Source organism: Sciurus vulgaris, assembly GCF_902686455.1.
Source record: "Sciurus vulgaris genome assembly, chromosome: 2".
Lineage (NCBI taxonomy): Eukaryota > Metazoa > Chordata > Mammalia > Rodentia > Sciuridae > Sciurus > Sciurus vulgaris.
The window spans coordinates 19,480,246-19,624,424 of NC_136462.1; the positions used below are offsets into that span (position 1 = coordinate 19,480,246).

The following is a 144,179-nucleotide window of genomic DNA, read 5'->3' on the forward strand; positions in this document are numbered from 1 at the left end:
CATCGCCATCGATATCCTCTGGGTTGCTCCTAATAAAATTTTTTTTAAAAAAACAAACAAACTCCTTTAAAATAAAATAAAACTAACTCTTGATATTTTTTGTTGTTTTAACCTTTCTTCCTGGTTCACACTTTGCATTGAATCCTCTCCTGACACACAGAGAACCAATTCTAAACATAGAGCTGGGAGGGGCCGTGAGGAGAAATGGTACTGCTTGTCCACTTGCTACTTTAGGTGAGTTAGTTCTCTAAGAATGGAACAAGGATGAGGGCATCCACTGGCAACAGAAGTTCAATGAACTTATTAGTTCAGTGTAGTCAGAGCAATCTAAATTCATCTAGCATTCCTACTCTAGTTATCTGGATTTCTAATCTTTCTTAATCGAGTCCCTAACTTTCATGGAGTCCTCGTAAGGCTCTGAATGAGTCACATTATAATTCAGTAACAAATAATATCAGACACTGTACAAGTTCCCCTGCCCCAGTGGCAGCTCTGCCACTATAAGATAGAAAAGGTTTTATAGAAAAGATTTTAAGAGTTAGTCATAGATGTTCTTTGGCTACCAAAACCTTGGCTTTAATAGGTCCTTCATTTCAGCAGGTGACCTCAGATAATAATTTCATTAATGCTTTTTTTTCATTGCAAGATTACCAATGATTCACTATGTACTGGTAAGATTATAACTCTGTCAAATTCAGCCAGGTTAGGCAATAATACCAAATATAACCTTGAGTAAATAAACCTGCAAACAGTTTTAGAACCAAATACTTCATTCAATAAGATTTTTTTTAAAGAGAAGAAACAGAAATGATCCTGGTTATTTCAAGCAAGAAAGGATTTAATATGAGTATTATACATATACATGTCCAGTGAAAAGACTGGAGGAAGAAATATCAGGGGCTACTTCTTAAGCTGTCACACTGAAGGACATACTCTTGTGGCTCTTGTCCAGAGATCAGGTGTCCCCTGACCTCAGACACAGAAACACTGATTATTGCTAGGCCTGACTGCCTCTTGAGCCCAAGTCCAAAAATTGACAGGAAAATAGCCCCAGTTCATTCTACCCTGAAAACTTTGTACATGTGCTTGCAATTGGCAAAGCAGAATTCATATGTAGAACACAAATATAAAGAAGTCTGGTGAATATCGTTCTTTCCAGAAATTAAGGTATACAGACAGAATTAGGAATAATGAATACCAATTAGAAATATCTGGGACTTTGACTAAAATCTTGACTCAGAGCCTGCCATCCCATCATTAAATAGCATGTTTTCTCCTTAATCCTTGGAGGCTGTTATGTTTATAAAAGCCCTTCTCTTTTGTTAGATTTCATCTTAGTGGGGTTTTAGCAGAAATAAGTCACAAACTAAATACTTGGTGGAAATTATTAGAACAATTTGCCACCCACATTATGGAGAACTGCACTAGATGTAGTACACGCTTTACATACATTTAAACTCATTTTGTACTTACACCAAATCTGCGAGGAAAATGTGCCCACAATTTCTGCAACTTGGCCAAGGTCACCTGGCTAGTGGAAAGACAGGACAGAATTTCCACACAGACAACTCAGCCATACTGCAGAAATGCCCACAGGAGGATCAGAACGTTAGATGTGTTGTTTGCACCAAGCACTACAGTTATTCAGGAGGGTGAAGAGGAGGTAGTTTCCAAAGACTTGTTGCTAGAATGGTTTGAGCAGTTTCCTAAGATCTAGTCAAGGTGATTAAATCTCTTTGCAGCAATGCTAGACTCCAGTACAGAGCATGGAGCCTAATCAGTATGGATCCAGCACAAGTATACAGCCATGGTGATATCACAATGGGCCTTTATTAAAAACCAGGCAAGTTGTTGCAGCAAATGGTTCTATATTGGCAGAGACCTTGAGGTGAGTCCTCCTCCTCCTCCTCCTTCTTCTTGTTATTATTATTATTAAATTACTCTATCCCTCCTAATTCCCTTTTGGAGAAAAGACTTTCAGTCACTTTCCCAAGAATTAATAAAAAAAAAAAATACAAAGACATTCAAGGATATCTAATACTTAATATACTGATTTTGGTAACTAAATTTTACCTTACAAGGCAATCTTGGCCACAATCACTATTAAATTATAGTAACTGCATGATTCTAAATGTAGTGAATAAGTTGGAAAGTCCATTACTTCACTGAAGGTCTCACTGTCCTGAACAAAGTGTTCAGGTTGTTCATTTCTAGATTTCCTTGCTTATCTGCAAGTTCATGGCAAAGTCCACATGAGTTAAGTAGTCAGATAACTACAGGAAGTCTACTAGTGAAGTAGTACAGAAGTCTACTAGTGAAGCAGTGCGGTACAGTTGAGGAAGCAAACTGATTTGAAATCCTAAGCCCTGCACTTCAAATCTCACTCTGGTTCTTATTGTAAGATTTTAGCCAGTGCTTCCGGGGACTTAAAGTTTTCTGTCTTTAAAATGGGTGATGCACTTGATGGCAGTTGAAACGTCTATACATAAAAATTCTATTAACACTCCAATCCTGACAAAATCACATCCATGTGCATCATTCAAATTCACAGAACTAGAAGAACAATAAGAGGTTATAACATAAAGTTAATTTTCTTTACTTTGCTCAGTAAGTAAAGAAATCCATCGGGTTCAGTCTTACACCTTTGCATAATTATTTTTCTATCTCTGGTGAAATTTAAGACAGCTTGAGCAGAAGTGTGAAGTAGGCTGTGACAGGTTGGGTCCCAGGGAAGCAGACTCAGAAACAGAAATCAGTGCAGAGGAGGAAGGACTTGATGACCTCCTATGAAAGGCAGGGAAAGGAAGCAGGACCAGGTGGAGGGAGAAGTTAGTCAAGATGAGATCTCAAGGAAGCCTAAACTGAGCCATCAGGAAGACGAGATGGCTCCTTGGAGCTAATCTGAGCTGGAGTAAGCTGCCCAGGTCTTCCTACCCCCACATCCACCAGTCATCCAGATAGGTATTCTGGGAAGAGGAAAAAACCTTGATGAAATACTCTGTTTATCCTGAGCAACATCCAATGGGACCAACGGAAGGGCTAATGGCACGTCCGCACTTCTGAGGAAGCCAAGCATGCAGGCAAAGTCTGCTGCCCTTAAATTTGGGATTTCCTTGGGATCTCTCCATCTAAAAGTCTCTTGCTCAAGATTCTCCCATTTATCCTTTGTCCATACTCCATTGTCTTTTGCCCTTTATTGGTGATTGTTGTAATTGAATAAACCACACAGTGCTGACTCCCATCACAGTGGCTAGGAAACTGTTCACTTCTTGAACATCTAAGTAACATGTACTTAGATTTTGGTGATGGCAACTTGAATGAAAGGGATATGGATAAAGGTAGGCATTTTAAGACGAATGGAAGACAACTGAACAGAGATTCAGAATGACAGAGAATTCATGATCACTTTAAATTATACTACTTTATGAGTAGAATTAACTCTATTGGGATTGTCAGTCCTTTTTAAAGGTAGCATAATTTTACAACATGAAAAATTTGCAGAAGCGTGTGTCCTACCAGGTCTTCCATAGACACTTCAAAGGACTCTATTATGTTTTAAATCTTACTTTAAGTCATGTGATAGAAGAGCATACAAGATATGGCAGCTATGGCAGATCCATGCTCAAAGCCATATCATTCCTGGTCACACAGGAAGAGAACCCATTGTTTTGAGGATCTCACAGAAGAGCAGACTGAGATGCTTACTCTCTACATAAGCACAGAATAGAGCTTAGTTCCATCACAAGAGATGGGAGAAGAAAGGGAAGTTGCATGGAGTTAGCATAACAAAGTGATGACTATATTTTAGGCACTGTATTGGTAATCATAAATGAATGCTCACACCAACACTATAGGAGGTGTTTCTATTACGTATTTTTAAAGATATAAAACCAAACACTAAAGAGGCAAAGTTATATGTCTGGGGAACACAGCTGGTAAGTGAATAAATCCACACGAGAACTCCAAATCCATTGTTATTTCCACGATGTCATATGCCATGGTGAATCTTGAATGACTTTTAATGACAACAGTAAAACTTTCCAGAACTTGGAGTGCTAATATTATAAAGTACTTGTTAATGTTTTGATAACTCCTTGTTTTAGAGATAATTTTTTCCTAGCCTCTGCATTATACCTGATTATTTAAATTTGTATGTGTGCCACAAATGACTTCTATGTTTAAAGTATCTATTTGTGTGTCCACAAAACATGATGCTTATTTTTCTTTAAAAAGCTAAGTCACATCACAATTCACTTGCCCACACTTCCATCACTATTCTGCATAATGTTTGTGTGGTTTTGGTTTTTATTGTTTTGTCTTACTTGTTAAAATGTCAACGATTTTGTATAAATATTTTACTTATGTCTTTTTCTCTTCCTTATGGTGTTTATTGCTTACTTTTCAGATTACACTGGCTTTTTAAAACAGACTTGAATTATAGTAATTCTTTCATTAGTGACAAGTTATTTTGAAAACATGTCCTTTGAAACTTTTATGTTCTCATATTATGAAAAAATATCTGAACATAATAAGAATGTGTTTATTTTTTTTTCTCTCAGATGACTTGATTTACCTGCAGTTAAGCAGTATTGGTGATGTACTGAACTGCCAGATAGAGCTTAATTGTTTGTTAACAAAAATATCATTAAATACTTTTATCAGACTTACTTTGCCAAATTCCTTTTAATATCTTATTTTGGTCCTTTTTAGAGGTAGCATAATATTTGTACAAATTTTAAAAAATAATCATTTTGCTAATTTGGCTATATTTTATTAAAATCCCTTTGCTGAATTAATGAACTTTTTAAAATTTCATAACAAGGAGCTAATGAATGAGAAAAACAATAGCTTATAAAAGAATAGATAATGATACTTCAATTTGAGTCCCAAGGATCACTTTCAAATTATATAGTTAAAAGCCATCAATGGAAAATATTAATCATTAAACTATTTTAAATTATTGGAAAGGCTGAACTATATAAATATCTTTATTAAAACAATGTTTCATTATTATATTCAGGTGTATGATATAATCAAAAAAAGATAGTATATATTGGAAGGTATTCTTAGACAACTATTTAAAAGTCTAAACATTGTGAAATTAACATCCCATTGTTATCTGTTAAGCAGTGGTTTTATAAATGAATTCAAGATGATGGAAAGAAAAAGTTATCTAATTATCTTAAAAACTCATTCTCTAATTTTTTAAGACTATATTTGTGCATTTTTTTTTTAATTCAGAGAAAGAAGTGTCAGAGTCAGGGTTAAAATGTGTTCTACTTCATCCAAAATATACCACACTTACCACTTAATATTTTCCTGGGTGCTTTTCTCATAATTCCTTTTCTGTTGAGTATTTACTGTTTAATAGCTAGTACATAAAAGGCCTGCAAAGCTTGAAGATATATTCAATATTTTAACAATTTTGCCTTATATAATTTTATTATAAGAAATTCTGTGATCATTTTTTTTGACATAAAAGTATTTTATAAATATGTCTACTTGGTAATATAGTTTTCATTTCCCTGTTGTGAGGGAAATGTATTTGAATTAAGAATGAGTTTTGTTTCCACTTTCTGCTTTCCCTGTTCATCTGTCATTTTTCATTGAAGACTTGACATAAAAAATTCCACTGAATCCTTAGATGTATTGTGTTAATACCTCATTTCACTCTGAGGAAACTGAGGCTTAGGGACATTAAATAAGATGACATGGTTCTTCCTGACGCCATAGCTCCTCCTTTACATGATTATGTTTGAGGTTTCCCGAACGTACCTAGTTTTAGGTTGCAATAACTAGAGTGAAGCATTTCGATCTTTATAATAAAGTCAATGAAGCTGAGTGTTTAAATATTGCTATTATCTATCCAATGCAAATCTTGAATTTTACAAGAAAACAGGACACAAATCAGCCCAAAGAACAAAAACTCAACTTCCTAGGAAAACAAACAAATATTAAACTGAATTTAAAGTCCTAACAGACTTATACACTAACTAAACTTAGGATCAACAAAACTTCCACATTTGTGACAAAAGGAACAAACCAGTGAGTTAACTGATATTATCCAAGATCAAAGGGACAGCTGAGGTATACACCAATTCCACATATTTTCACATCATAGCTGACATGGACTGAGTGTCAGGGGTATGCCAGGTATTTTCCTGTGCTGTTGTGGTGGAGGTGCTTATTGTTATTCCTTATTTACAGACAAGAAAACTAAATCATACATGTGATCCAGACCCAAGGTTAGTGTGAGCTAGAGCAGTGATTTGATCCCAGAATTAAAGGGACCTGTCATGTTTGAATAATATAACTTCCCATCTAATAGGCGATGGTCCTATAGACACTGCCACTCTCTGTCCAACATGGTTGCCTTCAGTTGCAAAGCAATTAATTTTCTTCTTCCCCTTATCTCAGAAATAAGAGTGAAGCATCCATGTTCCAACTAATGACGCCCATATTGAAAATATTTTTCAATAGAAACAGCTGGGGAGCCAACCAATCAAAACAACAGTACTCCAAACAGAATAGATATTGGCTATAGACCATGGAATGCTGGTATTCATTTATACTTGCCAGATAATTGTTCTGAAACCCATTAAACTATGCAGTAAGGACTAGAAAATACTATTCCCCTCAGAATCCAGATATCTAAACTTCTGTGTTTATTGAGCATGCAAAGACAGAAAAATGAGGGAAATGAATGCTACTAATATAGACCACTATGAATGAGCTGCTTTGAGATTATTATAACTTTCACAAAGTGTGCCAGAAAGAAAAAACAACATGATCTAGCTGAAGAGGATATATGCTTCTCAATGATAACCAGATTACAAAATTAAAAATGGAATCTATTGCAAAAAGTGCCTGTAAAACAGGTGGGAGACTATGACATCTGTATTGCACAGCCACGGAAATGTTCTTTTGGTTGCTACCATGTCTACTGTGCAATCCAAAGGTGAATTTACATGCCGTAATTGGTGGTATAATAGAACCATCATCAAGTCATTCAAAATCATAGATTTGGGGGACTGGGAGTCCTTGGTTTGATCATCAGCACTGAAAAAAATAAGTGAAAAAATAAGATTATAGATATTTGAAATAAATTTATTGCCCTGATTTTTAAAAATGTTTTGTCTCTCTACTCTCTGCTCAACAGTCATTCACAGGGCCTTCGATACTCCCAATTCTTGAGCTGGTTTTCAACAATAACCAAATGTATGGGTGCTCTGCAGACTAGAGAGGAAATATACTGCATTACAAAGGGGTGTATTTTCTTTCTGCTCAATGATGTTGTTCAATGGTCCCACTCATGACACAAGATTGTGCTGCTATTCTGTTATCCTGTGGCACCTAGCCTTTCTTAGCTCTTCCTAAGCAAAAAGAAAAACATGGAAAATGAAAAGTTGTAATGGTGATTATTGTGCAGCATTATGTGGCATTTTGGAAGTTGATTATCTTTAAATAAATAACCCCTATATATAACTCTGATCTTAAAACTCAAGAACTTGGCTTCCACTTTAAAAAGATGGCACTATGTCACCCTGTGTTTCTGAATTCATTCTGTATAGAAATTACATGGTGTTGATGTTATTTATTTGGTACTTTTTAGTATCAGATTCTGATATCCTGTGTCCCTGCCTCTAATTCTGCCAGCCATTATATGTGTGAAATATCACATTCCCTATTTATGGAGATGGGAGCTGATAATTTTGAAGTGTAACTCATTGCCAAAGTGAATTGTCTGGTCAGTTGCAGGGCCAAGTTTCCAAAGAGTGAGCGAACTCAAGTGTGTGTGAGCTGCTAATAACTACCTCTCTCCACTGCCTCCTGTAGGGGCTATCATTTCTAGGATAGACAATTCATTCCCAAACAGGTAACCCAACAGGAACATCTAAATGACACATGCTGAAATTTTATATAGGCTATGACAGTGAATAATAACTGTCTCTTTTGATTTTGCTGATGGAAAAGAAAGGAAAAATCTATCTCTGCTTTTTACGAGGGAAGAATTCATTTTGACTAACGAACTGTCAACATTTCTGACTCTATGTCTAACCATGCTTTGTAGACTTTTCATGATGGTGACACTTCTTTTGCAAGGTGATTTTGTAAAGACACCTCTTTACATGCCTTTCTGCAAGCTGGTTCAGGCTTCCAGGTTGTTCGTAATGCATAAAAAGTTAAGTTCTTCACATTACTTCAGTAGTTCTCTCAGTTCACCCTGTAGGGTAGACACAGCCTGATTCCATCTAAAACTTTCAAAACAGATAAATGTGTGACCATCACATAGTCACAAAAACAAAACTTCTGTAAAAGACATGATAGGTAACTAAAAGTTATTTTTAGAAAATACATTTTATTCCTTCTTGTAAAGTACATATTGGGAAGTTTAAATGGTTCCACACAATTCCGAATTACACAGATCTCAGAGGTTTTTTTAAGTTGCTTTGCCAAGAGTGACTAGTGGGGTGGCTGGTCCCCTAGAAGGGGCTGGGCACTGTGCTCAGCATGGGATGAGGTAAAACATTTGATAGATAGGTGCCTCACATCTAGGTCACCCAGAGTATAGGCATGAAACAGGCCCATGGAAAATTAAAATATGTAAGTGCTAAACAGGAAAAATTCTGAAGTGATATTAACTGCATGGGGGGAGGGCTTCAGAAAATTGGCAGGTGACATTGAAGTAGTTTTTTAAGGGCCATGTTTGACTTATATCTAAAATGAGCATGTCCCCAAGCAAAGGAGAATGTCAGATGATGTTCCTTGAGCAAATATACAGACAGCACTTGAGATGTCTGGGAGATAAACTGAAAGCTTTCTGTGTATGTTCATTTTAAATAAGTGTCTCATGGAAAGTTTATTATGAAGGCAGAGGCAATACAGTATGGAATATCAGGGAGCAGTATGTGTTAATAAGCATCACAGGTGTTAAATTTCTATCTTGTAAGTAATGGTAATGGAATTTTCTGAAAGTAAGACATCATATTCATCCATTTTTAATAGACTGTCCTCCGTCCCAGTGTGCAGGAAAGGTTAAAGAGGGAAAAGACTAAAGGAAAGTCAGGAAACAGAGAGGAGAAAACATACTTGAGAGGCTCAGGCAAGTGCTGGATCCTTGGCGGATTATTTCAACAGACATGTAAGTGTTTGAATGAAGCATAGCATAGTGGCAGGGGCTGCCTGGGCCACAAGTTGAATATGAGTGACTTCTAGGACAGATTTTGATTATACAGTTTAACTCCACTGCAGAACTGTCTTATTCAGCACCCAGACTTACCTATCCTCAGTAAATGTTGGCTGAATAAAAGTAAAAGCAATCCAACAAAAGTCCATGTAGTCAATGTATTAACCAACTCACAGCCAGTAGCGTCCCATTTGATTAGGAAAAACTGACCCACTATGGAGGTTTCTCATGTCCCTGAAATCATAAGAGTCCTCCAAAGACATATTGAAATTTTCATTTAGTTTGGACTTCATACCAAGAAAGTCAACAAGGGGGATTATCATTTGGTGTGCATATGCAAATGACATCTGGTTTGAGATATATCATTAAAAGTTCTGTGTCCTTAACTTTCAGAATAAGTCAAGAAAATAAAGCCCCAATAATATCTCCTAAAGCACACATTCTTTATTTGTACTATGAGGAGTATAAATCCAGAAGCCAGGGTGCTACAGCTCTAATCGATTCTGACAAAAGTGCATCTTCAGTGGGATCTACAGAGTACTTAGGGCAACCTCTCAAGTATGAAACAAATGATTACTAAAAATAACCCAAGTCAAGTTATCTTATAGTTCTTTTTTCATTGTGGGTGGAGACATATTTTGCTTCCATCTGAAGCCTTCAAATCAGGCATGAGGGCATCAAACAACCACAAAAATGGAATTTCTATAAAAAACTGGAATGAATGAAAAAGGGCTTTAAAAGCCAAATATTTTTTGAGGTTTTCCCAGGATTCCCTTGATTAGTCATAGACAATAATACTGCATCCACAGAGAGAAATTATAATACTTCCATCTTCACATATCTTTAAACACTGACCAAGAATTTGTCCTGAAGGCCAGTCGGTCTTAAGGCCAATCAATTTATTAAGGGGTAGGAAAACTGCTAAATGTCCATGGAGACCTGCCTGGCATTAGTTCCTAACTGTGCCATTTGCAGTATTTGTAGCTATGGACCAATCACTTAATGTCGCTGGAGCTGAGATTTCAAATCTGAAAAATTAAGAGACCATACTTTACATGGTTATTTTAATGACTAAATGCAAATATGGGTATCAAAGCATTTTGGATACATATTTTTGTATACATAGGTGCTTGATAATTGTCAAGTGCCATTATTATTGAAGATTGATTTCCATTCTGGTGCATAATAGAAATCCAAAGAGTTTGCATGTGTAATTACAAAATACAATTCCTAAAGTTTCATTTATATTTAGTTGGCATAAACTTGAAAATTTAATTCAAAATGAGCTCAGATTTCATTAATTTGCTGTCACTTTGCATCACTTATTAAAAGCAAAGACCACCTTAGAAGGTAGATGGTATAGCCACCTTTCCAACAGGCAGGAATCTCTCTTTCTCATTACCTTGGACATGCTGCTAGTTTAATAAAAGAATGTCAGTGACTGTATGGGCTCTGGGACACTAGTGCAATCAGGGAAAAATTATATAAAATCCAGTGTTCTTTACCAACAGAGTTTCATTTTTATCTGAATCCTCAGTAGAACCTAACAGTACCATAGACAGTAGATGAGGAGTAAATACATTAGATGATGATGGACATGGTGGAACAGAACTTGGACTTGATTTGGCTAGGACTGCATTTGTTCTACGAAGCCTCTGATTCAGCTTGAGCCTGGATAAAAGAGGAACAGGACCTTCGTACTTCTTTTAAATGAAAGGTACTCCTTGGCCAAGGGATCTAGTCTCCATAGAGTAATGTCTGTAACTCTTGGCAAAAGCAACTGAGAAGTAAAAGGACATTATTTTACATAAAATATTCCCATGTAATATGAGTCACCAGTTACCACTCTCTCGTAGTTCATTTTCCAGCAGAGGGTCTACAAATAAGTAATACTAGTTAACTGAAAGGTCAAACTTTTATTTCCTGATCTCTGTCAAATACATCAGTGGTGAAAATGGCCAAGAAGGTTAGGGGAAGGAGTTCTGGAACATCCGATGAGACTAATCCAGAATATCCAAAATTGAACTTGAACAGACACATTTTCATGAGTGTCCACAGAAAGTATAGGTGATGAGCTCTGAGCAATTCTAAAGGAGAAAGGTAACATGAGGTTTTTTAAAGAAAACTGACAAGAGTTAAGAGCATGTTAAGAGCAGATTATGAAAGAGAAGACTATTATGACTGGATAACTACATTGGCATTATCTACATCCTAAACAACATCGTCTTCACAAACATAAACCAATATGCTCCATATATGTGAGTATATGTTAAGGATACTTGTGAGAACACAAAATTTAGTTGGGAAACAGGAAAGAACATAAGGTTTTCACTAAACCCCTCACACAAAAAAGGATCAAATGGTCCTTACATAACACAAGTTGCTTGCATGGTCAGAGAATATGAAAATCCTTTCACCTCTTCCATTCCTCCTTTCTCTTTTACATTAACCATACAAGTACTGGCTGGATCCCAATGAACTGAGTAGATAAACACAATGTGGTTTTCTTTTAAAATAAGCCTTTACTGAATATATCAACAAGGTACTGTATAGTGTGGAGCGACGTTAAAGTTTGTAGTTAACAGAGCGTGTGACATGGTAGGTCTCAGAGGATATGTGATGCAGACTCTTCCAGCTCTTTGAAGTCCCTGGTCAGAAAGAACACACCAAACACAAACCAGAAACAAATTGACATATGATTCAAACAATAACAAGTCATCAGGATTGACTTTCAGCGGATCGATCAGTCCTACAGGGGACAAGCAGTGCTGGTGCCTCACAGTGTCTCAATTGGTTACAAGTCTTACACCCCGTGGACATCTCTACAAATGCCCTCAGGTCTACAAGTATGCACGCACGTGTGTACTTCATACTGATTAAAAAATGCCTGTTGCAATAGCCTGGCTTTGTGCTCTTTCGGTGGGTGTGCAGAGAGAAAAACAAAAATACAACCAAAGAGATTTGTCAACAGCCTCATCCTATGTGTAAAAAACTTTTTCCCTACAGCCAGTGAAGAGCAACCCCTATTGCCAGCAATTATCTTTCAACCCTGCAGAAATGACTGAAGAGGGATGTGAGCTACAGCTTCCTATCTTTTAGTGTTTTGACATATAAAGAGCACCAGGAAATATTTGACAAGAACAAGAACTAGAAGTTGTTTTGTGTATATTATTGTTTTCCCTGTTTTGTGCTCTTTTCTGCTTTGCTCTCCCATGAAGCTGGGAAGGGAAGTTATGAGCCTATGTGCTATTCTCACACTCTAAAGTTAAATGTCTCCTTGTTAAGGTTAGAGAAAAACGCCATAAACAAAGACCTTGAGTGAAATTAGTCACTCCACGGTCAAAAATTGCAGTGGATGCTACAGCTGGGTATGCTGCTACCTGTGGATGACAAAGTTGCCCTGTGTTTTGAGTGCATGCTTTGCTCACAACATGAAGAGAAGGAAGTTCTGACTTGGTGAAATGACTAAGACCATTATGATCAGTACTAGTAGGAAATGGAGCTGTTTTATAAGCTACTTCAATAAGACATTTTACCAGACAGGTCACATCACAATTTTTGTTTACAACTTTGGGGGACAGTTTCTAATAATGGTTTCAGCAAACATCTGGATAATTAGAAATTGCATTTATTTTTTTCTAACACAGGAGATTGTTTTCTACTTGTGCAAGGAAAATAGGGAACTTCCTTGTGGTCTCTGACTGTGATTGTCCCATGCAATGTGTAGGCAGCAGAGCTGAGAGTGTTTGAGTGAAGCCCAAGGTCTCTCCACTATCAAAACACCTCCCCAAACAAGCAGGTATGAGCCACGATCTGGGTATAAATATCTGTTGATAATATTGTATGACCACGGCTATGCTTGGAATGTCTTCTGTACTGTGACAGATTTCTGCACTCTGACAGGGCCGAATACTATGTGAAATCATCTCGGCTGGTCAGACAGCATTGAGCACTCTGTAGCCACCGGTTCTAGACATGGTATTGGCCTGCATCTTTGACCTTGACTAATCACCTCAAAATACATAATGATGAAACCAAAAGAGGCCAAAATAAATACAGAGCAGATGTACCCACAGATCACACTCTCATGATGAAACATGCCAGTCAAAGGATAATCCATCAGTGACAGTCAGCAATTTTCATAATATGCAAGAGATTTTACATATTTTGTGATGTGCTTTCCATCCTGGTATAGGTGAGAGCCCTAGGCATATTATTTATAAATGGCAGACTGAATCTAATTGTGGCACTCTTGATTATGATGTACACAAGATCAAAATTTTCCTGTAACTAGATTTTCTCTCTTCAGCAGAGAAATTCTGTCAGACCACCCTAACCATTTCACATGACTGGGTCTCCATTGTACTACTTAAACCTGAAATAATTCTGCAAAATCCTAAAAGATATTACAAGAACCTCTCCATTCTTGGTCTTCCTGGCCCAAAGCAGAGAAGTTTCGACAGCCAAAATTCCCACTGGGAGTTAAACATACAATACCAATAAATGAGGATGGTTATTTTGTGAATAACAGAAATAAAAGCCCTCAAAAGCCAGAGTACCGTCATTTGAACACACAGTTTTATCTATACAGCCAAGGGGAAGAGGCCAGTGGAAGGACATTATCCAGCTAAGTACAAAAAAGCCCCATGACAATGTCCTGATTCTAGCTGGCTTACTATTACACTGGTCACCTCCACAGATTGTCTTATCCCTTCGTGGTATGGACCTATCTTTAAAAACACAACAGCCCAGACCCTCTAGCTAACAGACTAAAATGGAAACCAGAGTCACTTCGGAATTAATTTAAATTAATTCATAGCTAAATTCAGCTCTACTGACTGCACAGTTTCAAGTCTTGTGTCTATAACACTCTACCTTCAGTTACATGTTCTGCTTTTCTGAGGGATGAGGGGAGATTAAAACATATAAGTCAGGGTATATCATTAAGGAAAATAAAGCTCTTACTATAAAGAAAAACTTGCATAGCGTTTTATACCTAAACTTTTACAAATAAGCATCACAGTTTTATTTTGCTTAGAAAGACAGAAAGCAAGAGAAGTATGACATTTACTTCATGAATCCCTAAAATAATAGCCAGTGGTAAGGGAAATATGACACACAGAGTGAAATGTGAAATGTAGACATGATCTACAAAATAATTTTCCAAGGATGCACTTTGTTTCAGGTAATGCATGTGATCTATAGCCCTTCTACATCTAAGGAGCGGTGAGGATTAGAGTAAATGGTACGTGCTTTCTGAAGATGGACATTACTTCAAAAATATTTAAGATTAAGTACAGACATCCCTATTCCTATTTTTATGCCCTCTGCTTGCTGCCCTGCTCTGCCAACATTCAGGGAAACCCTCATTCTCTGACTCGTTCATTTTTCATTGGTGGTCTTCCAGAAGATTAACCATGCCTCCACAATTCCCAGATGGGAGGAACTTCCGTGATCGAAAAAGAACACATGACATTTCAAAGGCGGAATGGGATCAAAGTCGGTCTGAGACAGAAACGTGGTATTGCTTTTAAAAATATGCATTCTTTTGGCCAGCTTTGATGTGTCCTTATAGAACTATCAGCAGTGGGAATCAGTATGTATTTTAAAAAGTACATAAGGATATTTTGTGCAACTGGGACTGGCATTCATAATTCTCTTTGAAATACTGAGCAGAGGGGGACAAACAAAGGTGGCATAAACAACTTAATTACAAAAATATATGCAAAATGATTGGAAGACAAGAATTTGAGAGGGGATAAAGGTATTAATTCAAGCTATTTCAACATGATACTAATAAAGTCAGTTGACAGAGTGTGATAGAACCACTGTTCAGTTGCTTTTGTCTAAATAGTATCAGTATTTTTAAATAACAAGTTGTTTTAATATATTTCAAACACTGTTCTCTCATTGGTCTAAATATCATGTTGATATAGCCTCAGTGAAACTACCCAAATAATTCTCATTATCAAAAATAATTCCATTCAATATAATTCTTCCCATTATTTTATTAGGCTCTTCTAAAAAAGTATTCTAGAATATATCTCTGTTGAATGTGATTCCACCTGACATATGATCTGAACAGTGACACTTTTTAAGGGATTTTTTTCTTGCTAGGACTGATCATACCGGTCCCTGAAGATGACTGGCATCAGACTCAAGTCTCTAACTCTGTTATCACATAGGGCCAGGGAAGCATGAAGAGCGATTTCGAAGCGCCCACTCAGAAAGCCACTCCCTGGGTTCTAAGGTCTTTTCAATCTGCTCTCGATTTTCTCGATTCTGTCAGGCTGGGTTCACTTATCTCACAGGAACCGGCTTCCTTGTGATGCTCTGTAAATTTCCTGCACTGGGTCAAGTCGGGGTAACTACCTCCTTTCTTATATTACGGGATTTTTCACTTTTCTTCCAGACCAGGAGGTACAGAAATAGCGTGACAACGTCTCAGCCATTTCTTGCTTTACCCATTATTCCTCTTACCCCGAGGAGTCCATGTGAACCTGCCCTTTCATCTGATCATCAGCTCTAGGAAAGGAATTTATCCTGACAGTTTCCACAGCAAAGTGGCTAATGCGCATCATAAGGAAGAATCACTCTTTCTTCTGCTTCGGCACTGGGTTCTCATTGTACAACCCCGTACAGTACTTCAGCAACTAATTTTTTTTTTTTTTTAAGATTTAAAAAGCAAAGAGTTACAAAACTGTTTGTCATTAACATGAAATAGAAAAGATAGCACTTTTTTTTTTAAATCCCATTATATAGTACACCGTATAAATTACAGAGTATTCAAATGCACAAATGCATCTGTGTAACATTTATCAAATGTGATCTGCGTGTCTGTGCGCACACACGTGTGTGTTCTCAAGAGTTCGGCGGTTCGCCTTCCTAACGCTGGACCTCTGGCTGTTACGTGTGGCAGTGTTCCAGGTCTGGCACGCTGCTGTTGCAGTATCTCATGTTATTGGGGATATGGCAGTCTGTGTAATTAATGCCCCCGTTTGGGGTGTAAATGGGCTGCAGTCTGAAATCTCCTTTAAGGAGCTGATCGTTATTTAAGGAGACGATCTGAAAACTGGTTTCTGTCATCTCCAGGATGGAGTTGTCCTTCTTGGTGCCCGCCTCGCAATAGTCATCTTTCCGCCGGCCCCGGTTGTACTTCCACTTCTGCGAGGTGTAGCGCCCCTTTTTGTGCATGTGCCAGCAGAAGACGCTGAGCAAGACCACGAGCACGAATATCACTGCGCCCCCGATCAACCCCGCCAGCAGAAAAGGGGAGCCCACGCTGTGAGACGTCGTCTGCTCATGACTGGAAGCGGTGTTGCTGCCATTGTTCGAATAGGAGGCATGGGTGGTGGCCTCCGAGCAGACGGTGTCTTCTACAGCGCGGTAGTTAAAAGCATCCAGTGGCACTAAACAAATCCGATAGGTGGATCTGGGCTCCAAATTAACCAGGCTCAGGTGTTGCTTCTCCCCACTGACAATGCGCTCCTGAACGATGCCCCCCACCAGACTGTGGCCCATCTTCACCCATGTGAGTTTGTATGCCATCACAGTAAAGAGAGAGAGCCAGCTGACTTGGATGGAAGTATCATTCACGAAGTGGATGGACAGCTGGATCCGCTCAGATATAGGTGGAGTTGCTCTTTCTCTGCCATCCCAGTCAGGCATGGTGGGAAGTTTCGATGTAGTAGGAGCTGGAGGTGTGTAGCTTCTGCTAGGGGTTGGAACAGAGAGGGTGGGAGGCTGAGTTGTTGGAGAAATAGTACTCGGGGCTGGGGTAAAGAGCGGCTGGCCAGGGGTCATGGTGGGACATGACAGAAGATTCATATTCAGCTCCCTGACAGCCATTCCCCGGACTTGTTCAGGACCTTGGCACATGAAACCCCGAACGTTGAGAGATGAAGGGATATACTTGAGCCATTCTGTGACCCACTTAATACTGCAGTCACAAAACCAAGGGTTATTCCGAGCAGTGAGCTGCTTCAAGTTGGAGAGATTATCAAAGACCCCTTGAGTCAACTTTCGCAGTTGGTTGTTGGATATATCCAGCCGCTCCAGCTTCCGGAGGTTGGAGAAGGCTGTCAGCGGGATGTGGTTAATCTGGTTGTCCTGCAGATATAGCCTGATCAGATGCGTACCTGGCAGATCAGGAGGGGGGTAGGAGAGCGAATTACGGACTATGGAAAATTCCTTGAGCTTGGTGAGATGGCTGAAGGTGCCCTCTGCAATGCCCTTGTTAGTCAAGAGATTCCCGTCCACAATCAGTCGCTCCAAGCTTGTGAGGTTCTGAAAGGCCATGTCTGATATGACGGCGATTCGATTTTCATCTACTCTCAGCTCTTGCAGGTCCACAGGAAGCCCCACAGGCACGCTACTCAGGTGGTTCTTGGACAGAAACAACAACTTGAGGCTAACAGCCTCCCGGAAGGCCCCGTCCTCCACCCCCACTGTGGAGATAGAGTTGTCATCCAGGTGCAGCTCTTCGAGCTTCAGGAGCTGGGCAAGAGCGGCACGTGAAATGGTCTGAATGTTGTTTTCCTGCAAATGGAGAACTCGGACGTTCTTGGGAAGGTTCATAGGGAATTCATCCAGTTGGTTGCCGTAAAGGTAGACCGTGTGCACTGACTGTACATTGTGCAGCTCTGCAGGAAATCCAGCATTATTAATTTGGTTGTTGTGGAGGTAGAGTACGGTTACGCCCTCCGGGATCCCAAGAGGCACTGAGGTCAAGCTTCGCTCGTTACAGTAGACAAAGTTCCTGTCGCAGCGGCACACGCTAGGGCAGGCCAGGAGTTTTGACACTTGTGAGTAGAGCCCCAAGGAAATGATAAGCCAAGATTTCAGGAAAAAAGCCCCATGGCTGGGCCACTTTGTGGTCTGCAGGCCCATTTCTGAAGAACAGAAAGAAAATACAATGTGGCGGGGAAAATAAAAATTAAAAAAATATATATCAGCAAAATCAAAATGACCAGACGGGTTCTGTCAAAGTCCAGAACTCCAGCTACAGGAAATGTCCGGAGGGCATCAGTGAAAAGAACCTTTCTGTTGTCTCTGGTCTTATCGGCCTGTGTTGCCCTCTTTGCTGTTGTCTTCCATGTGCCAAAAGACGTCAATAGGGAGAATTTTCTACGCAGGCAGCAGGTGAGGCTAAGTTATCTGCTGAGTGTACACAAGCCAGAGTGGGCTGGCAGAACTCCTGTCCTCTGGTGGAGGTCAGGGTAGCGCTGATGGACCTATGGATTTCTTGGTTACGCAGAATCTGCGATCTGTTGTTGGAAACAAGAGAGAAAGGAGTCAGTTAAGGGTAGTTATATAAGAAGTACTGATATGCCCACAAGCCTTTTAAAAACAGCAGGATTGGGAATAAGCATATATGTTAGATAACCGGTATTTACTGGGAAAGGTATTCAAGAAATAAACGATTAAAATACCTTCAAAAGGAAACTCTTGTTATCAATAATCATACTGTGAACTGTGCATCCCCATCAGTACTTTCTCTTAAATATCTATTTGCATATGCAAATTGACAAGTGCAACAGACACAGACACACAGTCAATCCACAGGATGGGTCAATGATTATCACTTCCAAATCCTATTGATCAGTCTTACTACAAGATGGAGAGGGGCACTGAGCAACATTTATGGGGAACATGTGAAGCCCGCTAGAGTTATAAATCTTCAAAATGAAAAACGGGAAGTAAGCCATTTTAAAAATGCATCCTTATTAAGAAATTCTTCCAAACACATTGTTTCCAAATACACTTATCATATATATTTTACAAATGATATAGCTATAGCCTTATACATTTCCATCTCCTCTTAAAATGCATCTTAAAATTCTTACACGAAAGCTTATCTCTGCTTAGTGGAGAATTTTAGAAAATGCAGTGAAAAGGATAGAGTAAAAAGATAATAAAGATTATTCATTACATTACCATTCAGAGGTAACTGATAAGTTTACTTCTTTCTCCTATGAATACACAAAACGACATTGGAATCATTACATACCTTCCTGCTTATTATCTAACAATTTGCCACGATCACATTCAATGCCATTAAGAACTCATGCATCCTTTCCATCTGACACAGATGAACTACTATAGACACAATGCACAGAAGCACAGATGAAGGCAGAGAAAAGATTTCTCTTTTCTTCCTTGCTTCTTGCCTCTCCTCATCTTTTGTCTTCCTCCCAAATAGCTTCCACTTGAGTTACCAAGGAGACTGGTCAAACTCCAGTCCTTGACACAGTTCCACCATCCCCTCCTTTGGGACCTCCAGGTACAATGATCTCTGCCATTGTGATTCCTTTAAGAGTTGCCAGGCTCATGATTGAGAAGAAATGATTTTTTCAACACCACCACCCTCCTGCCTGTGAGTGGTTTCCTTTTATTGAAGGACTTCCAGCAAATTTTGAAATGACAAAAGACATAATGGAGAAAGGAAAGGCAATCCAGTGCTAGCAATCATGCCTTCTTGCTCCAGAATGTGTTCCATTTGTTTTTAGATTAGAGAGGTAAAGAAGTTAATTGAAAGGTGCCAGATTTGATTTCCCTACAAAATAAGCTAACATGACAGGACAAGGGAGCTGCAAGTCCTCTAATTTTCACCAAGATACAGAAATTGAAATAACTTATATCTAAAAGCACAGAGGGTCTATTTGTAACTGTTCCTTCAGCTATCTTTAGAAAGATAATTAAAAAAGAAAAAATATTGTAAATGTTATTTTAGTGTCAAGGATACTGTAAATTTGTTCTGTAATTTAAAAGATTATAAACCATATAAAAATGCCTTTGATGATTAGAAATGATAAAATTCATTTTTGATTGCTTATAAACCTTTAAAAAGGGGGGGAACGTTTCTTTTCAGGCAAAAGCAGAAGGATAGGATACTTTAAAATTAAGTATTAAAAGATACTTAGAAATGTGTTTTTGCCATGGAAAGGTAGCCATTCCCTTGAGAAGAAATCTCTCTAAATGCCTAAAGAATAGTTCATACAACTGAGGGTAGCCCAGGAAAACAGTTTGATGCCATCACCTCTATGCTATCTCCAGCTCAGGTGCTATAGAATCCCACGGATTCCTAGTGTCTGCTTCTCAAGTGTGGTATGTGGTCCAGCAGCAGAAGACTGACCCAGGAAGCTGATAAAAATGCAGTAACTCAGGGCAGACTGCAGTTTAGCAAGAACGGTGGGTAGGCACATTAACACTGGAGAAACACTGCCCTAAACACAGTGATGCCTTAATCATTCATGTTTTAATTTATTACACGTAAAATGAAATGCAGGACTACCTCACATGACCCCTGTGAGCCAAGTAAAAGTAGAAGAGACGTTAATCACTTCCATCTCCAGGAGATGGCCTCAAGTTATATCTTATGTGTAAATTAGATCTTCTAGGACTAGGTATGCCACTTGACCTCCATGGAAAATATTTATTGCATGACAAGCTTGACTGTGTGGTAGGACCTTGAACACTTACTTGCAACCATAGCAGTCCATTTTTGTGAAGTAATTAAGAACACCTGCTCTTCTGGTGGAAAAGGAAAGCCAAAAACCTAGAATGTAATATTTCTGAGTATTGTGTTCTCCTGGAATCTTCAAAACGTGACAGGAGCACTCTGTATTGGTTTCAGTTCAGAGAGTGGCTATTGTTATATTCCCTACCAAGGAAAACAGCTGCTCTGTTTTGAAGTTCTTAGGTTAAAAAAAAAAAAAAAAAAATACACACTTCAAAATCATGGTCTCCTCGTCTAAAACATGAGGATAATAATTGCTAATTCATAGCACTGTTCAAAGGATTCACTAAGAGTTATGAAAAACTTGATTAGTGCCTTCAGGTGGCAAAAGCACAACAAACACAAACTGTGATCTCTATGTAATCATCATTATTAATGATATCCAAAGAGGTGAACCCCAACACATAGAACAAAACGATACCAACTTTGACCTGCTAAGTTCTACGCACCTTCTCCTACCACAGGGTTCTTATTCTCCACGCTGCTGATATTTTGGGACAATAATTATTATGGGGTTGTGGTGTACATCCAAAAAATGTTTTCAGACACTGCCATATGTATGTCCTCTGGGGTGGCAAAGTCACCCCTGGTTGATGACTGACCTACATCATCTTACACATGCCTCAGAAGGTTGGCATCATTACTGTTGATTTTCTAGAAGAAATTAAAGGTAAGTTTCTAATAAACATAACCTAAAAATGTTCCCTGTAGTGGACATTAATAAAGAATGAAAGGGTAATATGCTTTTCATTCATTTATTCAATCCATATCTCCTGGGCACTAGAATGGGCAGGTGAATACAGGGCAGAGCCAGTGTGATTTTGGCCTCATGACTTAAAGTTTTAGAGAGGGGTAGAAGAGACTTGGGTAAGCAGTGCCCTCACTGTGGGGCACTGGGAAAAGAGCTCTAATCTTGTTGATAGGGGACCAACCAGGAAAAAAATAAATAATAAAGTGCTCTAGGGGAAGGACTGCCCATACTAAGCTGTGAAAGACAGAAGTCTCAAGCCTAGGATCCATTTGAGGTGTTTGCATACGGATCAAGTTGCTGGCTATTTGAATCACAAGCTGAAACCCAGCTCAACCCAGAGAAGGAAGAGAACTTGACCAACCAGAAAGCACTTTCCCCAGCACATGGTTAGCTTTGTCCTCGACTCTCATGCTTCTGGAAGATAATATACAAACCCATACATCAAAATCATTAGACCTGTATAAGTCTTTAACTACTGGGATAAAAATTGCTTTGTAAGATGGATCTGAAATATTGAGAGAGAATGATATTATTTCCCCAGTTTGTTTGAATGTGTATTGAAAATGTTTCCCCTACAAGAAACCAGAGATTACTAAGAATGACGAAATGGAAGATGCTACGGAAAAACAGAAATTTTCATTTAAAGTCTGCGCGTAAGCCAATCCGTAACAGATGCTCTTTGGGGACACAGAGAACCTGGCCCTGCCAGTCTCTTAAAGATGACAGTAACAGCAACAGCTTTTCCAAGTTATTTATTTTAACTCTTTTCATAGGAACTAAGACTTAAGCACACAAATCATGTAAAAGCTTTATGCAAAATGTTTCTCTCCTGGTGCGGCCTAAGAAGTTTTTTTTTTCCTTTCTTTCTTTCTTTTCTTTTTTTCCCCTAATTAGTTCCAGAAGCCTGTATTCCAGGAGCGCTTAATAAACCCAGACTATAAAAATCATAGTACAGAAAATAAGAGCTGTCAATAAGCACTGCCAATCGCATAACATAACCACACTAGGACAGACCTAATAAAATCTTAATGGGTTCAGCATTGGCTGGATGGTGACAAGACAGCACGGGGCATGAAGTGACAGGAATGAGAAAGCGCAGATGAAGAAGAGGGATTCTCCCAGAAAAGTGTCCTGGGGTCAGGCCCTGCTTTAGAGTTTTTGGTGTTAAGCAATTTGTGTTTACAATCGCACCCCTGCAGCCAGCGATTTCATAAGCCTAACTACACTAGGAACGTCTCTGTTAGGATCTGGAAACACGAAAGCAATTTATGGATCTCGTGCACATTTCCACATTCCTGAGGGTAGGTTATAAATACTGGTTGCACGACAATCGGAGAGCTCTACAGTCAGCTGGCCAAGATGTGGGGATTAGCAGAGGAATTTGGGGAATACAACAATAGCCCACCTAAGAACTGAAACCATTTTTCCATCTAATTCACTGGACCAAGACCCTTGAAGTTTCTCATTAGACAAATATGTTTTGTTTACTGAGAAAGGAGGGAAGTGGGAAAGAAGGAAAGAAAGAGGGAAGGAAAGAAAGGAAATACTTTATTTATACAGTTGACAATTTCCTGGCTCCACTTGGTCTGGAATTAAAATCAAGGCCCACCCCAGTCCTCAAAAAAAAAAAAAAAAAAAAAAAAAAAAAAAACAGCTATCTGGCAAAACACAAAACAGTCTAACACATCTGAAGAAATAATGGAGATAGTGTAGAGCAAATAGCCACTGTTATAAAATGTCAAACGCACGTGCACTGAGGGCATATTCATTACTCAGCCCAGGAGGGAGCTGCTGTGGACTGTCCTGTGCTCCCTTTAAAATCTGGAACTGCAAGACAGTGGCCTCTTTCCTTATCAACTACCACCCACATGGAGGTTTGCTCCAGAAGGTACGCTGACCAGTGAACTTGATGCTGGAAAGCAATTCCTGATAATAATCCCTGGCTGGGTAGTCGGTTCCTAACTACGATTAAAAAGAGAGAGAGAGAATTGAAAGAATACTAACAGAGCACAGAAGTACATGGCCCATAAAAGATGAACTTCCTCTAACTCCTATTTATATACTTTTCATCCATTTCACAGAGAGGTGGTTCAGTTCATTTATAACATTAATTCATTTACTTAAACAGACATCGAACACCTCATGTTTCATAGAAAATTGGTGATTTCTTCAGGCTCTTACCTTGGAAAAGGATTTTTTCCCCATTATTTGGTATAGTGGTGACCCAACCCTGTGGACCAGGATACCCCTGAGGACCCTGGTTGAAGAGATCTGCTAAGGAGGTTGGGCAGGGGTGTTCCAGTTCAACCTTCCCCAGGGAAGCCTGATGATCGGCACTTTAGGCTTCCTCCACTGGACCTCTCTCTATCAGGAAGTTCTTTGTGGGCATCCAGACATCTAGTCCTTCGCCCTTGCCCATCAAACCACCACGTGGGAGTTGGCTGATGTCAAGGAAAGACAAGAGGTTTGGAGTTAATGAGCTTTTAGCAGTGATCTCAGCTCATCCACTAACGAACAGCAGGATGATGACACCTGATTTTACCTCTGGCACCTCACTTTCTTCATCTCAAAGAGGTAATAATCAGCTGTGTTTACAGAACTGTTGGGAAGATAAGATACCAAGTATGCAAACAAAGATTAAGTGCAAAACAAATTGGCTTAAGAGAGGGAGAGAGGAGCCAGACATGATGGTGCAGGACTGTCATCCCAACAAGGCAGGAGGCTAAGGCAGGAGGATTCTGAGTTCAAGGACAGCCTCAGCAATGTGGCAGGACCCTGTCTCCTAAAAAGACAAAAACAAAAACAAAAAAGACAAAAAACAGAGAGTGGGGTGCTGGTGACATGGCTCAATGGTAAAGTGTCCCTGGGTTCAAACTCCATTAGCAAGAAAGCAGGTAGTAGAGAAGGTATGGTGAGCAACGACAGGCTCTGGCAAAGATGAGGGACAGAAAACTTGAGAAGCATTTCCACTTACCAATTCTGTTAACTTGGACACATGAATTCACCTCTCTGACAATCCACTTAAAAAGGAGAAATGAATAGCATCAATCTGTTATGGTTGTTGCAGAGCTATAAATCACTTAGAATATTGCAGAACAGTCATTATGTTGATCATTCCTATTACTTGTTTTAAGCAACAACTGCAAAACTTCCTGCACCAGGAAGCATTTCGCCCTAGTTTGGGAGAGTTGCTTTGGCTGAATTCACCCATTTTAGTCTCCCTTTCATCCACTTATAGCTCTTTCCTTGGGTGATACACACACCTCTTCCCATCCATTAATGCTGCAAATGTGTGCACACATTTCTCAGGTCAATCAGCGAATAAATGACAAGCTGGAAACAATATAAGCATGAACTACAGAGCCTGGCTTCGTACTCCGCCCACCTCCCGGCATGCTCCACACTGAGAGAGGCAGGTCAGCATTAGCTCTGGGTTATTTCCCCAGAGACCACAGCAGACCGTGCCAGGCATTTAAGAACCGTTTGTGAAATAAATGAACAAATCAAAGAATGATCTTCAGATGATTACTCTGTTTCAAGAGGCAGTCTGTAAAAACTCTTCAAAATCTTCAATTTGAGGTCTCACAAGAAATCACTGAGATAATATTTCATAACAGCTTTCATGGGTTTAAGTTATCCTAACCTATGTGGACAGGTTGAGGGACAGGTAGAGAGATGGATGAATGGTCCCTAAACACAAAGAAATTAGCGACCTTAGTAAAAGGCACAGAATATGCTACTAGAAAATAACTGTAGTTACTACAGAAACAGACTTGCTTTCATAGTAACATCAAGTTCAATGCTCTCGTTAACCTACAGTACTGCTGAAGTGGGTCAGTCTGAACCATGACTACAAACTAGGTTTGGCGAGAGGCCAGTCAATACCTATTGCTTCCTGTGATGGCTGAGAGCTAAAATCAGATCTTTGAGGTCTAAAAAAAATATGAATTTCTGTTCATACAATACCAATCGCTTCTAAATATTTACATAAATTCATGGTGGCAGTTCAACTGAGCTTTAATTGCATAGCATTTTACCATTCCACACAGTTCGAATCAATATAAAATAGGGCAGTGTCTTTGAGAGCTATAAAAAAACTTACAAAAAATAAACTGAATCCAAAAATATAAACATGGCCTATTTTCCCCCCAAAATATCACACCACATATGTAATCTACTAATGGAACAGAAAACCTTTTGTCTTCCTTCACAAGGAGAATGCAGATTCCAGTCGGCAATATTGATTAGGCATGTGAAATGAAATTACATAGTGTATATTTCCAGGTGAGTTATCTGGGTTTGAGTCTGAAAAATGAAAAATGCATTGCTTAAGACTATTTTGGTATCAGAGGGATGGCTCTGCATGTAAATGGTCTAAAATTTCCTCCCTGCATAAATAGGCTTTTACAACCCACCGTCTCATCTTCAGGACACCTGTCATGCTGAGGTGGCAGTCTATGTTCAGGGGACTATTTCTGGATTTTGGAAATGAGAGGGGAAAGAAACAGAAAAGAGATTATTATTTCTTATCCTTGACCCTCTCCTTGTCTCAAGGACACTTTCTCCCCCAGAACATGACAAGAAATGGGTTAAGATCAAATCATTACTAAAGCTTAAAATAAAACCCCACATGAGCAGCAACAGTTTTATAACCAGGATAGCTACACAATGCACAGAAGAAACTATTCAACAGAAAACATAAAAAATACACAGCAAATTTTAAAAGCCACTTTTATAAAAAAAAATCTACACTGGATGGCTTTTCTCATTTGAATAAATTTTGAGGCATATTCCCAAAACACAGAGGAATCTAAACACACAAGAAGTTTCTTTTATAGGTTTATAAAGAATCCGAGCACTGCTCTCATTTATGGACACTACAGAATTTCAAACTTTACCCCAGTGCCGAAAGCTTGTGTACTCTTAAGTTCGTGCTGCCAATTTCAACCATTTAATTCTTTGTTTAAAAAAAAAAACAAAAAAACAGAACAACAACCAAACCAAATCAAAAAACAAAACAAATAAACAAACAAACAAAAACGGTGTGAGAGGAGGAGAAATAAAAGGCCTTTTTTTTTTTATAAGTCACATTGTGACTCAGAACATGTCACCCAGGCCCATGTGCATATAACTGCCACCAGAGGGAGGCAACACTGTGGAAAGGTGGTCCCAATCTCTCTCTCTCCCTCTTTTACACACACACACACACACACACACACACACAGACACACACACCATGAGAAAATAGGATTGATTCATTTTGCATAATTTTTAACGTCTTAAGGTTTGGGTAGAACAGGGCTGGAATCTTTACTGGTAAATAAAAATAAAACTCAGGCCTAAGAGAGCAAAGGAAAGTGTGGGAAAAACTAGATCTAAACTCAAGACAGGGTGAGATTAAGAGGTGTGAAATAAGACTGGGGACTCAGCGTTCCTCAGCTATGCTCTCAAGCCTGGCTGAAAGGCAGGTCCTAGTCCTGGGGAGTAGGGTCAGTAGTCTATGAAGGTTTATCTCTTAAAGCATGGCACCCATTGGCAGCCCCAATCTAAACCCAGGTGACGGAGAAAGACACAGGTCAGGAGTAAGAACTGTGAGTGTGTGGGCTGTCATTCCCCAATGGACCTCCCTGTCCTCCAAAACCTTTCTTTGCCAGTTCTCATATACTTACAAAGTACTGTGATTACAAAGCAAATAATTTAGATGAGAATGCTACTCTCCCTCAAAAGGCAAATGTTTCTGGCAACCATTCTTAATCCAGTGAAGCACATTTTCTCAATCATTCCTTAGTTGTGAACTGGCCACTGTGTGATGCAAAGGTAAACTACCTATCAGCTTGGAAGGTGAATGTCCAGAAAGCAAGAAAGTAAAATCAACTAAAAACTACAAGTTTGAGACTAGAAAAGATACAAATGTGAGTAACCTCACAGAGGAGATGAAGTGTGGTAGAGAACAGCTGGAGGGAGGTGTGGGAGTGTTGGGACACAGGTGGCACCTTAGAGAACAGGATCCCACATGCATGAGGAGTTCTTAAAAATGGAGGTCCAGGGTGAGGAGGGGCAGTGCATGGCACCAGAGAGGCTACCTATGATCACAGTCCAGGATCAGATAGGGAGCAAGCAGAAAGAGCCTGGCCACCTTCAGGCCTGAAAAGAATAAGCAATTGGAAAAGAGGAGAGGGCAGGGTGCAGATGGAGGGTCAAGAGTTCTAAGAACCTGAAACTTGCAAAGCCTCGTGGCTCTGCGAAGCCAAGTGGACTTAATTCTCAGGGCAATGGGCAACCTGCAGGGAGGGAATGAAGAGAGAAGGTGCATTTGAAGAAACCACCTGAAACTGTGCAGCAGAGAGCCAGAGATGCTCTTGAGGAAAGGAAGTAATGACGAGGTAGAAAAGGCAAAAGTCCTGAGAAGAACCTAGAGAGGAAAAGCAGCTTCAAACATCTGCCAGAATTCTCTCTTCCGTGTCCTGTCTCAGAGTCTCTCAAACACCCCCACACATTTCTTTTGCTAGCCGTCTCAAAGTCTCTTTGGAAATAAGATGATGCATAAATAATAAATAAATAAAAGAAACACAGCTTTGAGTAATCAAGGACTTTGATGACAAAGTGAGGTACCCATGCTGGGTAAAGACAGCCATGTCATTAATTAGAAGGGTCTTCCCCTTTCTATGCTGAGCACTGAAGACTGCCTCCCTGCTTAGCCTATCGTACCCTCTGCAGAGGAACACATGGGCCACCCCGCTGTTCCCTAGCAAGTAAATTGGTCCCTCCTTATAAATTATTCTATGTGAAAGCAAAGCACTGGCCTCTTTTTCTTTCTCAGAAGTTTGGTGCACTGCCTGGAAAACAACCACAATTCACTAATAACTCTAGTGACCCCCATGATAAGGAAATTCCTAGTGCAACCCAGGTTTGAGGTGTTTCTTGAAGGTTGCCTGGGTTGCACAGTCTGACCTGAGCAGGGGATGCAAGCTGCTCCAGGTCTCTGCAGGTGAGGGTGGGCTCACATAAGGGGTGTAGGCGCTCATGCATGCTCTGCTTCTATCCCCGACCTGTTCATGGGCTTCTGGAACCAAGTCCCCTCACAAGTGCAGAAACTGTTGGTATTCAGGATCAGAACTTAATGCAGCAAATTCCCAGGGAAGTGCTCCCCCACCCCCACTTGCTTAAATTAACTAACTTTGGAATTCCAGTGGGAAAGGAAGAGACCTGGAACCAGTTTCCCCACTGTCTCTTTTTTATGTATAACTTGCTAGAGTTAGGAATTTTTATTATTTATTTATTTTGGTACTAGGGACTGAACTCAGGGGTGCTTAATCACTAAGCAACGTCCCCAGCCCTTTTTTATGTTTTATTTTGAGACAAGGTCTTGCTAAGTCCTTAGGGACTCGCTAAATTGCTGAGGTTGCTCGCACTCTCAATTCTTCTACCTCAGCCTCTGGAGTCGGTGGGATTGCAGGCAAGTGCCACTGTGCCCAGCAATTTGTGGAGTTTGGGAATTGTAAAGTCAAAAATGCCTGACTTCCCAGGACTTTCTGAGAGGCAGTCACAGTATAAGAATTACACAGACTTTAAAAATAATTAAAAAATAAGATTTCTAATTATTGAATAATTAGACCTATAGTGTATCTCACCATATATTCTTGCTCGGGGCCCTGCAAATAATGGGCAGGTCTGCTGATGGTGGCAGCTCTTCACATTATTAGGAGACCTGCCTACATAGAGAAAACAGTTGAATGTAGTTATTAAATACATAGAAACATCATTGAGGAATGTTAGCTCCTAAGCTTATCTTCAGGGTGGAAGAAAGAGAAAAAACTTTTAAGAAACATTATTTAAATCAAAAAGTATTTCTAAAACTGCTAACTCCACAGACTTAACCAAAATTAAATAAAAATCCATCCAGCCAGCCAAAATTCATTTATCAGCTAACCAGTATATGACAAGTAGTGGCCTCTTATGGAATGTGTTCCTTGTATGAGATGTGTCCTTACCCTGCCAATCCATGTGCTCAAATCCTGAACTCAAGTACCTCAGAATGAAATTATATTTGGAGACAGAGTATTTAAAGAGGTAATTAAGTTAAAAAGAGGACCGTGGGGTTGGTCTTGATTTACTAGGACCAGTGAGTGTCAAGAAGAGATCAGAACACAGGTGCACATGGAGGAAAGAGGAGACAAGACAGCCATGTGCAATCCAAGGCAAGAGGTCTCAGAAGAAACCAACCCTGTCAGCACCTTGATCCAGGATCTCTAGCACTAGAGGAACTCCTGTCATCCTATTTGTCCAGGCTGTGGTCATTTGCCATGGCCCTGTAAGCTAACAAACTGAGATAGAGCTGCCTTCATGACATAGTGGAAAGTATGTAAAATACATAACACAGGACAAAGTGTGCCAAAACTACTAGTAGGAGCTGATTAAGAAACAGACCCCTGATATCCAAGCCTGATAGCAGGACTGTGGAACACTCATTTGTAAACTGAGGGACAGCGTCCTTCTACTGGAGCTTAATGTCAGCTTCCAGGCCTCCCCAAGAGTCTCTCATTCTTGAATCTGAAGAATTTCTTTTCTGAGGTGCCACCCTAGGCAGTTCCAAGAATCCACCCACCCCTTATTTTTCGGGTCAATCAATAATGACGTCATATCTCCAAAGACAGTCTGAGTCAGTCAACTTTGCATTGCTGTGATCAAAATACTCAAGAATAGTAATACTTTAAGGGTTACCCAAAGAATTCAATGGGTTGGTCAATATGAGACACACAGTGTGGTACATTTCAGTGTCCCATGACACTCAGCACATGTCAGTTATTATTATTCTTACTTTCATACTTGGTATTCTATGGCATTGACTTTAAAACATTTTGTATCATTGCTCTCTAAAAAGTGACTTATGTACATTTCTTTCTACATACGGTTATGTTCTAGAGAAGGACGTGAACAATATCATAAATCTAGGTCTTTTTTCTCCTTTCTTTAAGAACCACTTTTCCTTTGGGGCCCATATCACCATCATTGAGGATGTATGATCAAAGCATGTCAATGGTGTTTAGTGTCTGAGAAAACAATTTTAATTAGGTGGTATTATTATATATTAGTGACCACTTAATAGCAGTTTTCATTTTGGTTAATGGACTGTGTTATAGTGTGGATATGAAGTGTCTCCAAAAGTTCCTCTGTTAATGCAGGAATGTTCAAAAGTGAAATGACTGGGTGGTGAGAGCTGTAAACGAATCTGTCCATCCTAGCTTGAAGGGACTGTGTGGTAACTGTAGGTAGGTGGGGTGTGACCAGAGGAGGTGGGTCACTAGGGGCATGCCCTGGAAGGGTTTACCTTCCCTGTGGACCCTTTCCCCTGCCCCTGCTTCCTGCCCACCATGAGGTGAACTGTTCTTCCTAAGTGGTATCCTTTGGGTACGATGTTCTGCCTCAAGTAGGGACCAGAGTAATGAAGGAATGAAGATGACCACAGACTAAGTCCTCTGAATATTTCAATTTCAGTAAGAAACTGAGGTATCACATGTTTAAGTAACTTTCCTAAGATCACTCAGTTTAGAACTGGTAGCTTGGACACAGAAGGCAGAAAGCATCTTGCCACTCCATTTACTTGATATACCAGAAAGCATTATACTGTTGTGCCCTGGTGAAGCATGGGCTTCGCTGGCTGCCAAGGCAGTCTCCTAGCATCTAGACATGTCTCTTGACTACAGAGCTCTGCACTTCCCCGGGGACCCAAACCTACCATGTCACTTGTGCTTTTCTACTGTAATCATTATAACGTGAACACCAATTTTGTAAATAAAATAAAATAAGGGTACAAAAGGGAGTTACCCATAAATGAAAACCCAGTTGAACTGTTTATCAAAACACGTTAATCTTAAGTCAAAGTCACTGCTGAAGTGGGAAAGAAAAGGACAGGGCAGAATCTTAAAAAATCCTATATTTCAATATGCAAGAAAACTGGAAATCAGTGTTGACACATTTAAAGGGGAAAACAATGTTAATTTAATCAGTGGCTCCATGTGTCGACCAAAATCAGAGCCCTACACCAAAAAACTGGCAAATCAGTGTCCAATTAGATGTTATTTTGTGTAAGCTATTATTTATTCTTTTTATAACTTCTTACTTTAACTTGAGTAATTTCCAGTTATGTCTGACATCAGATAACTAGTATATTATAGAAATTTTCAAGCATAGTTTGTCATAATTCTATCAGTCCTAAAACCTGGAATATATGTGACTTACTGAGGCAAAAAGTAATGTCAAAGTGGCGACCACCATGCAATGCAGAGAGCCGCCATGATGGATGGAAATCAGGCTCTCAGTCTTCACCTGTATTTGTGAGTTATCAAAAGTAAAATGCAGCTGAGACTGAACAAAACTCCAAACTCCTTCAGAGGTCTTCAAAGAAAGTGTGTGGGGCTGGGGGAGTGAGACAGAAAGGCCTGGAAGATTGAAAAACTCAGCTGAAGTCTTCCACAGACAGACACCTCTGACTAGCTGAATTATTTATCAGGTTCACTGCAGTTAAGCCACCAAGGGCAATGAATTCTCAGTGGCTTTTCTCGGTGACCGTGATGATTCTGAACGCCATGTGTCAAAAGAGTCACTTCAGGGCTAACAGCACTGATAGCCAGATTAGGCTGGGAGGACTCTATTGTCTTCTCTGTTTCCTCCCTAATTCCCCCATTCTAGGCCTCTGCACACACACACAGCGGGAAAGACTATTTCCCCCTCATTTCTAAGCCCTCTTTGAAGGTATTTCTTTGTGCTGCTGCTTTGAACTGCAGCTATTTAGAGCAATTTCGTTTATCTGCATCCTTTTATTGCCTCTACCATTAGTCCAATTTCAAAAACAATAAGAACTACAAATTTTTTTTTTTCTTCTGAGATTTAAAAACAATTCCTAGGCTTATTTATCTGGTTTCTGATTCTTTTTTCTCTCTTTATTGTTGGTTTTCCACTATCTCACAATTTCTTCTCCCACATCAATTTGTGAAAACAAATGCAGCTTACAGTAATCATTTATCCTTAACTTGTGACCTACTGCGACTAATAATGTTCAAGACGTGGTGAGAGGTCAAAAGAAGTCAAAGTTATGCTCTTGAAAAATTTCAAGAGCCCTTGAAAAAATTTTTCTATTTTAGTAAATAAAATTCCCACATTAGAAAGGATTACTGAGCAACATAAAACACAAGAAATAAGGTACAAGTAAAAGAAGATCTGGATAGGCGTTAGAAAATCATGATTTTCATGGAACTCCTGAATGTTACATGAATGCAAACTCTCCTAGGCACCCTGTCACCCAGTCACCATGTCTGAAAGACAATGCACGGACAGTATCTCAGCTCCTTTCCAATTTTAAAATGTGGCAACTGTCCAATCCATCCCATACCCCACAACAACAAAACACTACCAAAACTGTTTTTGAATTAGTAAGACAGGGAGAACTAATTTATGTAGAATGGCTTTTGAAAATTTTAGTTTCCTCAAAACAAGGAAGAAAGTGATAAATACACTTGGATTTCTGGAAAAGCAGTTCATTTAATAGTCCAAATGGCCCCATCAAGACACACAGAAAAGTTACTCAGAAACAGGTATAATTTTAATCTCTGGCCTTTTCTCCCTTCTGAAGTCAGGTCTTAATTACCTGCCAGGATGGGACAAAAGTAAAAGTGCTGAAGAGGGACTCACATCACTCTCAGAAGCTGCTCACTTGTCCTTATCTTGTTCTCATTCAGGAAGCTTCACTCAGCCTTGAGTAATGAGACAAGGTCATTCCTTTTAGAATGGTTTTGTGGGTATCAGGTGTTCACTCAGTCCTCAACCCCATTATTCTAGAAGGTATTTTTTTTAATTTGTTTTCCCTTAATACTTGATGCCCACGACCTCAACTTTCTTCTTCCCTGCAGACACAAAGGGCCTCTGTCTCCTGTTGCTGGCACTTACTTCGGTGTAATACTGATCCGTTTCTAAGTGAGCCCATACTGAGCCGGGTGCTCTTACAAAGCACCTTCAGGGAATTCAGAAGTAAATCAGTCCATGTCCTTGCCTGGCTGTGATTCAAGGAGAGGAAGACAACGAGGACACACAATGGAAGACTGAGGGCAGAAGGTCTTAAGTGCCACAGAGAGCAATTGGCCAAGTTCTCCACAGGTACAAAGCCTGGAGCAGCACTATTTGGGGCTTGGAGAGAAAGCTGCAGCTGAGATAAGCTCATCCACACTCACCACAGAGTTGCAAAAGATGGTTATCCCTAGCAACTCCCACCCCCTACTCCAGAAAACAACCCTAGAGGAGAGATGGTCATTCATTCAGAGTTATGGCAGATTTCTCCCATGATGTGTCTTCCAAATGATTATTAGTTTCACTGGAAACAGAAATGAAAGGTCCCCACTCAGAATCCACACACATGAAAGGGCACACCATCCATCTGTGACTCCTAAGCAACTTGTATCCTAGTAAGTTGCCAGACCCATTCAGTTAACAGGGCAAAAGTCACTGGTGTGGAGGTGCAGTCGCTAAAGCAACTTTGTTCATTTTGTTCGTCATAATAATTGAAACTTCTGCCAAATCACAATTCTCTATACTGAGTGCAAAGCTCCACTAAGCTCTTCACTCTCTCCCCGAAGGCTCGAACTTGGCTTTGAACAAACCCCGATGAAGACAAAGAAGGAACAGAATGTAATCAATCCTGAATCTCCAATTTGTTCTCCAAGCTACAGTGTACTTTAATGAAATCGGAAGTGTCATCTTGCTTTCCAATCCAGAAGCTGGGCAAAGAGAAGAGTCAGTTGCACCTCAGGAACTCTTGTGCAATGCAACTCCAAATGCAACAAAAGGACTTTTGAGCAAGATGCTTACTTTGAAAAACTGGAATAAATGCATTATCCTTTGAAAAAGCAGTTTTGTCAGGAGAGAGCAAAGAAAACAAGTATATGTATATTTTCATATAAAATACATGTTTACTTATGTGTGCATTTACAGGGCGGGTTTGTCTATAAATATACTCAGTACTCTTTAGTATGATTACTAAATGATACATTTTATCCTTATGTTAGATATGGTTTAAAAATATTTATTATGAAAAGACCTTTCCCTCCATATACATTCAGAAGCATTATTCGTGGCTAGACAATGAAATCCTCCTCCTGACTTCCAGGAACAACCATTTATAGTAGCTGGTATTCAAAACACTGTCATAAAAAAATCACCCATTTCTGAATAATATATGGCAGTTGCAGGGAAATAATCTGGCTAGCACTCTGAGCCATCCACGTTTCTATGACTTTACAAATGATAATAACAATCATTAATGAGCTAATTAAATTCTTCTTTTGCAAAGTATATTTAATATTCTTCTATGTATCTCATGTGATACCTCATAACATCTCTCTGAGACAAGTGTGGTCATTGGTTCCACTTTATAAATAACAAAATGGAGGTCAGTAAGGGCCTGGGATTGGCTCCAGTTTGTCTGGACAGTGGGCATCAGAGCTGGGCTTGTGACTAGGAAGGTCCTTCAGACTTTTTCTCTCCAGAACCCTGCAGCCTGCCATTCACCTGCAGCTGGGGCAGTCTGCTGTCTTCCATTATCCAGAAGATTGCCGTGTCCCCAGGGAATTGTTGGTGTTAGGCACAAATTTAGTCATGTAAGTCTGGCTTTGCTCCAGAACCTTTTCACTAGGATCATGTTGTCATTTGAAGTTTAAAGGGCCTTGTAAGCAATGCTGACAAACAGACTCAACAGTGGTCTGAGTCCATGGCAAGTCCACCTTGGCCCTGATGGATATGGACTCCTCGCCTACTGCCCACCCAGGGGCCCCATCCTGCCAGTGGGTCTCCTCCACACGGAGCCTTCCACCCCTACAGTCCCATTCCATGCTGCTGGCCTGCATCACTGCTGGCTTCTTGTGCCTCAGTCCCTGTCCGTCATTAGCTAGAGTTCCCTTTCTGAGGTCAACTCTGTGTCCCTTGCTGAACCATCCCCACATGGCACATACCTTCCATTTCTTTCTTGGATTCCATGATTCAACAGCACTTTTTAAAATTTAAGAGTAGTGCCTCTCTTTCTGGCTTGATAAAAGGCTAGTCATTTAACAAGCAGCCACTAAGCCCTTAAGAGTGGGGGCGACCCACAGCATGATGAACAGTCAAAGAGAACTGACCTCGGACCAGCTCTTTCCACATGATGAAGAGGGTCAGGTCTTTGCCATTCTAGAAACTCCTTCCCAGTACCAGCCATTCACCAAGCTCCCCCCACCTGTATGTTTGCTTTCATGTAAATTATAGTGTCTCTAGTTCTTGTTCTCTGGCTCCATCTAATCCAGCTTACCCCATCCTGACATACACTATGATTTCATAATACAACATCTCATGGTCTCGTTCAGCCTTACTTTCCCTCGCCTTGGTTTCTCTGCAAGAATTGACCCTCTTGACCACTTTTTCTTTCCTAAACTCTCCCTCTCGTCAGCATCCCTTTTAACCTTCTGATCACACTGTCTGCTTCCCAACCCCTATGTGTACACAGAGTTTTATTCCCATGCACCTTCCCTTCAAGATGTGATTAAATGGTACCACTTAATCTTACAGAACTGAATCCAAAAATGTTAACCCAATTACAGCTTTTGATCAGAAATGCAGTCTTACATTTCCAAACCCGTGGATTCTGACAGCTAGCCATCCATCTGGAACTTCAAACCAAATCTCTCAGGCTCTTCTGGCTTCTGATTTTGACCAATGACATTGACATTCCCTCAGTTACCCATACTAAAAAAGTCATCATTACCTCCTGGTTCCTCTTATCAGTCAAATGAATTCTTCCAGAGGTCAGTTCTCTCCATACAGCAGCTCTCCTATCTCCCTTTCTGACACTTACTGCAACCCCATAAATGAGCTAAACCGCACCTAGCCCGTAACTCTTCATCTCTAGACTCTTCTACCTCGCAACTTTTAACTACCGTCATGTTTAAAACTACGATGATGCCCATGTCCTACTAAAAACTGTCACATCTGCTGCCTGTGACAATAATACCATTTCTACTCTTCCACACTTGTGTGCAGCCTAACTTTTCATCTGGATCTTGGATTTAAATCCCAGACGCAACACTTACTAGCTGTGTGACTGATAGAAAAGTACTTAATGTTCTCATGACCTGGCTCCCTCATCTGTAAAATACACATATGGATTTGTTAGCCAGCGGAAGAAAGAAAGAGGGGGAAGAAGAGAAGAGAAGAGAAAGGAGAAAAGAGAGAGATGCAGGTGCACAGACAGGCAGCAGGCAGGCAAAGAAAGGAAGGAGAGAAAGAAGGCTGATGGTAAAAAATACAGAGGCAAGAGGGAAGGAGAAAAGGAGAAAAGGGAAAGGGAAGAGACGGGTGGAGAAAGGATTAGGCTGAATGGCTAAGGTGCAACTTCACGAATTTGTTTTGTTGTGTGTGTTAGACCAAGTTATTATTTCTTCGGTCCAATATAGTATGGAGGGAAACAAGCAAGCTTTATAGTTGGTAAAACCCATGTTCAGTTCCTGAATATTCTAATAAGCAGCTGTGATACTGAGGAGTCATTTAACTTCGCTGAGTCCCTGGTTTTCCCAGGAAGTGGGAAGGGCAATCAATACCTGCCCTCCAGGAATACCTTAAGGATTAGGAAGAGCAACATGTATCTCTGGTGGTCACGTACCCCATGGGCCTCCTTAGGACTGTTCTTGAGAAAGGCATAGGGTATAGCAGCCAAAGGAGGTCATCTCTAACCCTGAAAAACACCTTTAGCCTACAGAGTCAAGAACGTTTTCACTGGGCCAAAAGCTGTTTGCATTTATTATACTAATCAAAGAAAAAACAGAAAGAAAAAACAAAGAAAAAGGAAAAACAAAAAGAAAACCAAAAACCTACCTCTCTCATTGCATCTTAATGCAGAGTTACACAGAACATGCTTATGATTTAGCATGTTCTATGATTTAGAAGATTTTATTTAGAAGATTTTTATGTTCTATGATTTAGAAGATTTTACTCTTCTGCATTTAGCATGAAGAGTAGGAAGAGGGAAAGTTTAGATTCCAGAGCCCTGGATCTCTCTTTGCATTCTCACTAACTAAATGTGTGGTCACTTAGTCTCTCTGGTTTGAGCATTAAAACTCTACCAGAAAGAAGAGAGCTTTTATGATGTCTAAGGTCTTCTTCAGCTTGAGAGTCCCATAGTCCCAGGGACCGTGCATTGTCGGGTCTAACAGAGAATCATTCCTAAAACCTGGAGAACATCTCAAAGCATCTGAATGTCCATCAAAAGTCATGTCCTATGAGGCATATGAACTGCTCTGAGGATGCTCAATTTCCTGAATATCCTTCCAGTACCTGGTATTACTCATGCAATCAAAAAGTACTTGAGATGGAATCTTAGGGTGGTTTTGATTTGCATTTCTCTTATTACTAGAGATGTTGAACATTTTTCCATATGATTGTTGACTGCTTGTAGATCTTCTTCTGTGAATGATGAATGGATAAAGAAACTGTGGCATATATATACAATGGAATATTACTCAGCCATAAAGAATGATAAAATTATGGCATTTGCAGGCAAATGGATGAAATTGGAGAATATCATGCTAAGTGAGATAAGCCAATCTCAAAAAACCAAAGGTCGAATGATATTGTTAATAAGTGGATGAGGACACATAATGGGGGGAGGGAGGGGTTAGTGTTAGGGTTAGAGTTAGGGTTAGGGAGCGGGGCAAGAATGGAGGAAGGAAGGACTGTATAGAGGGAAAAGAGGGGTGGGAGGGGTGGGGGGAAGGGAAAAAATAACAGAATGAATCAAACAACATTACCCTATGTAAATTTATGATTACACAAATGGTATGCCTTTACGCCATGTACAAACAGAGAAACATGTATCCCATTTGTTTACAATAAAAAAAAAAGATTTACTATCAAAAAAAAAAAAAGTACTTGAAAATCTAAGTTAGAATTCCTGTGTAATACCTTACTCAGTGAAGAAACCTGTTAAATTCCAGGATGAACAAAATGTAGCCAAGACTCCTAGGTGCAAATACTCCTTCTGCCATTAATGAGCTGTGGGTGAACATTTAGCAAATCATTTAACATCTCTAATGCAAAATTTGCTTGCTGCGTAGTTGTAAAGAATAAATGAGCCCACTTATGCAAGGCTTTTCCTTAGTGAATGGCCTGAATGGAGTAAGAAGTGCTCAATAAAAATAATCATTATTTTTATCATTAGACTTAGGTTGTGTCTATATGAAGTGACGAGTTAAGCAGTTTTGAGTGTAACAACTGAAGTAAAATAGTGACAGGTATAGACAACACATTTAAAAAGTTTGAAACTGATGATCAATTTGAGTTTCCAACTGCAGATAATTACATTTATGACTATAAATAAATCAATTTTACTGGTGCCAAAAATTGCCACCAGAATATATGGTCTCTGAAGTACCACTCAGCTGTAACATGTTTCCATATATAATTTCAAACCACACATTACTGCACAATTTACCAATGTCTTCAGATTTCTCAGAAATAGAAATGAGTGAAGAGAAGCATGATGTCTAGGTGAACAGACTGAATTTCTCCCAAGTTGTTTCAATTCACTAAATACCTTAAAATCATTGTATTTTTGTTATTTCCAATATCAAGCTCTTACCTAAGAAGACAGTATGGTTTTTAGAAAGTAAGTTCATAGACTTTTCGCTATTTAGAAAATGCAGCCAGCAAAATCTAGTAAACAAATTAAAGAAACTTATAATGGCACCTATATGATATCTTTCTTCACAAAGAAATCAAAAATCTATCAAAATGTACAAATACATTCTACTGTCATGTACAACAAATTAGAACAAGTGAAAAACATTGAAAAAAGTAAATCAAACATCTCTAGACAGATTTGGAAAGAAAAGAAAGGAAGGAAGAAGGGAAAGAAGGAAGGAAAGAGGAAGGACCCACTCCAGTGTGTGAGAATTGGACACCACATTTGGAAGGTGCCATGAGACCAAAGACACAGAAATCCGGGACGGCACAAATGCAATTTATAAGGGACTTATTGGGTAAAAGTGTGTCTTGAGTGACAGCTGGATAGGTGGACTTAGCACTCCAAGGTAGGACAAAGTGATTCATATGGCAAGACACAACAAAGTGGGCTATGGCCAACTGGATTGTACCTTGCCTCTTCCGCAAACCGTTGACATATTCAAGTGTCAGTTAAGAAACAGTTTGGCCATCAGTGGCTATATGAAATGCTCAGCTGACTATTTTAATGACTTTGCTTGTCCTATAGGGTTCAGGGTGTTATGAGGGTCATCTACCAGGCAAAATGGTAAGCAAAATGGTGGCCACAACCAAGATGTCAAACTGGGTCCTTACATGCTCATTCACTTCACTTAGTCACATACTTCTCTAAGTTCTTAAGGGAATATGTACTAAGTAACATACATGTGTGTGTATATTATGTACTTCTGCCTACTCGAATATTTCTCTTCATTTTTCTTTCATGCTCTGATACATTCTCTCTCATTTTCCAGCTCCTTGATCTGCACTTTTCCTTATTATATTTTAATTGACTTTTTAATATTAAATTTTGCTTATAAGAATGATTGTTTGAGTTCCAAAGCACAGAGGTAGTCATACCCTGGTAGCATGTTGTATTTAATTTGACCCCAACATGGATAGCAAATTCTGGTCTTTCTTGTTATATTTTTTTCCTTATCAAAATAATAAAATATAATAAAGGCGCAGCAAAAAATAATGAAAAAGAAGAAATCGTTTCCGCCATTCAAACATTCTGATTTTACCTTGACTTTATCATGAAACTCCATCATTTTTCAATGTTTGCTTGCTTTCTGAGAATCAGATCTTTGAAGCCACATGCTATTTCCCAACTTGGCATTCTCATTACCATTTAAAGTGTGCTTAAAATCAATTGAAAGTCAACATACCACATAACGAGGCACAGCTAGCCTGTCCTGATCAGTGCATGTGCACAGGAACTGATCGCCTATGCAACATCCCAACTCTCCCAAGCACCATGGTGATATCCAGAGAGAGTTTAAATAGTGCAAATGTTTAAAAAAGAAAAATCTCTGGGAAGACGATGAATTTAGTTACACTGGAGTATCTAAATCTGAAATTCTTGTACCTGTGTATTGAAAAAATCCAAAAAATGAAATTTTCACATTAAATCCTTTTTACACATTATAAAAGCAGAAATAGTCACTTCAAAACCAGCCCATCTTGTATTACTGCCCAACCTCTGTGTGGTCCAGGAGTCTGAAAGGCATAACATGACAATTAGTGAACCATGCACGGCTGCTTTTCGAAAAGAAAACAAGAGGACATGAAAAGCGTGTCTGACTGTGTTCATATTTACAGAAACCTGGATTCATTTTAAGCATCTGGTGAAGATGAGGGCTGGTACCTATTTCACTGATCCCACCCAAACCCCTGAGGACAGTTTCTCTGTCCTCTCCAGATCTGGAAGAGATGATAAGGAGTGGAAAAAGATAGCAGTGACAAAGGTTCAGAAGAGCCTGCTTCCTGGCCCCTGGGGAGGTGCGGTGTCCTTGCTTTCTACCTCGTTTGTATTTTGGGTACCAGTATTTTAAAAGACTCTTCCTAGACAGTCAAAAAATGAACTGTAATTTCCTGAGAGATGCAGCTGCAAACCTGTACAAATATGAATGAAAATGAGAAATCTTGCAGACCTGCAAATCTGCTCCAGGGGACTGGAAGGTCTTGACTCCAAGCAACAGCCCAAAGAACAGGTTGACCTCTTGCCAGCCAACTGAATCATCCCAACCTAATTCATGGAACCCAGAAAACATACAGATGCATCCGCAAAGACAAGAAAGCACAGCAAACCAGAAACTGCCTCGTTTCCCCACCAGGCCTGCTTCTTGTTTTTGAGAACTTATTCCCGTATAGAAAGAGCTATGGACTTTACTTCTAGACCCTTCTGTATTAGGACTTCAAAGAAAATTTTTTAATATTAATCCCATTGGTGCCCTTTGAACATGATAGGCACTTATACCTTGGATAAAAGCAGGACATTAATTCCTAAGCTCTTTTCATATAGACTTCAAAAGGTTCTTTCTTCTTTATCTCTGAAAGGAATCCATGATTTCTTATGGCTACATGCATATACACAAGCACAAATAAACAAGGATACAGACATATATTTGAAAAATGTTCATACCAACCACTGAGCACCTTTCTCAATGCCAGGCAACCTTGTCAGAATATTTTTACACCTTATTACTAATCCTTACAAAATTCATGTAGGCCATTGTTACTAATCTGTTTCTGAAATGTTTTTAATACTAAAATTGAGAAAAGTAAAATCATTTGCTTAACTGAACACAAATTGTAAACATCATCACTTGATCCCAGGATTATGTGACTCCCCAAACCCAGGATCTTTGTAATCTGTAACATGCATCTCCAATTAGCTAATGACTATGGGTACATATGGAACTATTAAGAAAACTTTTGTTCTTACGAGGATTATAGAGGAAAAGTTCTCAAAAGTTTTCCAAGAACTACCAATTTAGAAGGAATTAAAGGGTGTAATGAAGGGCTGCATTCGGGACAGTTTTAAACAGCTGTGATCAAGCTAAGCCTCATCTGAGACATTTGAGCTGAGACTTGCAGAAGAAGCAGAGTATACAGATATAAGAGGAGAGTTGGGTTAAATGGAGCTATGCTCATATGCACAAAATCACAGTCACAGACTCTCTCTCTCTCTCTCTCTCTCTCTCTCTCTCTCTCTCTCTCTCACACACACACACGCACACAAATAAATAACAACAAAAACAAAACTCCAGACCTCCCCAGCTTTAGGGATCAAAGCCTGCAATTATCCTTCCCTTCCCCTTCAATGAGGGCAAATCTGAAACACAGACAGGACCTGGGCAAGACCCCTGCTCCCTGCCAGTCACTCCATCACCTTTACAACTTGTATTTCTAGTCACCTCCTCAAGGGTTGCTTCCTGTTATAGACCTACAACATTCCTTAAGTTCAAAGTCCTGCCCCTTGACAGGCCTAGGTATGTCTGTGGAATTTCTTCTCCTATTATTCCTTTCTGGAACCCGCCTTAAGTCCACTGGCTTGTTCCATCTCCATTCTACTTTCCGCAGGCACCTTTCCTGGGCCTATTCTGGTTCCAAGAATAGTCACCAACATCCCTTTGTGAGGGGGGTTCCTTAGTAGTAGGTGACCTCTTCCAATCAACATAAACTGTCTTTATTTAATGTGCCCTTATCTGCAGAGAAGCCTTGAGGAATCCAAAGGAAGGAAGCCATGTTGGCGGGTAACAGCAGTGGGGCTGCAGCTGGGGGCAGGGCACCCAACCCTATGTGCTTCCGCACAGTATGGAGACAGAGCCCCTCCCACCTCGCCTGGCGTCATGTTCTCAGCTGTCAGAACCGCATATCTTGGTCATGTCAAGACAGAGCTTAGCTGTTTTATCACATGACTGGTGAATTACCTGAGCTTACCAACTTCCATTTGAATGTTCTGTAGAAACTGGATCAAAGAGCTTAAGTTACAGTCCACTCATAAAAAAATAAAAGTCCAGAAGGCCACAATCTGATTGAACTTAAAAATCTCATTACTATCGAAAACACATATTTTCCCTTAGACAATTGTGATCCTTCATGTCAGATACAATTCCATGACTTGATTCTTATTTAAGTAATAGCATTTAAATATTATGTACTTAGTGTAATATTGTTTTTAATAAATTTGTGGACAAATTAACAAATACTTCAACCCAATATTCTAAATCAGCTGACAAATGATGGGATCCTACAAGAAGGGACCAAGAGTTTTAAAAATATAATTTAAAAAATTAGATGCTAAGTTCTTAAGACCCAGGTGCAAAGTTATTTCTTGAAAAGGAAAAAAAAAAAAAAAAAAAGGCTCAAGTAACTAAAAGTTGCTGAACAACTGAAAGAAATAGCTCAGAGTTGACAGTGACGTAGAATCCAGAGGCTATAAAATATATTCATTGGTGCTCAGGTATACTATAAATACCCACCAATTCCCCTTGGTTCCTATCCTTAGAAATTACATGACATATTTAAAGTCCTACTGGCACTTACTGATTTTGGCTCAACACATTTTCAATCTTATCAAACCAACCAGGGTTTCAACTGTACTTAAAGATACACATATGAAAGAAACCTCAAATCAACCCTCCATTCATACAGCTGGGAAAAGCGGGCCTGGAAAGAGTTTGCACATCATGTGTAAGAGGTAGTGGTTACCTTTGTGGAATTTCAGAAATGATACAGAACCTGGGCACACAGGCAAAGGAGAAAAATCTGAAAATATTAGGAAAGTCTAAAATTTAGTGATGAACTACTTACAAGTCTGTCATTCTCAAAAAAAAAAAAAAAAAAAGTAGTTAATCTAGGGATATTATACAAACATCTAATCAAGTATCTTTTATTTTTGATTCTATATTTAACTTTAATGTTCTTAAAAAAAATGTATAACCTAGTGACAATTATTTAACCCAAGAAGAAAAGAAAATGTTACCTGTACCAAGGTGTGAAGTATGTTGACCATCCAACTACTGATTTGAAAATATTACATAAAACATGTATGTGATTGGGAAATGTCATGGAATGCCTACAAAGAAAGCCCTGTGCTCATAGGACTAACCAACTGGTATATTTTCCATCTCTAAATGCCCCAGAATGCTCTGTATGACATTCTGTATAAACAACTAATGAAATCATGTGGTTACAGTTTACAACAGAGCAAGCAATACAAATACCCACCCCTTTGTATACACCAGACACTATTTATTCTTAGAGTTGATACACATCACCAAACAGGAGGTTCCATCACCTGTCTGCCTGATGAGAAAGGAAGGGCCAGTGGTGATCTCTACTTACAGTGTGTCCCACAATTGGCAGCCCAACTGGGAGATGCAGTTAATAAGATGCAAGGACCCAAAAAGGAGGAGTTCTGTCCTTCCTTCTTCAAAGTTACGTTCTTCCTTTTCTTATTTTCTTTTCTATCATCAAAAAAATCTATATTGATGATAATTAAGAAATAGAAAAACAGTTTATCTTCTCACTTGCTTCTGAAAACAGTCTTACAAAAATGTTTTTTCATCATATCACACTATTTTAAGACCCATTTCAAGCAGGGTGAAATTGACTAACATATAAAGTAATTCCTAATTTGACACTTTTTAAAATCAAGTGGTAATTTACTTTGCTGTCTTCAATTTAGTGGAATGCATTATCCATTTTTTGACTGTTATGTGTACATATTTTTTTTTAAAAAAGGTAAATCTATATTAAAATTATATGGCATTCTGAGTAATCAAAATGTCCCTTTCTTCCTCATATCCGTAAGTCAGGGCTTAGCTCATGAAATATTTATTAACTTATAAAAAGTGGCATATATTTACCAGACAAAATTCCACGTCACTTCCAAATTAGGTAGTCAAAAACACTTGTCAATAAACTAAGAGCAATTAAGAAGAAACATTTAGTTGCTATAACCATAGATGTATGAAGATTTGCTTTATTCTGCACTAATCCCATGTACTAATTGGCAAAAACAATTTAGTAGCTATTTTGCAGACTTGAGGTATTAGAATTCCTGAGCACCCACATTTACCTACTTTACATTTTCAAGTGCACAACATGAACCTACTCTGGAGCACCTGGAGTAAGGGTAGGCCTGTGGACGGTGCTCTGCCCCTGCATCTTCAAAAGTCTAACCTTTGTCAGCCATCGACTTTCTAATGAGCAGAATACGTTCCCACAAACAATGAACTTCACACGTAATGACTCTGGAAAAGGGTAAAATGTGTCCTCTGTTTCTGAAATGAATGGATGTCACCAGCATCAAGTCACCTCTGATACGTGCTTTCATTTAGCTTTTCTACAGTGGTTTTTGTATTTACCTCTTCAGTGATTCTAAGGCCTAAAAAAGCATCCACCACTGAGAAAACAGAAACCAACCTCAGAAAGGTTGGCTCAAAACGAACTTTCGTTTCTGCCTGCTGGCTTTCTTCTGACAATTTTAAAAATCAATGGCTGACAAATGGACTACTTCATCTCAGAATTAACTCCAATAAACAATGCTTTATTTTTCAAAAGTGGTATTTACATTTTGATGGACTGGACACCTCAGAATTCCTTTCAAAATATTTTGCAGTTAACATCCCCATCACTCCCTAAAGTCAAGGGTAGGAGGTGGTCCTCAATTCCTCAAAAAGGAAAAGAAGAAGAAGATTTACAAATAATTCAGTGACTTGCTCAAGGTCACTCAGCACTACCTGAAGAAATGGTGATCACAAGTCTGACTCAGAGCACTTGTGACAGCTGCGTGCTCCAAGCACACATGCAGAGGGCACCGAGGTGAGTAACTGAAGAAGAGTTTACTATAGGACTGCATGAGACGCTGTGCCAATGCTACTGCCTTAACTACAGAGACTTCCGCACTATCTTTAATTGAATAAACCCACAAGAAGGAAAGGGAGACCTTTATCAATACACTTATCATTAACATTAGTGATTGGCTTTTTAAAGAGAAAGGGGCAAGAAGAGTGAGAAGCTGTTAACTACACCCAAGTTAAATGGAAAGAATTCAGTGGAAGGAAATTAGTCTAGAACATTCCCAAGTTCTGTCATCTAACTTGTGTAGTGGTTTTCAGGGAGGGTAATTTTACCTCCCCAGCCCATCCTGAAGAATTGGACCCTGTAGGAGACAATTTTGATAGACATGACCTGGGGTGTGACTGGCATTTGGTGGTCAGAGACCACAGAAGCTGCTAAATCCACCTCACACAGCAAGGAAGACTTCAAAAGGTCAGCAGGGTTGCTGTTAAGGAACCCTGAACTAGTGGTAGGATTTTGACAAGATACTGAATTTCTGGAAGCCTAAATCTCTTTATATGTATAATGTTACCAGTAAAACAGTACCTACCTTAAAGTTAGGTGAGGATACTCTTAAAAAATAAAACTCAAAGCAGAGCAGTTCATCCAGTTACTGGAAGGTTCTTGTGTCAGAAGTATTTTTATTGTTTTTAAGTAATAATGGCAAGTCTTATACTTAAGGCCCTATCTAGAGAGGCTATAAAAAATAAGCACTCGTTTTAGGTTTATAACATTAAGAAAAATAAAATTCAGTATGCAGGAATCATACTTGATTCATTTAAGAATATTTTTACTTGAATTTCTTTATAACCAATTAGAAAGAAAGCTCAAATAAGAGCAATCCCTCAAAACAGTCCCTCCATATCTACCATGCTGGAGTTCCAAGTATCTTACTAAAACGGTGATTAAGACAATACAGCATTGTGGTTAACGCCTAAACAGGAAAAATTTATGCTAAAAAGGATGTTCAGCTCATTATCACATTAATGCCATCTTTGAAATATGAGCTCTTGGTCTAGGGCTGAGTTTTTTCTGGTCTTAAGGGTTTTGACTGGATTCATTTGGACTGTCAACTGTGACCACATCTAAAGAGGCTGTTTGCATTTCTCTGCTGAACTTGTGGTAGGGTTTGAGTAAGAGCAAAGTGTTCACTTCAGGAAAAAAAAAAAAAAAGAAATTCATGGTCAAGTCCTTTAATTCGTTGAAACAGCTGGCATTTGAAGAGCATCCTGTAAGAGCAACCTACGGATCCAATGTGTTTTTCTGCTTTAGGTGATGAAGAGCCAGAAACCACAAGATTATACATCCAATGTTCAAACAAAACAAATCAGGAAGATCTGAGACAGCCAGAGTAGCCTTCCGCAGGAATTCTTTGGAAAGACTGGCACACTCACACTGGTGCCTGCTGTCAGTGCCAATTAGAGTAGCCATGATGAGGTTGGCTTTTCTGTTGGTATCACTTTATTTTATTTCATTACTTAGCCAGCTACAAACTAGATGACAAAGCAGTTTTCAAGGCTAAAATTTATTTGTACCCACTTCCTGAAATGCAGAAAGAATGTGCGTATGCATGTGTGTGCGGTGTGTGTGTGTGTCTACATTTTGAAAACAAAAGTAAAGGTCAGCTTCCCCCTTTACTGGTAAAAGAAGTAATAATAACACACTTATCTAAGACACAGGAAAGGGACCAAACATGAAGTTAGATACTGGTTCCATAAAATAGTGAAGACTTCCCCATAGCCAAAGTGAAGGATATTGATCTACGAAGGCCAAGCGCAGAACATTAATACATGAATAAATCTACTGATTTTACACAGACATGCTCCCTGCTCATTTCTTTGTTCCACAGAAGCCCCATGAGAACCAGCTCACCTACTGTGCCAACCTTTTGGATGTTAGCTTCCTCCCTGTTACTGTGAGAAACAGCATAGCCACAGGGTTCCAATAACAGAATCATTACCAACTGATTCCGTATTGACTAATGGTAAAGCTTCAACTGCTAAAAAAAACAAGTAAACCAAAGAGATGCTTTTTATTTTTAGCTTCATACTTTTATATACGTTTTATATATAAAATTTTACATATTTGTTTATACATATCTAAATACCATAAAAATGGGTGCATAAATTATATAAGTGAGTTATCAGGACAATGAAACATCAGTTTTGGACATTATTTCTTTTGTTAGAAATTTTATCGTATTATAGTAATAACACTTAACATGATATCTATCCTCAATAAATTTTTAAGTGTTCAATAAGGTATTTTAACTATGGGTACAGAGTTGTATAACGGATCTGTAAGACCTGTTCATCTTTCATAAATGAAATTTTATTTTGCCTGATTGAGCATTATTTCTGACACCAACATTGTTAACACAGTAAGCAGAGAAGATAAAAGCTTAAGTACTATGGTCCCTTAGGATTGAAAGCTGGCTCCAGTGTTTACTGGCTCTGTGACTTGCAGGTAACTTACTCTCTTTGCCTCATTTTCCTTAACTGTAGATAGGGAAAACTGCACATCATAGAGTTTTCGTATGGATTAGTCATATATTTTTGTATAATCCATAATGTACATATACATATGTGAATATATAACGTGCACGTGTACGAGAGTTTATCTGTTATACATACATTGATTATGCATTAACTATGTATAGGTATACCAATTGTATACTGTAATTAAATATGCTTATGCACTTTAATCATCAGAATCAACGTCATGGAGGTATACTGATCAAAATATCTACCATGATCATCACTGACAGCAGCAATGAAGCACTGCTACTCCTACAGGGCATTAGGAAGGGGACAGCAAGCACTTATCTCTGCTTTCCTGGCCCTTTACCTCCACCTTCCGCAGGATTCAGGAAGAAATCCAAGGACACGCACAGCTTTCTCTCCTTACCTAATCTCTTGCTAAATATGAACAACAAAGAAAAGTCCAACTTCATTCGCCAAAAACTATCCGGCAGCATCATAAACCCTAACTAATACATTAAGAAAAGTATATCACACTAGGACGTAATGAAGTCTCCTCTGTCCATATCGCATGCCTATGTAATAAACACTCAGCAATCCTCTGGATGCTGAGGTCACAACTGGTGGTTCTTTTACCCCTTCCCTTTGGATTTTCCCAATCATCCACAGTAAACGTACCTTACGCTTGTGATTAGAAATAAAAAGGTTCACATCCTTAAAATGGGGACAATGTTAGTATTCCATTTTCACTGAACACTAGCGTTCCTCCTGAGTGGGGCAGTCAGGATAAGCACAGTATAATATAAATACTGCCCTGAAAAATGATAGTCTGGGATAAACCAAATCTGAAGATTAGTAAGAGAAATATCACGTCTGAGCAAACAACTTTTCTCTTTCAGCCCAGAGGGCTGATATTCAACTCAGTCAAAGCTGGGGAGAGAGGGCTGCCCAAGAGAGAGGCCCACGCAGTGCTGCTGACAGGACTTGAAAGGCAGCACCTCCTTTAATCTCACCTAGCTTCCTAAGTCACTACTGGAGCCACCTTTTTACTCAGAAGGAAACAGGGGCTTCCAAGTCCCACAGCCAGTCAGGAGCAGCCTTGGAATGCCAATCACATGGCTTGGCACTAAGCTAAGTGTCTTTTCGCCATGCCACGGAGGCCCTCCCTGCCTCTTGCCTTTGCTCAGCCTTCTTACATTTTTATTCATTGCCTGGACCATGCCCCTGCCCGCCCCCACTCTAGGCCTTTTGGATGCTCAGTGAAAACTGAACAGGACAAAAGCCTCCTATGGCTCGCGCACAGAAGGCCTGACTAAGGTAGGGCCAAGGAGGCCTGAGCCCACCAGCCTTCTGGCCGAAGCGCAGCTGCAGACGTGCATACCAGTGCTGCAAGACTCATAAAGCAGCTTTCAGCCCACTTAGAAGCCTGTGCGTGGGCATCTGCAGCAGCCACCAGCTCATGCACAGTGAGGAATTCTCTGCAGATCCAGGCAGGGCCCTGGAGCCCAGAGAAGAATGCCTGTTTTCTGTGGCTCTGGAGGGCATATTGTCATGTCCTGAAAGACAGGAAGGGGAGAGAGAACTGCGAATGTCAAAGGAAGAACCTGTCTCACTGTTTCACATCACCCGACGCAGCTTTACAGAAATACAAATATAAGGCCAGTAGAAGAAAGGTCTTTACAGCTTTAATTGCTCCTGCATTTTTCTCATTTATACCTTTTGGCATTTTTTAATGTAATTTCTTTGGCTAATTATTTAAACAAGGAAATAAGTACCATGTCCTGAGTCAATATTATGCAGCCTGGTACGTGCACATTCCACTCAGAACAGGCATTTTCCAGTCTTGTGCAAACATTAATCAACTCACTCGCTCATGTTGGGAGGCAAGTACTAAGGAGCCCTAGTTCACCAGTGCTCAGAGAGGTTAAGACAATAGAGAATTTAATTGCAGAGCCTTCCCAAGCCTTCCAACCCTCTGGTGAAGGAGTATGGGAGCCCAGATTCCCTAAAGGATAAACAAATAAATCCTATTGCAAGAATAAAGACAGTCCACTGCACCACAGGAGCCATAAATAAAAGAAACTGGTGCCAATCACCAGCTATTCTAAAACATCCATAAACCATTGTCAGATTGTGATTAGCTTAAGAAAGGCCACTTTCTCCTCTTGCTTGATTCTCAGGAAGTTTCTGCTTTCCTCTCTAGAGCAGGACAATCAACATGCAGCTCTTGATGTTATACAGAGTGAGTTACAGTTCCTTCCTTTAACGATGTCTTGAAGGGACCGTCTTGAAGGGGGCCAGAAGCTGTGCTTCTTCTGACTCTACCCAAAGACAGTTCTGGGCTGTGTTCCGACTACCCATCTCTCCAAGGCATCTGTGGCCCAATTCTAGGCGTGCATGAGACTTCTAGCCAGTGTTGCCAAAGTAGGAGCGTTTGCTCCTAAAATTCATTGCGTTAAGCCACATTTGAATTCCGTTCGTGGGACACAGTGCCCATCCAATAGTCAATGGGATAACTCCTTGGGAACCATGAGAAGGGAACTCTGGCTGCTCTCCACTGTCCTTTACCACTAGCAAGGACTCTGGCTGGGTGAAGAGAGTTCCTTTAATCTCTGATTTAACAAAAGGGATGAGTGCTACATATTCTTGTGTCCTACCTGTGCTTTTGTAATATCTTGATATAGCATAAAAAATGAAGGTGGGCACCACAGACAATGCACGCCCCTTAAGTATGTACTTCTAGAAGTCCTGGGAGAGACCTTCTAACCCACCGGAATTGAACCTTGCCTGTCATTTTCACTGTCTTGTAGGGCATTATCCCTCAATGCTTTTTTGTACACAGTTCCTTCATAAGGATCATTTCTTTCCTCACATGGGATTTTCCCTAGATTGTTTTGTTGTTGTTTTGTTTTTCAGATGACTCTCTGTTTCAGATAAGCACAAGGAGGGAAGAGCAGGGAGGTAGCTTAGCTCTAACCTCCAGACTCGTGCAATGAAAAAATGGGGCAGAAAACTAAATGCATGTATGGCAAAAAAAACTTAAGCTATATCTAACATGCATAAGATCCTATAAAAATGATGTCTTTTTTAAAAGCTACTACTTAACAGCCCTTAAAATTAGGTGCTTTCCTCCTGAGTTAGTAACAACAACAACAACAAAAAAAAAAAAAAAAAAAAAAACCAGCTAGAATTTATTCAGCACTGTCTCTGCAGGGTAAATCTATACACGAATATCTTGTGGTGCTCCTACGAGGTCCACTCAGGATAGGACTAATTATTATTCCCTTTATACATGTCACAGTATGATTATAGCAGCAATAGCCATGGTTGATTGAGCCCTTAGCTATGTGACGGACACCTGGTTTAAGATGTATTCATTTAACCCAGGCAGCAGCATTATGGAATTTGTTCTTCAGTTACTCCCGATACACACTTGAATATTGACCCTCAGACGATGACCAACTTACTCAAACACCCACGCAAATAAATGCCAGGATTTCAACTCAGACTGGCCTCATTCTAGACTCCTTAACTATTCTGTTATGCTAACTCGAACAAACACAAATGAAAATCAATCAATCAGTGGGGTTGAAAAGATCTCTAAGAGTTTTTGAGGAAATAACTTTGACCTATTCCTCTCGTGCCCACTTCAAGCTTTCTGCTTCCTCAATAGAAATTCTTAAATGAAACAAACCACAACTATGTCTTACAGGAACATGCAAGCAGATCATAGAATCATAAGGTCTAATTTCACATCTATGAAAATAATGCTCGTATGGCTATGTTTTAATTTTTAATTTGTTCTTTTTAGTTATGCAGGACAGTAGAATGTATTTTGACATATACATACATGGAGTATAACTTCCCATTTTTGTGGTTGTACGTAATATGGACTCATATGGCCACTGAATAGAATTATGTCAAAAATCTATTTCTTTTGCCTACCACCAACCTTCAGGATCTAAAAACTGGTCCTATATATACATTTAGCCCATACATCACATGACCTGTGGAGAGGTAGCTGTAATTACAGCAACCTGATGTCAGAGGTACCATTTGTGAGTTAAAACCAAACCACATCCATGTTTGCAGGTACAGCTGCCAGCCATAGCCAACACTGCATCCTTCAAAAGCTATGACCCAAACTGAAATGAAATGACACAGAATCACATGTGTCATGCTTCCTTCACTGTGGGCAGAATATATATGAAGTAATAACTCTGCAAAGTGACCTAGGATATTAGACCATTTGTTTCCTCAAATGAAATGTGGGTAAGGAACTTTGGGGCAACCAGTTTCTTGAACCCCGTAAATAAACATACTTGTTTTCCTGACTCAAAGTAAAAAAAAAAATAAAAAAAATTAAAAAAAATAAAAAAATTTTTCATTACTTAATATCCATTTCTATACATTTAAAAATCATGGATACTATAAAATAAACTTTTCAAGAATGTGTGCCATGTCACCATTTTGCAAAGAAAATTTAATTTTTCATTCCAGAAGAAAACAGAAGTCTGTATTGTGGAATCAGTCTCCAGTGCTGACCAGTGCTAACCATGTGGTACCAGTCACTGCGGATGCCTACAAAGAAAGGCTGTTAATCTAAGTAAATTTATCAATGTCAAAGTTTCTCCAAGAAGTGGAGATGTGGTCACATTTCCTAAATTGACCTAGAGCTCCAAGGTACTGTCAAGTATTGCTTTCCTCTCTTTGACCACTAAATAAGAGGACCGTCTTCTCTGGGGCTAAGTGGCATCCTGTAATGAGCCCTGGAAAGCCACAGGCTTGTCATTCAGAGCACTGCTTGCTCTGTTCTAGAATCTGGAATACTGAGCAACTGCTGCTGCCTCCAGACCATCCTCCAAACAAATGAGAGGCTGATTTGCATAGGCCGCATTTCCATTTTATTCATCTTCTGCCCAAATCTAGATCAGGATGTTTTAATACCATCCCGCTGTGGGAGGTCGCACAAATTTAAAGGGCATCCCTGGTCGATAATGGGTTTCAGAATTGAGGTTATACTTGAAATGAAAAGCTGAAACAAGAGAAGCCCAGTCAAAGACAGATAATAAGACAGACAAAAAGACCAGTGAAGGAATAAAAACGGAAGAAACCCGAATCATCACTATGCCTTCTGTCTCGGAGGATTAGCTAGAAAGCCACTGTATTTAGGGAGTGTCTGTGATGTACACCAGCCACTTCATTTGCATTTCCACATTTAATCTTTAAAAGAACCTAGGAAGTGAGGGTTTTCAAGCTACTCGAAAACGCAGATGCAAGATTCAAACGCAGTAGTGTCTGGCTCTGAACCCGTTTCCTCTCCTCCCACGAGACCTGCTTTCTGCTGATCGGCTAGCCCTTCACATAACAAGAACATGTCCTGATGCATGTGAACAAAAACTTCAGCGACTCATCAGCTTTTGAGCATTTTCCTCTCTGGACATTAAACAGACCAAGACAAATCATTAGCTTAAATTAAAGTACCCTAAGAAGTTCAGGTAAGTGTGGCTATCTCTTTCTACTTAATAAACAGGTTCAATGCCATGATAAGATAATAATTTAAAAAAGCACACACGTGTGCATGCACTCCCATAACTACGAATGTCTTATGCCAACATAATCCCATCAGAAGGGAAAAACAAAATTACCTCTGAAAATGCTGCAAAAATCCTGCCACACCAACAGCACCTTCCCTGGCTCATTAATTCTGGCCTCAATTTGCTGCTGTCAGGCAGATGGGGCACACCGTCCAGCAGACACCCACCTGCTATTAGGCCCAGCGCGCCTGGCATCTTGACATTCTATTGATTCCCGTCCAAAGCTTATGTAAAAAAGACAGTTCAGAGTCCAAAAGAAATTTCAGCCACAAATACTTTGGGAGAAATCCAAACAAGTAAAAACAAAAAGACAAGATGTAAATTTGAGTGTCAAAATTGAGACAACCCAAACCAGACGGGTGCATGTTCAAGGACAAATCTACAAATGACGCAGGCACCCTCTTTTGACACCCACTTATTTCAGGAAATCCCAAAGTCCTACATATGGGGTGCCCACCCCCTCCCAATCTGGAGTAGCATTTACATATTCAAGAAGAAACATTCACAGTTCTTCCAGTGGTGCTGATTTTACAGTCTGTGGATTTTTGCCCTTTAAACACTGATACCTTTTCAGTAGAAATCTGCCTTGCCATAAATACAGCAATGATAATGACAAAGTTTAAGTTATGGTGCTATTAGGATGAGCCAGAAATGGGATAAAGTCCTTAAGAATATCATGTCCTTTAATCTTCAAAACACCCTATGAGTTAAGAGAGTTTTATTTCCATTTTACAGGTAAGAAAAATTGGGGCTTCAAGAGGCAAAGTAATTTGACCCACGTAGCTAGAAAATGAGATCCTAGGAGAGGGAGAGCATCAGGATTCATTTTTAAGCTTTGTGATACTTCCTGGTCCTTCCCCATCCACCAAACAACTTCAGCCTAAATCAAGTTGGGTGTCTGCCCAACTTCCAAATTATGACACCCATAGTTCCGGTGGTCACAGCTCCTCAAACACCTCTGTATGAATAAGCCGGCTCCAGAGGATTTTATAAAGCCAGACCAATTCTCCCTTTATTTTAGCCAAGAGAAGACATGCATTTCAAAATAAAAATAAATATATAAAAAGGAGAGAGGAGAAACCTGTAATCTCATGGAGTCCATGGGTCTAGCTAACCCTGATTCTTCCCCTTCGACTTTCCACTCCCACCAGCCCACTGCACAGCTCTCGCCAACTTCAAAGACAGCTCCTGGGGGGAAAAAGAGCAATAAAGTCCAGTAAGGCCAGCTGGAAGGAGGGCCTTATCCATAGGGGAGGGTGGGAGAGGAGTAGAGGTTCACTGCAGTCATCTCAAAACAGGAGTTCAAAGCGTCTTCCCAAAGCTGATTTCTATCAGAGAAGCTGGGGCGGATCAGAAGATATGAGGTTCTAAGTGGGAGGGATGTGTGTGCTTCTACTGCTTAGATGCTTTCCGGGCTTACGAGGCGGCTGCAGGTTTTGAAGAGCCAGTCTGAGTTTGATGCACATGGAAAGCGATCCGTGAGTTCATCAGACTCAATTTACCCATACCATGGCAGGGCATGAGTATCAGACCCTCCAACAGAGCTCTTTGACTCTGTGTGTTTCTACAATTTCAAGCAATACTCTATTTGATCAAGAATGTCCCTAGATTGAGATACATAAAGTAAGCATGAAATAATCAGGAAACTCCTTTCTGTAGGTTTGCCATATTCCCAACACCCATTTTTCCCACATTGCCAGTGGTTCTATTTTCTTTGCCCATATCGGGGTTGGAGGTTTCTGCCCGGAAGTCAGATCAATGCCTCCGTGCCTCTGCTCTGCCACTGATTTACAAGCTGACTTTTTCGAGACAGGCACTTAGGCATCCATTCTTGGTTTATCATCCATCAGTTATCATTGTTACTGCTGCCATTATTATTTGAATGATTACAGACTTATAAAGATGTTCTCCTCTGATAATAATGTTTGCAATATGCTTTTACAGTGCCTAGTTAATATAGCATGCCTGTGATTTTGGACCTGGCACAAGTCACCAGAGCTGCTGCAGTAGAATGTTTAGCAGCTTTCTGAATGGCTATGTGTAGAACTGGGGAGTCAACATACTTTTTGAAACAACAAATTAGGTGTCCTTCTGTGATCAGATGACAACAAAAGGGGAGTACTGAACGCATCATTAACAACCTCTGGTCCTCTCCTCCTTGACCCCTTTGACAAACTTTCCAAGGAGAGTCAAGGTCATTTGCTAAATGAAGGTCAAAGTCTATCCCTGACCTTCTCATGTAACCCAACTGCCAGTAAAGGAAGTAACATGCGCATTCTGAAGGTCAGGAATGGTCCTTAGAGGCTAATGAGCAGCCTAGAAGAGAATTCACACCTAGAAAGCAGAACACGGAAGGGAGACTGGTTTCAGGGAATTAATTCATGCATCTCTTTTTGACAATAGCAGCAGAGAGTTTGTGACGAGAATCTTCCTCTTCACAAATGCACTCAACTCTAGTGCCAACAGGAGTTTTGTAACAGCACTGCAGGGGGATATGGATTCATACGTCATTTAAAATGAATCACTTCACTTCCTCTCCCCCATTTCTCTCTATATTGACCAAATATAAAAATATGTTCTTAAAAAAATCAATTCAGTTTTGTAGTGTTCTCCTGAAGCAGCAGAAGTAGCCATCAGAATGGTACAATGTGATAGCCTTTGAATCATTATTTAAATGGGGTCACCCACCATGGAATTCCACAGGCCCCAGATTCTCCAACCCAAAATGAAAACCACAAGCGGCAACGCCTTCCGGCTAACTCTTCATTTATTTTGAGATGTGAATTTCCATTTTATTTTTAACAAGAGCTTCACAGTTCGCTGACAAATGTCCTGAACTATATTTAGAGGAATAATCATATTTAAGATCAGAAGCACACATGAATAGAGCTGGCTTTCCATGTTTTCTAAACAGAAATACCACACATGTGGGTGTTGTCTGAATTTCATGTAAAAGGTCTGTGTTTTCCAGAAGAATTATTGTTTCCCTGAAAGCACTCTTGCAGGTACTATAGAATACTTTCAAAGTACATCTACAAAGTCTTTTCTCCAATGCAATAAAGAATTGCCACAATCAAGCAAGCAATTAGTTTCACTATGGAGAGCTGCAAATGTGAAATGAGTTTGAAAACAAAAACACAAAGGACAAATAGCTTGTTAACCTACCTCAAAAGATATAGCCTGCTTGTCCTACCATTGAATTGGGAATTAAATTTTTCAGAAACTGAAAAACACTGTCTCTGGCTTTCCTTAAAGGGTTGCTGGAGGCAAGCAATCTGCTGATTATTTTTCAAAGAGAAGGTGTAGGAAGCTCTTAGTAATATGCAAAGTTCCAAGTTTGCAAGCACCAAACACAAAACAATGGAAATATTTTAGTACTTAATCAATGTAAGCCACCCTATCTACTGTTGGGAGACAGCAAATACCGTGGGGCAAATTAGAATGCCTCTGTTTCAATGCCCAAATTGAGGGAAAACGCTAATCGGAAGATAACTATAGTAACAAAAATAAACAGCTCTTGAAAGGAAAAGTAAGAAAACATAATTAAAGTAGCATCGAATCACAAAGAAATCGGAATAACAAAGGGTTCTGTCAGGAAATTCATATTTCTGAGGTAGCCTCTGTCAGTTATATTTTCAAATACAGCAGGTTATGAAATAAAGGAAGATCATTTCACCTCGTGGCTGGTCATGATGACTTCAATGGTCGATCATTAATCAGAGGGAAGATGGCATACAAACAAACAGGTCCATGAATTATGCCTTAAGGAATCAGTGCGATAAGCATCCTTACCATTTCTAGAAGATGCCCTCTCAAACAGTTTGGAAGACAAGGAGGAATTAAAGTTTACAGAGACCCTTAAAGGTCATGCCCCTCCCTGATCCTGCTGGTCACTGAACACGTATTACTTGCTTTAATTTTCTTCACAGCCGGGTCTAGGCCGAGTACCACTTCTTTAGAGAGGAACAGGTGACCCTGAGAAGTGAAGGCCTGTCACTGTGTACTCTGGCTACAAGGTGGCCACAAGGCCAGGCCCTTTCTGCCCTCCTTCCTGAACACTCACTCTGCAGCTCCTATGCAGAGGCTTTGAACTGCTTCTGAGTTCTTTATTCATTAGTCCACTGGCCCCACAGGAAGAAGTATAGTCCAAGGCAGGATCTTCAATGCTTACTGTAAAAACTGTTGGTTTGGGGTCTCTTGGATCCAAACTGTTCACCTCCCATTACTCCACTTAGTTTCCTTTGCATGGGATTACTCATGCCAGTTCCAAAGCACAGGATGAGTTTCCTTCCTCAGTTCCAGCCCAATTTGTACCTACTAGAAATGGAAAGTAAATTTGGAGACACTTTTTTTGAGCCATAGAACCCCTTACTGTGCTCTAAAACAGTACCTTAGAAGGGATAAAGAAAAGGTAAATGCTGTTGAATTTGAGGAAATCTTTCAATAAGAAAAAAATGAAAGTGTTATCAGCCCCAGAAAGTGGGGGCATGTGGTTCCAGGTCACAAAGTCCCCTATTCCACATATCCACATGCCACTGCAAAGAGCCCAATATAAGCATTCAGCATTTTTGTGCAAATAACATAGGTCCTGCTTTGGACAGCAGATTGCTGTCTGGATGATCTGCGTCTAAGTTTCTCAACTGTGAAAGCTGCAGGATCGGAGTGGAGAGTCAACAACCTCAGACCAAGGTGAGGTTGGCCCTGGACACATGCACTATCTCTTTGCCCATCATAACCACCTATTTCAGGCTGTGTCCCAAGATCTGCCATATTCACAAGATAAGTATGTCTAGTAAGTGCACATAAAATCATAGTTGATAACTTATTAACTAAAAACCAAAAAGAAACTATTTCCTTATCTAACGGCCACAGGCTTTTTCTGCAGGGTGAGTTCATAGTAAGCGTGGGTGGTACCCAGAGATCAATTTAAGTAGAAATGAATCCCAGTGTTGTTGGTGCTGACCTGGTTTGCTGTTGAACAATGGCCAATGTCTTTGTTTTCTACACTACCCAGTATTGTTCTGGGTATTTTTTTCTTTAAAGGAGACTGAGGAGGTACAATTCAACAACAGTGAAAAATATTTCATTTGGAATAATAACTATGTAAGAAGACAACAAATTGGCCAGTAGGGAGGTCCTAGATTTCTTATAAACCTCACATGAAACTAAAGTTTTGCAATTTAGAAGGTGATTGTAGCCACATGAGAAAAGTTGGAACACATTTCCATATGAAGCGATGGCTTTATAAGTCAATGGCTAAATTCCTTTGCACTCTTAAAAAAAAATCTTCGATTTATTTAAGGAATAAAAGTCAATGCTTCCTTGGCACCATGCAGCAAGCAAAAAGGGACAAAAAAGGATGAAAGATAAAAAAAGGAACCTCCAAATTTCTAATATAATAGTTCTCAAAAGGACTCAGGATACATGCTCACAGGCAGGACCAAAGCCTCTTCAAACCTCTTTGTCTCAGGATCCTTTGTGACCTCTCAGCATTACTTGGTTCTTTCAATGAAAGAACCAAGATTTTCCTGACTCTATAGTATAAAAGTTGGCAGATAAAATGAGATAACAATTATTGCATGGGGCATATGTATGCCAAAGAGAACTCATGATTTAACAAAAAGTCAAATGTAATTGGGCATCATTTATTTTATTAAATATATCACCCTAATAACAGAACAATTAAACCGTCATGAGCAAATACTGGATGAGCTATTTTTGAGCTGACTAGGGGTGCAACCCAGAGGTCCTCTCTCATCTACTTGGAACACTGTGAAAATGCAAATTAGCAGGCCCACCTCCTAGAGATCAGGTCTCTGATGGGCCAAACACCACTACGTTAAAGTCTTGAGAACAACTGTTGTAACCTAGAAAATTTTGTAAAAAATGAGGAAGGCACAATAAGCCAGATTTCTCTGATGGCTCAAGTCACTCCATCAGGTCTTTAGAGATGATTCAGAAGACTTAAATCAGAAGATAGTGTATCTTGGGAACATGAAAAAGAGATCGTGTAAACCCAAATATTAGTGGAGAAAATACTATAGTGTCACCCAGATGAGAACACCGTTAGTGGCGGCAGGGGAGGGAGGGTCATCCGCATCTAAACCAGCAATCTGAAGAACAAGAATAGAACCTCCCTCAAACACCTGATGGCAGAAATCTCCCCATGCTGTCACTGCTCAAAAATCCCTGCCATCCTGCTTTTGGAACAGCTGAAAGAGTTGGCACACCCAGCAGAAGGAGCGAGGCATTCTTCTGTGCTGAGCTAAAGTGCTAACTCCTTCGGGACAAAGGGACTGTCCAATCAGCCTGGCATAAAGAAATCCACATTCGAGTCAGGTATTACCTCCACAGATGTAAACCGCTTCTTCATTTTATCAGTAAATGCTAAGATAGCGTTAAAAGCAAATGCAGAAAAATCCGGCTGCACTTGAATGAAAATAAAACCCCATTGCTGTTTTCATTCCAACGGTGTGTGTTAAGTGTGTGTGCTCCTGTGCATTTGTACATGCGACGTGGGTGGTGGGAGAGGGGGTGCCTCCTTTCTTTCCATCAGCAGAACATCTTCTCTGTGACTGATACAATGGCCATTTAACATAACTCACCACCTGCCTCTCCATTCAAAATGGATGAGAACGGCCCTCCGAGAAATTAGGGTTGACAATTCTGAGTTGCCACGTATTAGTTTCAAAGGTCCGTAAGATAGTTCAGCCAAGTAGAGATGTTCACACAAAAAACATGGCTTATCAGTGACAAGAATGGTCAAGGACTGGACGGCTAAAACAGAAGCACGAGCACGTGTGGTGGAGGAATTCAGCGTAGGCAAAAGATCGATAGGATAAAAGCTACTCACACCTGTGTTCAAATTGAAGTTCTACCTTGACTGGCCATGAGCTCCTGGGCAGGACTTTAGTGATCCATGAAGAGTAAATAAACAAATATGCATGAAGCACCTACCACCTGCCTTGGCCTGTAGCTCACTAAATGAGAAGAAAGATAAGCAGGAGGGTGCATTTCTGTGGCCCAAAAGGGTTATCAGTCAGTGGCTCTATATTTACCAGTCTTCACATATAAACTGACTCCATGCCTAGCTGTGTGGAAGACGAACAGGCTACAAAAGAAAAGCAAGACCTACTGTCTACACGTTCTTGCCCTGTAATCTAATAATCAGTGTATGCTTATTAACAACCCCTGCTGTGAACACGGGCTGATTATGTAGATGATGCCAAAAAATTCTAACATAGCCTGCCCTGCTCTCCATGTCTTGGTTGAAGAGAGGAAGCATATCCATTTGCGAAGTCAATGAAAACAAAAGGTCAGTAACATCTTTGAAAAGACAGCATGACGGACAAATGACAGTTCCTGAGAAGTAGCCAGAAGAGATGCAGCTGATCAAGACTATGAGGATAAGGGACCTTCCATGAGTTAGAGCAGTTGGAGAATTCTTTGTGGAAGATAAGCCACTTGAGACTGGCCCTGAAAGAGGAGCAGGATTTAGATAAACAGAGAAGAGGAAATCCTGGGCTTATGATACAAGTAAAGTCACCAAAATGAGAACACAAAGGACTAAGTGATAACACAGGGATGCACAGTACATTATCCATGTTTTTTCCCCAGACATGAATGCTAGGCACAGAGAGTCGATCGCTGCTGTTTAGGTCTGGGGTTCTCAACACTTAATTGTCTAACCACTGTCTAACTGCTGAACAATAACAGGAACTATTCTCAAGCCTCTTCCACCAAATATTTGGGGCTGCTGAGATAACAGGAGAGACAAGAGTACATGAGAAAGTTGCTAAACTGAAAATTACTCCCACCCCAAAGAACATAAACACACACTTCTATGTCACTGAACCACAAAAAAAAAAAAAAAAATGTTTCTTGACACACGGTTTACATCACTACGTGGGAAACAAGAGCCACTAAAAGCTTTGGCAAGCCAAATCATAAGACCCTTGATAAGGAAGGAAGGTGCTAACTGTGTACTTCAGACATCAAAGGCACAAGGAGTCAGATAAGGAAAAGCTGTCCATGGCTCTGCCCCTGCACCCAGCCCACCTGTTGGGAGTCCTCCCATCCCATGGTGAGGACAGTCAAGGAAAAACTCAATACCAGATGAACAATGATTGCATTTGATTCCACTCATGGGATTCGATCATTGATATAGACTTTGGGCATACCCATGGAAGGAAAGAGGCTAGAGACCAATTTCTTCTTTCTCATGCCTGTATCGATCACCCCATATTGTCCACTATGTACAGAGAAGTGAGATGTCATAATAAGCACATTTAACCACCTAATTCCTCCCACTCCACAGCCTTCTCATGCTGAAGTATGCTGTTTTCTGAGAGTGATATGTAAAAAGGCAATACTTTCCATTTTGAAAGAAGTTCTAAAATATAAATATAGCGGACCCCAGGTTAATACCATGATGCCCTTAAGGTGGCCTTCTCTTCTACAGAAACACGGTAGCAGACAGCCTTCTGTGCTGAAGTAAAGAATATCCTTTTTACACCATTTTATCCTTGAGCAAAAAAGATGAAGAAAAGTCTGTGTTCAAATCCTTATGATGTCTCCATGGCCCCAAATCCCCTGTTATCACTTGACATCACCCAAGTACAATACTGGAGAACCACAAACAAACCTGTTCTTAAGAGAGTTTTGACAGACACTAGAAGTCTAAACTCCTTAGTATAGACTGCAAAAAAGAAGGGAAACAAAAAAGGAAAGAAAAGTTTAGTGGAATGTTATATTAAGCTACTAGAGATGATTTTAAAGAAATAAACAGAATTTAAGGGCAAACACAAACATAAAGAATTCATTAAAACCATGCACTTCACTCGGTTCCTTCACTCGGTATGAATCGCAGGACCCAGTGCAATTTTTTCAACAATAATTGATCTCTAAATGTGAAGTCATTTAGCTGCTTGAAATAATCTGTGTTCAATTTGAGGTAAGAAACCACAACTAGGAATTCTAATGCCTAAAGCGAAAAAGAAGTTGAATTCTTACATGTGCAATTTTCATATGTATTTCCTGAATTATTTACAGTGTCTTCACACAGATTCTAATCTGGAGTAGGAATCTGAAACCTATACAAACCAAGGTCTTCCACCTTTATACACAGTGTAAACTCGGAGAAAGAACAAGAGAACATCTTTGAAGGAGCCAAGGTATAATTTATGTGTCAAAATGATAACTCTACCCTCCTGGGTGACAGCTGTCAATACCGGAAGCTGGAGAGGAAGGATGGCAGAAATACACAGTCTTATCTGGCATGAAAGCTTGTCACTTTCAGTTCCTGATTTTCTCTGAGGTTGAAAGATGATATGCCCATTTAGAGAGAAGACTGTTTAAAGAGTCCTGGAGTAGACAAAGTGGGCATAGCAATTTCTTATAAATACCACTAAGACTCACTGTCACTTTTAATTAACGTGATCCTAAAATTCAATCCGGCCAAAACACTTAAAAGAAAACAGCCTGGTCATAACAACTCCAGTGATCCTATTGACTGCTAATGCAAAATTCCTCCAAAAGCACAGGAAAAAAAAAATGCCATAATAACACTATTTCAGGATTGGTATTCTGCCATGGTCTCATCAAGATAAAAATGTGTCTTTTAGTAGCGCTGATAAAACCGAAACAGTCCCTGAGGTTACCAACAAGACTGAAGACAAAATAAACCTCACCTGAAATTTTTAAATGCACTCCTCCCTGTGACTAGCTGCAGACCTTTCTCTGGAACTCCAAAGCACACTCACAATGTCCTGGTTCTAAAGACTCCTTGTCACTAACTTTTATCTCTGAAAGCCTAGGTGAAGTTATCTGGTGTGGTGGTGACGGCTGCAAAATATCACCTCTCATCTGGGCTCTTCTTTTCCTGCCCTGGTCCGACAGCCCCAGGACAGAGGACGTCACTCCTACTGTGCCCTCCGTGCTGCTCCTAGTGCCACCATGTCCTGGTCAGCCAAGGGAACCAGTAGAGCTTAAATTTCTCCTTCATTCCAGGTCAGGCAGGAAAAAGAAAGCCAGCATTGACGGGAGTAGCCTTGACAATGGCCGTTCAGCTGCCAAGGACGTGGGGTAATGACAGAGCCGCTTTGGGAAGACACACTTCCTCCTTTTCTAGGAGAAATCCAAGAATAGTGCTCAAAGGCAAAACAGTAATCACCTACAGCAGGTGCAGAGCCCTCCCTCCCCCACAGAGCCCTCACTAGTTTGTCACAGTGCTTAACAAGTCCACCACAACATTGTCCTGTGTTTCAGCCAAGGCTTTCAAATTTGCTGGGAAATTGCTGTTAAATGTTACTATCTATCATAAAAGGATTTAAAAATCAATTAGTATAATAGCTAGGATTTCTAGAATAAATAGATTGAACTACAGATCTATAGTGTCAATAGGATTCTAGGGTAAATGGGGGATGGAACAAAGTAGGGAGAGGTACTAATATATGCTGGGCACTATGCTAGACACTTTACAATTGTCCCTCAGTATCTGTGGGGAGTTGGTTCCAGAAAAATCCAATACCAACACTGAAGGATGCTCAGCCTCTCTATAAAGTGGTGTTCAATCTGCATATAACTCCAGCACATCTTTCAGATCATCTCTAGATGACTTATAATACTAAAAACAATGTAAACACTACATAAATAGTTGTTATACTATATTTACTAAGGGATAATTACAAGAAAAAATGTACATATGTTCAATACAGACATAATGTTTCCATTATTTTTGGTTCACAATTTGGTTGAATCCATACCATGGACATGGAGGATGGACCATATCCATTTCACTGACATCTGAGGTTGGTAATGACTTCTCCACTTTACAAACTGTGAAACTGGGTTCCAAAAAGACAAAGGCACAGAGGACAAAGGCATAGATACCAAGGATAGCAGGAGAGACAAAACAAGTGGGGTCCACACCAAGGTGTCCTCATTAACTGGGGTGAGGAAAGTGTAGGACGGGAACATTGGTCCCTAAGAAAGTCCATGGAAACAAAAGGAGACAGAAAGCCAGGGACTGGGTAAGGGAGAGCAGGGGAAATGGATGTGAAATTCAATGCCATTTCTTGTGCCATTTGATCCAGAGCTGTTCTGGACTTCTGGAAAGAGAGCCCATTCTTAATTATAATCCCCATCTACATTACATAAAAAATGAAAATTAAATTCACTCAGATTCAATGAAGAGATGGCCTGGTTCCGACTGTTCTATTGGTATTATGCCTCACACAAGGTCCTTAGGCTGTCAGTTATTTTGTGATTTCAGCGTTCATTCTCCTAACAATAAGCCCTTTAGCTGGGCAAGCGGGGAAGAGACGCTCTGTCCCTTCAGTGAGAAACTGTGACCTACCTAGAGCAGAACCACATCAAAACTACGTGCTGTGCCTCAGAGGTGCACCAGCAACCTCCCTCCTACAGTCCAGTCAGGTGCTGTAAATAGAAGGCAGAACCCACCACTCTTTCAATACCTCATTTTTATTTGTCCCCTTCTGAAACAGGGGAAGGGGCATAGCCTTAAGAACTCACCAGAAAATAACAGAATTGCTAATTTCCAAATCAGGAATCAGGCTCCTTGCTAGCAGTACGAAAACATGCCTTCCAAGAGGAGCGAGGGTCACATGGTTTATAGGAAGAGCTATTCAAGGTACATATGTCCCTGTTCTCCATGGGGTACAAATCCCTTTAAAGGCACTGTGCTAGACCCTGTCCTGTTCTAAGCCATTTACAGAGGCAGAGAAACAAAGAAACTTGGCCAAACTCCTAAAGAGTTAAGTAGCAGAGCTCAGATATGACTCCATAATCCATGCCCTTAACCGACAATACAGCAACAGGGCAAGCACACATGTTGTGTACACACACACACACACAGAGGTATATGGTTTCCTAGAAAGCTCCATCTTGGTCCAGCAATGAAACACAAAAGGAATAAAATAAGCCTAGAGGTTCTAAGTACCCTTGGAGCTTCTGTGACTACCCGAGGCTGGGGTACCACTGTCCAGCCTCTGCACAGGTGTCCACAGAGTGCTGAGGGATCATGTCTAGTGTGACAGCTAAACTGGGATGGCTTCGATCACGTCTGAAAGCCCAAATCTACTATCCTGCTCCTGATTTAGGCACGTGTTTATATGTCCCTTCTCCAACGCCAGTCCCTTTGAACACATTGCCACTGAGTACAAACATCAACGCATTCTTCATTTAAACAGGTGCTAACAGACACATCCTTCCTCAGCTTTCAGTGACACTATCTGAATCATGAGAAACATTGTATGACCTGTGGAAACTATTTTCATTGCCTTTAGTCATTATCCAAATATCAACACTGTTTGAAGGCACTACACTGTATTCCCCTCCTCTGGCCAAAGTGAGCTGCTATATCATCATGACTAATTCACAAATGACTAAACGGAAAAACATCTATGCTTGCTTTGCTCCTAGGGAGCTGACCCATACAAGGGTGTATGTTCCCTTTTTCAGGCCAAAGATCTTGATAGCACCCAACAATGAGACTCTTTTTCAGTCACTGGGTAACATTTTCTTTCCTTGCAAGAAGGCCAGGAATGTACTTTGTATATCTCCCTGCCAGCCGCCCCCCTCCCCCCACACTCACACCAAAGATAGAGAGTGTCCCTTTAGGGCAGGACTTGAGAATTTGTCCAGTGTTATCTTATGGGCTGAAAAATCAGAAGAACGATTTTCTCTATTCCACTGACAACTTTTTATTCCCAGAGAACAGCCCCTGATTTGTCTTAAATGGAATAATCATCTGTTGCATTTCCATTTTTCTCAATGAAACCTTCCCTTGTACATCTCTACAGACTAAAGAGCCATCCATGAAATAGTCTTCCCTGACCACACACGTGGCTCACTGGGGTACTTCAGGTCACCACACTTTGGCTTTTCCCTCCTAACACATCTAGACACTATGGTTCATTGGCTTCTTGAGATTCTCCAATGGCATGAACTGGGCCAAGTATCATTACGAACGTGAATCTCTGTCCAGTTGTAAGCTACTTTGTTCTCCAATAATCTTTGATGTATACAGCTGGCACAGAGGTATTTTCACATACCCCTTCATCTGTCCTTTTCCTGTGCCAATTTATCTGTTAGCAAGGTATAGATCTGGCAGAGGACATCTTTCTTATTCTACTAATTGACAGGGAATCTTACAAAATTAGATGCATTGTGCATACTCATCCTCTATTCAAATCATTACTTGAGCAGGGAATTTTGTGTCTAGCCTTTTCTCCCTTAAGATAAGGCCTGATGGTACGTATTTTGTAATAAATTTCATTCCAGGTTCCAAGGTCCCATGGATTCAATCGGTGTGAACATATCAGTGTCACATCAAGCACATTTTCCCTCACGGATGGCAACTGCTCTTTCAATATAGAGGCTTTTTATGCTACGTCCAAGGCATAACAATGAGAAACAGCAACTTTTATTTTAAAAGCTAACCACCTTTACTTTAAAACAAATAACCAGATTATAAAGACTCTCAAGCTCATAGATCTTAGTATGTTGCCCTGTCTTTTGGTTCCTGAAATCAGTAAGAAATTTGACATTTAAATAAATAAATCTGGTCACTGACCTTGCATGTAACAGAGGATGTAATAGTAATACTCTGGATTAAGGAAGTATGGGATTCCAGAAAAGATAGAATGTCTCTGAATAGCTACATCAAGTCATTATTTCTGCACCCAGTTCATTAAAACAACTGCAGGATCCACTCGCCTCATATCCATATTTTAACTTAAAAAAGGAGCATGACAGACTTCTTATGAGAAAAGTAGTAGCACACCATCAATGCTATGACATAAGCTATCTGTGTGACTCCAGCATGCTGAGATGACTTACGACACTCTATGAAGAAACAACAGGTGACACTCCAGGCCACATATCATTTGAGTCTGGCAGAATTTCATTATCCTCATTCAGAAGAACAAACACCAAACCATAACTAATTTTAAAGTGAGTTATTTCATTCTCTTTCCTAAGATCCCTGAAAGGATTGGTAGTGACAAAAATGGAAATCTAAGTTAAAATAAGAATTTAGGATTCCAAGGGCCTCGTATTTTGATTATTTTCTGTGCCATCTTATAAGATCGGTAGAGGCTGGAACTCCTCCATGTCCTCGCTGTCACAGGAATGGTAACAAGAGCCAGGATAAAACCAGTGACTGCATGATAAATACCTTACCTCCCTCTTGCTCTGAAATGAATATCATGCATTTGATAGTTTCCCTTTTAATATCACAAAGATGAAGAGCAACTTATCAATTCATGAGCTGGGATCCTCTTTAATGCTGAAGAAGCAATACTTAAAAATCCCAAAGACTTGACTGAGTCATAAAATTAAATTATTTGCTTTTTGCTGAGGCCAGGATTGCACTTGAGAACTAATCCATGGCTATTCTGGAAATATCAAAAAATAGTTGAGTGAAACAAAGGGAAATAAAGAAATTGCATAATACTATGTAAATTTAAGATAAAGCAAGAAACCACATGAAACATGGCTGAATATATGAACTGCCCCAAAGAATCAGAATAATTATCACTACCAGGACTCACATGTGAATAGGACTTTTTAACTTGCAAATCCTTTTTAGATATCGTCTCACTACAAAAAGGCTTTGAGATCAATGCCATTAGAATCCTCACAGATGAAACTGCTGATTCGAGAGGCTGCACAGCTTCAAGGTTTAAGAACTACTGCATTAAATTATAAATCATTTGTTTTAATCATAATAGGTATAGTAGCATTTTTCTATAATGTAAACAAGATATAGAAAAGAGACAGAAAATGGCATGTAGGACAGAATACTACTTTCAAATTATTTCTATTAATATTATTTGAGAATCTGATTCATATCAGAAAATCCCTTTTGCTAACATCAGAATGCTTTTCAGAGATCCTTCTAGTATATTTGGCCTGGTTTTGACTGGTTCAGTAGAGATGTCATAACTTCAGTTTTTAATTATCTAAATATATTTATAACTCATTGCTCGTGATTGATTTTTTTTTCCTTCTCTGTTTCTCTCAGACAATCCATTTGTACCAAAATGAGGAAAACCAGTGGTCCTTTTAACAATCTCGAATTGCTACTTGATATATGGGTTAAAGATTGCTAGAGCTTCTAAACTGATAGCCAAGACAATGTAGTCCATGCAATATACAGTCAAGTTACACACAGGCATTCACCAAATCAATTAATGAAATATGAGGAAAATGCTATTTGGGTGCAATACTCTCCAGATGCAGACTGAGAACAGGTAGCCAAGTGCCACTTTGGTTTCTGCCTTACAAACACTCCAAGTAGAGTCACTAAAGAAACTAAACAAGGAAACTACTTGTCTACCTTATCTGTCCCTTGCTAAAGTTACTTTATATAGGAAGAATGCTAATGCTGTGACTGTCCATTAAAGAGCCAAATGTAGGACTTAAAATTTTTTTGGGGGGGTATGGGGGATCGAACTCAGGTATACTTAACCACTAAGCCATATCTCTAGTCTTTTTTTGTATTTTTTTTTTAGAGACAGCATCTCACCGAGTTGCTTACGTCATTGCTAAGTTTGTGGAGGCTGGCTTTGAACACATGGCCCTCCTGTCTCAGTCTCCTAAACCTCTGGGAATACAAGGGAGTGCCGAGGCACCTGGCAGGGCTATTTTTTTAAAGAGCCTTTTCATGCTACAGTTTTCCATGGGTCAACATCATTTCCCTTTTCACTCCAGTATCTTCACTAGGAGTAGTAACATTCAATGTAATTGGCGTGAATTACACAGCAGAGAACATGGAGTCAGGTGCATCTTGTTCCATTCCAATCTCCCTGTTTCTTGATTGTGTGTCCCTGCTAACTGTGTAACTTCTATGATGTTACCTGGGCACTACTGTAATTCATTAGGCTTCTGTAATGATTAAATTGAATAAGATGACAATATTTAGGAAAAATTCTAATTCTCAAAAATAAAGTGTTCCTTTTAAGTGGCAGATGTCCCACAGAACCTTCTAATGCCTATAATTATGTAAGAATATGACTACTTTAAAACATATTTGTTTAGTGTGCATTTTCACATTTAGCACTGTGAAAACAGCCGTGGAAAAGGGCAACAGAAAACATAGTACCTGGTCCACATTGCTTTGTAATCACCTCTGGTTCTCTGGGACTCAAGAGTTTTGTGTCTTCTTGTAGGGTTCTGTTACGGTCCATTGATTTCTTACACACAGGATAAAATTTCCTTTGCTTAATTTCATTGGCTATTTCCCTTGGGTCACTGTGACCAATTATGTTCTTTGTTGTTTATGCTGCTGAGCCATCAATAGATTTCATTTTGAAGAACATGATGCAATCAGGTGATGGTATTCTTTCCTGTTATTGAACCGTAGTGGCCTGAATAATGTCCTAAAGTACAGGAAAATAATTGATGTTCATGAGCTTCATAGTTTTTAAGGCAATTAGAAAATAAATAACATAACTCAAGTCCGGATTCCAAAAGAAAATTCAGGTGGGATAAGGGGAAATTTGGTACTAGCTCCAAGTGGCTGACCTTATCTATCCCTCCACTCCCTGTGATATTAATAGAATCTCATCTGGTCCTTGAAATAAAGTTCCTGAGTTGGTATCATTAAGCTGGTATCATTAAGTTGGTATCATTATTTGATCCTCACAGTCCACAAGTGGTAGAGACTGAACTCAAATTTTAGTCAATGTGAACGGCCACATATTGAAAACCAAAGAAATTTAAATGTTTTACATAACATTTCAATTACTTTAGATTTACATTTCTGCAATATTATATTCTGTATGAAAATTGAAATGTCCTTTTGGAAAAACTGAGTTGCATGAACTCAAGAAGATGATCAGTTTGTGTTCACACGTGCAGCTTGGGGGGGCCAGAGACAAGTGACACCTTTCCTCCCATGAACATTCCTACTCTCCCTGGTGTTCATAAGGACCTGCATTCAATCCCCAGCACCACAAATAAGTAAACATTTTTTTTTTCAGTAGCTGTTATCTGCTCTTATTCTGAGTTCTTCAGTGGCTGCCCAACATTCTGTTTCAGTAGATACCTGCATTTAGTCCAAGGTATTACTCACAAATACTTTCAGAAAACATTTGGCATTGGAGATAGTCATATTCACAATAGTGAGAATGAGCCTCAAACTTACGAAGACCAGCTTCATTGTTAAGAAAGCTTAAAGACTTTTGGAAAAGAACAATGTGACCAAAGTGTCCCACAGGTTAAAATGGGGAGCTCTGGAATTTTAAGGTACTAAAGCCAAACATCAATAATAATAAAATACAAAGACAATTATAACAAGAAAAAAAAATACAACTTTACCAAAGGCTGGGGCTGTCAGGATCATTTTCAAACTCCATTATTAAACATCTTAAAATAAAAGCAATCTGACATTGTATTTAGAGTAGTTTCTGGTATGATTCTATTTTATCTCATTCCTACTTTGACAGTGAATCACAAATAGCCATTCTGCAACTCTTCTGGTTCTGGACAGCATCATCTACGGTGATAATGAAGAGAGAATTCCAGGCAGGCAGGAGTTCTTGGATGTTCTAGTGTGTTTCCTCCACTTGTTCTGGAAGTGTATTTCATACTCTAACCGATGGCACCATTAAACAACTATCCCTGATAGTCTCTTTGAAAATGAAGGCAAAGAAATGCAGAACGAAATTAAGTTGACTAGAATAATACACATCCTTATTCCCTACAGTATGTTGACAATGGCTGACAAATTTCTAGTGGATATAATCTCAGAGAACATGCACAGTAATGTTTTACCGCAGCATAAACCAAGATTGTAAGATACCTTGATAAATGGCTTCTTTCCCACCCCGGCTGTGTCTCCTCCCTCCAGCTACATGTACAGCTCCCTTTACCATGAAACAGCCACGGAGAGTCACAACCTGCTCAGGACAGCTTCTGAAGCTGGGGAGACGTTAGGATGTTAAAAAGTTGTATTCAAATCCTGAGGTGGTAGGACACAAACAGGTTCTAATTACCATTTGGAGGCAAAGATATGTACATGGTGCAACAGAAAGGTAATGGGGGGGGAAAAACTTAGTGTCTTGTGTACTGACAGTGAGCCAGCCATTAACAAGGCGAAATTACCAAATAATGGTGCAATCTGGAGCTTGCTTTTTCTTTTTGGGGAATTATGATAATATGACAAGGTTAGTGTTATAATTAGGATAGTAAAGTAACAGAGTAATTGCTCTTCTGCATCTTTTTCTTAGTCCAGAAGAACTAATTGTGGAGAAAAAAAAAAGATAAGAAAGGAACAAGCTTCATATATAAATCTGAAATTTCTCCCAAGCATCACAGAACCCAAAAGAAGGAAGACCAGCCACACTGGCACATCGCTCCTTATTTGTTTATTTTCCTTACAAACAACTGCTTCTTTTTAGCAGCTACCAATCCCTGCACCTATAAGTTCTACATGTGACTGTGTGAGTAGTCTGTCCTTGGTGTGGTACCACTTCTAATCCTGGTACCTTAAGATGCATTTCTTCTTCCTCTTCTGGACTTAGTTTCAATTAATTGCATGCTCACCCCTTCTCATCTACAGAAATGAGGGCTAAACACTTGGTTTGTAGGAGCAAATAATAATTTAAAAATAATTTTTAAAAAACAGTCACTATCCCTGGAGTGTCAGATGCAGACAGTCAAGGTACATCCAGCAGAAACACTCTGAAGAATGGAAATGAGGAAACAGCATTAAGAGATTTGCTGAAATTCCTAAGGGTGGGAGGGGGTCCTGGCCAGGATGAGAGGAAGTCAACATTTTGCTTAAAGTCTGTGGGCTTCCTGAGACAGATCGTCAGAAGTGTCAGTGATCCAGGCAGGCCCAGGAAAGTCACTGACAGATGCTGCCACTGACACCAGGGGACCTGGAGTCTGAGATCCCACCTGCAACCCAAGCCTAACCACAGGTGACAGGGAAAATGAGCCACATGCCCTGTGAAAGTGACACTAACTCCATGAGACTCCCTGTCCTTTCCTGAAAAATAATGGTTACAATGATGGCTGAACTGAGGTTCAATGGGGAAAAGGGATGAAAGGGCCTTATAAACACCCAGATAACACATTCATATGTGCACATAAACATGCACAAATATATTACATACAACATGCTAAATATAATCTTGACTACAAGCCACTACAAAGTCCCTGATCCATTTACTCTGGGCACCAGAGTACTGTATTTAAAGAACAGCTGAACTCCTTGGAAACAAGAAGAATTACCATTCGTTTTAGTGTAAATTTAACCCCAAAGTGATTACTTAGCTCATCTGATGTACCTTTCTTTTGCTCATCTGTTTTGCTCATCCCTGTTCCTGCAGCAAAGAAGGATCAACTCAAAGGCTGCCACCTCCCGGAACCTGTCCAGGTTCCCAAGGAGCAAAAGCCCCCTTTCTGCTGTGCTCCTATGTCACTGTGAGCACATGTCCACCATCACAGCTTGTGATCTCTGCTCCCATCTGGGACCAACACGAAGACCAACCTAAGAACAGGGGCTAATTGCCCGTACCACTGTATCCCTACAAAGAGCACCTATGTGTGCTCAGTGAACATGTGTGAACAGGACCAAGTAACAAATTATTCTGCATGAGAAATTGTTGACAGTTATGTAGGTGTGTATGTCTGTTTTTATATGTGTGTGCACACATCCACGTGTTACACATGTGCCTCTATGTGTATTTGCCTGTGCAAATTTATTTTAAATACATGTTTTTATGATTAGGATGCTAAATCCCTAGCAAGCCACTAGACACCTTGTACGTGTTATCCGATTCAGGGAAAGCTATGCAAATAACAGAGTTCCTTTATTTTAGAATACATTATTTCCCAAAGGTTATTATCTGCTCTGGCAATAGCAGTATCGCAACAATCGCTCTAAAGAAACACTGTGTCAGAAATGCATGATACAAAAACATTCCAAAAACAAAATGTTGATCTAGAAAGGAATCATGTAGCAGGAACTCCCAGGTGAATAAACACCTCGAGCCGCTGGGACGGCTGTTCTTCATCCGAGCAATTGCATCTTCCTTTCTCTTTTGTGATGTGATTTTAAACTGAAAGCATTAGGTAGCAAGGAGTACTGTAATTAAAGCTTCAAACAGAAAATGATTGAAGAAAGCCTGAAAGAGGCTTCTCCTTTGAAATTGCATTTCAATTCTCCCCATGTCTCCAGAAGAAAAATGCTTCTGACAGTCTATATTTTACTGCTGTTTCATTTAATAATGCATATCGACATTTATCCAGGAACATCAGCCCTTGCTTTTACTTCTCATTCTAAATCAGCTAAGCACCTGCTCATTCCCATGATTGACTCTTCCCTCCCCCCACCCACCCAGTTGTTTTCTCTATGTATTCTTATTTACTTATTTTGAAATTTACTTTTGAAGAACAGATAAAGCTTGCAGGGTGAAAACATGAATTCCCTGAAATACTTGAATATAACTCTGGGGTCAAATGAGAGCCCTCTTTGCCTCTTGTTCTGCTCGCAAAATAAAAATGTCAACAGAACTCGACAGAAGCACACACAACACACCTATGTGTAGATACACACAGAGGCACATCTCTTCCAAGAGCAATACAGAACATATGGAGGCTTCATGAGCCCACAGTCTGTTCCTAGGGCATACTCAAAGATGCTTTCTATGGAAGTCCGTCACACGCTTCATTTCCTGGAAAGGGTGCAGGCTGATTATTTCTACAATCAGTTTTCCTTCTAATACAAACAAGTGGTATAAACAAAGTGGTTGTGAGAAGTATGTCTTTGTTCTGTTTTTGTTTACATACTTTATACTGGTCCATGTTCCCATCACCCAGTCTATCTATCCTCTTCTGGAAATCTAGGTGCCCTGCACGTAATACCTCACATTCATAATGTAAACTTAGGGAAGGAATAATTCAAGAAGATTTATTCATCACTTCAATACCTGGTTAGGTGCTGCAGAGGTACTACAAGATGAATATGATATGAACCTTGCTCTCAAGGCATTTGCAAACTAGTAACACAAGTACCTCATTAAAAAATGCTTTAAGAAAGAACACTGAAAATTAGTCAAGGTTTTAAGCTTCCACTTCAGAAGAGAGTCTGTGTTTTTTGTTTTATTCTCAACTTTCTTTACCAAATCAATCACAAATGGCACAGAAATTCTGCTAGGAAAGCAGTGTTTATACCTAACTATAATAACTATTACTAATTGTGCACATACCCTGTGCCAGGCTAACTCAGGTGCTACCTCATTTAATGCCATTGACAGCTTTATAATTTAGGCATCATGACTATCTCTATGCTCTAAATGAGAAAACTTGTCCAATGTAATCCAGGGCGTGCAAGAGATGGGATTTGAACCCAGGGAGTCTGGTTCCAGGATCACTGTAGTTATTTTCTACAACTGCCACTAGGCAGGGGTAGAAGTAGGCAGAGCACAGCGCACACCGCAGTATGGCTTGGAAGGAGCTTCTCCTCCAGGGACACACGTCATCACCAGACCACACTCAGGATATGATTCTATTTTTAAAGCTGAAACATTTTTAGCAAAAGAATTTTACACTAACTTTTTGAAATTAACAGAGCCCTGCTTGTATATGAAGTTCAGGGAAAGAAAAGAGGGCATTCAGGATGTAGGCTAGAGTCTGTCAAAAGGAAAGCCAAACATCTAAGGGAAAGCTCCTTTCAGGCAAATGGCTGTGGCAAAGGCACACTCTTCTAAGCTCATTTCCCAACCACCCAGTAGGTGAACACTGCAGATGAAATCTATACAGTTGTCTCCAGGAAAAACTTTTTTAATATCTAGACAGCATGGCTTATTATCATGGCTTTGGTATTATTTTAAGAGAATCATCTGTATATTCTACAGTTTTATGCAAGTACAAAAATCTATATTCACAAGATAGGATTTACTAAATAAATAGCAAATTTCTTATTTCTACCTATATCGCACTGAAATCACATTGCTAGAAAATAGAAACGTGTATGCCTCTTAATCTTATTTCTTCCTCTCATTCTTAGAAGTATTTTTGAGTTGGCTTTCTTTCAGCTTTCTTCTCTCCTTAACTAGATTCATTTTAAGATTTCCGATGTGGAGAAAAAAATTTATTGCTGATCTGTAACATCTTCTAGGACTCTAGGTATATTCTGACATACTGACTACTTCATTTCTGAATGTACCACAAGATTATTAGGCTTGGTTACTTCCTGTGGCCACCTCACCCATGATCTGGATCTCAGGTGAAAAACTAACCTTCACTAAGTTACCGCCTTAAATATTCCCTCTCTACCTCCCAATAAAGATGACTTTCATACAAAAGTAAAATCAAATTTCTAACCTGCATACTAAGTCCTTAAGGACCAAAACAATATTAACAGAATGGTGCTTACTTCCTTTAGAAAGGCATTACTGGATGATGTTACAGGTCTTTAATTCATAAGTATATTCTGTAGGTGTGATACATACCCAAGGGGTGAGAGTAGGTGACTCTGGCATGTGACAAATGTCACCCCTGGCCATGCAGAACATTGAACCACCACCTTTAGCCACAGGAAAAAGGGACATTAGGGTCAGGCTGTAATTGGACATCTGGTAGCAATATAGAACTGCTCTCTTAACAAGGTCAAGTTTATTGAAATTCAAAGTAGCAACTCTGTTTACATATTCATAAAGGAATAACCAAAGAGAGGTAGCCACTGTTTTGATTAGATTAAAATCATACCTCAAGTTTGCTGCATTAATCATTTTGGTCAATGAATTAAAACTTATAGATAATGGATCAAGCAGAACTAACACAACTGAAGAGGAGCCATCCTCCCCTTTCAAGTGAATTGAATTTGCAGTCAGATGAAACACCAGGGTTTGCTTTAGGAGAGGAAAGGAGAATTCAAACCAGGTATACGAACCACGCAGAAATGATCTGGAAGGACACAATCATCTGCAGCAGGAGACTGAAACACTTCAAGAAAAAAAAGGAAAGAAAATGTTGACCCTTCTGGACCAAATTTCTTAGGTGTACTATTTTGTTGAAAAATGAAATATACTTCCATTCAGCATTAAGGGCATCTTCAGTCTACAACAATTCACTGGCAAATATTTGTCTTCGACAATGTATTTTGCAAGGTGACAGTTTGCTAGATCTCTCAGGAGGACCACTAAACTAGCACTTAGAACTTTCTGGCATTTGGAACGTCAATAAATACTTGATGATTGCTGTCTCAATCGCGAACCTATTTTACTTAAAAATATATGGTGTCCTGCAGAGTACTTGAAAACGCTCTCTCCTTCCTAAGTTAAGCTCTTTAAAATAAAGAACAAAATAAGATGCTTCCCCTTTCTTTTCCCTGAAGATGAAAAGGGAGGCTTTGCTTATATTTTTTTTTGTTTTGTCTTTTTATTTATTTATTTTTTATTAAAAATCATAAATTTACATAGGGCAATGTTGCTTGATTCATTGTTATTTTTTTCCCTTCCCCCCACCCCTCCCACCCCTCTTTTCCCTCTATACATTCCTTCCTTCTTCCATTCTTACCACCCTCCTTATCCCTAACCCTAAACCTAACTCTAACCCTAACGCTAAACCCTCCTACCCCCCATTGTATGTCCTCATCCGCTTATCAGCGAGATCATTCGTCCTTTAGTTTTTTGAGATTGGCTTATCTCACTTAGCATGATAGTCTCCAATTTCATCCATTTGCCTGCAAATGCCATAATTTTATCATTCTTCATGGTGGAGTAATATTCCATTATATATATATATGCCACAGTTTCTTTATCCATTCATCAACTGAAGGGCATCTAGGTTGGTTCCACAATCTGGCTATGATGAATTGAGCAGCTACGACTCATAGCCCAAGAAATAAAAGCCCATAGTCCAAGAAATAAAAGCAAGAATCAACAACTGGGATAGATTCCAACTAAAAAGCTTTCTCTCAGCAAAGGAAACTATCAGTAATGTGAAGAGAGAGCCTACAGAGTGGGAGAATATCTTTGCCAATCATACTTCAGATAGAGCGCTAATTTCCAGAATCTATAAAGAACTCAGAAAACTCTACACCAAGAATACATAAATCCAATCAACAAATGGGCTAAGGAAATGAACAGACACTTCACAGAAGAAGATGTACAAGCAATCAACAGATATATGAAAAAATGTTCAACATCTCTAGTAATAAGAGAAATGCAAATCAAAACTACCCTAAGATTTCATCTCACCCCAATTAGAATGGCGATTATCAAGAACACAAGCCACAATAGGTGTTGGCGAGGATGTGGGGAAAAAGGTACACTCATACATTGCTGGTGGGGTTGCAAATTAGTGCAGCCACTCTGGAAAGCAGTATGGAGATTCCTCAGAAAGCTTGGAATGGAACCACCATTTGACCTAGCTATTCCACTCCTTGGCCTATACCCAAAGGACTTAAAAATCAGCATACTACAGAGATACAGCCACATCAATGTTCATAGCTGCTTTATATTTCTGATGAGATTTTATTTGCAATTCGAACACTCAAAAATCACATTTGACAATATCTACACTACCCCATAAGCTAAGGAACACAGAATCTCTTCTGTTGCTATAATAGTTTGGATAACTGTGCTAAGGACATAGTCCAAGTTGAGTTTTAATGCACTCTGAAACTCAACTCTAATGCTATTCCTTCAATAATACACAGACTATCCTTCTCCAAAATTACATTGCCAAACAAAAACCACAACAAGAACAAACTACATATAGTCGCCCACTGGAGGTAAGCTAAAATAGTTTTTTCCCTTTCTCCATTCCCAGCTCCTTCTTTCCACAACTATTTCTTGAATCCTGACTATAGCCCCCGTTGCTGCTAGGATCTTCAGATAAAAGTCTGAATGTGACATCCATCATCCTCAAGGGTTGCAAAAAGGACAAATTATCATAGATTATATCAGTCGTACAGCCCCCCTGAGAAAAAGAGGGCACATGAATAATTGGGGCAGGAGGACAGGCATATAGTTGGCCACTATTAAATACCCCACCTGTATTCTACAATTTGATCATCCCATCTTGTCCTGGCCAATAAACCTGCACTCTGCACGGAATCCTTTTCCTCTGTCTGAATGCAGCGAGGGTCCACATTGTGACCAGGACAAATATAGACACCTGAACAACCTTACCTGATCAAGAGAAAAGAGCCAAGAGGTGGAAGGTGGCTGCTCTCTCAATATTCCCGGCCTTATTCACTGTATCTGTTTTGCCTGAACCTCTTTAATTCACATAATTCCTGCGGTTAAAATGCAATGTAGGAGCCCTATGTTGGACACCGCAGGAAACAAGATGATTCTTCCTGCAGTCTTCGAACACTTGGCCCTGGATGTCACGCTGGTACATTTTTCAGAGCCTTAATACAGAGGCAGAAGCGTCAGATAGATGAGGAACAAGACTCATTAGTTACAGCAGCTTAGGTGTCTCAGGAGGATTTCAGGAATATCTCCTTCACATGAAAGGTGCCACAACCAGCCTTTCAAATCCTGCCATAAACCCAAAGCCCTCTTGTATCTTATCCGGATACACCTGAAAATCCCATGCTACACAGAATCATTGACGTTATCATCCTCCAACAACTGCTGAGTTCCTAAAGGGACTATTTTTGTCTTTGAGAAGGCCTTTGGGACATTCCAGGATCAGCCATCATGGCCTGTCCTTTGGGGAGCTGTGATGAGCATGATTTAGGCTGTTGGGTAAATAATATAGGACCATGTCAATGTGGATAACTTTCTGAGAAAATCCGTGACACACTCACATTTTTCTGAACAAGCCATGTTGGAGAAACTGTTACTGTCTGTCAAGAAGTAAACGGTACCCAGCACTATGTTAAGGTTCCTCGTACAGTACATCATTTAATTCTCGGGCAAGTCTTTAAGGTGGTTTATCATGGCTATGCACACTGTTCAGATGAGAAAATTGAGACTTATAGGGATTATTTGTCAAAACCACACAGTTCTGAAGCAGTGAAACCAGCTGCAGATCCAAACAGACCGAATCCAGGGCCAAGCCCCTAAACACTAATTCCAGCTCCCTAGCTTCTAAGACTCAAGGAAGTACTGGCACAGCCTAGCCTTGGTACAAGGAAGAAACTGAGACCCACAGTTAAACAATTTCACAGAAGTCAATGATTTTTCAGAGGAAGCACAGAAAACAGAATTCAGCACTTCTGCCCGCCAACCAGTTGACCTTCTCAGAATCCCACACTGCCTGAACAATCCAGCTCACGGCCACAACTATTGATATGATGCCTATTTGGTGCACAGTGACAAAACAGAGTGAGGAGCAAGACCTTCAGCAAACAGGTTAATGACACATGCCCTGCTGACTGCAGTAGATAAGAAAGCAAAATGACAAAAGCAAAAGGAAAATTTAAAAAATGAAATTAAGAGCTATAAAAACAGAAAGGGTTATGAAAACCAGTTTCCACTTCCAAGTTTCTCAACACAAGGATATAGTTTCTTACTGGCAATGGCTAAATCAAGCCTTCAGTTATCTCATCAGGGTTCATTACAACCTTAAATAAAGTGAATTTTTACAGTACTTCAGGGCAGAATCCTTATACATATCAATCAATTCCCTGCATCCATCCATGCATGTGTTCGTTCATCCATTCATTTATTAAAAGAACTTAGGATACAGTGTTAATTAGCCGAATACATATGGTACCAGCAACAATATATGAAGAACCTACTGTTCAGAATACTTAGCATATTTCATTTAACCTTTAAGGGGTCTCTGTAAAGTATGAAAATCTTCATTTTATAAGAGAGGCTTCCATAAAACATATAATTTGCTCAAGTATTCAGGCAGGTGGAGTACAGCTGAGATTCACATCCGGCCCACTGAATTCCAACATCAGTGTGCACTAGAGAGTCCATCTACCAAGAGTCATGCTTGGATTTACCTAGGGCCAATGGTCTTACTCCTTCTGTCCCCTTATTAAACAAGACAGATGAAGGTGACTGAAGCCACTGTTGTTACTACTTGAGCTTTCAAGAGTTAAATGATGGAGTAATGTGGAAAAAAATTGCAAATTTTTTTAAAAAATGAATTCTCAATAAATACCCCTTGGAGAAGGATAGGCTTAAGTATGCAGAAAGGAAAATGCTAAAAGTTTTTTTTTTCTTTCTTATTTATTATTATCATTATTTGTACTGCAAATTGAACCCAGGGGTGCTTAACAACTGGTCCACATCCCCAGTCCTGTTCATTTTTTATTTTGAGACAGGGTTTTGCCAAATTGCGTAGGGTCTCACTAAGTTGCTGAGGCTGGCTTTGAACTTGCAATTATTCTACCTCTAACTCCCAAGCTGCTGGGATTGCAGGCGTGTGTTACCGCGCCCAGTTAAAAGGTTATTTTTATCAGAACTGTGGCTGGGCTTTTCCCAAGTTTCCCCCTCCAGGCCCTCACCTAGTTTCTTAATCTTTTCAGACAATCTTCTTTCCTGTATTAGTTCAATTATGGCAAAGCAGTCCATTTACCACCTTTCACCAATACCAACTGACACTCCACCTCCAGCGAGGTTCCCCTAATTTCAAAAGACAGAAGAAAATAGGATACGAAGATTAGATCTCTTCATATTCGTATTAGAAGTTCTGATTCAAAGGCAGAATCTGAAACCCATCCAAACTACCAGTTAAATGAAACTGGGAATTTATCACATCATCTGCAATTATCTTAAGAATTATCATAAGGAGAATAATAACTTTAAGGAGAATTCCCTGAATTCTGGTTTTTTTTCAGAAATCTGTTGGCTATGTGTTTTCACAGAAAACCCATTAACGATTAAGCACTGTGCAATCAGGGAACAGGAGGGGCAGAGGCAGCCAACCTGCTTTGCACACTTATCATAAGACAACCAAATTAAAGCTAAACCATCGGATAATTATTCTTGTCGTTTTAAAGATCAGTAATGTAGGAAATGCTAGAATGTTCCATTGAAACCTCTTCCAGATTTCCAAAGTGTGTCATACCAGGAGATCAACCCTTCCATTGAAAAAAAATTACATATATATGTATATACACATATATGCACAATCAAGTATTAGCTCTAGTACCCATTTGTTTTGGTTTTTAAAAAGTGTATTCTATAGATCCTTCTTTATCTTCTCACATCAAACTTCCAGATTATGGATAAACCTTTAAACTGAAATCTAGGTACAGTCTAAAAACACCAAGCACCAGAAAAGAAATCTAAAAAAATATAATTCTGCATGACTACAGAGCTTGAATATGGAAACACAGTCATAACTTTAAGTGATATTAATATTATGCAGAAAAGGGAAAAATATTCATTAGCTGATTATAATTACATTGATCCTTCATGCTAAACGAGGTGAAATGTGCCCCACATCACATCATGTTTCCCCACTGGGATCTGGAGGGAACTGAGTTACTCGGCTTGCCTTCTTTGCTTCCAATTTTTACACTGGCTCCCGTTCTGTCATCTACCTGTTTCCTAATAGATGTTCCCTAGAGTTCTCTAAGAGTAAATGTTCATTCTTAGAAGCTCCTACTTGAGAATTCCACCCAGTGGAAACACTCACAGAATCGTCCCCACAGAATATATCATGAATGTTGCTATTTTCTCATTTAAAGTGACAAGCTGAAACCTAGTAGAAAAACACTCTTTTCTCCTGTTGAGAAACCAGTTTCCTGTACAGACAGTTGGTTTGAAGAGCTCTTTGGGTAATTCCTTCCCAATAATCCCTGATATCCAGTGTATTTGAGGTGAGGAGACTGATGACAGGATTTCTCTTTCCCAGAAAAAGAAGTGATATTAAGAGTTCTTTAACAGTGACTGTCTTCAGTGAGACAAAGTGGTGACTGTTTCCAAGGTGACTGCTTTCTTGGAGCCCCAGAAATTAATATTGTTATGATTAATTAGGCACAATATACTGTGGTCTCAGAGACACATCCTTTGTGGGGAACAATAACAACCTTACAAAACTGCATTATCAAGGGCTCTTCACAAGACACAGCTCTAAGGTTGTGTCAAGTTGGAGGACAAAGGCTATAGTAGGCAGCTACGCATACCAGTACTCTAGGTGTGTGCCAGATGTCACATACCCCACGTGTCAGAATCATCCTGTACATTTTTCCCTACATAAAAATGGAGGAAGCAGATCCAAAATTGAAGAAACATGCTAAAGTCATGCTAAGCTCTGGAGGCAGAACAAGGATTCAAATCCAGTCTAAATCCAAACTCCCTGGCCTATCCCCACCCCATGTCTTCGTACAGAGCTCCCTTTTTATTATGGAGATAATTAAAAGCATGTGATTATTGCATTTGTCCAAACATCCAGATGTCTTCAAAGATTCCAGCAAGCTGGAGTCTATGGTTTTGCAATATCACAAGCATCTCTTTCAGAATAAACTACCACACCACTAATTTTGGCTATCAAGCCTTGGTTATAAGAATCCAATTCAACATAATCAAGTTCTAATGCCTCTGATTATTTCTATTTGCTTTTGCCTAGAGGCCTGGAAAGAGTACAGGTTTTACAAATATAAACAGAGGGCTCATGATGCTGTTGGAATGCTCTACCTTCCTGTTTTCAAAGCAAGAGACCGCACTGCTTTCAGAGAGTATTCCATGGAGAGAACAAAGGAAACGTCTTCTATTAGATCATCTGTAAAATCAGACACATCAGGGTTATTTGTGCAAACTTTGTGAATATTAATTTGCTCAACATTTAAAGCTTGATAAAGAACAAGTCTACACAAGGATGGACATGCCTTGTGCTATATCATAAGTTTCACCGAGGCAGGTTGGAGTCAGTTACTTGAGTTCACTTCAGCAAGGCCTTTGCCCTAAATGAGCTCAGTCACATAACAAAGGCAAGGCATTCGGGGGGGAATGTAGACCCACCTTGAGCCTACTATGTAGGCTTTCTTCGGAAAAGATTAGAGAAAGCTTCAGGAAGAACTTGGGTGTCGGGCTCAGAAGTTTAGACTTGACCACATAAGTAATGGAGAGTAATACTAACGCAGGAATGGGAAAGATTCAGGTAACCAGTGTACAGGTCAGAGGTGGAGAGACAAAAGGGACTTACTAGGTTTCAATACAATGGCCACAGTGGGACCAATGTGAAAGGGCAAGAAAGACAGAATTTCTTCAAAATGCATAAAACCAGTGATGGGACAGATGAAGAAGAATGAGAGGAAGTGAGAAAGATAACTCGAAGCAGTGGTTGAAGCAGCATATCTTGTTCTGTAAGAAATGTGAGTTGAGCATCAGGGTAACTTCACTGAGAACCACTAGCTCAACTTAAAACACTTCGACACTGAAGTCCAGAAAATCCAAGTAAGTTCAGCACTTGAAATTGGGGAGAGAAGGGAGACACCACACCCCAGACTCCTCTCTTTTGCTGATGCATGTGGTCTAGACAAACCCAGCAGTCATTTCCAGCAGGAGCAACACCGATATGTTCAGGTTTCTTTCACGAAGTCTGATCTTTTCTCAGTGACAAAGTCTAGCAAATGTCCATGCAGTACACAGTTGTAGACAGAAAGGCCACAGAACTTCCCATAAACCCCAACAGAGCTGGTGTTTCCATGGGGTGGAAGGGACTGTGGATCCCCTCTCCAAACTGCTCCCACACCTGGGAACTACCTGCTGTCACATACAACCCCATCACTAAGCCTGTTGACTCACTGGACCAGTCTAGACTAACCTAGGTCAGAAATGGTCCCTAGCCACCTCATGACAGATAATGGGGATGCAATGACAAAGGAACCTAGAAGTGACAGAAACCACATACCACTTTCAGGGAAATGAAAGAGTTAAGGAATGGATCATTTAATTTTGGCAGTATTAGCAATTTTTACATATAAATATCACAGGCAAATAACTGGATGGTTTTAATTATAATGCTGAAATTAAAAAGAAAAACAACTTTTGTATGTGCAGAGATGAGTGAGTTGGCAGAAAGTAAAAAACAGAGGGATGGTCAAAAATCCACTTCAAGTTGGGCATAGTGGGTGGTGCACTTCTTTAATTCCAAGGGCTCAGGAGTCTGAGTCAGGAGAATAACAAGTTCGAAGCCAGCTTAAGCAAATTAGGGAGATCCCGTCTCACAATAAAAAATAAAGTGCTGGGGATGTGGTGAAATGTCCCTGGGTTAGATCCCTAGTACCTCCCCACCCCCCCAAAAAAAAACTACTTCAACAAGGTAAGAACTTGAAGGTTTACGCCATACTTATTTTTAAATCATCAGTGTGGAACAAGCCTTTCCCAGCCCACCTCTGGGTCATTTTTTCACCCAATAGAAGTCTACCGCCTAAGCAATTACATAGGTATAGAAAGAGTGAATCAGACCTATTTATAACACTGTCAATTCTCCATTATTCCCAGACTCTCTCAGAGGCTACATGCTTTCTGCTATTATCTGCCCTCTGGTCATTTTGCTGTCCATTATCACCTCCACAGGGAAAAAGGGGCGAATCTCAAATCAATCCATTTAACTATTTATTAGCGTTGCTGGGAAAAGGGTGAGGGAAAATAATGGTGAATCACCTCTATTATAAATGTAGTCCTTGATCACTACACTTTACCCACAGACTCTCTGTTGAAAATTGTGCTTTATTTTCAATTTAGGGATTCTTTTCACTACTTCCACTTTACAGTTTCCATTAAGAGGCTCAAGAATCTTCTTTCACTCAAAAATAGCAAAGACTACATGATGGTACCTTAGATAGTTATCTACTACAAAAGTCAAGTATGGAAGGTGGACCACCGGTGAGTAGCTTTCCATTCATAATCATGGAACAGTGAGCATCCCTTCAGGTTTCCATTTTTAAGCCAAGGGCAAATAAGTTGAGAGTTGATTTTACAAACTCTGTGGGTCTCACTCATCATATAAAAATAATTAATAGTAACTATAGAATAAGATAAACAACCCCAGGCACTCTAATTCAGTTTCCCTGTGTGCAGAATGGGGCTATTCACAGTATTTATCACCAGAACCACCTCACAAGGGGTTTTATGAAGATTTAAATGAGATAATGTACATGAACTGCATAAGCAGCACTCTAAAAAACCTATCTACAAACAACACCATTATTACTAAACATTATATTTGTTGTTATCCTTATTGATCCTCTGGGATGAGAATGTGGTCTTGCTAATACTTGATCTCATTCAAGACAGAAGAGCACATTGTTTCTAAACAGTGTCACACATCAGCATTAAAAATCTAGCGTGGTGTGAGCCCCAGTGTTGAAGGAAGAGTGGCTTCTCAAACACCATCCCAGGTGCTAGTCCTGTCTTTCCTGCTTGAGTAGAAAGTAATGGCAACATTGAGTCAAGGAAAGGGCCTATCAATATACACTCCATCCTCTTCTATACATTTCAGGCACTGAAAAACAAAAGAGAGGGAGACTGGGATATTTCAGGGGTGCTCACCACCCCACCACCACCTACACATCTCCCATTGACTATCCACCATGACAGGAGCCAAGTGTTGTTATAATTGGCCTTTGGCCCTCAAGAAGGACCTAAAGTCCAACCTCTGTAACCATCATGATTAATGGTTAAATCACATTAAATTCTATAAGTTTAGAATGTACCATAATTTCCCCCTGCCTTTCCATTTGCCCTCCTGAAGACTAAGTGCATCTTTCTCTGTGGAGACAGAGTGCTTAAGGAGTTGGGATTTCTAGTCTTCTTTTCTCTTCTTCTTGGAGGACGCTGACTCCTCACAGATCTCCATCGGGAAAACAATATGCCCACAGTAAAATAAATGAAATAAAAACGAGCAAAAAGCAAAAAAAAAAAAAAGCTAATGCACCAATTTTCACAAGTTCTTGCTTTCCTCTCTTCGATTTTGCCACGGCAGATACACAAAGTTATAGCTATGAGTTAAACATCTCATTCTATGGGGAAAAAACACATCTGTGTGAACATCTACTTAACTGACAGTTTTACTTGATGCCAAGAAAGGTACACCATGAAGCAAAATTATTTCTTTAAACAGATCTGTCCAATGTGGCATGTGAATTATCTCATGCATGGTTTGGATTGGGTTAACCAGCAGGCACTTGCCTGACTAAAGTTGGTAGAGTAAAGCAGAAAGGTGGAGACTGCATTTCTTCCTGTTGAGCAACCCATCTATCGGAATGCAAGAGCACTTCTGAGGAGCAGTCCCTCTCCCTAGATTATGAACACCTTGTCTTCAAAGTCCGGCTGGTGCAATTACACATTTATTCATTCAGTTATATTTATGCTGCACTTGGTGCAATGCGCACATTTGTTCACACCAGGAAGACAGGTTGAATGAGCCAAAGTTCATGGAGTCTACTGGGAGAGAGAGACATGTAAACAGATACATGAGGTGGCATCCATGTAGGACTTAAGGGAAAAACAGATTGCCAAAAGAAGAGGGCAGTTTATGTTCTATGGAAAGAATAAATGGCATGGGAAAGGGAAAGAATTAAGCAAGTCACGCCTTACCATCTTTGGGACATGGGTGTGCTACAGGGAACAGGAGTTTGAAAATATGTCTGAGTGCTGATTTGAGATCCAGATGGTCAAGGATCTCGGACAATACATCTGAATAGACTTTATCCATAAGGACAGGGCATCCAAAATGCAGGTGACTAAAGAACATGATGTAATTTACTTCTGTTTTTTTGTTTTTGTTTTTGTATTTTTTAGGAAATTGGGAACACAAGAACAGTATGGTAGTTTAGGAGTTCCGAATACTGGGGAGAACAAACAGGAAGACTGTGGCTACCAAGACTGAAGCCGGTCCTGAGAGCTGGCTCCTCTGCTCATTCTTTTCTAGAAGAGTGGAGTTAAATTGAGCAATATTTCCTCAGCGGCAAAATACACACACAAAATACTCTCAGAGAATCATAAGTGATTTTCAACTAGATGATTATAAGACCAATGAATCTCAAGTTCAGAAAAATATTCTAAAAATTATCCAGGTCAGTGATTTCCAATCTCAGGACTTTCAAGAATCCACATTCCTGGGCTCCACTAAAACCTTTGTAAGTCAGCATCTCCAGTTAGGGACCTTGAACCTGTATTTTTAACCATCTCTTTCATTAATTCACATAGATGAGTGAAGTCCACAGAAGGGGTACTGTGGTCTGACCTATCAGAATTCTTGGTAAGCAAGAATGGATAAGGGTTTTTGCAAGAATATCCCAAATGCCTAGCACAAGGCTTAGCTTGGTGCCTGGCACATGGTAAGGGCTCAACCTTTGTCAAATCCTCAGCTACAAGCTCAAGACTAGAACGGATGTCTGCCTGGCATTCCGTGGAGACTGAGGTTATTAGAATGGAGTTTTAAATTCCATTGCTGTCAGCACTACTGGACTTGTTCCTTACCTATTTGGGCAAAAGAAATGTTTTCTTTTTTTTTTTAAACCATTTCCCAAAGAATTTTAATCTCTCTTACATTTTCTAAAGTAGCAAAACAAGGTCTTATTGTTTTATGTTGGGTTGAATGTTGGTTCAGAAGCTACTTACTAAGATGTTAACAGCTTATAAAGTATACTCAAGTGCCTGCTTCTTGCTGCTCCAATTTGATTAATTATATGTATTTATATTACATTATATATTATGTGGTCTTTAACAGGAAAAGCTACTGTGTTTGCCAACTTGGAGGTCTGGGGTAGGCCTAACATCTTGTTAAAGATAACATTTCTACATCAAAAAATTTACAGATTCACAGTGTAAAACATAAAAAAAATACATTTAAATTATTGACTAGAATGCAAAAATTAAACTGCGCATACATGAAATTATAAGAGTAAATTAAAATTGTGCATTTTGACCAGAGCATCTCAGTACTGCCCTTATTCAGAAGTGTTTGCTGTGGACTTAGAGAGAAGCTCCTTTACTTAAATTAACTGAAAATTACCTTCTGCAAGAAAATACTTCCACACTGGGCTGATAACCCAATCGCATCATTCCAACTCTACTGTCTATCACTCATTACACAAGCAAGGTACAATCATTCTGTAAGGACAGAATAAGCGTTAAGTAAGCACAACAATAATTTATGCATTAATCTACAATAAAATATTATCATGGCTCTGCCAAGTTGAATCGTGTGAAGCAAGTGTTTAAAATTCACTTTGATAAACATCTCTGTACCTCGGCAGAGACGTCATAACCACAGCTCACAGTGCCCCGAGTCCCAGTCTAGGCACAGCACTCCTTGCAGGCTGGAGGCATTGGTCATCAGCATTAGGTACATTTCTGAGAGTGACAGTACATGGGGACGAACTTCTTAATTGAACCAACAACTGAGCTTTCAGTGAACTTTTCAAAAAAGTCCAAGTTAGGCAGGACCTTGTTGATCCCTATTTCTGCTTCCCCTAGCGAGAGGAGCCTGTTTCTGCCCTCCTCCACTTCACGCATGCCAAGTCAGCGCTCTACCACTGAATTATGGGCACAGCCCTATCTATTTTCTATGTGAAGAGCCAAAGATTAAAAGACATTTAAATTTTTGGTCCTGTTTGTAAAATGAACAAGAGTTAGAGCTAGCACTGGAGCCTGGACTATCTCTCTTCAAATGCAGAGTCCTTTGCACTAATCCTTCAAATTTCTGGCACACTAGTGGTGTTGACTGCACTGTCTCCAATCACCTATGAAACTGCCATGGGATTAGGTTTTGTGCCTCCCTAGCTCCTCAGCAGCCTCCTGCTCATTATGAAAAGACTCTGCCATCTACCCCAGGTCATCCATGGCTGGAGTCCCTGCCTGGAACAGGCTGAGTGCTATAGAGGGTCTCCTGAATGAAAGTCAAAGCTCTGTTCACCCTGTGGTATACAGCTCTTGCTTCCACAAGAAGGACATCTTCGACAGGAGGTCCAGGTCCCTCACACAAAAGTACCTTTTCTGATGGGATTTCATGTTTTTCTTCATTTATGTTGCCCTATGGCCTACTTGGAGAAGAATATCTTCAATTAAAACTTGCAATTATCTCATTATTTTATGATAGCAGGGAGTTATGGGCTAAATTAGCACCACCCAGCTTTAGGGTAAAACAGCAGTCCCTCTTCACAGAGCCTAAGTCTTAGATTTGTACATCTGAAAGATACACACACATACTAAGTCCCCACAAAGTTGCTACAGGTTCTTCTCATTTCATGGGTAGAACTCTTCAGAAAACACTGTCTTTCTTAAAATATTATTATATCATTCAATACTGCCAGAACAAAAGGAATTCACATTAATTTCACCAAACTGTAATTTTCCATGTTAAAATGTATTTATAGGGCCATGTGCTTTATAATATACTATAAAAAATTAGTTAACTTGAAAAAGAAAAGCAAGCTTCAGAACTTTGGCAAATAGCAAATCAGAAATGGTAAAGATACCTGACTGAAATACTCATTCTGACTAAGAATCATGATCTAATCATGATCAGATATTTCATAAACATTTCACACATGGGTGTGTTTTTGAAGCCTTCGACAAAGCAACAATAAGACAATTTAATAATATTTATGAAGACTTCAAAGTAAACAAATGAGTATAGTGAAATAAGCAAGATCATATTTGGAACACTCAAAATTAAAAGTGTCTCAGATCTGACAACTGTTAAAATACAACTGAACAAAATACACAGAAATGAATCAAAGAATTGTCCCACCAGCGTTTACTGACAGTAACAACATTAAAATAATGCCTAGCTTTGGAATATATGTTGGAATTATAATTAATTTTATCTTTCCATTTACTGGTAAATGAGCTGAAGAAATTTGGAGAATAAAATCTTCAATTAAAAATTTAGATTATCTCATTATTTTGGTCTTTTGGTACGAGTTTGGCTTATTTTTGAAGATGAAATTTTTAAAAATTCATCATAGTCTCTACTAATGACATTGCTTTTGCAAAAGGTAACTTGCATGGCTAAAACTCAAACTTGTCAAAAAGAGAAATAAGCTTACGTCAGGGAACGTTAATGGTTTGTCCCAAACAAGATCCTCCGTGAAATTCATTCTTGATGAATTCAGTTTCCATCAACAAGTCAAAGCTTCAAGAAGGAAAGTTTGGCCCTTGAACTCAATTCACCCTAATTACCCTTTATCCTTGGAAAGGATACCTGCATCAAAATAGAGCAAACTCAAGAGAAGGAGAGAACCCAGAATTAAATGAATGGACAGAATGATACCAGGAACCATCAGACAAGTCACAGTTGAGGGAAACCCCACCCACAAGAACAAAAGCTCCTGAAGGGTAAGGTATTCTGTCGTGGTCACAGTCCTAATTAGATAAAGCTGAACCTATCTTAGCACAAGACAGTCATGCAATGATAAATTCTATCAACTTGAATAAGGCTCTTTATGAGAATAAGAGTCTGCATTGCTATTAAGGCATTTTCACACACATTAATCTTATTTGACCCTCAACAACTCTGTTGTACTCTGAGATGGGGAAATTAAGTCTCCTGGAGATTACGAAATTCGACCATACAAGGTCGAATACAGGAAGGAGTATGCTGACGTGAAAATGCAGATTTTCTTTTCTTTCCTCTAAAACAATCTCTTCTATTTTTCCCTCCTCACCGTGTCAAAAGGTCAAACAACTGCATCATAAAATTATTCAGAATAGGCAACACTGTACTCTAATATAATGTCAGAGAGAAAGTAAAATACTATTGTTTTTAAATCTAAATATTTGTATAATTGCAATATTTTCTACTATTTTAATAAAAATACCCAACTCTGATTCTTTGGGGGTGAGTTTTTAAAGAAGGAAGCTTCTTCCCAGAGGCCTGGGAGGCTGAGGCAGGAGGATCAAAAGTTTAAAGATAGCCTCAGCAACTTATGAGGACCAAGTCACTCAGGAAGACCCTGTCTCAAAATAAAAAATAAATAAATAAAAAGGGCTGGGGATGTGACTCAGTGGTTAATCGCCCCAGGTTCAATCTGCGGTACCGAAAAAAAAAAAAAAAAAAGAATGAAACTTCTAAACTATATCTTGAGAACTCTCTATCTTGGTAATAAAATGTAAAAATCAGTGTTTGTCATCAAAGTCTGTATAGTCAGATAGCCCTTAGTCTCTTTGTGGCTTCAGTGACTGAGTTGGAAGTCAGGCAGTTAGGGCTTTCTTATACCAACTCACACAAGCAGATGGGAGAATAAGTGAAATTGCTTGTATGAACACTGGACAACATAAGCACTGGTGCATGAGAGGTGTATGGAGGTATTTGTAAATCCATCTTAAAAAGAGTTCCTGGGAACCTCCGTCGCCCACACTTATCCGAACTCTTCACCTTAATCTCTTACTTCCCCTTTATCTAATATGTAAGGTAAGTATTACAACTCGGCTCCTCTTCACCTCATATGGGAAGTATTACAATTCCCTGCATTATTTCTGTCTAATTATTTGAGTCCAACTATGGGAGCAAAGTAGGAGAGAAAACTAGCAGAGAGACTGTTTTGACACTGGATTCTCCTGAAAGTGACACTCTTAGGCAGCTGGGGCTGAGAGTGACACCAACATGTGAACCTATTTTGGGACTGATATGCGTCCAGTGTTTTCCATCCAGCCACATGACCTCTGGTGACTTCATGGACAGTCTATTCGTGAACCGACCGTAGAACTGCTTTTCTTTCACTCCCCATTAAAGGTAGTTTCAGTGTTCTGAGGCCTAATAGCATCTATGAACTTTGGGACCTGATACTTTTCAGTGAGTTTAAATCCAACAGCCCTCAGGTTCTTAAAAGGTTCATAAGGCAGATTCTTTTATCTGCATCTTGAAAGTTCTAATGAAGAGAACCAAAATACAACAATATGAGCTGTGGACAGAGAAGAACAGAAGACTTTTTCCAAGGTTCTCGCACAGTCCCTTAAAAATAACCTGAGAAGAATGTAAGGGAAATTTTTTTTAAAAAATGTAAAAAAAAAATTCAGTTCTAATGAGCACCTAGTGGGTAGCAGCTCCAGAGATTTAAAAAATTTTGTGAATGCCTCCAAAAAAGGGTTTAGATCTTTAACCACTAAGCTGTCAGAAAAATACGGGCCTCAGAGGTATTAGCAGAATAACTGACCAGTGTTTGAGAACCCTGAATGTTGCCTTTTGACTTCCCAAATCATATGAGGATATTTTCTTTGACCTTCCCTTACTGCAGATCAGTAACAAGGATAATGCTTTGTTCAGGTGAATCAGGACACATGGCACGGTATACTTTTGCAGAAACACATCCCACGTTAAATTAAGTTAGAGGCGGTATTTGAAAAATAAATAAATAATGGAGTTCCAATTCACTGCAAATGGTACAGGAGGCCAGTAAGTGGGAAGCCTGCAAGAGAAGGGCTTCTTTTAGAAAGATGTTTTACAGGACTTTTTCTGCATCATTAACTCTTCTGGAATCCTGAACATAGCATGATGAATTTCCCTAAAAAGTAGCTACTGTTTAATTTTCAATCACTTCAAAGAGCCACAGTAGAAGGAATCAAAGAAAACCAAAAAGACCAGTGGATTCAAAAAATTCACCAAGGGAGGGAAAAAGAGAAGGGAAAAAAAAAATAAAACCTCACGAAGGTTCTAACAGATTTTGACCATGCCCTCAAAATACCACTGATTATTTTGCTAATACAGTGTTTTACTGTTTCATACAACTGAAATAAGTCTCTGTATTCATCAGAACACAGGATATTTTTATTACAATATTTGTGTCATAGCCCTTAAAAAAGGAACATGCTTAAAACCTTGAAAAGAATCTCTGTCTGAAAATGGCTCTTGGTGTGTGTGTGCGTGTGTGTGTGTGTGTGTGTGTGTGTTACTATAAACATACTTAATGAGACGTAGCTTATTACTGAAAGGAGAGACAACACACTGACACCCCTACTCCTCTCTCCAACATGTAGTCTTGGAAGAAAAATACAATTTCACAGAAGCAAAGAACTGTAGCAGGCAGGAAAGGCAAGAAAGTTGGCGGAGGTACCAGAATGGTTGCTTAACTTCAATAATAACAATAATTGGTCTTTAAGAATGTCTTTTGCGTAAAAACCTGCCCAAGGGAAAAGAAAGAAAACCTCCTAAAAATTCCATATCCCCAAATACCACTACATCAAAAACCATCTGGAAAATGTCAGATAATGGTATCCACCCACCTAAGAAATCCAGTAAACTTTGTCTTCAGTTAGCATTTAGAATAATCAACTAGAATTGAAAATTCTATCAGAAAACCCTCTGACGACAAAGCAGGATTTGGAATCAGATTTTTAAAGTCTCCTTAAAAAGACCATCTGTTTATAAATGCTCTTCTCACACTCCACTTCGTCCTTGATCTGTACCACAAGTTCACAGCAGAAGCAGACTGAATTTAAAGACATACACACGGCTACTATGAAGTCTAGTTACCACATATATGTTCTCGGCTGGTCTCAAGTTTCCCTTGTTATGTAAGCACTTAGGGGCAATAAAATTTCACTTACATTCACCAGCACTGTGAGTCCCAAAACAACAGTCTACCCGGCTGTACAATCCTCTTACTGGCAGCGGACAGCACTGGTGTTTTATTTATGTTGATCATGTTGTCGTGCTCTATAGAATAACATTTAGTGGACTCTATATTAGTCCATCATATTTGTATTGCCACTATTCAATATCATTATCCATACTGAACTCCATATTAGAAAAATCAAATTAGAAAAATTGAAACATTCAGAAAGAACTAGCTGGTGAGCCCCCCCCCCCACCCCAACACATACACGTCTGCAGACTGATGAGAAGGAAAAAAAAACAATGAGTATTCACTTCTCGCAGATAGAGGTCACTAATGGACTGGATTTGAATCACTGTGGCAGAAACCACATAGTTATTAAAGCAATCTAGTGAAAAATGAACTTGAATTAAAAATAAAGAAAAGATACCAAAAGATGATTATCCAGAAAGGTGCGACCTGAATAGAAATAATATTCCATCACCTTGACCTTTCTTGAATCTTCTAAACAGAAAGAAAAAGCCAAAGCCGCTTGGCACCATTGCTATTTTTTACTTCAGAAGCTGCTGATCTCAGAAGCAGCAATTCTTTCTGGTAAAGTAAGGAGCTGAAGAGTCAAAGTAGATTAGATGTTCATACTGAGTCTAAGGCTTCAAGAATTGGACATACTTGAGCCTTTCCTGAAACCCCAATTTCAAATTGGGATAATATAATGTTGATTTAGGGAGATACGTATAAACTCTAAATCAAACTCTCCAGCAGGCCAGAATATAAATGTAATAAATAGGGCATCAGAGAAGTTTCAAATTAGATCCAGCCGATTGAAGTCACACTGGGATAAGATCACATCAAGAAGTCTAGCATACAGGAAAAACCTTGACTGCCTTGGGGACCCCAGGGATCCCAGCATGGTGTCATTTGGGAATCTACTTTCTTGTGTTAAAAGCATCCCCTGGAATTTCTAAAAATGCAATGAAACTACCAAAGTGTTAAGACATGGCAATATTTTTTTTTAAACTAGCATTCTTTCCATGCTAGGTTTGTAATAGGTTCTGCTACAGTATAGCTAGTCCAATTCTTTTTATTATTTCGTGTACCTACTGGCAGAGACATGGAATGATGTTTGAAATTCCATCTTCCAACCTCCTCCAGTCACAGACATTTGCAACTCAATGTGACAGTATGGTTGCTGCACTGTCATCTGTGATTATTAAAAAAAAAATTCTCATTAGATGGTTTAACCCTATCTTGTTTCAGTTTTTGGAAGGGGACAGGAAGAGAAGTTGTGTTTTTAGGAGTAATAACATTTTGTGGGAAAAAGCAACTTTTCTTGGCATATGTATTTATCATCCAAACACTGATTCTCTTGCAATATGGTAACCTGCAGATCATCCCTATCTGGCACATGTTGCTTAGAGATTAAAATAATAATAATAATCCAGTTCTAACATTTCAGATACTGACCTAAATTTTTACATTCATACAACAACCAAAGATGTCCCTGAACAAATTCCAACCTGCATTTTATTCACCTCAAATGTTTGGGGGATCCTTTCATTGGAAATTTAATAAGGTCATACCAGTTAAGTCTACAGACAATCTAAGTCCCTATATGGGAGCTAGCCTTCATATTAGCTTTTGGATGGGGGAAGTTAGACATAATAAATTTAGCAATAAGCCTGTGAGCGAGTGGACATGCTCCAAAGCTCCCTGAAACCCTGTGATTAAAGAACCTCCCAGCTGAATGGGGAGCAATAGCTCCCATTTAGAAGAGGCTTTGCATAGCAAATGCAGCATGTAAAGAAATCTAATCAGCACCTTGCACTCCCGCATTTACACGGATTTGTGCCTTGCACTTACTTGATTAGCTTACAGTAAGCTTTACATGAGATTCCCTCCATTAAAATTAATCAAAAGCTCTTAGAGACTGTTTTCCATTCAAAGGAGAAAGCACGATGAGTTTCCAGGTGAATTAATAATGATCATAATAATAAAGACGAGAGCAGCAGTAAATGTTTAGGTGCTTTTAAACTCGAAACTCTATGGGGGGGGGGATTGAGAGGGGTATTGAGAAGTTGGAGCAGGAATCTTGGCTCTAAGAGTGAATGGAAGCTATTTTCTTAGCTCAAGTAAGGCGGACCACTGTTCGGGAGACATGACTGCCTTCTCTCTGGGGCCCCCAGCCTCAATGCTCCCACGCGGTCACTCAATTCCCTGGCACCATCATGCATCAGGACACTGAGGAAAAAATACAACTGGCCGCCCTGCAACCAGGAACCCTTTCCCTCTGAGATAGACAAACAGACACAGGCGCGCGCGTGCGCTCACACACACACATACACACACGCGCACACACAAAATCACTGCAACTTCACATTACCAAAGGCTAACATGCTTCATCTCAACCCCCTCGATGAAAATGAGACTTCTAAAGTTCCTGTTTTATGACGCCAGAAGGTGAATGGAAGAGAGGAGGGCTCTGGGGATGTCAAAAGGAAGAGAGATTTTTTGCCTCTGCTGTCAATTCGCACACCCCTCCCCATATTTGTTGTCCTGAGCAGACAAAATGAAGCAGGCAAATTAGAGTGGGCTCGAATTTTATTTTCTTTCTTCCTTTTTTTTTTTTTTTTTTTAACGATGCTAAATAGGGGTAAGAGGGTGAGGGGTGAGCGGGCGAGTGTAAGTGAAATCCATCAATCTTTTCCCTGGATTGAGCCATACTAAAAGCCCCTGCATTCACTTTACAAATGTCTAAAGAGCCGTACAAGATGAGGCACCAGCTGGGGCTGAGGGTTATCATTCGTTCCTGGGGGCATTAGCCTCCCCGCACAGCTGCCCAACGGGCGCACAGAAGATCCCAACGCCAGACACCCATCCCCAACATCTCGAACTTCATTTCCCTCTTACTTTCACCCAAACCCGGCGAGGAGCGCTAAGAAAGGCTCTGAGAGAGAGCAGAGGGGCACGGAAAGGGAGGGTTGGGGAAGTGCTTTACCTGCGAAGGCTCTCGAGGTCTCCTTCCAGCCCTGGTGGTAATCCCGCTCAGCGCTGCGCCCTGCCCCAGATCCAAACTTTTGCTTGGTCCTCCGGGAGGCGGCGGAGGCGACGGCGGAGGCTGCTGGAGCCGAGCCCTGTCGCCTGCAGCGTCGGGGCACGGGGGAGCGGAGGCCGGAGCCCCAGAGCGATGCGCGCCTCCCCGCAGCCGGTAGGCGCCCGAGCGCCCCGCTCGCCTCGCTCGCTCTCGCCTACTTCCCCTACGGATGCGCGGCATCGTCTTCCCCCGTCCTCCGCCACCTACGCCTCCAGGGCTCGGGCATGCCACTTTCTCTCGGCTCGGGCCGCCCTGGCTCCCGCCTCCTTTCCTGCTTTGCTTGCCTTCTCTCCGCCTCGGCTTAGCCAAGGAACCCCGAAAAAAGTAGGGCGGGCGGAGAAGGCGGTGAAAAGCGGCCAGGCGGCACCCAGACTCCTGGAAAACCCAGGACCCCGGGGTTCGGCGGAAGAGCCAGGCGGGCGCTCCTCCGTTGCTTGTGTGCGGACCCCGCGGAACGGCGTGCGGAGCTGCGCGGGGGCGGGCGCGGGGCTAGCTCCAAGTGCTGCGCCCGCCCAGCGCGGATGTGGAGGCTGCTCTGACCAAACTGCTGCCTCAATCCGAGGCGGTCTGGCTAATGTAGGCGCTGAGGCCTCCACCCCCACCCCTCCTGACACCCCCGGGAGATGTTTACAGTAATGAATTCGCGGGATCGCCTCCGCCGCTCCCGCGCTCCTCCTCTCCCTCCGTCCCTCGCGCTCTGGCGCGCTCCCCTGCTAGAGCCCTCTTTCTCTCCCTCCCTCTTTCTCTTCCTCCCTCGCGGAGTACCTCCCACTTTTCTGCTTTAAAGAATGCTTGGGAGGAGCGGCTGCAACCCAAAGCTTTCCAAGAGGCAAAGTCTGACTCGAATTTTAACCCTCTCCTCCCTGGAGAGAGTTCCAGAGCACTGAGGCTAACCCCGAGGATACCACCTTGACTCTGCACGCCGCCTCTCCGTTTTCTACACTGCTCATGCCCTCCCTACGCCCAGCTTTTAGAAATACTTCCGCCGTCCGAACCCTGAAAGGCGATTTCCTCCAAGTCTGCCTAATGCTCTTCTTCCAGGAGGGAGGATCTACTACTTTGATTCCGAGAAAAGATCGAAACGTGAGATTTAAGGGTAAAACTATAGCAAGCCTCTGAACCAAAATGGCGTTATTTCAAATGCAGGCAACCTTGAGGATTTGCCCCACCCCCATCTCCACCCCATTACAGGGTTCCTCATTTCGGACCTTTTTAAACTTTAATTGGGGAAATTATCTAGAGTTTGATATGACCATTTAAAACACTTCTAATGTCTCCTGTTACCCTGGCTGCAACTGGGAGGTAGGGGGAGTTCAATTTCCCCATAGATTTCAGTGGACAACCAAAATTCAGCATCAAAGATTTAGGAGACAGCTAACGAAACCCAATTTGTATACAAGCAACGTTTCCACTTCGCAGTCTCTTTGCAAAAAGTAAAAGTAAAGAGTAATCTGGGAAAACCAAGGGTTTGCCTTTTTCTTGCGAGGTGGGGAATCGGAGGCCGGAATCTGGTTTGCTCCTCATTTCATTGCTGCTCTTCCTGCCTCCTGTAAGTTGCTGTCATGTTTTAACAAGTCCGGAGAGAGGCTGAATCTGAACAGAAGAGGGAGAACGAGCCCGCTCCAAGCGCAGGGCTGTGCCTAGACGCGCTGTCGGTGCAGTCAGCGGAGATGCAATCCGCAAGTTTAACCCCGGACCGACACTCTAGGGATCCTCTTAGCTCTGTGGGCAGAAGAGTAGGACGGGGGGCGGTGCCGGTAACCGGCTGGAGATGATTTCCGGACGCGCCCAGGCGAGACCGCACTCGCGGTCCTCAATTCAAAGCCTGAGTCACTTGGCACCCCTTCTCCGATTGTTTTTATTTCCTTCGCATCCCTGTTGTGTCTACTGCTTTTATGTATTTGAAAGCCTAAGTCAGGTTAAGACGACTTGGAGAAGCGCCAGATTTGTCTCCCAAGCCATGCATGGATCCACCCAGACACACGCGCTCACACGTGCACACACACTCATACACATTACTCGAATGCTTGAGCGCCTGTCGCTTCAATGTTGTATTATGCAAAGGTGACTAGAAAAATGCGTGAACTTAGATATGCATAGCCCGTCCTCTCCCCATCCTCGGGGAGTGTAATTAATAATTATCCAGGGGAGGAAGGGGAGCGGATGGTAGAGCTAATCACAGAAAAGCAGACAGTAAGTGCCATCTTGCTGGGAGGTTCCTGGAGCGAAGCGCCAGAGACCACAGCCGCGGTGGCTTCAGTCTCCACTGGCAACTGTTTCGCGTGCTCCAGGAGTTTCCAGAAGTCAAGTGTGGATTCAGCCCGCTCCAGTCACCCTATTCCCAGAGGGCTCCCTGACCCTCTTTAGTGCCAGCATCTCAACTTGGCATCTTGATCTTGGGCCTAATTATCAAAGAGAAGTGACCATGCTGCCTCTGAAAGGGGTGGGGGGCGGGGGCCCTGGACTGGTCAGCGTGGCGGAAGGATCTTTCCTGGAGGTCCCAAGACCCAGAAGGGACCTGGTGGCAGTTGGCTAGGCCTTGCTTCAGCCACTCCTCGCCGTCTTCTGGTCCCTGCATTCAGCGCCTGGGGGCGTTACCCGCCCCGTCTCTGCGTCCAACGCACGCGGCGCCGGAAAGCGATCCCAGTTCAGCTATTCTTGCGCCTCGCGTCTTCGCCACCCTCTCCTTCGCTTCAGGAAGGCGCAGTGGCCCCAGCTGAGTGACCGCCAGCGCCGAGAGAACCAGAAGGGCTGGAGAGGGACTTGGTTTTGGGGAAAGCATCCTGGCTTTCCAACTGAAAGGAAAACGAATTAACATCTGCTGCGTCTTAAAGGCTAATCGATCCTGGATTGCGGAGAGGGGGCGGACTGGTGGCTTTAGATATAACCACTTGATAATAACTCTGGTAGCATGAAAAGTAGGTGGAAAAGGAGGTTGTTACTCATGGAAGTTAAGAGATTCATTCTGGAGAAATGGGAGACTATACTCCAGTAGGCTTAGAGGTCTGGAAACCCTCATTTAGAATCTGTGCTTCTAGCAGGCAATCATGTTTGCGTTTTGACCCTGAGCTATTACAAAACTCCTTAAAGAAGGTAGATTCGACCTGCAGATAGACGTCCCTAAAGTCGGAGCCTATTTTTTCTCTCTGGGTAAAAGAAAAAGTCTAGAATATCCCACCAGGGTGACCACCCCCCACTGATTAAAATAAGTAAATCTTCCCCCAAAGAGCTTGATGCCCGCTTAGCGGCAGCTAGAGCGGTTATTAGAAACTTCACCTGGCACCGCAGTCTCTTTACCTGGCGGCCGCGTCTCCTCCCAAAGGGCTCATCCGAATCCGACAGGGTCAGGGAGGTGGAAAGGGAAGAAGCTGGAGCGGCAGCAGCGGGGCTCCCGGGGCATGGTATTGTTTTAGGGGTCGCCGCCGAGGTCCCTCCTGCCCATTGTTGAGAACTGCCACCCTGGTCCTGGGGCTCGGTGGACACGGCCGCGGACGAAGAGGTGCCGCCTCCCCGCCGCTAAACGCTCGGAGGAAGGACAAGAGGTGCACCCCCAGCGGGGGAAGCTCAGCGCTTTGGCGCGAAGGTTGCGAGCACTGATGTTATCTCCCAGAGCTAGTTCCTCCGCGATGACAAAGGATGATGCCAAACTCACAAGTGATGGCGACAGGTTTCGAACGTACAACTAACTACGAGGTACCCAGAGACTGTACGCTTCTTTTCCCCTCCCCCTTCTCTCCCTCCTACCAGGGAGGGGACTAACTTAACCCTGTGTGCGCCCTACACTCCCTGGAGAAGCTGGAATGGACTAGGAAACCGCAGGCGGCGGCTCCCGGGGCGAGAGCTTTGTTCACGTGCGTTTCCAGTGGGTGTGTTGCTGTCTAGGGGCACTCGCATGGCAAGGCGCCAGTGACGGGCTTCCAGCGCCAGACTCAGGGATGGGAAGGAGCCCTAGCGTTTCATCCGGACCAGACCCAGCCCTCGGAATCTATTTTTTGCCTCCAGTTACCGGATTTATGGAAGTTGCCAGCAAAGTTGGATTTTATTCCTCTACTTCTGTTCCCCGCCCCTCGTATCATTTCCTTCACTAGCTGAGTTTTGAAGATTTGGAACTCTTCGCTGGTTCAAACTCTAGCTCTTAATCGTATATCGTGTGCGAGACGACTTTGTGGATGGCACCCACCCACTCAGGCCAAATTTAAATGAACCCTCAAGGAATGCTGTCACCCACCTATGCAGAACCGGAGTAAGCCAAATGACACATACCCAGTACAGAAGACATGCTCAGATAACGAAGATTAAGACACCAGAAGATTGTGAGGAGGAGATGTAGGAGTTTGATTTGTTAATGGGGAAATGGGAATGAAGGGAGGGAGGAGATGAGAGAGAAAGAAAAAGCGGGGGGAGGGGGAGAATAGACACAGAGAAGTCAGTCTTAGAATAAACAAATGGGGAAGATAAACACAAGATAGATAGGTAGATAGATCGATCGATCGATCGATAGATAGATAGATAGATAGATAGATAGATAGATAGATGATAGATAATTTCAAGGTCCCAATATTGAAAAAGCAGGGCAGTTTTAAGCGCTAAGATTTTGATCCACAATATTTTCCCAGCTGTTTTGGAAGACATTAAACGGAGAATATTCCTCCACCTTGCATTCAATAAACAGCTTTGACTAAGTGTTCTCAACTCAAGAAATTCAGTGGAGTTGGAGGCCAGTCTTCTCCTGGAGACAGAATGCAGAAAAGAAAAAACTTGGCACAGCGGCGCTCGTGTCATCGTCACGCCCCAAAGAGCCAGGGCCTTTCTCAGAGCGCAAACCCAGACTCGCATTTGAACATCACCTCTTTTCCCGTTTCCATTCTGGACTAAAGAAGAAAGATGCCTTTAAAAAGTCTTCAGAGAGTTACGGTGAATCTTTCTGCAACTGAGCTATTTCAAAAGAGAAAGAGTGCTTTTCCACTGGATAGATGTTCTGATTTCTCTCAGCAACATACCCAAGCCAGGGGGAATAGTGATAACCACTTCAGATGCGTCTCTGAGCTCTGCCAGCCATTGAGGCAGTGCAATCTGCTTCCAGCCCTCAGAGAAGAATTCCGCTGTAAATCCTTCTAGTTAGCCAAGGTGGCAGCAAAGCATAGGGAGAGCTCCTTAGGCTACAGCATCAACAAGGAAGGCCGCCTTTTAGGACAAATACACATCTACCTGCTTTTAAACATCCATTTTCCTATGTAAGTGTATATAAGAGCCTGGATGATGTCCTTCCTTTGAAATGTTGATCTGTGAGAACAGTATAATGATTTCCCCTTTAAAAAAACCATTTTTGTTTAAAAGCAAAATGGAACTCTTCACAGGTTTTACTTTCCGACTTAAACTGCCAAAAAATGAATGAGTTGGAGAAGGGGGGAGGGGATGCTTGTAGAATTACATAAATTGTATTTTTAATTACTGCTGTTTCTAAATCATAAGAACACAATGTAATGACTGTGTTTTCCCTACTAAAGGCTATTATTGGTGCAGATGTGGTAATCAGGACAAAGAAAATTAAGTTGGGAAAAAGATCACATCAAATTTATGAGAGAATCATTTTAAACATTTTTTATCCATGTGATTTGAGTCAGCTTTAGTAGTATTATGATGATGTGACCAGAAGAAGCAAAATATTAGGGAATGTGATACAGGGGCTCCAAAGGGTAATAATTTTGCAGTCTCAAAAACTGTGATAATTTTATTATATGCATTGATAAAATATCACCAATACATAAAGACAGAGAGGTAGGCAGAAGAGAAACAAATGACAATCTGGGAGATTAAAAAAATAAAAACAGAGAAGTTTGCCTCATTATCCTGAAGACTTCAGTCCTTCATGGAGGCTTCATTTCAGTTGAAATTTTACTGCCATCACAAAGTCTTTACTTTCCACCAAGCATTTCTTGTGCCGTTCTCCACCTAGACACACACATCTGCATTGACCTGTCTTTTTAAAACTTGACAAAATATAACACAACGTCTAGATTCTAAAACCATGGTTGAAACCCCAGGTAGTGATAGTTTTGATCTTAGATAGGTTCACTTCTGAGCCTCTGCTTCTTCATTTACAAAATGAACATTAATATCCCTGTCCAACCAATCTTATAACATTGTCCCAGAGTGAGTCAGCATAGGTGAAAGTGCTTTAGAAATGTCATGTGCTGCAGGGCATGGTGGCCCGTAGCTATAATCCCAGCAGCTCTGAAGGCTGAGGCAGGAGGATCACGATTTCAAAGCCAACATCAGCAATTTGATGAGGCCCTAAGCAACTCAGTGAGACCCTGTCTCTAAATAAAATATAGAAAAGGGCTGAGGATGTGGCTCAGTGGTTGAGTGACACTGGGTTCAATCCCTGGTATCAACAACAACAACAAAAGAAATGTCATGTGCTTTGGTTATTATTGTATCACTAGTCCCAGTCTTCGAAACATAGGCAAATTGCATCAATATAAGAAGCCAACATTGTTGTATTGCTACCAAAACTCCATTTTTTCATCAATGTCCTCTCCACTAATTTTCCACTAATGTCCTTTCCCTCTTTCAGGATTCCATCAAGAACACCACATTACCTTTAGTCATCACATCTCCTGTGCTCTGTGACAGTTTCTTCATCTTCCCATGACCCTGAGAGTTTTGAGAAGTAATAGTCAGGTATTTTCATAGAACATCTCCCAGCTTGGGTTTGTCTGACGTTCTGTCCTGAATAGTATCTAGTCATGGGCCTTGGGGGCGAAAATCAGTGGGAATGGGCTCCTACTGATCACATCCAGTCTGGTGTCACTGGTGACGTCAACACACGTCAACACTCCTGAAGGCATTCTGCACCAGGTTTCTCTGCTGTGAAGTCACCTACCCTGTTCACACCCTTCTTTGGATTCTCTGGATATGAGCCACAAAATTCAGCCTGCTCTCATGAATTTTGGATTTCTAAATATCAAAATAAGCATCTGCATGACTTATAAACATTCCAAATTTGAAATTCGCTCAGCAAAAAAATGTCTCAGAAGGATTTTCCTATGTAGAATTTAGGAATGTCCAACTGTATTTCCTTAGCAAAGCACTGAACTGTCTCCTCTGGCTACTTATGTTGAGGCCATTTTCAATTCATCTGTTTTACAATTTCCAAACCAAGTCATTCTCTAAATCCTGTTGATGCTTTTGGAAACAGCTCCTTCTTTTCCAACCCTGTTACCATAGCTCTGGTTGGTTCAGAATTTCAACCTCCCTGTGCAGAAGTGACATCCATCCCTCCCATCCCTCTCTGACTTTCACATTTTCCACCAGTATGCTGCTGATTCCATTTTCTCTTAAAGTGGCATTTACTCCCATATGTTCATCTCTCAGCTAGATCTTAGTGTCCTAAAGAATTGAGTTTGTTTCACTTTTGTATTTTTCTAGTGTCCAGTACAACACTTTTCACCTGGTGGACACTTAAATGATTGTAGGTGATTTCACAAATAAGCTTCTCTGGCAGGTAGAGAGAAATGTATTCTTTCTTCTAAGGTTAAGGTGAGGACCATTGAAAGGAAATCCGTGGCTAATACAGTTTGGAGAAGTAGCTTTCCCTTTCTCTAAGGTATAGAAAGTACTTCTAATCTATGCCTCCCTTCTTATGAGTGTGGTCTGAATCAGGGACTTTGGAATTCATAACCTTCTGATTTGGATATGCCAGGCTGTAGTTTATGGTTCAGCCATTCACCCAACAACATTTGTAGAAAATCCAAAATAAGTAGCAGGAATTATATGAATAGATTCAGTCCCAATCCTGTCAAAATTTTCAGTCTAGTAAAGATGCAGATAAATAATGGTATGCTTACTACAAAAATACAATAATTTTGTTGTGTTCAGAGGACTTTAGTGACCTGAAACAGGTTCTCTGTAGAGAGAAGGCCTCAGTCAAGTGTTGATGAGGTTCTTTTGACAATGTACTGATGTTACAGGGGACTTGAAGGCATTATTTTTCTGTCTGACCTTCTGCATACAACAATCCCAGCTACTGGGGTGTCTTGTCTCACAAGAAAGTTCTTTTGGTCAAGAATTGGAAAATCAGTGTCTAAGTAATTGCTAAAATATCAATTTCCCCAAGTCTCGGTTTCTTTGCCTTTCTGTGCAGGTTATAAGATGATTATGCGTGAACAAAAACAGAAGGTACATACTGACAGGAAACAAAAGCACGTTAAACCATGGAGATTTCCTCTTACATAAACCTGCCATTTGTTAAGCAGTTGCTCTCTGTTCAGAAGGGAAGCTGGAAGCTGGCAAAAACTTGATGCAAACATTCTCCAAGTGTACTGGGCGGGAAAACTGAGGGAATCTCCTTTTAAATACCGGTATAAAAAAGATGAAGAATCTACCCAGGGACTTATTCAATGCTCTGTGGTACCCTTGTAGAAAATATTTCTTAGCTTTCTGAATCAAACTATATTTCTGATGAAGAGAGGACATTTTAATCTGAGAGAAATTTAATTGAATGTGTATATAATATTCTGCATTAAAATTGATGAACATTTTTCTCTCGTGTATGTTGACATACTTCAGAAATAAAATTTCATGCTTTAGAACAGACTGACTTATTAGGAGAAGAAATATCTTCCCTTGAAGCATAAGCTTTACAAAGAACTCTGAACTTGCACTTGGAAGATCTTCCTTCAAGTCTCCATCACTTTGTTAGGAAATCACTTAATGCCCTTGAGCCTCAGTCTCCCCATCAAATGAGAAAAGTAAAATCAAGTTTCTTGTTTAGGGCAAATATATAGAAATTAAGGGAGGTGACATATTTCAAATCACAAAACAAGAAAACACTATCATTACTTATACAATTTTTATGATTTGCAGAGCCTAATTTAATGTGAGATGTATTTTACTCTGTGTAACATTAAATCTCTCCATGGGTTTTACTTGAGTTTCAATATCTTGACCTTCTCCCATATAACCTCTCTAGACTTCAAAGGTGGAGAACTGCTTTGTTTCTGCCAAATCACTCTGCATAGGTGCCATCTTTTGCTACCAAGTTTGGACCTAACCAATAAATAAACTTCCTCAATCCAGGAAATTCTCAGGTTATTTTTCACTATATCTTTAAAGAGTCATTTAGAAAATTGTTCAGTCAATTTTCTTTCATGCTTCCTCTTCTTAACTAAAAGAAGTCACCGAAGTGTTTCAAGTGGTTCTTTTATTTTGCTTCTTTTATTCTTGAATTATCATCATGCTTGAATTTTCTGGAGTCAGTCATCTACTTACTCAGTTGGAATAACTTGACTTTCATTTATCTCCCTTCTTCACTTAAAACATTTTTGAAAAACAAAATTAACACTAAAATTTGAGAGTAAAAATATTAAAATTTTTATCAAAGATAGAATCTCCTTTTCTGTCTCTGTTTCTTAACTTTAAAATTTAGTTTCCATCAGTACAATATTTTGTAAACAGGCTAAGAAGTCATTTACCAAGAGTATAAATGAGTTTAACAGTATGTCAGTATTATTCTTTATCCAAGGTACAGGGGCAGGAATTAAATTCTCCTTCCTCAGCACTGAAGAGTAAATGTGAATCATTAGCTTATTTTGTAGTTTAGAAAAGGCCTAAGGGCTCTCCTCATTGAAGAAATCTTTCTGAACTTGATTTCAGGAAATCCTTCCCACTCCTGGTATTTTGAAGAGATGTCTAATTGATCCCAAACACAACATCAAACTCTACAAAGGTCAAGATTGCTCTGTTTTTGAATTATTTATTTATTTTTCTTTTTAAGGATCCTCTTCAGTTTCATTTTATACAGTAGGATACCTCTTTGCTTTTCCTTCAATGTTTTTTTATAAAAGATAAGTGTTGAGATTTTTTTAAGTGCAGAAGACACAAAAAATAAGGATTATAGCCTCAGAGATGGTAGAAAGTCAAGTAGTTGCCATTGAAAGAATTCCACTTGCAGAGCCTTTGTCCCTTAGAGCATCCCTAAATGAATCACAGTATCTAAGAGCTTCCCACCCATATCGACCATGACAGTGTAATAAAGAGTCAAGTGTAAGTTGCATTTTCAAGTTCACAGAGACAGTGAGACCCCAGGTGAAGGTGCCAGGTCTTCAGAAGACTGTGTAGAGTTTGGCCCTATGCCCTGCTATACATGTTATTTTCCTATGGGCAGAAATAGTTGTTCTTATCCTTACAGATAAAACCAAGGATACTCCAAATTTTTTCTAATTATCTCTGAAATAAAAGCCAGATTTCCCCTAAGACGACTCTTTCTTATGTGTCCATTTTTAAAGCAGATGGCTTTAAAAATTATAGAACTGAGCCTATAAAACTGAAGGAGGTCTCAATATCATCAGGGAAATACAAACCCAAACCACAATGAGATACAACTGAATGTCTACTAGAATGAGTGTAACTAAAAAGAGAGTAACAAGTGTAGGCAAAGTAGAGAAATCAGGAACTCATATATTACTTATGAGAATGTAAAATAGTACAGCCACTTTGGAGAACAGTTTGACACAATAGTTTTTTTTTTTAAATATTGAACATAAATTTATTATCTGATCCAGCAACTCCACTCTGAAGGATCAAACCAAGAGAAATGAAAACCTGACCATACACTTTCATACAGGTGTTAATAGTGGCATCATTTATAATAATCAAAAACTGATAATAACCAAAATGTCTATCGACTGGTGAATAGATAAGTAAAATATGGTATATCCACATAATGAAAAGCTATTTGGCAATAAAAAGGAACAAATTTTAGATACATGCCCCAGCATGCATAAAGCTGTACACAAGAGACCAAATTAAATTATGTGATTTAATTTGCATAAATATGCAGAAAAGATAAAACTATGATGGAAGGGAACAGATTACAAGTTGCTAGGGAAAGGGAAACTGAGGGAAAGAAGAGGGAATGCAAATTCTCGGAAAATGTGTATGAGGGATGAAAATATTCTAAAATTGATTCACCATGATGGATGCATAATTTAGTAAACCCAGTTTAAAAAAAAATCATTAAGTCAAAAACTCCAAAATGGTGAATTATATGACACACAAATATGTCTAAATAAAATTGTTTTACAAAAAGCTAAGAAAGAAAACATAAATATTGATGAATATTTAATCTTACTAAATCATTTTTAGGTCCCTTGCATCACAATAAATAGTATTTGAATTATCTTAGGAGTAATAAATAAGAGATATGGAGTGTAGTAGGAAAAGCAAACTAATGTGAAACTCTAAACAATTCCTCCTGTGTTTACCTGATTCTTCAAAACAGCAGGTAAAGTTCAATTTGATTAATTTCATTTATGTGATCTGAAAAATTTAGAGATAAGATAAGCAAAATACAAAGTGGCATATGCTTTTCACTTTCTTTTTTTCTAAAGCAAGATTTTAAAAAGATTTGTGAACCCACAAGAGAGAACAAATTTTCTGGTTTTGCATAAAATTCTCTACTCACCAAACAACTGTGCCAGAAGGGTCTCCTATTTTTACAACCCATGGAATAGTTGTCTACTGTGACTCAAAGAAAGATGGTTGTTTATGAATCGAAATATATTGCTGACAAGATAATTGTGAATTATTTTACATATCTAGAGGACAGTTTCTTTCCTTCAGATGTTCAATAATCAGGGGTCTTCTTTTTACTTTCTAGGTAGAACCATATACATATCAATTTGTGAGAATTTCAAATTTTTCCTTTTCTTCCTGGCAAAAAAGGAAAAAAAATAAGATAGGTGGGTTAAAAGGCAATTCAGACATAGAACCAGTTGCCAAAGGGGGCAAAAATAATGACAACATTCGGTTCACCAAAGAACTCAGGTCAAGGGTCTTCCTTTACTCCAATGGTGACAGTTCTGGAGCCCATGAGCAACTAGAAAATAAATAACCAAAACACCAAAGGTGTCTCTCTGGGTTTCCACTGCAACGTCCGGAGCAGATAAACATGTCATTTTTCCGGGAGGATAACCTGAAAATTTTAACTACAACAGAAAAAGATAAAAGAAGAGCATTGAATGGGACCATGTCCTATCTCTTACGTTTGGATGACTATCATGCTTTTTCTTGGTGAGGCTGTTGAAAAGGTCCAGGAGGATGAATCTACATCTACCTTCAATAATATAAAAGGAGCCAGGGCACAGATTTACAGTCCTCACATGAGGGCCTTAGGACAACTGATGTGGGTGCTCTTAGTTGAAAACGGGCCCTGGTTGGTATGCTGTGCTCATATTTCTCAAATGGAAGTTGCCCACTGGATGCAGTAAAATCGAGTTTGTATGCTTGTTAATGGCCCTTTTACAGCCAAGAAGACTGTTTTTCAGGCTTCAGTAAACTTCAGATAGAATGAAGGAGGTTAGACCTGGGACTGGTCTAATGGACCATTGAGTGATCATCCATCACCCATTCACAGTATCCTGGATAGAAGAGAGATGAGGGTGAGCACAGTAACAAGGCCTGAGCTTGGAATGGGCAGAAAAGCACAATTCAGAAGTTTTTGAGATCTACTTCTTAAATTGAAACAAGAAAAATATTTTGCCTATGAACGTAAATCACGTTTTACTTTCACGTTTCACATTACTCTCAGGCTTTAGGAAAAGAGTAGAAACTAGAGTTGAAGGTACTAAGAAACTCTGCTAATTAGCTGGATTCTTTTGCTAATGCCTTATGGGATGTGTTCAGATACAAGAGGGTGTCTCAGTTTATTTCAATTAGAATTAGATGGATTTTCAGCATCGAAGATGTTCCCCATCAGGCGGGTATTTAGGAAAGTTACTTAATGACCTTATGGCCCAGATGTCTCATCTATCACAAGGTGACAATAATTTGTGACAAACTTGCTTTACATCATTTTGTAACTATAGGATAAAATGATAGTTGTAAAAGTGTTTAAGGGAAAAGCATTTCAAGAAGCAAAAGTATCACTGTCATTAAAAAATGAGAATATGTTCTCTTTGACCCCTTAGTTTACTTGAGGATGAAGGCCAGGGCCACTCCTCTAGGAAACACTGGGCTCTGGTTTACATTTCTGCTGACATGGGGGTGATAAAGGTTGATCTGTAGACATGACAAGGACAAAGTCCTAGCCTAAGTCAGAGTTTGAAGAGCCTCATTAATCACGCTCCATTGTGCTATACGTTCCATAAACACTGTGAAAGCATCAAGTGCAGGCCTTCTCCTAGTGACATCTTTCCAGCCTACCCCAGGGAGCCTTTGAGATTTCCTTCAATGACTGGATTTCATTTCAGTCATTAGCTAACCCTGCCTGGTAGGTGACTATGGATCCCACCAGGCAGAAGTAAGGGGATATGCATTCAAACAGTTCAGACATGATTTGTCCCCTCACATGACCATTAAGAACAGCAGGGAGCCTTTCCTTTCTCAGGGTAAGGCAAGTTGCTCATGTGAATCACACAATATTCCACATTGATTTGCCTTTGGAAACAAATGCTGTAAGGTTATAGCTAGGAAGAAAATAGTGGCAATCCTTCCTATAGATATGTTGGGTGAGATTAAAAGGAAAGTGGTTTTTTGTTTTTTTTCTAACTGATTCATGCATTCTTTGGCTAAACCTTCTTTATAGGAATGGGCAACTTTGACAGAATTAAGAGAACAGGTCACCTTTGGCATTTGACACTATGGATCAGAATATGTTTGAATTCACTAACGCTCATCTAAACAAGGTTGGTCTTTCTATTTTGCTTGCCCTTACCTTCCAAAGCCTCAAAGATTCTCTCATTTGTGATTTTTTTTTATTTGCTTACTAATGCTTGATCAACATTTTCTTTCCTGGTAATGTTTGAAAGCAATATCTATCAGTTGGAAAAGCAGCTTTGTTTTGTTTTGTTTTGCTTTGCTTTTTAAGCTACACTAGCAAAGATTCCAACAGAATTAATGCTAACAAAACCACTTAAAAAATTGTGTGGATGAAATTTGTACAGAACATACCAATACAAATCTTGACACTATTAATTTATAATTAGGTTGAAAAATATATTAAACCCCAATTTCTATATTGTTTTGGGAAGTCCAGATATTAGACAATAGTGGATGAAAACATTAATTTCCTGTTTGCATTTCTTGTCTTTGACACCTTCCATTCATTTACACTCCATGTAATTCAAGACTGATAGTAGAGATTGGTCTAATAAAGCAAGTGTGGTAGTTAATAGAACATTCATCATTTTTATAATAATTGATACTTTTCACATATTTCCAAATAGTAAGATTCAATCTAAGTAATTATCAAAAGCCCTAAAATTAATCAAAATGCATATCTAAATATTTGTGGTTGGTACATGCAAATCATTAACAACAAGGTAATACAAAAGTGAAAATGTCAACATGCTTATGATAATGGACTAAATAGTGTCAAATGCAGCTATGGAATTGTTTCTTGTTCCTTACATGTCATATGTCTAGTTATTACATCATTATCTCCCATCACTATGTCACATTATTTACTCAAAAGCTAATGTCCAAATAAAAATGGATATTTCTTCCACCATCCTTGCACCTTATCTGCTTCTAACTGGGTTGTTCTCTTTGTACTTTTCCAGATTAAGCTTCATATCTTGATATGACAGATTTTTTCCTCTTCTTCTATAGCATGTGAACAGTTTCTACACTTTATTGTCTATATCATGAAGTATTTCTGAAGCCCTACTACATTCCAGGTGCTGTATTTGGTGCTGGTAAATGTGGTTGCAGTTAATACTAGCTCTGGAGTTCATATTGATTGCAGAGGATTCAGGAAAGTAGATGCCACTGCAGAGCAATCCCAGCAGGAGCTAGCTTAGGGGAAACATAAGGTTCCACAGAAGAACATACAGTTTTTTTGGGGGGGGGGTCAGAAGGTTTTTCTGGTGTGGCACTTTATATTAAGAAACTTGATGCTTTTCATAATGTTTAGAATATTGATTGTGTAGGAAGAGGAAAAGATTGCTGTGTCTACCAGTAGGGCCTGCACTTGGACTTTAGAAGAGGGAATACTGGCCTGGCAGAAAAGGGGAGTCCCTGGAGTTTTGAAGTAGATTTCGATAAGATCCGATTCATCCTTTTGATACCTAACTCTGCCACAGGCGATATGATAACACATGAGGATGGGTGTGTTTTAATCAGTTTCGGTGTCATTGTGATCAAAAGACCTGGCAAGGAAAACTTAGAGGAGAAAACGTTTATTTTGGTTCATGGTATCAGAGATTTGGTCCCTGATTGACTCACTCTATATCTCTCAGCCTGGGTGAGGCAGAATGATGTGACAAAAGGGTGTGATGGAGGAAAGCAGCTCAGGATGTGGCAACCAGAAGGCACACCCCCAGTGACCTACTTCCTCCTACCCATAGTTACCAGAGTTAATCCACATTCATGGATTAATCCACAGATTAGGTTTTACCTCTCATAATTTGATCATTTCACCTGTGAAAATTCTTGCAGTGTCTCACACATGAGCTCTTCTGGGAAACCTCGTAGACAAACCATAACAGTATATATGTTCAATATATCTTAATTTGTAAAATATTTGCAAAACAAAGTCCCCGAATGGAATTAACCCAGAGGGCATAGTTTAAGAGAGGTGCTTTTGAGGTAAAAGTACAAGTCTTTATTCACTGACTAAATGAAAGAGAGAGATGTCAAGTTCTTGGCTTAACCAATATGTGGCAGATAATCACTAAGGAGAACCCTAAGGCACATGTGTCAATATACTATGTAAAATGTTATAGAAAAAGACAATGACACAGTACTAGAGCAACTGTAACTCACTGGAAGTCTCGAAAGACCCTACAAGGACTCTCAGTAGAATAAGTTTTGTAGAATCAAAGAGTGAGCTAGTCAATCGCCTGTTTTAAAAATTATGACCTAACTTGCACCTGTAAAATGGATAATTGTTTTTTAATTTCATGGTTTTGAACAATACTAAATTCTAAAGATAAAAGATGTAAGATACAGGCAAAGTATCAAAACATAGTGACATGTAAAATTTGAAATGCTTAACAAAGAGTTATACACAAGCTTCAGAGAGATGGGGGAAATATGGAAACATTTAAAGAAAGGATGTGACTCACAAGAAGAGAGCCAGCCTGAAAACTCAGAGAAACATAGGAAGGAGACCAAAGAGAAATGCAGAGTAATAGGAAATAATGGTTTGGAGAGCAGATGGTGCAGTATCTCATTCTTAAGAGATAAGATGAGTGAAGAATCTGCCTTTTCTCTTTAACTTACGTATTTCGATTCCATTTCTTTCCTTTTAGGAGGAGCTTCATCTGTCATTTATCTGTGTTCAAGATTGGAATTTTACCAACCCTGAGATAATATCACGGCTATTACCTAAATTCCTAGTACCCACACACTATTTTTCTCATTCTCTCCATTTCCATTTTTGATTCCATCCTTCACATTCTGCAGTTGAACGTGGAATGAGTGAAATTGTGCCATGCTGTGGTAAAACATTTGGCAAGTCCTAACTGTTGGGTTCTGCGAGACATTTGGGAGATACTAAATACTATGAGTAAAGGAAACCCTGCGCACCCAACCCCCACCCTTTTTGGCCTGCTTCTCTCTTGAACCATCACAGTCGGCCCATCAATGGGAGAAGATGATGCTTTTACATTTTTGGCAAATATAAAATCAAGCTTTCATTGTTTTTAGCAACCACAATTCAAAGATCCTGCCCATTCCCCACCATCTGCCTCTCCACCAATCCTTGTGCTCTGAACACATGGTCTCATTATTTTTGATGTCCAGAAACTGTTGGCATGGAAACTACCACCAATGCAATATCCCCTTTTCATGTACATTGAGCCTCCTCAGTGTGCTTTAGATCTCAAGTACCCCTCCAGGAACTGTCTGAATGCCCCTGAATTGAAGGGACGACACTGATGGACATGTCAAAAATCAAGGGCAGCAAGATTGAAGGCATCCACAGAGCTTAGCTTCAACATGACAAGCCCTGAGTATGTCCAGGTGTGTATGGATAGTATTTCCTGGAAGAGTATGTGCAAGTGTACCATTGAAAGTTGTTTACTTAGAGCCTGCATACCTGTGCATATGGATTCATGGTGGTTTACACTGTATACACTTGTGTGGGTATTTTTTTTTTTAAGTATACAAATATATTTTTACATATGTACTTGGTTTATATTTTCAAAGGGAACAAAACAGTGTCTAGAAAGTCAAATTCACAACTTTTCTCTTCCAAAATGCTGGCTCTTAACCCCTGAACCACATTCTCAGACTTGTGCAGTTTTTATGTGGAGACAGGTTCTCACTAAGTTACTTTGGGCCTTACTGAGTTTCTAAGGCTGCCTTTGAACTTGTGATCCTCTTACCTCGGCCTACTGAGCCATTGGGATTACAGGTGTGTACCACCATGCCCAGCTGACATGGTCAAGGTTTTTCTTTTATTAGAGCATCATAATTACACATAGTATTTGAGTTCATTTTGAAAAAAATTATACATACTAGGAATATGATCTCAATCCCCATACTTCCTCCCCTTTTCTCTCCTCCTCTCTCTCCTCTACTTATCTTCCTTTCACTCCTTTGTTTATTTATTTATTTTTGATTGGCACTTCCTACATATACATAAAGGTGAAATTCTCGTTGATACATTTCTATATGTATATAATATGATTTTGTTAAATTCACTCCACATTTCTTCCCTTTTCCCTTCCTCCCTCTCTCTTGTTCTCCTTCTTATACTCCTCTGATCATCCCTGTATATTTATGGTATCCACCCTCCCGACCCCCACACCACAGCTTTCTTCCCTTACTTCATTCAGCCCTTGATTTGTGGAGTCTGGCTTATTTCACATAGCATGATTTTCTTCATTTCCAGTGATTTAGCAGCAAATGCCATTATGTCATTCTTCTTTATGGCTGAGTAAAACCCCATTGTGGGGACTGGGGTTGTGGCTCAGTGGTGGAATGCTTGCCTAGCATGTGTGAAGCACTGGGTTCGATTCTCAGCACCACATGTAAATAAACAAAATGAAGGTCCATCAACAACTAAAAAATAATTTTAAAAGGAAAAAAAAAACTCCATTGCGTGTATACACCACATGTTCTAGAGATCTCTTGTCTATTGATGGGCATCTGAGTTGTTGCCATAATTTGACTATTGTCAATTGTGTTGCCATAAATATTGTAGTGGCTGTATTGCTATCATATGCTGATTTTAGCTCTTTTGGATAAATACTGAGGAGTGGGATAGCTGAGTAATATATTGGTTCCAGTTTATTATTTTTCAGAAATCTCCACACTACTCTCCAGAGTAGTTGTACTAATTTGCAATCCCACCAACAAAGTGTCACTATACCTTTTTCTAGGGCACAGTTTTAAGAAAACAAACAAACAAACAAAAAACAGAAGGAAGTGTTATCTTCCTATAGGGTGCATTGCTAGAATGAGGCTGGGTCTATCGCGGCTAAGCCCCATGTAAGCCAGGATGCGTTCACCATATTCAAAATGCACTCCATCACATCTCAAATGTAACTGCAAAGAACATCATATGTTCATTTCTAGATTTCCAAAGATCCATATATATATGATTATTTTATTGTCTGAGGTTATACAAACTACCCATGCTCTTACTAGTTAATGAGGGTTAATATGCCTTGATTTTAATTTAATTTTCTCCTGGTTAAGTATCTGCATACAGCAGGCAAATCTCCATATTTCTTTATTAGGTTCATTAAAACCACTGAAAGGTGATATTTACAATTAGTTGTAAAAACTAATGGCTTTGGCTGAAACAATTTCAGAGTAGATGACCAAGATTATAACTCTTCAAAATTTCATAGCCACAGTATATAGAATACATTTTAGTCAATTCAAAACACAAAATCAACGCTTTCAAAAAGCTTTTTAAAAAGTCATACCTCAAGAAGTAACTACCCAAGTCATGCAGAGACTATTCAGAGAGTAATTACTTCACATATGCTTAGCAGTTTATATTATAGTAGTCTAGAATTTGTCCTGTAGCAAAAATTAACCCAGTCCTGTCAGATATGCTAATTTTACCAATCTATAGACAGGAATTCATTCTTAGTAACCTATGGCCCCATTGCTCAAAAACAGAAAGCATATTCTGTATGTGTCCAGATATTGCAGCTTACTGAGCTCAGATTTTAGGTTCTCAGTGATATTTCCAAGACCTCCCAACAGAAGACTATAGAGTTTTTCATTGCTTATTTCTCATGTCTATTGGAAGTAAAACACCTGTTGCTACTGCATACAATCTAGATAATTAGAGAACAATAAATTTGGCAAATTTTAACTGAGAGCCTCCTACACATGCACTGAAAGTCTTCATACCAGGTGCTGGGGATGAAAAGTTGAATAGGAAGTTCTCCTAGCTTGATCCCTCTGAGTTTGGTTGAAACCAGAGAAGAGAATATTAAGTTGCATTCATTGACAAGAATGGCATGTATGTATCAGATAAACCCATCAATTACTGTCCAATTGCAAATTACAGGTTTCTTTTTGTTCTAGATCAAATCTCTTTTTAAAGCAAGTGCCTGCCAATTTCATTAGCAATCTGAAGCCTGTCAAAGGGATAGATTATTCTTGTAACACTTCTCTGTTGATTCCAAGACAAAATGTGATTATAAGTATGATGCTCCTGTATTTTGCCTTTCACTGAGTTTACAGAACAAACCATTAAGTTAAAAACAGAGATGAAAATAAATCATTCCTGAATAATTAAATAAATTACAAAACTTCTTTGGTTCAGCAAGGGTAATTGCCAAGGAGAGAGAAGACGACTGATTCTGCTCACCCCAGATACATCTTTCTTATAGGGATTACTCCAATTTCATTTACTCCTGCCAATCTCCTCTCCAACATCTAGTGGGTCCTCCAGCTGCAAACTCCAGTCTTTTTACATTTACATTTACATGTGAGCCAAAAGTCCCTTCTCTTGATTGACTATTGGTAAATTTTAATTCCTTAGGGAGTTCCACAAATCTTTACTGAATATTAACAAAGAACAAATGGGGGCTGGGGAGATAGCTCAGTCGGCAGAGTGCTTGCCTTGCAAGCACATAAGCCCTGGGTTCGATCCCCAGCACCGCAAAAAAAAAAAAAAAAGGAACTAAATGTAGAAAATAAAAGAAAGAAGTTTTTCCCCTCATAAGGTAGAAGAAATGCTTGTGTTGCTTAGATGGGTTTTGTTTTAAACATTGTGTATCTTTACATTTCTAGGTGAGTTTTGTTTTTTTTGAGAAAAATTTTTGGGGAGCTAAGAATTTTTAAAGTCACTACACAATGATCTTTGATCCACCTTCTTCTCTGTACGGGACAAATGTATGACATGAACGCTGCTTGTTATTTTTCTTCCTTCCATGAAAGCTGTTCCTGGACTCATGCAATCTCTGATTCCTGAGAGAGCTTCAGAAAACTTCTCAACTCAGAATATCAGACAACTGCAATAATTGATCAGTGTGGGGACATCAGTTTTAACCAATGAATATCATTCTTCTTCTAATGGACTCTTAGAGTCCTGGCTTACATTTCAATATTCACAAGAACACCTTGATCCCTATTGGTTTTCTATAGGTTATGATTCTCTGCTCAGGATCCCAGCAGGAAGTCTAGTTAATTGAGTCATCTCAGTAACTCTTGAATTAATCCACTGTCATCATCTTCTCCTAAATACTACTTTACATTTCTTATTTTTTTGGAACATCATTTCTGTTGTATAATCTGTGACAAATTTCCTTGGGTGAAAATTCTTGGGTGTAAAATGCTATATCCTACAGCCCTGGTAAAAAGTCACGAGGTGTAATAGCTAAGGGAGATACTGAAGGGTGCTATAGTAGAAAACCCTGTTCATTCGTTTCACTAACCTTTTTCCAAACTTACTTGGCCATCGCAGGCTTTCACTGAAGACATTCCATATTGGGAAATGCTCTAATCACTTTGCTCAAACTTCTTTCCCCTTCAATCCTTTTTATTCTCTGCCATCAGTTATCTTTTTAAAATTTTATGGTTGGCCACATCTTCCATGGGTATAAAACTTCTGCATACCTTCACACTGGCAAATAGAATAAGTCTCAGGTCTTGACCACAGTATTAGACTATTGAGATTTCCTCTTTAATCCACCTTTATCAGTTGTACAAAGATCAGTGTGGAGGCCAAGCTCTTTGCACTTTATAAATGAATCTGTCCCGAAGATTTCATGTCTGCAGTTCCAAGTCTTCCTGAATATCATTTATCAGGTATTGACATTATCATCCATTTTACACCTTACTATTTTGAATATTTGTCTTGCTTTTACTTCTATCAAACAAAATTCTTCTTTACTTAGGATGAGCTCAAAGATCATGACAGTTGTAAAATACTTCTCTTATGTTTTCCACATTCCTCGAGAATCTAATCACTCCCTCTGATAGTTCCCATTTTACTCTGAGTATCTTTATCTACCTACTTTGTTCCATGCACATGCCTGATAACTTCTTTAAAGGGGGTAGTCTGTGGTTTCTCAACTTCAACCCTATTGATATTTTAGGTGGGATGCCTCTTGGGCCTGGGGAACTTTGCCCAAATTGTTATAGAATCTTTAGCACCATTGTTGGCTTCTGCTCATCAGATGCCAGCAAAGCCCCAGCCAGGGATGATAATAAACAAAGTCTCTACATATCTCCAAAGGTCTACTGGGTGCGCGCAGGGGCTAGAGGTCAAGAACTATTGTTCTAGTACAATCCTTGACATCTTCCTGGTCTCGATCCCATTCAATATGAATTAATCATTCTTATTTGCCCTCTTGTTTGTGGTTGACAAGGTCAGGGGGGAAAAAAGATGATTAAAAAGTAAATTACAAGTTTCTAAATGCTGTTGCATGGGAAATCTGGTGAGCATCATTGTTTCCTAATTTTAGATTTATCAGAGTCAAACCTGAGAAGATTCAGGATGCATCCTTCCCATTCAAACATTATCTAGTTCTCTGAAGTCTGTTACTCATTTCTAGGATTTTGTAATTCAAAAGTGGTCTTTTGTTTTGTGCTCTCTCGAGTGTTCAGACTTGGTGAGGTGAATATACAATTGGGCCATTAAGACTTGTTAACTGCATTAATTTGTCTTTTTCTTTGTGTTTTCCTTTCATTAATGATACATAGTGATTTGTCTCCAGAGATTTTTTTTCTCATCTTTTCTGAAAAAGGAAAAAAATAGTGCCTCATATTTTATTTCTTACAAAGTGTTGTCTTGTGGCGTGAAGACTCATCAAAGTTGTAATTACATTTCATTTGTCTATATTGAACTGTCTGTCATCTGCAAGCATCTGAGCCGGGTCCTTCTGTGTTTGCACAACTTTTTCTGGTTACTCACCCATCTGGGATGGTTCCTTAGTGAGTATAAACTACATTTGACATTGTCTGCCTTTAATATTCCTGGCTGAACAATGAGGCTAGTTATAATCCTCTAGCTGTTTCTAAGTCCAAATAATGATGGTCATTTTGCATTTTTAGTTATATGATTTGCTGTTAACCTGGATGCCCATTGTTGGATGCAACAATCTCTATGCTTTATTCCCAAATGCCCCCTTCCATGTAGAAAGAGGGGATGAATTTAAGAGGTTCAAGATGTCCAAATATGAGGGTCTAAACCTGAACCATATCTGAATGAATTGGGCTTCCTGAACCTCACATATTGAATATTGAATTTGAAATTAAAGAGCACCCTGTCTCACTAGACTTCTTGCTTTTAAGAAAACTGCCTGATTTGGGGAAATTTGTGAATGCAGAGAACATGAGCCTCTGATATTTAATTAAAACTACAACAGACACTTTGTCACTTGGCATTGTTTAGTGTGACATATTATTTTGCACTAGAAAGATTCTTAATCTCGGATCTCTTTGAGAGCCTTCAATCAACAACTTCAGAAGCTCAGGTTAAGAGGCATCAGTAGTTTGCATTTTTAAAAGAAAGATAATAATCAAGTTTCAAGTAAAAAGGCTTAAAAATGTTTGGTGCTTCTACAGTTTGACCCTTCGAGTTCAGGGTGAGGTTTGATAATTAGTGGTGGGTACTTTTCATTTTATTTATTTTGCCCTGGCAGATAGACAGATGTAACTTTAACTAAACACAAAATAATGGTAAAATAAATAGGATAGAGTCAGTCACTTCCTCTCAGTTTTGCGTCTACCATAATTTTTCTATTGCCCACTGTACCCACATATAAAGGAAACTGAACGAATCTTCACAGGCATGCTTAGCCGTAGTGGGTTTTATGTTCATTAGAAGAAAATGTTAATTGTAACCATTCCCCATTTACCTCCACGCTTGTCTCATTTAAAAATAACTTTTATCTATTGCCCATTTCCCCTGACTTAGAATGAAATTGCAATACTTGCCTCAGGATTTTCATTGACTGTTTCTTTTCCAGAATTATGAAAATGTCAACACATCTCTAGATAGGTGTCTTTTGAAGGATGGATGTGTAGACCAGCCAGAATCATATGGAATGTTTGTCACAAATGCATATTCCCTAAAGGGTCCATCCCAGACATACTGGATGAAAAATCTCTGAGCATAGGTGCCAGTCCTCTGCATTTTAATTGGCTCTCTCCACTGTGCTGGTCCGAACTAGTGTTTGAGCTTCCTGTCTTGGATAGCAACTCCTAGATTCTTTGGTTTTGTCCATTAATCTGGATAACTCTCTTGCTCACATCTGCCCCCAAACCTGTTGGCATATTCACAGCAGACCCAGAGTCCGATTCTTTCACTATCTTTGCTCTATGTGGATTGCAAACCAAACCCCCATCTCTTGCCAAGGTCACCTCTCATGCTCTCTACTTCATGTCTTCTACCCTTATTCTACTTCAGTCCATCTCAACACAGCTGCCAGAAAGCTCTCTTTTAACATGAGTCAAGTTAAATGCCTCCTGTGCTCAGATTCCTTCAGGCGTTTCCTGCCTCTGAGCAGAGGTCAAAGTGATGAACACCATGGGCTGTGGACACTGGGCTCTTACCTGATGTTTCCCCTTCCCCATTGTTCTTCAATCAGACGGAGCCCTTGCCCTTCCTCAACACTGCAGACTAGCTCCCACCTCTGGTCACCAAGATTGATTGCCCTTCTCACAGTTATCTGCCCAACTGGCTCCATTGTTTTCCCCAGATCTTTTGTTTAAAACTGTCAGCAAGGATCTTCCCTACTTGAGGTGGAATTGCTCCACTTCTGGGTACATCCCATACCTCATCCCTGATTTTTCTTTTTTTTCCTGTCTCTCAAATTTATCACTATCTACCACTCAGGACATTTTCCTTATTTTATTTATTACAGTTTCTTCGTACAACTATAATCCTTCAGGGCAGCAATTTTTTTTAAAAAATTCAGTTTGTTGATTGCCATATCCTAGGCCCCCAAAGAATGGAATATACTAGACACTCAATAAATATTAGCTGGATTAAATAAATAGATTATATCATTGCAAAGAAACCAAGGCTTGTGAAATAGAAATAAATAACTTACCCAAGGTCCTGTGATATGTGAAAAACTGGGCAGAGCTCTCCTCTGATGCCAAAGTGGGTATTCTTTCCATGACTGCAGCGTGACTCTGTGGTGCTCTTTAAGATCTCTTTCAGCTCAAGTTCTTCATGCTCTAGATAAGAAAGGGCTTGCAGCCCAGATCACCATGACATCAGAATGGAAGCAAGGTTGGGGTATAGCATATGGCTGTAGGCATGGATAGGCAAAGTCTCCTCCTTTTTCCCCTTCCCTTTTCATATCCTTGAAGGGGTCACAGCCTCATTTTGGGGTATCTTGATGCACCGGTTTGGACATATCCACTTAAATCTAAAGCATATATTTTTCTTTCCTCTTGATGTGCAGATGTAGAGATCTGAGATGATATTTCTCCCTTTGTACCAAATTATCATTGGAGTTCCAAGCAAAGTTTCACTTACCTTTTCCATTTTCCGTTCATTCTGCACACTTCATTCTTATTGTTTTCAATCTGTATACATTTTCCATAATGCATGTGGTATGTTTTTTAGATACTTATGTTTCTTCATATGTCTTTCAGATACATATGTTTCTTCATGAAAAAAGAACATGGTACAGCTTTTAGTGTGTGTGTATGCATATGTGTGTTAAATTTGTAGAACTGGAATTGTGCTGTAAATATTTTTTGGTTTCTCAATTTTTAACAAAACATAACGCTTTTGAGGCATGTGCATTTATTGCTGCTAACATATAGTGTCCTGTAGCATGCCTTCTTCCTGTGTAGTTATCCACCTCCCTAGTTACACATCCCCACTCATGTTATTGCTGCTATTATTATCAGGAAAAAGGAAATCATTAAAGATTTCATGTGATTTGCCTGAGGTCAGAAAGCAGCCTAGCAATATAGCAGAGATTGAGATTTAGGTCTCCTGATTCCCAGCATAGAATTCTGCTTTCGGTGTTTTGTGGAAATAAATGTATTTTTAAAAAAATCTTTGAAAAAGAGGCTATTTTTGTAATAATATTTTAAAGGTCCATTAATATCAAAAATATAAATTCTGTAGTATTCTCAATAAATGGACTAACATACCCAAATGACATCTCCATACATTTTAAAACAAAAATGATATTTATGTACCCAAGTGTAAAATTTAAAAGAGGCACCATAAAAATAATTTGAAATTGCCTTTTCTAATAAGAAAAGGTGATCCAGGTATACTTTTTTAATAAAAACCTATTCAAATATATCACTCTATATTGTACTGTGAAGAAATTCTTAATCAATATTTAAACAATTGAAAAGGTTTCATTGGCACCTTGAGTGGTAGGTGGCCTCCTAAGAATTGAGCAAGAAGGGATTCAATGGGGGAGCTTATGCTTTATCATCCACCTGACCACGTCATTAAATTCATTTTGGAGACATTCACAGGAGAACACCTTGCTAAAACCAAGTGGTCATGGAACAAGTTTTTCTTTCTTCTTCAGATTTCAAGAATATAAATTATTGAAGATTTTCTAATCACGAATATGGAGAATTAGCTTCTCATTTCTACCACCACACCCTACATTCACTTATAAATGAATTATTTTAGAACTGAGAAATCGCTAAGGGAATTTCTTTTGCTGGCTTTTGAAGCCAGCAGCACAGCGTGCCCCATTCCCACCCTCCTGTCTCCCACTTGTTATTTCTGGTGTGTTAGATCCATCTCCACTGAAGCCTGGCAGACCACAGACCTCTTGAAGGCAGGAAAGATATCTTTTAGAGCCACTGATTAGTCACTGGATGAGCATTTGTTAAAAATGCAATGACTGACCCTAAAGAACAAGGAAATCTTTGGGGTTCAGTCAGAAATGGCTAATGTACTGGTTGAAGAGGCTTTAATGTGGCTGAGATCCAGGGAGCATTGTTCTTACTTCTTGCTGGGAGTCAGAAAATGTGTGAGGAAATTTAGGGTGGTTAGCGGCAATGACTCCCAGATCCACCAGGTTTTGAACTGTAGCAACCAGATGAGAAAAATCCATGAGATCTTCACTTCCCAAGAAAACACTGAATATAACTCTTCTTCTGATTTTGCTTTTAGACCTCTCAAATCCCATATTCAACTACCTTCACGCCTCCATCGTATTAATCTCTCTCACTGTCTGTCTTTTGGTTCCTCTTAAAACACTGATTAAAACAAAGTTGCTAAGAGCTAGAATTACTTTCTTTGAACAGAACAGTACATATTCATACACAAAAGCTGCTGCCCTTGAATTCCCCCTGGGTCTGATTCTAGGACCTCTATTCTTTGGGTAATAACTCTAATTTGGTTAATAACTAGGAGAGGAATAAAAGAAATGAAAAAATAAGTCAGATAAAAACAACCACCTCCCTAAAACCTATCTTTTAATGGATTTGAAATCTGAAGGCCAAGGACTTTTTATTCCATTCCTTTCCACATTTTACTTTCTTTTAAAACTCTGAAAGGGAAATGTAAACCATCTATACACAAAAATATAAACTGCTCTAGCCTTTACATAGAAACTGTACCTTGGTTTAATATTTATTTAAATTTTAACTCAAGGTAACAACTAATGTTTAGGCATTTGCAAGCAGCACACCACATCATCTCAAAGATATATGGAATAAATACTACTCTGCTCACAGTTTTAAAAATTTCAACTGGCAAATTTATACTCAAGGTTTTAGGGATTTTAATTATCAGAGCTTTGAAAATGATTCATTTTGAATCTCAAATAGAGAAAATGAAATTTTGAAGAAATGAATGTAGTCTATTGATAAATGCCTTTGTTGCAAAGGAAGAAGTAGACCTTTGTCTATCTTGGCTCCAGTATTTAGCAGTTGGCATCTAATTAATTAGTTATCAGGGTGGAATCACACAGTGAAGCAATTCCCTTTTCTCCTGATTATGGATTGCATTTTGATGGTAAAATTGTTGGTTTTGTCTCCCCTTAGTGACAGATTTTTGTGTGATTAATGTTTCGGTGTCTATTTTTCTCTGTCACTTTCATACAATAGATGCCACAAAATCAGCATCACCAATCAAAATGTAGCTGCAAATCTCTTAGAAAAGATCATCTTCCATCTTCTCTTGGTATGGCTGATCTTTAGTCTGCTATGTTTAAAATTGAGAACAAAATGAAAGACCCCAAAGTTGCCACACCTGCTGCAGTAAGTTTAATTTAAAATGCAAAACTGCATAGTTATGAGTTTCCCTGGATTTTCACAGATATGATCATTTGCAAGATGTAGTATTTGCAAGTTTATTAGATGTGCTTGTTTTAATAAAACACTCCTCAGCAAAACATTGTTTTCTGTCCTTGACCTAGCATGTAGTCATTTAACCAGATTCTGTACATTTTTGTTTGCTGACATCACAAACATTTGATCAAACGCATGAAAAAAATACATTTCTTCTATAGTTAATCCAAATGTAACCTCATAGTGCACTTAGCAGTGAATTTGTTAGACTGGCTATCTGTAGGAACAGTGATCTATTCAAGTTGCTTTAAAAGGCATGGTTTATGGGCATATTGGTATGTTTAGGCTTCTCAGAAGATCTCATTTTATCCTCAGTCCTATGCTCTTCTCTTGCTCCAGTTCCATTTTCCTATACACTAACTTCCTTTGCCTCCCTGTCACTCTCTTCAACTCCTGCTTATCTACCCAGACCTACATTGTCATCCCTGGATTATCCTCTGCTCTAACTCTAGCAAGTAACTCATTTTCTCAGCTTTTCAAAGCCTGCCTAGCTTCTTTGAAAGAGGTGACAGTGAGGATAGGTTAGTTTGCATGACCGTGATTTCACTGCCTTTGGGTCATGACTCATTTCTTGTCTGACTAGTTAGATTCAGGAAGAACTTCATTTTATGTAACAAAGTATGACTTCCTAAGCCAATCCTTGTGGGTCATACAGGTGGGAGTGTCCCCTTAGAAGAGGAGACTTCCATAGATGGTGTCAGTTCATTTTCTGCTGTTATGACAGAATACCTGAGACTAGTTAATGTATAAGAAACAGTAACTTAATTTTCTGCCAGTTTCTGATGGAGGCTGGGAAGTGCAATTCCAAGGAGGCAGGCATCTGATGAGGACTTTCTTGCTGCCTCATTCCATGGCAAAGGTGCAAGATAAGGAGAGAGAGAGTAAGGGCAAGAAATTAAACTTGCAACCTCAAACTCTTTAACAAGCAAGCAGAATTAATCCAACCATGAGGGTGGAGGCTTCATGACCCAAAAACCTTCTCTTAGCCTCCACCTTCCCAATCTACAACATTGGGGGTATTGCTAAGAGAGACACTGATTTTTGAGTCAGCAAACCTACACCTACATTTCATCATCATGTAACTCTGGCCAACTTACTAGATGTTTAAGTCTTCAGGTTTTGTACCTGTGCAATACAGATGTTACTTATTATACATATTTGAAACTACACTTGTTTGGAGCACACTTAGGCTAAATTTCCCTATGTTGAACCCAACCTTGACATATATTGGCCTTAGTGTTTTAGATCCATTTGTCAATAATATGGTCTGGGATTTCCTGTGAAATACTGGCTATCTCAGGGATATAAACTAGAGTCTTTAAGGCAGAAGTTGCCATTGAAAAGAAAAAGGAAAGGCAGAAAGCTCAATCCTTACTTTAGAAATAGAGATCTAATGGGGTCACCAATTTTAGCTGTAGAGTGCCAATAAAGAAATATAGACATAGAAAGGCAAGTCTTGAAATTTATAGGTTAACTATAAAGACAAAGTGAACTGGAGACTTCAGCTAATTTTGCCTCTAAAGGTGGCTAGTGTGGATGGTTTTGCCCTTGGTTTTCTTATCTTATAAAAATACAGCAGCAGATTTAGAAGAAATTGAGTGGAGTCAATTTTATTCTTTGCCTTTTTAGACAAAGGGGCATTTGGTGGGGTGAGAAGCTTAGAAAATGCTCTGTAACAAAGAAAACTACCGTATTGCGATTTTTCTTTCCTTTAGTTTTTGGATATGGAAAAATATCTACAGAAAAAAGCAGAATGTAAATGAAAGTTCTTTTAGAGAATGAAAGTATTCAGATTCTTCTTTAATTCCACACTGATTTTTAGTTAGTTGTAATGTATCAGGTTTCTTAATAATTTACGTAGCTCAAATATATACTTTATTCTCGTGTACAGAATGAAAGCCTTCAGACAAATAATAGGCAAAGCTAATTAGCAACTTATCATTCTTATTTTGGCCAGAAGCCTCCTCTACTGAGTTCTCTACCCTGTGAATGTAGCCTAACTCTAGGAGTGCTAATTAATCTGGTCTTTCTATAGCCATACATTTTTAAAAAGTGAGGCTATCATGTTGTCACAGCCCAAAGCTCCTTGTTCCTCTTTTCTCAAAGGGGTTGGGAGTGGGACATTGTATTTCTTTTTAGAGTTTGTTAGAGAAAAAACTGTTAAGAAATCTGAGAAATGTGGTATGCTTTTAGGAACTGTGAGAAAACTACAAGTTTCTGGCTTGTATGGGAATAATGAGGAAGGAAACTACCACACTTCAATGAACATTAGAATCTTAGGATGTAACTAGATCAGTCATTCACATAAGTTCAATTCATTTGTACTCTGTACTGACTGCTGGGGAGCTCAATGGTGAATGTAGTCAATACCATGAATGCAGTGGTGTCTATTAGAGTACATACGTCTTACGCTGCGGAGACTTTCAGGGCAAGTGGGGCTGGCTAACATGTTCTGTAGACATCAGTGTCTGGAGAGTTGACTTAATTCTTACATGTTCCTAAAATTAATCTACCCACCAGGGAACTTTCTTACTCCACTTTCTCAGTCGGCACCTTTTCTTCCATTTACAAAGGAAAGGCATGCATCCGGGGTTCTGCCCAAAAGTGTAAGAACCTCGCAGATACAAGATCAATTATGGTAAGGAAATGAATCACTAGAGACTCTGTAGCAAATTCCTTTGTAAGCCTGGTGGTCTCCAATTATTTGCATAAAAGTAAAAAAAAAAGAATGTGAAACAAATTGAATAAGACAGATCATTAAAATATTTAGGAGATCGCGCAGTGGGTAGAGTGCTTGCCTTGTAAGCACAAGGTCCTCGGTTCCATCCCCAGCACCAAAAAAAAAAAAAAAAAAAAAAATTATATGGTAGATTGCTATGCAGATTTTGGTGTGAAATTCAAAAGGTGGGTCTATGAAATGATTGCCCCTAAATTCTCCCATTCGAAGTACTTATTTATGCAAATAGATTTTATCACTATCACACTGAAAAACAGAAATAAAATGAAAAACTGGGGGAAAGGGAATATGATGCTGAATTCTGTGTCATTCTATCAATAATAGACATTCATTCACAACACATGCACCTAGGGAAATATAGGTGGAAACAGTCCATTCTATCTTAGTGAGGATGCTTGCACAATAAAATTTTCTTAGCTATGTTTAAAAATGACAATGAATATTTATAAAATAATTACATCCATTGATCAGCTAAACATGATTAATAATTGTAATGATACCTCAATCTGAAAGAAAAAATGACGTCATCTTTACAGGTTTAGAGTTAACAGGGAATTTTCAAATAAATTTCAATGTATCTGCATATTTTCCTTGTAGGCTAGTGTGCTTGAGAAATGACTAATAATACATGCTGAGGAGGATGGCGAACGAATTTCAGGCAAGCAAGAGCATGCACAGAAACTCAAAGTAGAAAGATACCATGTTCAAGAAAAATAGTCAAGTGTAATTCAGATGGAGAACGAGAGTTGACCGAAAGGAAAACAGGGATATAAGAGTAGAGATGAGAGGGATTTCCCCCATCAATTTGAATGCAGAACTTCATTCATTTACTACTAAGGTCTACTTTATCAGAAATGATGAATGATTGACTTGAAAGAGATGATTTTCCATTTTCATTTTGAGCAGAGATCAGCCAACATTTTTCCATAAGGCAGGAGATAGTAAGATTTTTGTGGTTTCTGACATCACTAACTTCACTTTGCTGGTACAATCTCCATGGACAATATGAATATGAATGAGTGGGCTGCATTCCAATAAATGTGAATGGTAGACACTGAATTTTCAATTTCATATCATTTTTACCCCAAATATTATATTTTGACTGTGTTTGTATTTTTACAGCCATTTAAAAATATGAAAAAAAAAATCATTGTAAGTTTACGTGCTGTGTGAAAAAGAGAGTTGCAAGATTTATTCATGGCCATAGTCTGCACACCCCTAATTTAGAATCTTGCAAGGATTTTGTCAATTCTAACTCACATCCTGACCTCAGATCACCATGAAGCCTCTTGAAATCTAGCTTTTTTTTCAGTCTAACACCCAAATTACATAAAACCCAGGACTCTATGGCATAGGATTTTCAGTGAACTTTGAAAATTTTGAGACTTATTTATTTGTGCTGCTGTATGGGAAACTTTAGCAGTTCTGATATTTGTCTTCATTAGCCAAAACACCCCAGAGGATTATTCTCCTTAACCACTTCCTTTTGGAACTGAAGAGCTTATTATCTTACATTGCCAGCATCTAAATATTAAGCTAAGAGTCAAAAAAGACATTTGGATAAAATAATATAGTAGAAGAACTATAAGCTTCAACATTGATAACCTGAGTTTGATTCTTGTTTCCAAAACCTGGTCCTTGAGAAAATGACATATCATTGGGTCTTAGTTTCCTGGTGAATAATAATAGATTCAATATTTGTGGACTTCTGTGGTACAGTTATTGTGAGAGTTGAGTTAATGGATATAAATATATAGCATGAGTCAAATGATAAAATACATGACACTGTAGTTATTTAATATTAAGAATATTTTTACTTTTTGCTTTTGATCAATAAAGGGATTTGGCTAAATCACAACAGATTTTTAAAGAAAATTATCAATGCTTTATTACTTTTATGATTTTTGACCCTTAAGGAAAACCAAATTATCTAGCTATTTGGAACTTACTGGAAATCACCATCTTCAGTCCTGTTGTCTGGGAAAAGAAAAGTTGTTTTCTCTGGAACTGAGGTTTTCTTCCCTAGCTGATGGCATCCAACAACCAAGCCATTCCTGAACACCCATCCTCCAGCCTCTATAGTCTCTCATTCCCCACGGCCACAGCTGTGGCTTTTTCATCCCCCTGTTATAAATTACTCTTTTCCTCAGTTCCAGGATGAGTTTGAACCTGATAGGTCTAAATTGTAAACAATTCCCAAGTCACTTATTGGTTCATGAGCTGAAGTAACTTGAATAACCACTCTTTCACTCTCCCCAAAATCTTTCCCCAGAGGACCCCATTGGGCTCTCCTCTATTTACATCAGGTTGTCTCTCTTGGTCCTGTTCTCTGTTCCTCATTCCACTAACTTCTCCCAAGTACCCCATTTTCTTCTTGCAAATGAGGACTGGATTATTCTTGGAAGCTTCCTTTCTAAGGTATTAGTATATTGTTCATTAACTGCAGCTGTGTCCAGAATCTACCATCACATGGTGAGACACAGCAAGCCTTCCAGAGAGAGATCCTTTTATAACAAAGCTATTCCTTCACTATCTTGTTAATCCGTAGATGGAATAATTCTCCCCAAAAAGAGATGACAGATACTTGAGGAGATAGATATGCTTAGCCTGGTTTGAACATTGTTTTGGTTAGCTTTTTTGCTGCTATGACTAAAAGACCTGACAAAAGCAAATTTAGAGAAGGAAAAGATTATTTGGGGGCTCAGAGTTTCAGAGGTCTCATTTCATGGACGGCCCACTCCATCCCTTGGGGCTTGAGATGAGGCAGAACATCATGGAGGAAGAGTGTGGTGGACTGAAGCAGTTCACCTGATTATCAGGAAGCAGAGAGAGATTCCACTCTGCTAGGTACAAAATATATACTCCAAAGGCACATCCCCAATGACATACCTCCTCCAGCCATACCTACTAGCCTTCAGTTACCACTCAGTTAATTCTATCAGGGGATTAATTCACTGATTAGTTTAAGATTCTCATAACCTGATCATTTCACCTCTGAATGTTCTTGCATTGTCTCACACATGAGCTTTTGGGGGACACCTCACATGCAAACCATAATAAACATTATACAATAAATATATGTATCAAAACATAACTTCATGCTGTATATAATTATGATGCGTTGATATAAAAATAACAATCAAATATGACTTTTGGAATCAACTTTCTAGCCCATGAAATTTGAGGGACACATGCAAACCACATAAGTCAGTGTTCCCAAATTCATCATTTGAGTCATGTGACCTTATTTGACCTAATTAGCATACTACCAGCACTACTATTTTCTTCATGTATTTTTCATAGATATTTAAAAATTTAAATAAATATAGCCTTCTCCTAAGCAATCTCTAGATCCAGACTGTTTTAATGTGCTATCTAATTTCATTAAATCTGTGATACCATTGATTCCAAGGCAGTGTTTTTTTGCAACATTAAGAAAAATCACTGTCAAATAATTGTACAGTTTCCACTAATTTTAAGAGGCATTCTAACTTCAGAGATGTTAAAATGCCAGAAAGGGTGTGTGTGTGTGTGTGTGTGTGTGTGTGTGTGTGTATTCTCATCTCTACATGTTTTTGACAACCTCCATCTTGAACTTCAGAGTTCTGTTTTTCATCTATTTGACATCTCTCCATGGATACTGCCAAAGTGCACCAGACTCAGTGTTCAAAATGTATTCCTTATCTTTTCTTCATTTCTGTTCCTTGATCTCTCTTCCTTACCTTGAATAATAGCAGTACTAGCCAATGATTCCCAAAGCTTGAACACTGGGGCTTATCTGTGACTCCATCCTATCGTTCGTGTCTCTCCATCTCATCAATCTCTAAGTGTCCTTTGTTCTATGGCCTTTGTTTATTTTTTAATCAACTCTTCCACTCCATTACAACTGTAGCTTCAGTTTTCCTTCTTCTCTTTCTTTTTGGATTTCTGAATGATCTCCTGACAAAATCTTTTCCTATCATTGATTGCACATCAAGGCCAGAGAGGCCTACCTCCCCACGTTGCCTATAAGGTTAGTTACTCTGTCTTTTGCAATTGTCAGGTCTTCATTACCTTCAGTATAGTCTAAAATTCTCAGCATGACACCCAAAGTGCTGTGTCATCTTTCTCAAGCCTACTCTAAGCCCAGACTCCCTCTCATTCATCTCCTCCTCCCAATACACACTCCTGCCTACCATGCCTTTCTCTAACCATGCCGACCTACTCACCTTCCTCTGAATGAGCTCTTTCCTCTCATGTGCACTGTTCTACAATATCTTCTTCTCTCCCCTCTGTTTTCTCACCTCCTTTTGTCCTTCCATCCTTCTTCCTGGCACCTTCTCCCTCCTCCTATCTCCCATCTCTGCCCGCCTCTTCCTCCTTTGCCTTTTTCCATCTCAGCTGCTGACACTCTAAGAAGCTGTTTCCATGTCTAGATATAGAGGGTGCTACAGCTTTGTGCTCTGTGAGTGCCTTGTGCTTCTCTTGACTGTAAAGTACCCTGTATTTCTAAGACCTTTTTGATCACCACTTGACTATTTCCCAATAGAGTTTTATGTCAGTGGGCATTTTAGTTCTATATTACTATATAGCAAATCACCCCAAGTTTAATGGTTGAAAGCAATCAACCATTCATAGGTTTGTCTACATAACACTTACACATGTTCATTGTGGGTTGATTGTACTCAGTTAATAAATTCCAAATTTTCTATTTGCTAAAGAAAATTATTACATGATTCGTGTTAATGTATGGGAAAGAGAGTCTTGTTCAGGACCATCACAATAGGTATCAGGTTGACTGCCATGGGATCTTGCAAAGGGAGAGGGAGATTGGACTCAACTCTGAATATAGTATGGACAAGTGGAAATTTATAACAAGAGACAGCAAAAAGGCCAGTAGATGGGAAATTACAAAGAGGAAACATCAAGGGTAAAGGGATTCTGGCTAAAATGACATCACAAGATTCTTCCTGAAGATAGGTTAGAGTTTAAATGTCAGGGGGATAGTGAAGGATGAGGGATTTGATATCCAAGGCGATCAGGTATAAAGGGCATGAGGGTCTTGCTGAACTGACAGCAGGGTTCTTTGTGAGGGCTAGATTTTACAAATAAGATGGGCCTAGGAGAAGATCAGGAGCTTGGCTAGAGTTGGTCCCACAAGGATTGTTTGTCTTGTTGGGATGGAGTGAGTTGCACCTGGGGCTGGAGGCAGCTGAAGCTGGACTGGGCAAGGTGCACGACAGTGTCATTCCCATCTCTGGCAGCTGATGCTGGCTGCAGGCTGTGAGTATAGCTGGGACCATCTACAAAGTCCCTACACGTGGCCTTTCCAGAAGGCATGGGTTTCTCTCAGCACAGCACCAAGGTTCTTAGGAAGAGTTCCTCCAGTGCAAGCACTCTGCAAAATCCAGGCAGGAGCTTCTCCTTAAGACCTCAAATCACAAGTCCCAGAATGTCTGCTGTGTTCAGTTGGTTAAAGCATTCACAGAGCCCACCCTGATCCAGGAGGAAAGAACAGACTCCAGCCATTGCTGGAAACATGGCAAGACCACAGTTCTATAGAACCTGTGGGATGGTAGATGTCATCATGATCATCTTTGAAAAAATTATCTTCCATAGTGGAACATTGACAGTGAGCTGTCTTCCCAGAGTCATGCACTTCGGTGGCATTGACAGTGAACTGTCTTCCCAGAGTCATGCACTTCGGTGGCACAGTGCTTAACAGTTTTCTAAACAGAACAACACACTAGTAAAGGCACAGTTCTGGAGCCAGACCTACCAAAGTTGGCATTTTGACTGTACTATTGTCTGCTGTGATATCTTGATGATGAGGTATGTCACAGTTACCACAGTGGTAACATGAAGCAGAACCTACCTCACAGTGTGCTTATAAAGACTATCCATGTTAATCTACAGAAAACCTTAGAACAATGCTTGCTACACACACTCCAAAGTTAGCTACTATGACAAGGAAGAGGGGGAGGAAGATGAGTCTGTTCTTGCAATTGTTCCTCATACTCCAACCTAGTTTTACCTTCCAAATCTGTTCTCTCCTGTTACAAACAAGGGGGCAAGCCTGGCTGTCTCCCAAGATACCATGGCAACTCAGTGCCTGTTTTTGACATCACAGTTAGGCAATCTAAAACACTCTGTATTCCTCTAATGGCTCATGAAATAGTGCCAAAAATTTTGTATTTCTTTGGTGAATGCTATATTTTCATTAGATATATACTTGTTTCAATGTTTATTTGGGACTCTCAAACAGATTTGAATTTTTTCAAGGACTAAGATTTTGCCTTATGATTCCTCTGTGTGACTTCTACAGAGGCTAATACAGTGATATATCAAACATGGAGTAAATACTTACGATTGACATTTCAGATTATTGAGGTGCTGATAACTCAAACTATAGAGATCAAAATTCTACTCATAAAAATTTAATAAAGAGACAGTGCTTTGGATTTTCAAAAAGAAAAAGTGATCAAAGCACATCATCTGCCCCCACTGCCCGCCCAGAAAAAAATCATAGTCACGCATGCAGCTCTCTACAGCTTCTAAGACAGCAGGTCTTATCGATGGAACACCAGCTCACGTCTGGGTTTCATGCTGGCTTGTCACCAACTGAGTCACTGAGTGGAAGGAGCATTTGGTAAAGAATGTAATGGTACTCAACCTTAGCTGGAAATCTTTTACATGCTGTATGTGAGATTTTTCTTAAATTTAATTTTTCTTGGAGTCGTGAATGCCTTGAAGTTGTATGCCAGATTTTATGTGCATGTGTAAGGGTATATTCTTTCAAAAAGAAAATTCATGTTTTTTCCTGAGGCTCTCCAAGTGATCCCTAAGGAAAAAAACAAAGGTTAAGAATCACTGGTCATGACAGCCCAGGCAGGCTTTGTTGATCTTTGACACATCTTGGTGGTTGTTTTCATCTGACCACAGCCTAACAGTGTATTTGGTCACTGCTTCCCTCTCCTTCTGCATAAAACTGGAGGATGGCAATCACAAAGATCCCATATAATCCAGTTATGGTATTTCCCCTATCCTAGTGGTCTGGACTGTGGGTAAACAGGAATTTATTGCAATGTAAAAGTGGTCTAAAATTTGGACCATGGGAATTTATGGGCAGAGTATATGTCTCTGACTTGTATTGGCTTTTTAAGGAGTTTAGAATATTAAAAATCAAGAAAGACAACTCTAGACAATGCAATTAAAAAAAATCCCCCTTTCCTAACACACACACACACACACACACACACACACACACACATCTGCATGTATATATAGTCTTCCTTTTCATATATATGTATATATATATATATACACACACACTCATAAAATGTCATAAAATTATTCACTATGTTTTTAAAGTAGTCTCAGTATGTGTTATTTATAGGAAGACAGATTTATTTTAAAACAATCATAGGAAGACAGATTTATTTAAAAATAATCAGAGGCCCACAATTTCTGCTAACTCAGAGAAAATCTTTCAATTACATACCAGAATACTCTTTACTTATCTTCAGAGGCAGAATTCCTAGAGATTTTAACCCTTAGTCAACTTCCATAGTTTAGGAACCACATGCAACTGCAAATCAGGTCCCGAATATATCCTTTTAATTAAAACCCAATATTTATAATAATAACAGTAATAATTATGATTAGAGCCCTGCATTGAGCATCTACTGTATACTAGAATTAATGCTGAGCATTTCATATGTAACATCAAGCCATTCATCTATTCCATAATATCATTCTGGAATTGCTTTCTCAGATTTGAACAAGAATGGCATTTCATTTCCTGCTGTTTAACAGAAGTTGTTTGCTAAAATAATACATACACTTTCCTAGTAATGTCTGCTATGGCTAGAGGAAGCCTCCTGTGGGTTTTTTTTCAGGACCCCTGTTTTCTTAACTTTTTTGAGTATCTTTTTTTTCCTCTAGAAGTAGTGCTAAACTCCAGAATGCAAAAGGGAGCAAGATAAAGCAGTGTCCCTCCCTCAAATAGCTATATTCAAATCTATAATAGAGTATGTAGTAAGTACATGCATTCATGCACAACTTGGATCTTTCTAGATATAAGTCTGGGTCAAAGTTGGTGCAACATGATCTTCAATGAACAATAGCAAATAGAGTTAGCTTTGTTTGAATAGTTTTTGAAGAATGGTTGCAGTCACTTTATTTATTAAATATGTCACAAACATTCAAATTAGTGTCTCCTCATTGTCCTTCCAGTATTTAAAATGGTGTAAAGTAAGAAGGGAGTATGTTTACATTCTGAATCCTCGAGCTGTCAGCGCATAGGCAAGAAGAACGGGACTGTGATTTTGAATTATTTTCATAGGCATTGTGGGTAGGGTTGCAGTGGTTGTAAACCAGAGTCATTTTTAACTTTTGCTGCAATGCAAGACTGTCTTCTCAATGACATTGTTATTCCTTGGCCATTTCTTAGCATTCTTCCTCAACGTAACACACCCTGTCTGTCTATCCGTCTATCTATCTGTCCATTCGTCCATCCATCCATCTATCTTGGATTTAGGCCTGGGGGAAAGAATTATCAGAGTAAGTAGGAGACAGGAAAACACCAGGAGATTAAAAACAGATTGGTGATAACATTAGGGTGTTTCTCAGTATATGATTCAGAGGACAAGCTTAAAATCACTCTGGGTATTTGCTAAAAATGCAGATTTCTGTATCCCACCTAATATTGACTTGATCGCAATCTCAGGGGTTCGGGTCTCAAAATATGCATTTTGATTATAGGGATGGCTTCCCAGACTAGGAAAACTGCCAAAGTGGCCCAGAAACATACAGTGTGGCAAAATGGAAACTTCATCATAGTAAGTGTCAAGAGAGCTAAATCTTTGGTCCCACATCTGCTGTTAACTAGCAGGATGTCTTTGAGCTGAATCATTTTAATTACCTGGCTTCAATTTCTTAGTCCTATGCCTCCACCTCCTCCTCTTCCTACTATTCCCATTAAGTTGTATCAAAACATGACACTCTGATAAAGAAGTATGAGTAATTAGGCAGCATTATTCCAAACACAGTGTCAGAGGAGGACAAATTCTTCAGCCAATCAATTAGCATTCAGTGAACACAAAAAGTGGGAGATTCGAGAGAAGTAAAAGACGAGGTCAGTGTTTTCAAGAGTTTACCATCTGCTTTTTGAAAATAAATTTCATTTAAGCCAGGATAAATAATATAGTGCCAAAACAGTTAATGCAGACAATTACTGTACAAGGTTAGAGTCAATTCTTGTTTAGAGTTGTCTGATAAGATGTCACCAAAATAGACTTCAAATGGCACTTACAGGACAACTGGATTTAAATTGTTGGAAAGTGCTGATTAGATATTTTATAGAAATTCCAGATTTATGATTTGGTTCTCAAAAGAGAGAAAAATGTAGTGAGGAAAAAGCACTCAAGTCAATATACTACAATTTTAATTCAGTGTTAGTCATAGGATCTTGGGAAGATCATTATTCAAACTTGCCTGGTCATTATGTCTGTTAATGGTAAACTGTTCCTATGGCATTTTAACTGAAAGAATCTGTCCTTGGATACTGGCTGTGAGAGAGTCAATATTTACTCCTCTGCAACTAGTAGTATAAGACAATAGAGAATTTTATCCATAGACCCCAAAGGACACAAATGCTGGAGGGCAAAGGCAGGAACATCCATGCTGGCCTATTTGGCAAGATTAGGAGGGCTACAATTTCACCACAAAGATCCTACTTGCTCCTCTGGATTAGGCTGTGGAATTTTGATGGCAAATGCCCCCACTGACTACCTTGATTGAATCCCTCTGAGGTTATTACTATAGTCTGAAATTCATAGGGGAAAATATACTAATGGGGAAAGGATAGATCATGGTGTATCGTCCAGAGGTTCAGTGCTTTCCAAATTCTGGACAGATGATTTTATAGAAGAGACTAGACCAATGCTAGAAGAATTGGTCTTTTTACAACTATGAGAGCTACAAATACCTAAGGAAAGTTAGAAACATCCATATGAGGAGAATTTCCTGTGAGCTGCTTAATTCCTAAAATGCCTATCTTCTGCATTTGGACGTTCATTTATTCTCCGTTTCTCTGGGTTTTAATCAGGGGAGATTTTCCCTAAACATTCCTTGCTTCCTCCTCACTGACTGGCTTACTCTTCCTCAGGGATGAAGAGGTGGTTGTCAGATGCTGAGTTAAGAGGAACTTGGTAAGCACAGACTAACCCTGCTCCCTCTTTTTCCCTTGAAGATTAGCCTGCCCACAAGGAGAATGATTCCATCTGGTCCTCACTCTAGTGACTAACAGGGGTGACCCATCGTGGGGAAGCCTGTGACTAGTGCTCAGTGCTGCCTGGGCTTGGTGAAATAAGGCTCCTCCGGTTGTTCACTACTAGGAAGTCAACTGTGGACAGGTTTATGAGTATAATGCAACTATTTTGATCTTTACTTGTTTGACTTCCTTGATTCTCTCTCAGATCTTTCAAAACTGGGCAGGAAAAATACTATTTTAGAGGACACAACAAACTCAAACTCTAAGAAAAATATATTTCACTTACAATTTTATTTACTTTACATAGTTTTTTTGTAATTTACTGAGTTCAGACAAATCAGGTCAAGGATTTGTAGGAGTAACCTCACACGAACCTGAACACCAGTGTAGAAGGCAGATTCATCTCAGGGTTTAGTTGTGTACTTGGCCAAGATGAGTGAGGTGGAATCAGAGAAGCAATAATTCAAGGTCAGGATTCAGGAAGTTTGAAGAATGAAACCCCTTCTCCAGGTACACCAGGAAAGGGACACTTTCAGGAGAGAGCAGGCAAACCCTTGTGTTTCAGTTGTGTCTGCCTCTTGAAAGGTATTGAACAAGTTTGAAGGAAAAAAAGTCAAAATTGCAAGGTTTATATTAATATCTCCAAAAAGAAGAATAAACTTAGTCCTGAGTTTTCAGGAATAGCAAATACTCTAGGACATTGCCATCTTTGCCATGAAAACTTAGTTTTCCAGCTTCCATAACAATTTAGAGCCACCTTGCTCCCATCAGAATTTTCATAAGGATCAGGACTGATAGGAGAAACACAGAAGTTGTAACCTGATCTATTGATCTTCTGAGTGATCCAGAGCATGGGCACTCCCAAAACATGTAAGTGCAAAAGAGGCCTGAAGGTCAAATCCTTACATCATCCAGGAGAGTCAAGATAGGTTAACTATGGCTAACTGAGGCCTGGGTTTGAAATTATTCTATGATGAATTAGATCTTACTAAGTATATCACCTGAATCACATTTCTTAACTTCCAACAGCTTCAGGATTTTTTTTTTTTTTTCAAGAATCTGCGATATGGGACTCATAATAACTCTTGCAGAGAAATAATCCATGTGAAATCCAATTGCATTTCATAAATGTTCAATATATTTAGTTGGGTTAGATGTCAGAAAGAATGAAATCTCAACTTTAGATTATCTTGTTCTTCATTCCAGGAAGAAAAGATGGATAACACTGAAGTTTCTGAGGTTATAAACCACTGCAGACATTTCATGCTAGAAATTACCATAAAATACTTCCTGCAGTGTCCCATTTGAGAATTCATAGCTATTAAGCAACTTCTACTCATCACAAGATTCAGGAAGCTGGGAACTGGTTTGAGAGGCTAGCCTGTGGTTAAATAGCAGAGATGTGGCATTCCTGACAAGTAGGAAAAGTTCCACAATTGTCTCCCTAACTTTCTCTTCTGCCAAAGCCAAAGTCAACACAAGATAAATGCTTCTGGTGCTATACAGATAAGAAACTCTCCCTCTTAGCATGCTCTTACATTTTGATCAAACATTTGAATGGAAAGCATTGGAAATAAGACAAACTATTGAATTTATAGACAGGTTCATCCTTAGAATATATTTTCTTTTATAAGCTCATTCTAGGGACAACTCAATATGATAACTCAGTAACAATGGCCCTTGTTTTATTATTAGAAAAATTAAAACATAATGCATGGAATATGAATTAAAAGAGGTCTTGCCATTTCTCATATCACAGCAGTTAATTCATTTTCCATATTGTGTTTTTGATGAGTAGCAGAGAGACTAGTAAATGACCTGAGAGGCAAAATTCCTACTAGGCCAACTACTGAGCACATTTTTTATATTATCCTTTATTTTCTGGGATCTACCAGTTGCTGTCCATAGTTTGGGGGTGCACACTTACTTACATAAAGGTACCAAAAGATTAATGCTATTCTAAGGATCCTGCCACACGGAACCCAGGGTGCTTGCCATCTTTGGAGATGAAAGTAGTGATAAAAATGGGTGAGAGCACCCTAACTTCCACCAGATACTGCATGATACTAACCAGCTGCCAACCACTTATCCTGGTGTTTCTTGGGACTTAAAACCATTAAATTCTAAGTTTCATTGATATAGTAGTGCTATCTTTTCTTCAATTCTGAGAGAAAAGTCAACAAGCCTGAAGGAAAGGACAAGATGCCGCAGACCCAGGCCAGGGACTGCAAACATTTTCTCTTCTATTAGACCAACTGCAAAGGAATACGATGCCTTAGGATTGGGCGGTTTCTATCATGCACCTGCTTCTGTGTACAACCGGATTCGTATTCTTTTGCTAGACCTTGGTCATTTTCACATTATTATGGGTTGTGACAGGAGCATGAGACAATCGGGTTTTAAACCTGTCAGCCCTGGACACTTTAATTCCATTCTACAACCCTTTTACCAGCTCTTCTCACACTTCCAGTGTCAATGATGCATCTTTTGAGGAGTAGGAGTCACCTGGAGGCACTTTTTAGTCTTTTGTTCAAGTGTGGTTTTCATCTCTTTTGGGCTCCCAATGTGTGTGTGTGTGTGTGTGTGTGTGTGTGTGTGTGTGTGTGTGTGAAACAGGAAGTAATAGTTCTTAGAGAACCTTTTCAGTAATGAGCATCTAAGTAGTCATCCTTGGAGAAAAAGACACCCAAGGAGAAAATCATGCTTGGATTCAATGATTATTGGGAATATCTCAGATTTAAAGCTGTAGTAAGTAGATCTGAATTTCAAAGCATAGATTCCCAAGCTTGCCTGCAAATAGATAATTTCTGACTCTTGAAACACAGTGTAGACAGCATATCTAAATTTACTTGCTACATTTTCATTCCAAATACAAGGAAAATAAGGCACATTTACTGTGGAATTAAGCCATTTTAAATGATGGTGAACCCAAAGCTTCCAGCATCTCCTGGAACATTTTTGACTTTCGAAATGTGTAAACAAGGAGAAAAAAAAAAAACCAAAAACACTTAAACACATAGTGGTTGACTTCAAATTTACCCATTAAATGCACTAGATGAGAATACAACATTTACCATAAACATTTTCTCAAAGTGGGAAATACATAGTAAGTTCTTTCAGTTAAATACAGGGGCTTTATGTACATTGTTTATATCTTTTTCATTTAGCCATAGATCAGAACCAGACTGTCAAAGTAGACTTAGAAAATACTAGTGTATACTCTCCATTCATAACATGAATGCCTTCTAAATTCTAACAGCAACAGCATTTAGAGAACGGTCATTTTCTTTTTTACTGATTTAAGTGAAAATATGCATTGGAATTTATCATTACTTTAATTAGCTAGTAAAAACCATAGTTGACTTTAAAGGTGTCATTTAAAAATCTCCTTTTGTCAGTTTGACATTTTTTGGGGGGTCAATATTTCCTATTCTGAGTTTCTTTCCTCCTCATATAGACATGTGTCTTTTTTTTTCAAAAAAATGCACTTGCTTGGCTTAGAAAATAAAATAATCACCTGATCATTTCTTCTCCTTCTTCTTCTTCTTCTTTTTTTTTTTTTTTTTGTTAAAGGTAGTCTTGGTTCTAGGGAGCAGGAACACTTTATTGCAGATTTTATTTTCTTTCTTCCAGGGGGATGTAAATTTGGTATCTAAACTACTTGACCCTATCAATGAGAAATCTTGGAACAGAAATCAGCTGAGTTCTTTGAAGACTCCCTCCTCCCTGGTTACTCAGTGGGTCACCATGTCCCCTGAACCAGCCAGCTCTCTTGGGGACTCAGTGTCTGACCTTTCTGGAATTATAGGGCTCCAAGGACTGCAGGTAATTTCTTTTGACTAGCATAACCACTTTATAGTCTCTTGACTACAACCTGTTCATAAAATTAAAAATCATCTTTTGCAGTGTTTCATTTGGCAGAATATGGCTATTCCAGATTTGTTACAAATTGCCCATGGAAATAAACATATTGAGGGCATTTGATTTTATTTGACATGCTACCTTTCAAGTTTCTTAACTTGGATGGATGGTTATGGGAAATTTGGTGGCTGAGAAAGGGCTTGGGAAATGGATATTGCAGGTTAAGATCGTAAGAGGTTGAAACTTTTTGAAAAATGGCCTTATTATTCTAATATGCAGTGCACTTAAAACACTACCACTGGGATCTCAAAATTTGTTGTGAATTCTCTTAAAAGTGCATTAGTCAATGTTAAGTGACAAGTTTTTCATTCATAATACAACAAAGGAGGATGGAGTTCACTCTTATTCACCAGAATTACTACTTCTATATCACATTTGATCTTTCTCAATGGCCTTAGTAGATAAATTATTTCATGTTTACCTTTGGGCCTGTCTGTTCTTTGAGTGATATTTTAAGCATCATTGAGAATTTTGAGTGACTTCTTGTATGCTCTGGTAGGTTCCTATATGATAAGGCACAGAGTCACACACCAAAGGTCTAAATATGACCTGTGCTCTTATTATATCTTACTGCTCTGATTGTAACCTGGGATAAAGGTGGCAGTGGTAAAATATAGAATTTGAGTCCCTATACATGAGACCTAAAATTGTACAAATGTACATAAGCTAACACAAATTCTTTTTGCTAGAATCCTTTATTCTCACTCTCCATTCACTCTGTGATGTAAAAACTTGAAGGCAAAGTTCTGCAAGAGGTAACAGAGGCTGCCAAAGGCATTTTTTTAAATTAATAAACTCCATAATTATAATACTGATAGTATACAAGTATTACATTATTTTCGGTGCCAGGCACTTGATCTTTACAACTCCATTATCAATATCCTCCTTTCCACAGAGGAGGAAACCAAAATTCAGAGAGGTTAACATCATGGAGTTATTCTCCATCTATGAGGTAGAGGCTAGTGTATGTGCCAAAGCATTTTTTCTTAATTACTTTTTATTAATTGGACACAAATGGGGTACAACTTTCATTTCTCTGGTTGTACATGAAGTCACACCGTTTGTGTAATCATACATGTACATAGGGTAATGATGTTTGTCTCATTCTGTTATTTTTCTTTCCTCCTATTTCCTCCCCACCCCTCATTGCCCTCTACACAATCCATCCTTCCTCCATTCTTCCCTTACCCCTCCCCCACATTATGTATCATCATCCACTTATCAGAGAAATCATTTCACCTTTAGTCTTTTGGGATTGGCTTATTTCACATAGCATGATATTCTCCAACTCCATCCATGTACCTGCAAATGCCATAATTTTATTTTCTTTATGGCCGAATAATATTTAATTGTGCATATGTACCACAGTTTCTTTATTCATTCATCTATTGAAGGGCATCTAGGTTGGTTACACAATATAACTATTGTGAATTAAGCTGCTATAAACATTGATGTAGCTTCGTCACTGTAGTATGCAGATTTTAAGTCTTTTGGGTATAGGCCAAGGATTGAGATAGCTGGGTCAAATGGTGGTTCCATTCCAAGTTTTCTAAGGAATCTCCATACTGTTTTCCAGAGTGACTGCACCAATTTGCAACCTCACCAGCAATGTATGAGTGTACCTTTCACCCCACATCTTCGCCAACAGCTATTGTTGCTTGTATTCTTGATAATAGACATTCTAATTGGAGTGAGATAAAATCTTAGGGTAATTTTGATTTGCATTTCTCTTATTACTAGAGATGTTGAACATTTTTTCATCTATCTGTTGATTGCTTGTAGATCTTCTTCTGTGAAGTGTCTGCTCATTTCCTTAGTCCATTTGTTGACTGAGTTATTTGTATTCTTGGTGTAAAGGTTTTTGAGTTCTTTATAGATTCTGGAAATTAGTGCTCTATCTGAAGTGTGTGTGGCAAAGATTTTCTCCCACTTTGTAGGTAGCCAGGTAAGCCAGTGGTACAGAGTAGAGGACACAGAGACAAAAACCACATAAATACAATTATCTCATACTACACAAAGGTGCCAAAAACATACAATGGAGAAAAGATAGCCTCTTCAACAAATGGTGCTGGA

The 144,179-nt window shown here is 39.5% G+C and overlaps 1 protein-coding gene across 3 annotated transcripts; it reads right to left on the bottom strand.

Annotated features, from left to right (window-relative positions):
• Window positions 1–12,814: 12,814 nt before the first annotated feature.
• On the bottom strand, window positions 12,815–101,266 carry FLRT2 (fibronectin leucine rich transmembrane protein 2). 3 transcript variants are annotated; one of them, XM_079126007.1, is made up of 2 exons: window positions 100,783–101,266; window positions 12,815–18,453 (listed from the first exon to the last, which is right to left on the bottom strand). In XM_079126007.1, the coding sequence occupies exon 2, from the start codon at window positions 18,074–18,076 to the stop codon at window positions 16,094–16,096; it is 1,983 nt and encodes a 660-aa protein (XP_078982133.1). In that variant the 5' UTR covers window positions 18,077–18,453; window positions 100,783–101,266; the 3' UTR covers window positions 12,815–16,093. The 3 variants fall into 3 exon arrangements, with proteins under 3 accessions (XP_078982133.1, XP_078982134.1, XP_078982132.1); XM_079126008.1 differs by having other exon boundaries at window positions 100,762–101,266; XM_079126006.1 differs by lacking the exon at window positions 100,783–101,266 and adding an exon at window positions 97,390–97,528.
• Window positions 101,267–144,179: the final 42,913 nt, after the last annotated feature.

Bases quoted from the DNA above. Each gene is read 5' to 3' on its own strand.
- FLRT2 (XM_079126007.1), bottom strand. From the start codon at position 18,076: ATGGGCCTGCAGACCACAAAGTGGCCCAGCCATGGGGCTTTTTTCCTG.